Below are 144,179 nucleotides of genomic sequence, written 5' to 3'. Positions count from 1 at the left end.
TATGCGCCAGCGCCGGCGCCCCTCGCGGAAGACGGGGAAACGTTACGGGAGTCGGCCCCACCTTCAACAATGCCGCCCGAGCATCTACAAGCGGAAGCGGAGGAGGAGGGGAGACGACGAGACGGCACACGGCAGCAGCGGTGGGACTGGGTCTGGGAGAGGGAGGCATCGGCAGGCCGTCCCACGGGACAGCAAAAGGAATGTCGGGTTTTGTCTCGCTCGACCCGACCCGGCTGATGATCTCTGATTGATCAGGTATAATATAGTAATTCTGAGCCTGCGTCGGCCATTAATAATTTTTTTATTTATCTATCTATAATATGATTTTGTTCCACTAGTTGACTTGAGGACTCGTTGAGGAGCCAAACCCAACAAACAGTGCAATTGCCAAGTCTCTGAATCCTTCCTTCCCTTAATTTCTCTCTGCACTTGAGCAGCAACCTCAATTCAGTTCGCTCCATGAGCCCTGGTGCAGGTCAGTCGTCGTCATACTACTGCTAGTCTAGGGGGGGGTGGGGGGGGGGGGGGGGGGGGGGGGGGGGGTTAGTTACCCCAAATTCTAAATTTTGGCGCTACGTAAAAAGAAGATTCCCCGTCACATCAAAATTGCGGTACATGCATGGAGTACTAAATGTTGACGAAATCAAAAACTAATTACACAGTTTGGTTGTACTTTGCGAGATGAACGTTTTGAACCTAATTAGTCAACGTTTGGACAATTATTATCAAATACAAGCGAAATGCTACAGTAGCTACTGAACGTTTTGAACCTAATTAGTCAACGTTTAGACAATTATTATCAAATACAAGCGAAATGCTACAGTAGCTGGAATTCCGACCGAACTAAACGAGGGCTGGAACCATTTTGCTAGAAAGTAGAAAGAGATGCATAATTAATCGGTGCACACTGTTCTTTTATTATTTTTTCTTTCTTTCTTTTAGAATCCGATAGGATCCCATTTAAAGCTGAACTCTGTCTTTTCTTCTATAGGAAAAAAAACCCCTCCTCCTAGTTGGACACGTCATCGAGCAGTGGAGTGGAAGGAACTGTTGCCTCGCCCACTGAACAGCAAGCAAATGCTCCGGTAGCTGCTATGGACGCCAAGCTGATGGTGGCCACAGGCAGTGGCGATGTTCAGCAGTTGAAGGATCTGGTGAACAAGCAGGAACAAGATTCGAAGATGGTGGTGGTGGAGGCCATGGCGAAGCAGCAGGGGAATATGGATCCCCATCTGCTAGCACTGGCATCCAGCGGCTCTTCTGAGAAACTGCAAGCTCTTTTCAACAGGAAAGATGGTCCATCCTCTGGCCAGAGCACCGAGAGAAGCTTGACTACACGGCGAGTTAGCTCTTACGGTGACGCAGAAGCAAATGAGTCCATCCTGAAAGGGAAAGGGATCACTGCTGAAGGTGACACTGCGCTCCATGTGGTGGCCGCCTCTGGTCAGGGAGATAACTTCTTTACTAGGTCCAGAGAAGCGAAACATCTCCTCCTTGTGGACGTAAACAACAACAGGCGGCATCCAACCCATGCTGAACGCCATGCATTGACCACCTACGGCTACGGCGATGGTGATAATTTCTTGGAGAGCGCTCGCATCATCTATGGGAAAGCGAAGCACCTCCTCTTTGTGCAAAACAACAAGGGTGATACTCCTCTGCACTGTGCTGCACGGGCGGGGAAATCCAACATGGTTGCTTGCCTCATCGATCTTGCTTCCGCTGAAGGCGAGGATAGGATCAAGGAACTGCTGCGGAAAGAAGACAAGCACAAGGAGACAGCCTTGCATGAGGCTGTCCGCGTTGGCAACAATTACTGTCGGGTACTTTAGAACGGGGTACCTCAAGCAAACATCAAAATAAAGATAGAAGGTAAGCCGTGGGCCCCTCACCTGCCACGACCGAGCCCTCCTCCACCTCGCCTCGAGCCTCGAGCAGGAGGTCTCGGAACCAACTCCGCCTCGCGCGAGGCTCCCCAGGGTAGGCCTCGGCAGGGGGCGCCGAGCCTCGGCAGGGGGCGCCGTCTCCGTCTCGCCCGAGGCTCTCCAGGGAAGGCCTCGGCAGGGGTACATTCTCAGTATCACGCGAGGCGTCTCGCGTGAGGCCTCGGCAAGGAACCCGATCTCCGTCTCGCGCGAGGCCCCAGCCTCCGTGTCGCTCGAGGCCGGGTCGCCCGCAGCCCGTCACCCCCCGCCTCGACCGGCCCTCCAGACAACGTGTCATGTCCCATTAATGCTTCAACCACTCCCGCAATCTCAGCCGGACGACGGCTCAACGCCACAGAATGGCCGACGCGGCCCAGGGTCACGTCAGCGCCATACCGGCTGGGACAGGGTACGGCGGGGATTACCGTCCACTGTGTCCTAACGCTGTATCCACGATCAGCGCCATACCGGCTGGGACAGGGTACGGCGGGGATTACCGGCCACTGTGTCCTAACGCTGTATCCACGATCAGCCGCCCACTCGAGGCCTCGGCACCGTACACCAAGGTCTCGGCTATCTTGGGGATCGTGCCCTGCCGAGACCCCTCCACCATGGTGCAGCCTCGACACCGACCAAGTCTCGGCCTCGCGCGCAGTCCGTCCACAGTGGCTTGCACATCCACCGCTGCACCCACTCCGAGGCAGTCCCGGGGCTCCCACGACGCGCAGGATCTGATGGGACGGCCACGTCGCCCCAGTGCTCCAAGGACGGACTACTCCGACGGCCACACCGCCACAGGAACAGGCTACAGGGCCCGGACACGCCGCCTCTGTTCACACGACGCCGTATAGTTAGCTCATGTACCGTCCTAGTCCTCCCTTCATGCTATAAAAGGAGAGGACCTGGGCTGTTTTAGAGGGGAGAGGACACCGGGTAACACCCACACACACATGCACACTCCTGCCGCCTGAGACCAACGTCTCAAGTGGCCCGCACGACACCCTGCCGAGACCTGGGACCAGCTCCCTCTCTCCTTTAGCTTGTAACCCCCTACTACGAGCACCTCGGTGCAAGGAATACAAGATCGATCTCTCAGACTGGACGTAGGGCCTCGATTGCCTGAACCAGTATAAACCTTGTGTCTCTTTGCATCACCATCCGGAATCGGGAGCACGTAGAACAAATTCACTGGTTGGTTGAGAACCCCCCGGTCTGAAACACCGACAGTTGGCGCGCCAGGTAGGGGCTGCTGCGTGTCGATTTCGTCATCCCAGCAGGTTCCGGATGGCAGACCCCGTACGACCATTGCGTCTCGGCACCGTGGTTTGGTTCGGGAGCCTAGAGTTCATGTCTCTAGGGCATGAGTACGACATGGTGCTCCTCACTCCTCGAGCCCCACCAACCAACGATGAAGTTACGCCCCGGCAGCCTAGGCGCAGGCGGCGTCCGGGCGGCCGCTCTCGCCGCGCTCGCCAAGCACGGCACGAACAAGGCCACCCCGACGCTACGCGAATCCGGGGCGACACGCCACCCCCCGCCGATATCCTACGACCAGCTGTTGGCACAGGGTCCCTGGCTGGGGACCTGTCTAGCCTGAGCTTGGACAAAGGAAACTTGCCTGTGGCACGCGGCGATGCCCAGTCGTCAAGCTCCGCTCCACCACTCCCTGAAGAGCCGACCCCGGCGGGGCAGAATCTGGAGACGGCACCGTCCCCATACCCCTTTGGGTTGAGAGATGCCGCCGCCTCTTACGCCTATGCTTACTCTGCCGCTCACGAGCACCCCTCGGAACGCCGCCAGCGCTTCGCTCTCGACCTGAGCACTCGCTCCGACTCCTCGGACGAGGACGAGGCATGGCCCGAGGTGGATTTTTCCGGACTCCACAACCCTTGGGCTTTGCGTCAGTTCTTGGCTGCAAGCGACTACTGCTTCGGCTACTCCGACTCCGACGACGAAGGCACCTACGACCCCACTCGCGAATGTTTTCATGTCGGGGTCGGGATGCCGAGAGCGGGCGAAGAGGACGAGGGGGCAGGTAGCCGTTCCCCGCTCCGCCCCGGCGCGGGCGTCGCTACACCTCCACGCGCCGTCCTGCCGGCCGCACGAAATGAGAACGTCGCTCTTGCGCGACCTCAGCGCCCAGACCTAGAGCAGCTCCGTGAGCTCCAGGCCAAGGTCGAGCAAGACCAACTCCTTCTACAGCAGCTTCGAGACTCTCTTGAACAGGAACAGCGAGGTTGCGGCGAAGGCGGGGGATCCCGACGGAGGGCCCTCGACGTGCATCACCGCATCCATAACGATGAAGGGAGTGAGCAACCCCCGATCTTCAATCGCGCTAGCCAGAACGTCGCGGCTGCGGCGATGCTGGTTCGTGCAATGCCCGAGCCTTCTACCGCGGAGGGGCGGCGGGTCTGCGGCGAGCTTCACGATCTCCTAGAGACCGCCGCGGTTCAGCAAGCCGAGAGTTCTGCCTCCCGACGGCACGGGGGCGTCTCGAACCTGCCCGCGGCACCACCTCGGCAGGACAGGGAAGCCTCAGCTCATCCCGAACCTGCTCGAGCACCGATAGCTCACAGGGCCCCCGTGCTCCTGGACCGCCTCGACAATTGACACGAGGGGTAGGGAGACCACGAGGTGGTCGGCCGACAACGACGCCACGACGGTGAGGGGCCCGCCCGAGGCTACCATGTGCACCGAGGTGGCCGCTACGACAGCGAGGAAGACCGCAGCCCTTCTCCTGAGCCACCTGGCCCTCAACTCTTCAGCAGAGCTATCCGTGTCGCCCAGTTCCCGGCCCGTTTTCGGCAACCAGCCAACTTCACGAAATACAGCGGTGAGACCAACCTCGAACTCTGGCTTGCCGACTACCGCCTAGCCTGCCAGCTAGGTGGCGTGGATGATGACCTGCTCATCATCCGTAACCTCCCCTTGCTTTTGTCAGACTCGGCGCGAGCCTGGCTCGAGCACCTCCCTACCTCACAGATCCACGACTGGCGCGACTTGGTTAGGGTCTTCGTTGGGAATTTCCAGGGCACGTACGTACGTCCTGGAAACTCCTGGGACCTTAAGAATTGCCGTCAGAAACCAGGCGAGTCTCTCCGAGATTTCATCCGGCGCTTCTCCAAGCAGTGCACCGAGCTGCCCAGCGTCGGCGACTCGGAGATCATCCAGGCTTTCCTCTCCGACACCACCTGCCGGGACCTGGTGCGGGAGCTAGGTCGGAACGTGCCACGCACCGCTGCTGCGCTCCTCGACATCGCCACCAACTTCGCCTCGGGCGAGGAGGCCGTCGGTGCCATCTTCCCCGACAGCGACGCCAAGGGAAAACGGAGGGACGAGGCCCCCGATGCCTCAGCCTCCCACCTCCCTAAGAGAAAGAAAAAGGGGCACCTAGGGAAGCAGGAGGTCATGGGGCTGATCTGGTCGGGGCCGTAGAACGCAAGAACCCCCGAGACCCCAAAGGCCCTAGGCCTTTCGATGACATGCTCAAGAAACCATGCCCTTATCACCAAGGCCCGGTCAAGCACGCCCTCAAGGATTGCTCCATGCTGCGACGTTACTACGCCAGGCTCGGGCTCCCCGACGACGACGCCAAGCAGAAGGGCGCCGGCGACCGGGACGAGGACAAGGACGATGGGTTCCCCGAAGTACACAACGCCTTCATGATCTTCGGCGGGTCCTCGGCATGCCTTACGGCGCGGCAGCGCAAGAGGGAACGCCGAGAGGTCTTCTCGGTCAAGGTAGCCACCCCCTAGTACCTTGACTGGTCTCGAGAGGCGATCACCTTCGATCGAGATGACCACCCTGACCATGTTCCGAATCCCGGGCAGTACCCGCTGGTTGTCGACCCAATCATCGGCAACACCCGACTCTCCAAGGTGTTGATGGACGGAGGCAGCGGCCTCAACATCCTCTACGCCAACACCCTGGAGCTCTTAGAGATCGATCGGTCGAGGCTCTGAGGCGATGTCGCACCCTTCCACGGCATCGTGCCAGGGAGGCGCACGCGACCCCTCGGGCGCATCGACCTTCCTGTCTGCTTCGGCACCCCCTCCAACTACCGCAAGGAAGTCCTCACCTTCGAGGTAGTCGGATTCGGGGGAGCCTACCACGCCATTCTGGGGCGGCCGTGCTACTCCAAGTTCATGGCAGTGCCCAACTATACCTACCTCAAGCTCAAGATGCCAGGCCCTGGCGGTGTCATCACGATTGAGTCCACGTACGAACATGCATACGACTGCGACGTTGAATGCATCGAGTACGCCGAGGCTCTTGTAGAGGCCGAGACCCTCATCGCCCACCTCGACCAACTCAGTGGCGAGGTGCCGAACTCCAAGCGTCGCACGGGGGCGTTCAAGCCCGCAAAAATCATCAAACTCATCCCGGTCGACCCCGTCTGCCCCGACGACCGGGCGCTGAGGATCAGCGCCACCCTCGACATCAAATAGGAAGCCATGCTCGTCGACTTCCTCCGTGCGAATGCCGACATATTTGCATGGAGTCCCTCGGACATGCCGGGCATACCGAGGGAAATCGCCGAGCATGCCCTGGACGTCCGTGCTGGCTCTAGACCGGTAAGGCAGCGCCTGCGCCGCTTCAATGAGGAAAAGCGCAGGGCCATCGGTGAGGAGGTGCAGAAACTACTGGCGGCCAGATTCATCAAGGAAGTATCCCACCTGGAGTGGTTGGCTAACCCCGTGTTAGTTAGGAAGAAAAGTGGGAAATGGAGGATGTGTGTAGACTATACCGGTTTGAACAAAGCTTGTCCAAAAGTCCCTTTCCCGTTACCCCGAATCGATCAGATCGTTGACTCCACTGCGGGATGCGAAACCTTGTCTTTCCTTGATGCGTATTCTGGTTACCATCAAATCAAGATGAAAGAGTCCGACCAGCTCGCGACTTCTTTCATCACACCATTCGGCATGTACTGCTACGTGACGATGCCCTTCGGCCTCAGAAACGCCGGTGCCACGTATCAGCGGTGCATGACCCAGGTCTTTGGTGACAACATTGGGCGAACCGTCGAGGCCTACGTAGATGACATCGTAGTCAAGACCAGAAAGGCCGAGGGTCTCGTCGACGACTTGACAATAACCTTCAAATGCCTTAGAGAGAAGGGCATCAAGCTCAACCCCGAGAAGTGTGTGTTTGGGGTTCCCCGAGGCATGCTCTTAGGATTCATAGTCTTGGAACGCGGCATCGAAGCCAACCCAGAGAAGGTCTCGGCCATAACCGGCATGGGACCAATCAGGGACCTCAAGGGAGTACAGAGGGTCATGGGATGCCTTGCGGCCCTGAGCCGATTCATCTCGCGCCTCGGCGAAAAAGGTTTGCCTCTGTACCGGCTCTTAAGAAAATCCGAGCGTTTTTCCTGGACCCCCGCGGCCGAAGAAGCCCTCAACAGACTCAAAGCACAGCTCACAAATCCTCCCGTCCTGATACCCCCGGCCATGGACGAGACCCTCTTGCTCTACATCGCCGCAACGACCCAAGTGGTCAGCGCCGCCGTAGTGGTAGAGAGGCAGGAAGGGGGGCACACTCTGCCCACCCAACGACCTGTTTATTTCATCAGCGAGGTGCTCTCCGAGACCAAAACACGCTACCCCCACGTCCAGAAGCTGGTCTACGCCGTGGTCCTGGCCCGGCGCAAACTACGTCACTACTTCGAGTCGCACCCAGTGACTGTGGTATCATCTTTCCCCCTAGGCGAAATAGTTCATAACCGGGAGGCCTCGGGCAGGATAGCCAAATGGGCTGTCGAGCTTATGGGGGAAACCTTGACCTTTGCGCCTCGAAAGGCGATCAAGTCTCAGGTCTTGGCCGATTTCGTAGCTGAATGGACAGATACCCAACTGCCACCCACTCAAATTCAGATGGAATACTAGACCTTGTACTTCGATGGATCCCTAATAAAGACCGGGGCGGGCGTGGGTCTGCTCTTCATTTCGCCCCTCGGAGTACACATGCGCTACATGGTGCGGCTCCACTTCGCCGCCTCCAACAACGTGGCCGAATACGAGGCCCTCATCAACGGCTTACAAGTCGCCATCGAACTTGGGGCACGACGCCTCGACGTCCGAGGTGACTCGCGGCTCGTCATAGATCAAGTGATGAAAGAGTCAAACTGCCTCGACCCCAAAATGGAGGCTTACTGCAAGCTGGTACAACGCCTAGAAGACAAGTTCGACGGTCTCGAGCTAAATCACGTCGCGCGGAAGTACAACGAAGCCGCCGACGAGCTGGCAAAGATGGCCTCAGCACGGGTCCCGGTCCCCCCGAACGTCTTCGCCAGAGACCTCCACAAACCTTCCATTGGATACACCTCGGCAACAGAGGAGGGCCCACCTGTGGAACCCGCGGCGAAGCTCGACGCCTTCTCTACTGCCGAGACCCCCTCGACCAAGCCCGAGGTCATGGAAGTCAACGCCGAGCCTCCACGGACTGATCAAGACGTGGATTGGCGAGTCCCGTTCCTCGATTGGCTCGATCGGGGGGAGCTTCCTGACGACAAAACCGAAGCACGGCGGCTTGCGCGGCGAGCCAAGACCAACGCCCTCTACAACGGCGAATTGTACAGGTGAAGTCCTTCAGGTGTCCTCCAACGGTGTATCAGCTCCAAAGCGGGCCAAGCCCTGCTTTGGGACTTACACGCGGGCGCCTGCGGGCACCATGCGGCGCCTCGGACGCTTGTAGGGAACGCTTTTCGCCAAGGGTTCTACTGGCCGACGGCAGTCGCTGACGCTACCAAGCTGGTACGCTCCTGCGAAGGATGCCAGTACTATGCCCGGCAGACACATCTCCCGGCCCTTGCCCTGCAAACCATCCCCATCACCTGGCCATTCACCGTATGGGGTCTCGACATGGTCGGGCCTCTACAAAAGGCCCTCGGGGGCTTCACCCATCTATTGGTATCAATCGACAAGTTCTCCAAATGGATCGAGGCTCATCCGATCAATCGAATCAAATCCGAGTAGGCGGTGCTATTCTTCACTGACATCATCCACAGGTTTGGGGTCCCCAACACCATCATCACCGACAACGGGACGCAGTTCACCGGCAAAAGGTTCCTAACGTTTTGCGACGACCACCGCATCCGTGTGGCCTGGTCAGCCGTAGGACACCCAAGGACCAACGGCCAAGTAGAGCGTGCCAACGGCATGATCCTACAAGGCCTCAAGCCAAGGATTCACAACCGATTGAAAAAGTTTGGCAAAAAATGGCTCGCCGAGCTCCCGTCGGTCATCTGGAGCCTGAGGAACACTCCAAGCCGAGCCACGGGATTCACGCCTTTCTTCCTAGTCTATGGGGCCGAGGCCATCCTCCCCACCGACTTGGAATATGGTTCCCCGAGGCTACAAGCCTATAACGAACAAAGTAACTGCACCACCTGAGAGGACGCCCTTGATCAACTGGAGGAAGCCCGAGACGTCGCGCTACTACACTCGGCCAAATACCAGCAGAGCCTGCGGCGCTATCAGGCCCGACGCGTCCGAGGCCGAGACTTGAAGGTAGGCGACCTGGTGTTGAGGCTAGCACAGAGCAACAAGGGTCGCCACAAGCTGACCCTGCCATGGGAAGGACCGTACATCATCGCCCAAGTGCTGAAGCCCGGGACCTACAAGCTGGCCAACGAGAAGGGCGAAGTCTTCACCAATGCTTGGAACATAGAACAGCTACGTCGCTTTTATCCCTAAATTTCCAAGCATTGTATATGTCGTTCCTCGAAATACAATTAAAAAGCGTTCTTTAGTTGGTCTAATTTTTTGAGAAACCCCCCGAGCCCATCGTAGGCCTCGGCAATACAGTAACACGGCAAGGGAAACTCGGTTCTGCCTCGACAGAACCAAGCCTCCCTCGGGGGCTAGGTAGGGGACCCCTCCCTAGGCGTCCCCTAGGTCCCATGCGCCATTCTTCGGTTGTTTTTCGCAAAAAATCCTACGCCAAGTCCCTAGCAGGCTCTGACGAATTAGTTGTAAAAACCCCTCGGACCAAGGTCTGTTTCCTAAGCGAGAGGCCGGTAGAGTCGCGAGACGGCCTACGCCTCCGGGCTACGGCACTCCCTCACTACCTCTCGCTCAAGGGACGGCTTAGGCCCCAAGGGGGTGTTTTGCAAACGAAATCCGATCAGGAGCGACAGAGGGCAGAGGCTCGGAAACATAAGAAAAACAACTAGGAAACACAAGTACTTCAAAAGTAAAGGCCTCGATGGCCACAAACGTTACGATACAAAAAATAACCCCTATTCTATTTTTACATAGCCCCCGGGGCCCAGATCAAGGCTCAGGGCCTTCAGCGTCGGTAGATGGTAGGGGAGGAACCACCTCCTCTTTGAAGAGCGTCGCCAGCGCCGTGCCAGGGCCTTCTGCCGCCTCCATCAGCTTTGCCACCACCGCGTCGGCCTCCTCGTCATCATCAGGCAGAACATAGCCATCACTGATGGCCGGGAGGTCGACGCCAAGGTAGTGAGAGGAGATGACGGCCAGCGCCCGCTTGACACCCGTGTGCAGTGCCCCTCGGAGCCGCTCGCGCATCTGGCTACTCAGCGCAATTAGGTGGCTCCCAAGGGAGCTGCCTGATCGAACCCCCTCGACCTCCAAGGCCTCGTAGGCGGAAAGGGCAGCACGCTTCAGCGCCTCATGCTCCCCGATCTCGGTCTCGAGCACCGTCTGCACCGCGCTGGAAGCCTCGGCGGCCCGAAGGATCTCCGCCTCCGACTCTGCATCGCGGAAAATGGAATGAAGTCGAGCGAGAGAAAGGACAACCTAAGTTGGGGACGGAAGCCCACGGAGCTCACCCTTGGCCTTCTGCTCCCAGCGACGGGTCTCGGCCTGACAGGCCTCGGCCTTCTCCCTCAACCGTTGGGCCTCGAACCTAGAGGCCTCGGCCGCCCTAGAGGCTTCACTTCCCAGCTCTGCGTCAGACAAGGAAGTCAGGGAGCAAACATAAGGAAAAGGAAACAAAACAAGGGGACTGGAACTCACCCTCGACCGCCCCCTTTAAAACCATAGCCTCGATCTGCGAGGCCTCAACCGCGGCAAGGGCCTCGTTCAGAGCGCCTTTGGTCAGCCGGTGCGCACTCTCCTCTGCCCCTAGCTGCTTGGCGAGGGCCTTACCTGAGGCCGTCGCCTCTTCGGCCCGGGACCTGAAGGCATCCCGATCGCTGACCGCGCGGGTAAGCTCCTCCTCCAGCTCCTTGACCCGCACCGCCAAGGGGGCGAGCTGCGCCTGGACCGCGGCCGCCTCAACCTTCGTGTCAGCACAGCGAAGGCGGAGGTCCTCCACCTCCGCGCTTCGCGCCAACAGAAGCTCGTTAGCATTGGTAAGAAGGCCCTTCTGCCGGTGAAGCTGGTCCCAGACGCCCCTCTCCCACCGGAGAAACACCGACTTCCCAAGCGACCGGGTCTCGAGCTCCTGGGGAAGCAGAGCGAGGGTCATTGGTCGCAACAAAGTCAGGAAAGTAAACGTCACACGAGAAAGAAAAGCATGAACCTGGGCGACTCCGGGCAGTTCGTCGGCCACCACAGATAGCGCCGTCCGTAGCGACCACTCCGCCAGCTGGCGATACTGCTCGAAGGTGTTCCAGCGCCCACCCTCAGCCGCGTCCTCAAGGGCGAACAGAGGCTCCCCCTCAGGGTCGTCCTGGCTCCGCCACAATACCCGCGGGTGATCCCACCCGCGAGGCTTGGGCCGGACCCGCACGAGGGCCGAGCTTCCCTCGTCCAAGAACGGCGCTGGCTGCTCCACGGCATCGGTCTCCTCGGCGTCGACCACCTCCCGCGCCCGAGAAGTATCGTCGGAGGAGATCGGATAGACCAACGGCGGGCCCTGAACCAAGGGCACCACCGAGGCAGCCGCTGCCTGCATCTCCGCCTCCTACACAGACGGCCTCGCCGCCATCACGATGGTCTTGGTGACCTCGGGGGCTCCGGTCTCTGCAATTACGGCCTCGGCGGTCTCAGGGGCTCTGGCCTCCGCCATCGTGGCCTCGGCAGACGCAGAGACGCCGACCATAGCCACCGCGGTCTCGGCGGTCGCGGGCGCCATAGCCTCCGTCGTCTCAGCCTCGGAGACCCCGACGGCCTCGGCAACAAAGGGCATGCCGGCCCCATCCGACTCGTGAGCCTCGCCCCCACGAGGCGGAAGCGCTCCCTCCCTTGTCTGTGTAGGGGCCGCCTCGGCAGCCCCTCCTTGGGCGGCCGGCCCCTTTGGGTCGACCCTCGCTGACGCCGCGCCACGTTGGATAGCGGCTTGTGCCTCCGCCACCCAGTGTGCGGAGGAGCCGGGGCTCGCCTTAAGCGCCTTAAGGGGCGCCAAGGGGAGGTCGTCCGCAGGCCGCTTCCGACTAAGGAAAATTAACCTACAGGGTCAGCGCAAAACTAAAAAAGCGACTGGAAAGCACCATGACCCTGCTAAGAATGCACTTGCCTTGATCGGGGCGGCCCCCGCTTCGCCACGGCAAACCTCACCCGCAGCGGCGGAGGCGGCGGCAGAGGCGTCGCCTCCGTATCCATCGACGCCGGTCGGTCTTCAGCGGACCCCGGCGCCCCTTCGATCCTCTGCAGGGGCGGCGGCGTCGCCTCCGCCGCCACCCGCTCCACCACGGCCGCCGAGCCTAACGGGCTAACGGTGCGTTTGCCTAATGCCCGCGCCTCGGGCGTGTCGGCCTCGGCCCCGGAGCGGGCAACCGCCGGCCCTGGGTCCGCTTCTCCTCCCCCTCCCGGGGGTGCTGGGATGCTTACCGACACCCCGGGCGCCACCTCCACGACATCAGGAAGGTGGTCCAGGGGACCTCGCCCTCCCTCGACCTTGTCGTCCCCGTCTGAGGCCTCCGTCGACAACGACGTCGACGGGGATTCCTCCAGCGGAAGACCGTCCTTCCGTTGTTGACGGCGGCGCTTATCCAGCTCCTCGCGCGCGAGGATGTGCTTCGCGCGCTTCGCCGCCTTGGCATCCTTTCGCCTCTTCTGCGCATCGGCGTGAGCACGGTTGACCGCCCGCCGCCCCGCATCCTCGGGAACGGGCGGTGGAGAGGAGCGCACGTCCCTCATCCCCTAAAGGAACGACAAACGCACATAAGGGAACAAGGGGTAGGAGGAGACTGAGGAGGTTCAGAGGCTACAGCGGCGCACGACTTACCAGTGAAAGGAACCCCCGCGACGGCCGCATCGCGATAGGGGTCAAGTTGCCGCCCCTCAGCTTCGCCTCTACCGTCTCCCCCACCCGACGAAGAATCTCCTTCTCGGAAAGGGCAGAGGAGGACATCCGGGTGCCCTCAATGGGCTCACCCGGCTTCATCTCGAACAGCCGCCGCCGCCGAGCCATCAGCGGCAGCACCCTCCGGCGGTGGAACACGGCCACAACCACAGCCACGGTGAGGCCGTGGCCCCGCAGCCTCGCCAGCCCCTCCAGGAGTGGCTCCAGCTTGGGCTGGTCGACCTTCGGGACGCCCCACTTCCACTTCTCCGAGCAACTCCCCACAATCCGCCCGGTGTAGGGGGGAAGCCCTCCGTCGTCGTTACGAAGGTAAAACCAACTCGTGTACCACCGGCGGTTGGAGGACGCAAGTTGGGCCGGGATGTAGAGGTGCAGGCGGTCCTGACGCACTTGGAGAGTGCAGCCTCCGGCCCTCGCCGCCTTCCTCTTGCCCGACGTGCCCGTCGGCTTTGTAGTATGCCCCGCCCGGAACAGATGGAGCCACAACTCCCAATGGGGCGCGATCCCTAGATACCCCTCGCAGACGACAACAAAGATAGCCGCCTAAGCAACAGAGTTGGGATTAAAATTGTGGAGCTCCACGCCGTAGTAGTGCGTAAGCGCCCGCATGAACCGGTCTGCCGGGACGTCGAGGCCACGCTCGTGGAAGGAGACGAAGCTTACGATGTAGCCGTCGCGAGGCCTCGGCTCCGGCTCGCCGTACGGAGCAATCCATTCCGGCCTGGTGGAGTCAGTCACCGGGTGGAGGAGCCCACCATCGACAAGCGACTGGAGCATCTCCTCGGTGATGTCTGATGGATCCTAGGGGTCCGCCTCGACGACAACGATGTCACTGGCCATGGGTGCGCTGGAGGAATCAGGTGCGGCGGTGAGTCTTTTCTCTCCCTCCCACGCTCTCACTTTTTTCTCGCTTCCTCCCTAGGCTCGCTCTTCCTCCTCTCCTTCTCGGCACTCGCTGCTCTAGCGACGGCTCGGCGGGGGCGGCGCTAATGCAGGCAAGGTAAGACGAGGAGGGGCAAAACTCCCCGGGTATTTATGCAGGGAGGAGGCGAAACGAGCGGGCGATGAAATCGGGGAGATTTCCCCCCAATCTGGCGCGGTTAACCACGAGCCGATTTCACCGGCCCACGCGCCCACGTCTCCCGCATTAAATGCGAGGACGGTTACGTCCCATCCACCACGCCACGCTCGGCCACTACGGCAGCAGGTATCATTTCGACTCCCAATAAAACCGCCTCAAAAGGCGCACCGCCCGAGCCAATAGGGAAGATATTCCCTGCGGCCTATTCCTTTCGTATGAAGGAATCCGGCTCTGAACCTATTACGATCTAGGGGTTCGAAGGCTGGACCCCAAAGGGTTTCGACAGCCACCCCAGGATAACAGAGTCAGGGACGACCGCGGGCGAGCCCATACGGGGCCGAGGCCCAAGCAAGCGAAACGCTTGGGACGCCCAAAGTTGTGTCCGAGACCGGAGGAAAGTCTCCGAATGGGATCCCACCGTAGGGAGGCACTGAGCCACCGAGGCCTAGCGAACGGCCTCGGCACCCACTAGAGACATCCTCTGGTACTCTTGGAGTGTGTCTCTGGACCGCTAGCCATCCCCTAGCGAACGGGGTACGGGCCTCCACTCAGACTACCCGATAACAGCTCACCGGAAGTGCCACCGCTCGTGCCCATCGAGGGTAGCGAGGCACATTCCACCCCTCCTTCCGAGCGAAAAGGAAGCGTGAGGGTCGTGCAAAAAGACAGGGGAGTCCCTGATGGCCCTCTCACCCTGTGCAGAGGCTAGGGGGCTCCTCCTGCAAATACGCCGAGACCCCACAACTCGGGCCCATGCCCAAAAGGGGCCTCGGCAAACAAACCCTCACGCACGAGGGGCGTATAAAAAGTCAGGGGAACTCCCGACGGCCCTCTCGCTCTGCGCAGAGGCTAGGGGCTCTTCCTGCGGCCTTGCCGAGACCAGAATGGGCTCGGCAAACAAACCCTCCGTCCGAACGAAAAGGATATGTGAGGGGCGAATGAAAAAGTCAGGAGACCCCCGACCGTCCTCTTGCTCCAGGCGGAGGCTCGGGGGCTCCTCTTGCACCCAAAAACCAAGACAAAAACACGATAAAGGGCACCGAGCCCGTTACGGTCCAGGGGTTCGAAGGTTGGGCCTCCAAGAGGTTTCGACAGCCGCCCCAGGGCAACAGAGTCAGGGACAACTTCGGGGCGAGCCTACGAATGGCCCAGGCCCAAACGAACAGACGCTCGGGGCGTCCTAAGTCGTGTCCGAGACCGACAGAAAAGTATCCGAATGGGATCCCACCGTAGGGAGGCACCGAGCCACCGAGGCCCAGCGAACGGCCTCGGCACCCACTAGAGAAATCCTCCGGTACTTTTGGAGTGCGTCTCTGGACCGCTAGCCGTCCCCTAGCGAACGAGGCTCGGGCCTCCACTCGGACTACCCGATAACAGCTCACCGAAAGTGTCCACGCTCGCGCCCATCGAGGGTAGCATGGCACATTCCACCCCTCCTTCCGAGCGAAAGGAAGCGTGAGGGACATACCCAAAGTCAGGGGGACCCCTGACGAACCTCTCGCTCCGTGCGGAGGCTAGAGGGCCTTTTTTTTGCAACCTCGCCGAGACCCCCGCAACCCGAACTTGCGCTTATGGGCTCGGCAAATGCAATAAGAACTGATCACTCAAACGCGAAAATGAAGAAAGCCCCTGGAGGAGTAACTTCACTCCTCCAGGGGCTCGGGGGCTACACCCGGCGGGTGCGCTCGCGCGCACCCACCGGAACCTCAGAAAACAAACCAATTCCTACGGAGCAGGCATAAACCCAGCCTCGACGAACCCTCAGGGAGAGTGCACGCTCTCACCCCGAGGCTCGGGGGCTACTATCGGGTACCTTAGAACGGGGTACCCCAAGCAAACATCAAAATAAAGATAGAAGGTAAGCCGTGGGCCCCTCACCTGCCACGACCGAGCCCTCCTCCACCTCGCCTCGAGCCTCGAGCAGGAGGTCTCGAAACCAACTCCGCCTCGCGCGAGGCTCCCCAGGGTAGGCCTCGGCAGGGGGCGCCGAGCCTCGGCAGAGGGCGCCGTCTCCGTCTCGCCCGAGGCTCTCCAGGGAAGGCCTCGGCAGGGGTACATTCTCAGTATCACGCGAGGCGTCTCGCGTGAGGCCTCGGCAAGGAACCCGATCTCCGTCTCGCGCGAGGCCCCAGCCTCCGTGTCGCTCGAGGCCGGGTCGCCCGTCACCCCCCGCCTCGACCGGCCCTCCAGACAACGTGTCATGTCCCATTAATGCTTCAACCACTCCCGCAATCTCAGCCAGACGACGGCTCAACGCCACAGAATGGCCGACGCGACCCAAGGTCACGTCAGCGCCATACCGGCTGGGACAGGGTACGGCGGGGATTACCGGCCACTGTGTCCTAACGCTGTATCCACGATCAGCGCCATACCGGCTGGGACAGGGTACGGCGGGGATTATCGGCCACTGTGTCCTAACGCTGTATCCACGATCAGCCGCCCACTCGAGGCCTCGGCACCGTACACCAAGGTCTCGGCTATCTTGGGGATCGTGCCTGCCGAGACCCCTCCACCATGGTGCAGCCTCGACACCGACCAAGTCTCGGCCTCGCGCGCAGTCCGTCCACAGTGGCTTGCACGTCCACCGCTGCACCCACTCCGAGGCAGTCCCGGGGCTCCCACGACGCGCAGGATCTGATGGGACGGCCATGTCGCCCCAGTGCTCTAAGGACGGACCACTCCGACGGCCACACCGCCACAGGAACAGGCTACAGGGCCCGGACACGCCGCCTCTGTTCACACGACGCCGTATAGTTAGCTCATGTACCGTCCTAGTCCTCCCTTCATGCTATAAAAGGAGAGGACCTGGGCTGTTTTAGAGGGGAGAGGACACTGGGTAACACCCACACACACATGCACACTCCTGCTGCCTGAGAGCAACGTCTCAAGTGGCCCGCACGACACCCTGCCGAGACCTGGGACCAGCTCCCTCTCTCCTTTAGCTTGTAACCCCCTACTACGAGCACCTCGGTGCAAGGAATACAAGATCGATCTCTCAGACTGGACGTAGGGCCTCGATTGCCTGAACCAGTATAAACCTTGTGTCTCTTTGCATCACCATCCGGAATCGGGAGCACGCAGAACAAATTCACTGGTTGGTTGAGAACCCCCGGTCCGAAACACCGACAATTACATTGTCAACCTGCTGACGGAGGAGGACTCGGAATTGGCCAGCTTTCCTGAAGACGGCGGCACATCACCTATGTACCTAGCCATCATGCTTGAACAGGATGAAATTATGAAAACACTATATGACAAGACTAGCCATGGAAAGCTTTCCTTCTCTGGGCCAAATGGACAGAATGCATTGCATGCTGCTGTTCTCCGATACCGAGCCCGAGGTACACTACAGATGCATCTTTCCTTTCTCCAACTCACAAACTTGGTTCACAGACTTCTCCTTTATTTTGAAACATTGCCATATACAGTTTTGCCACTCGATATATCTGTGCACATTTGTACAAAACGTTGTGCTGCTAGATATGTTCATATAAGTTTTGAAATTGTGTAATTATTCCTAGAGAAATTCTAACACAAGGATGGATCATAAGGACCTGGATGCCTTTTCTTTGTGTTGGTAGTATAGTGGAATTTCACCGGTTCCACAGATATCAAGCTATGGAACCTCGTTAAGTTTTAATGCAAGGGCCTGATCTCGGTTAAGTCAGACCCACCTAAGTGCCTACTTCCAAGGCACATAGCTTTTTCTATGCACATAGATATATGTTATGCCTGGATACATAGCAAAACCCTATGTATCTAAAAAAGCCAAAAGGACTTACAATTTGGAATGGAATACTACTTTCTAAAAAGGGTCTGCATCTTTTGTTGGGGTGCAATGCACACATAACAGAACGCCACTAGACCTTTTTGAAAGTTTAAGATGTCTTGAGTTAAAGTGACTAATTCATTGATTTTTAAGTCCATGATCTCTTGGGAATGCAATTGAAATTTAGCTAGGTACACTCATTGGCAGTTTCTTCTAAATAATATTTTGAGGAAAACTGTAGTTTTCCTTGATCTGGTAGTGTATTCCAACTAATAATTCCTTTATTCGCATAGTTGTTTTTTTCTCACCTTGATTAGTCTGATAATAAAAGAATGGTGTTTGCAGACCTTACAAAATTGTTAAAATGGAATGAAACACACCTCTGCCCTCAAAATAAGGACCTTACCACACAACGGGATGAAAATGGGAGTACTCCACTTCATTTTGCCGCAGCTATAAAGCTTCTATTTAGGCCATCAAGCATTTGCCAGCAAGTATTGGAAGCTAATCCCGATGCCATGTATCAACCAGACTATTCCGGATTTTTTCCCATACATGTTGCTGCCTCTGTAGGTGCTTCCTGTAACATTGACATGTTTGTTAAAAGATGCCCTGGTAGTGCGGGTCTGTGTGATGATAAGGGAAGGACATTTCTGCATGTTGCTGTTGAGAAAAAGGAAGCGAGTGTAATCAGGAGTGCCTGCAGAAATCTATCACTATCATGGATTATGAATATGGTAGACAACGATGGGAACACTGCACTTCACCTTGCTGTCGAGGCAGGGAGCCTTCAAATGTTTTGTCCTCTATTGGCGAATCCACAAGTAAAATTAAATTTACCAAACAGTAGAGGGGAGACTCCATTAGATATAGCAGAATATAAGATTCCTGAAGATGGATTCTACTATCCTAAGGTAATCCATATGCTCATTTTATTTTCAAACAAAACTGAGATTTTGCTTCTGCTCAACTTCTATTTGTTTTGCTTTTGTAGAACAGTGAAGTACAAATATGTCGCACACTCAGAATTGCCGGTGCTGTGAAGGGTGCCCATCGCCATGATCACTTGAAAGATAAGACAGTAAAACATGATGAAAGTAAAGAAATGGAGGTGGTGAAAGACTCGACGGGAGCTCTGTGTATTGGTTCAGTTCTAATAGCAACTGTGACATTTGGCGCAACTTTTGCTGTCCCAGGAGGTTACATAGCTGATGATCACAATAATGGAGGCACACCAATACTTGCTCGAAGGTATGCTTTTGATGCATTCATCGCGTCCAACACGTTGGCCTTTGTTTTCTCCGCGATGTCTACCATGGGTCTCATGCATTCTGGGTCTCCTTTGTTGAACCCCCGGAGCCGCAAAATGCACTTTGTCATATCATCCTACCTAGTATCGATTTCGATTACAAGCTTGACAGCTGCCTTTGCACTTGGTGCATATGTGGTGCTAGCTCGGGTGGCACATAAGAGTGCAGTTGCCACATGTGTCCTTAGTTCTCTTGTGCTGCTATATATGAATGTGGAATTGATTTGGAGACGTCTTCTTCTACTACCACCATTACGCACGAGGAAGGGGCTGATTTGGGCATGGGTATATTCAGCATATGTTATCACAGCCAGTATGGTACTAGGATATTGGCCCTTAATATTCATCTTTGGTTGGGCCGCACATGCAAACCTGGCTATGACATGAATCATTAACATACTTGTGGATTTAGAGGGAAATTAAGGTGCTGTCAGCCTGCCTATGGATAATGTGTTGCATCTATATATCTGCATTATCGTTCTTTAGACACTTTATTGAATCATCAGATGATTTCCCTTGTGCTTAATTTCTCCTTTGTACTCTATCTGGGAGTTATTATGCTCGTAATTATTAATGTAAGCAGTGATTACTGTGCGTTTGCACTTTGCAGAAACAGATGATTTTCCATGTTGGCATGAAATTTGTGATTCGTGAAAAGCTTGAATGAGGCAGGCATTTGAATTTGTAATTTAGATAGCCACGCCGAGCCATTGTCCAGACGATGGAGCTTTGTGCTCCTTGCGCCATGGCTGGCTGACCTCTTGCCCTCTTGGCTCTTGCTGATGCCTGCAGGGCTGGATACCCGAAAAGAACCAAGCTTTGGCTGCCGATGTGCATTGACCAATCCCAGAGCTTTGAGCCTCTATACAGTCAACAGGTCGGCGGCAGCCATTAGAATTTAGAAACAGAGTATCCAAACACAGAGTACCAGTCTCTATTCCAGCAACACCGCAGGCAGCTGTCAGTCTGTTGATTATGCGTCTGGAAGACACAGCAAAACTTAGACCAAAAAAGACCTGTCAGGTTGAAATTTTCCATGTTTTGCTTCTCTTCCCAGGCCTTGTTTAGATTGCAAGTTTTTTCACTCTCTCTCTATCACATCAAATCTTTAGACACATGCATGGAGTATTAAATGTAGATAAAAAAAATAACTAATTACACAGTTTGATTGTAAATTACGAGACGAATCTTTTGAGCCTAGTTAGGCCATGATTGGACAATAATTGTTAAATACAAACGAAAGTGCTACAGTGCCAAATACTGATTCCTAACCTTAATCTAAAAGGCCCCAGCTCCATACATGGACAGGTGAAGCAGAGTACTGGTACCCTAAACCTGAAAAGCGAACAGATATACATGGCACAGAGCCACAGAAATGCACACCTAAGGCCTGGTTTAGTTCCCAAAAAATTTCACCCCAAACTATCACATCGAATCTTGCGGCACATGCATGAAGTATTAAATATAGACGAAAAAAAACTAATTACACAGTTTGGTTAGAAATCACGAGACGAATGTTTTAAGACTAATTAGTCCATAATTAGCATAAGTGCTACAGTAACTAACCTGCGCTAATGATGGATTAATTAGGCTTAATAAATTCGTCTCGCAGTTTCCAGGCGAGCTATGTAATTAGTTTTTTTATTAGTATCTGAAAACCCCTTCCAACATCTCCGAAACATCCGATGTGACATCCAAAAATTTTCATTTCGCGAACTAAACACAGCAAGTCTGAGATGGAACAGAGAAACAAATCAGTAATCATACTATGAATACTAAGTTTATTTGAGGCTATTGTGGTGCTATGGTGGCACAATATATTCCCAACACTGTCCTATCTTCAATGACTCGAACCACCTCTGATCATGTGCCACTTAAGATTGAAGTCTCCACGTCAGTTCCGAAATCAACCGTCTTCAGGTTCGAAAATCACTGGATTCATGCAGCCGGCTTTAGTGATCTAATCTCCAGTGCCTGGACTACCCAGAGTCAAGGCACCAACCCGGCTGCTAGCATCTCTGCCAAGCTGAAGAATACCAGAGCTGAACTCAGAGCGTGGCGAAAAAATAGGCCCAGCATTGCGCAACAAGAGACGGACTGCAAGCAGGTTATTAACATTTTGGATCACATCGAGGAAATACGCCCTCTTTCTACACCTGAACTCAACCTTCGTTCCATTATAGTCTGCATCCTGGGCCGTGTCACGAAGGCTAAACTGACTCACTGGAAACAACGGAGTAAAGTTCGGGCAGCCATTGAAGGAGATGAGAACACAAGGTATTTTCATGCTTGTGCCAACCGACGCTTGCGTGGCAACAAGATCCAAATTATAGAACACAATGGCTTTGATCTGACGGGTCACAACCAGAAAGCTCTAGTTCTCTATTCTTTCTATCTGAATCTGCTTGGCTGTCCCAATCTCACTACCTGGAATTTTCGGCTCAGTGACATCTACCCTGAAAATACCCCTACCCTTGATTGCCTTGATGTTTCCTTCACCAATTCTGAAATTTCTTTAGCCTTTCCGGCAAATGCATGCCAACGCTAGTCCTGGGCTAGATGGTTTTGGTCCTTCCTTTTTCAAATGCTCTTGGAGTATCACCTCCACAGATATCTATGCCTTATTTGACTTGTTTTACCATCACTCTACTGAACTCGATCGGATCAACCGGTCCTACCTTGTCCTTTTGCCTAAGAAAGACAATGCTCGCTCCCCCTCTGATTTTCGGCCAATTGCTTTGCAAAACTGCACCATCAAAGGGATTTCAAAAGTCCTCACAACCCGCTTGCAGCCGCTGATCCCATCTCTGGTTAGTGGGGACCAATCTAGTTTTGTACTTGGGCCGGTGCCTTGCTGAAAGCTTTGCTTATGCCACTGATCTCCTTTATTGCTGCTACAAATGGAATGCTCCCACTATCATCCTCAAGCTGGATTTTCGTAAGGCTTTTGACTCCGTTCAGTGGGATAGTCTCATGCAAATCCTCCGGTTCGGAGGCTTCTCTGACAAGTGGTGCTCATGGATCCTTAGTTTACTTGAGACCGGAAAAACTTCTGTGTTACTCAATGGCGTTCCAGGTCGATGGATTAACTGCCATAAGGGCCTCCGGCAGGGCGATCCCCTCTCCCCCTATTTATTCATTATTGTGGCTGATGTTATTCGTTGCCTCCTTCATCATCCTCGCATATCCTCCTCGCTTCGGCACACCCTGGTTCCAAGTGATCCCTGTTCTGTTCTTCAATATGTAGATGATACGCTTGTTTTCCTTCATTGTTCTCGTGATTCCATCCTTCGGGCGAAACAAGTCCTGGAAATGTTTGAGCATGCTACTGGTCTCTCCATCAACTACCACAAAACCACTTTCCTTCGTATTGGTAATTCTGACGCTGCTGCTCATGAGCTTGCTACCATTTTTGGAACCACCGTTTCTTTCTTTCCACAAACTTACCTCGGTCTCCCCCTCTCTCCCCACAAGCTCGCTGTCAATGACTGCCTCCCCCTCATCTCATCTTGCGATCTTAGCGTAAGCGAAAGAATCCGCAAGCGCACGACTATACCGTCGTAGCACTTCACCCGGAAGTATTCAGGGTATCGTATTTTCCCAAAGGAACGGATGTGTAAAGACTCTTAGCTAGTTCGACCAAGATAACAAGAAGAAAGATAGCTTGGGTAGTGAGGTTTTTCTAATGATAGAGAACCTAAGTTAAGATAGCTCTGCCACTATAGACTTATTTCGGGCACCGGCTTATACTTGGTCTGCCAAGTACCTCCGGCTTCCAACTTTATGCCGAACCCGAACGTGGGGGGTTACAAGGGACAGACAGGGCTGTCACCACCTGCCGCCTACCCTCAACCGTAGAGAACGAGGCAAACGAAGGTAGCCTCTAGCCTAGACACCACGTCTATGCTATCGACCACTACTCTAGCGCGCATGCAAGGGTTATCCGTCTTTATCAGGGCCGTTCTACTAGAGTATCCGTCATGAGAACGGACGACGAACCCGCAAGAATATAGTGATCAAAGATAATTCTTAAAACTCAACACCAAAGATAAACATGAACCTTATACTTCAAGTAGTATTCGGTACGTTGAGGTACAAGTGTAGAGGGAGCCAACAACCCCGGCACTCCATCCAGTTGATGTACAAGGGTCTTCAAGTACAAGAAGTAGAGGTAGCCGACACTCCGGTACTCCAATTCTTAGCTCACTCACTCCCTATTCTAATTCTAGCTAAAGCCTAGGTAGGAATATAGCTGCTCTTCTCTTCTTGCTCTCTTGTTGTGTGTTATTTCAAATGAAGAGGTGGTCTTCTTATATAGCTTGAGGAGGTCGGTTTGCGCGTGTATTTTAGGCAAGACCCCTATGCAACCGACCTCGTGGCACATTGAATGAACCTCCTGCGCAAGGTGTGGCCGAGTGGAGCTGGGGGCAGTGTGCCCGCACCAGGGGTGCTGCCGCACCAGGCCAGGCCCACCTCGCCACCGCCTTCGTGTGGTCGGTTCTTGAGTGGGCTTGGGCCATTTCTATGTCGGTATTCTGCCCAGAATTGGAGTTGGATGGGCTACCTTGAGCTTCCTTGGCCTAAATGGGCTTTGTGCTTTCCCTGATTGCATATTTTGATGTGTATTTCATAGTTGTGCCCTGCAAAACATGTATATACCAAAACTCGTGGAAAATATGAGTTATAAACCCTAATTCTTGGTTTTGGCATTCAAATTTCTTTATTTTGTTTAAATGTTGGTGGTTGAAATATGAGTTAAGCACCGCCAACAAAGCTCCCCACACTTAGTTCTTTGCTCGTCCTCGAGTAAAGTTCTAAGGACTAAGCGGGTTCATCTCCTTGATTTAAAATCTGCATACAAGTTATTCCAAGCTTCAACTGAACCTGTGAACTTCCAAGTATCTACCAAAATATCTTGAGTAATTGAAAAATGGAACAACTTGGATTCAAATCTTCTCACTCTATCCTTGTTCAGATACTTAGGTTTTTGTATGGTTTTGAAAACATAAAGATAGCTTTTGTTCCTTGAATGATTCTCTCAAGCCACTCAAATTTGTAAGTGGTTCCTCACCAAGGCATATTTTAAAAGTTTGCCTTCTCTTTGATCATCCTACTTGAGCTTGGGTAGGAATGAAAGTTTGAGGCACACTTACCTTGCATATATTGTAAAGTCAAATTTCGGACCTCACCGGAGAGAAGCATCATACTCTTAGATCAAAACTGTGCGAGTGTGTGGAATTTGGTGGAACTATACTCCTTTGATATGATCTCTAGCTTTTTCTTTTTGAGACATGGCTATTATTTTTCTCATGAGCCTTCATGTGCTCATATGTTTTTTTTTCAATACCTTGGGACCTTCATGTATCCCTATATTTTTTTCCAATACTTTGGGACCTTCATGTGTCCCATTTTTTTCAATTCTTTTTTCATAGCCTTTTTGTTTCTTTTACTAGAAATATGCTAGGGAGATCATACTTAAAGCATGGAGTATTTATTTATCTGGTGATGGAAGCATGTTTTGTATGGCCATGCAGCAGTCCTCTCAATAAGATAGGAACAATAAACTTTATTTGAATGGATTAAGTGAAATTAGAAGCTATCCAGTAAATGAAATTATAAAGGAAGAAACTTAGTTTGTACAACTCACTATACCATTAATAATTGTATCTAAAAGCACTGAGCAGACAGAGTCAGCTATCACATTCACCGCTCTCTCAACAGCAATAGAACCTTATTTAGCTATCCATCGATTGACATCTGAGTGAATGAACAATCACCGCAAAGGATTAAATTGAAACCTTAGATCAACTATAACTAATGTAAACAATCACCTCCCTCCCTCCAGTAACACATGAATCAAATCAATTTCATTTTCTAAGCCCAATTTCTTCAAGAAATTCCCAAAATCCGAACCTTAAATCAAAATTCCCCAAATCTTGTACCAAATTCCCAACCCTAAGATTAAGAAATGGGCCTAGTGCTCACCTAAAACGGAGGCGATGGGCTCGTCCGAAAGCTCGCCGCCGGCGCATCAAGAACCGCCGCCGCCGCCGTGAGGCTCCTCGCGTGCGTGTGCGTGACCAGCAAAGGGCTCCACGGCGGTGCCGCGTGCAGCTTCGGCTGCGCGCGTGCGCCGGCGAGGGGTGCCACGGTGGCGTCACCATCTCCTACCGTTGCTTGCTCGGGCCGTCGTCGTGCCGGTCTCCTAGCTGTGCGGCGGCTGGCGTGAGCGTGGAAGGCGGAGGAGGAAGAAAAGAAAAGTGAAGCTAGGGTTTTGGGGAACTGGCTTCCTGCTGGTTTTGATCCTCCGAAATTGAAGGGCAGCCATCCGATGCATCTGGATGGCTGAGAAAGCTCAGGGCCTTCACAAGCCAGCGAGGGAGAAGTCTGCTCAATAGCCTTCACCGGCCTAGGCCGAGGTTGAGCGTTTGCTGGCATGCACGGTTGCATGCTGTGCTAAGACGAGCTAAATGCTAAGTCAGACCAAAATAAGTTTCCTTTTTACAGTGCTTTTCAATATGCTTCTCTATTATTTAATTAATGCACTGGTTAGCACTAAGACTAAGCAAATAAATATTAGTTGATTCCACTGCAAACATTGAGAAATATTCTCTAGTTAGATTGGAACCAATGGGAAAATCTTAATCTGAGAATTATTTAATTATTCAAGTATGTCAGTGGTTAAGAATAATAATAGTTAAAGTTAAGACTAAGTTTAATTATTAAGTGGATTTATTTAAGCTTTTTCCATATATATATATATATATATATATATATATGTTTTATTTCCTAAGCATAATATATTATTCCCGCCATAAGTTTAATCTCTTTTCTCCGATTAAGTTAGAACCAACGGAAAAATTTAGTTGGAGAAATTAAAGTTCATATTAAGTGTAGGCATATTTAAACTAAGTTTGAATAATGGGCTATTTAAGTTATTAAAAAAATGCATAAGTATTTTTTCTTTCTCTAATTCTAAGTATTTATTTATTCTCTAAGTGATAAGTTTTAGCCTTCTTAAGCAAAATGTTTATAATTGAGTTTGGGCTTTATTTTAGTGGCTTTCATAGTTACATTTTTTACGAAAGTTATTTACAACTATTGATTATCACGATTCTATTGTCCACTAATAAGTTGTTTATTGTCCTAAGTCATACTTATAAGGCTCATTCTTGGGCATAATGCAAAGTTTTAGACATTCTTAAGGAAGGCTATAACAAATATTTAAGACCCTTTTTAGGATTAATTTAAGACTAAAGTTAATATGCTCATTATTAAATTAAGTCAACTTTACGCTTCCGCAATTAAGTATAATAAGTTGATCATAAGGTAAATTCATTTACTCAGATAAGTTATTACTTGCTAGAGACCTGATAAGTTATATGATTGGTTTTGTGGCTTGTGGCTGTATTATGACCAACGTTGTTTATAGTCACTTGTCATTCAATTAATCTTCGGTTGCAGTCTCAAGCATTTACCTTTGGGGTGCGTGAGCTAGGCGTGGGGCCTATTTTGTAGCGACAGATAGATCAACGGTATATCTGTTTTTAGTGATAGACGGATTAACGTTAAATATGATTACCTATAGTGACAGACAATGAGTCGTTAAATGAGGAATTAGCGACAGATTTTTAGCGTCAGATGTCTGACGGTGATGCGGTGTTGTGGTGTAGTGGCCAACTTATCAATTACTTTCTTATGATCACCCATCATAGTAGCGTAATTGGTATGCGTGGGATAAGGATCAATATATGCATCTTTATCATATCTAGGTTTATCAGTGGGCCTTACCTCGGTGTCTGTAGTTGTAGTAGCGATAGCATCACCGTAGGCGGGCTCACGGAACTAGGTAACCTTATCATGTCGATTCTTGGTGCAGCTCTCCAAGAAAGCCTTGACATCGGCATCGAGCTTGTCTTGTAACTTCTGGCGCAACTCGTCGGTAAGCTCTTCAACGGACTAAAGGAAGATCTTGTTAGCATCGTGAGGGACACTGGTCTTGTCGCCCTTCTCACCAGCGGCTTCACCCTTGCTTCCCATGTTGCTAGTAGATTGAATCTTGGATCGCTTCGCTTTCCCCAGCAAAATCACCAAAAAGTATGTTGACGTTGAATGTGATCCAAGCCAACACACCAGCCAAGGTCTTGGACACCCAAAGAGGTTGCACACAACCTGCAACGTAGCAAGAATGCAACATAATCGATCAAACCGATTTAGAAACAGGTAAGGCCGATATAGAGCTCATTCTTGGCCGAAAACACTCCCGAACTTCTACCAGGAAGACCCGTCGGGGAGGAGCACGTGGACGATCTCCTAGGACCAGCAAGGCCACCTAGGATGCTGAAAAATCTTGCTGGGAGACGTGACGAACAGCGGGAGGGGTTGAGAGAGGAGTAAAGGGGGAAAAGGAGTTGATAGATTGGTTTTTTGACAATCGGATAGATGGGAACTCAATCGGCCGTGAACATCTCATATTTATAGAGGGGGTGGTCTTATTCCAGTAGGAAACAAGTCCAAATCGTAATCCCCTTCTCACCAGCGGCTTCACCCTTGCTTCCCATGTTGCTAGTAGATTGAATCTTGGATCGCTTTGCTTTCCCCAGCAAAATCACCAAAAAGTATGTTGATGTTGAATGTGATCGAAGCCAACACACCAGCCAAGGTCTTGGACACCCAAAGAGGTTGCACACAACCTGCAACGTAGCAAGAATGCAACATAATCGATCAAACCGATTTAGAAACAAGTAAGGCCGATATAGAGCTCATTCTTGGCCGAAAACACTCCCGAACTTCTCCCAGGAAGACCCGTCGGGGAGGAGCACGTGGACGATCTCCTAGGACCAGGAAGGCTACCTAGGATGCCAAAAAATATTGTCGGGAGACGTGACGAACAGCGGGAGGGGTTGAGAGAGGAGTAAAGGGGCAAAAGGAGTTGATAGATTGGTTTTTTGATAATCGGATAGATGGGAACTCAATCGGCCGTGAACATCTCATATTTATAGAGGGGGTGGTCTTATTCCAGTAGAAAACAAGTCCAAATCGTAATCTCCAAGTTTCTCACGTCAAAATTTACCTAAAACCGACTTTTAGTCTTAACCTAGTCGGTTTCCAGACCTGAGTCGGCTTAGCCGATAGGGGGAGTCGGCTAAGCCGACTTTCACGGCCCCGAGCAGGTGCTGGCTGGCTAGCCAACTCTTGCAGTCGGCTAATTAAGCCGACTGGCACTGTGCAGCTCGCCGTGGCTTGCCGTCTTCTCCGCGCGATTCGTTGGTCTTTTTGCTGCGCCGTTTGACCCCAAACATGTGCAAGATGTTTATAACTTATTCATGGCGCCCAAAACCACCTTGGACATTTTTTAGTGTCAACAACTGGCATCCTATGGCTTTTCTCAGAAATTGCAAACCCTTCTCAACGGGCCCTTAGTTCATAGCTACTTTTATGAGAAAAAGTTACTTCACTAGTGAAGCAAAGCTGTACCAAATGGGCCCTTAGTTCATAGCTACTTTTACATCGCAGGAAAAGAACTATCAATTTCAGAAATGCAGAGAAGCGAAGAATCGTTGAGCTCCCTCCGTACACAGAAAAGAAACAACTATTATACTACTACAATCCAGCAGAGCGTGCTCAAATGCCAAGTTTGCACTCAATCCTTGGAGTGTGTACCGAGCATTGGATCATCTCCTTTTTCCCCCTTGCTTATATAACCTATAAGACCCATACCTGCTGTCTCCTTGCCTTAATTTCACCGCTAGTCACATACTGAAGAGAAGATAGCCTCCTTATGTATAAAAAAAGGAATACAGAGAGGAGATAGCCCAAGGACCCAAGCACTGCCCGCAAAATTGAGGTGACCCCATTATTCTGTTTCTCCTCTTGCTTGCTTGCATCGTTTCATCCTTCGTGTTTCAGTTATAACTTGCCATATATAGCGCCGCTGTTTCCATTCAGTTCGGAATTCGAACTGTGGCATTCTTTTTTTTCGAGAACATGCCTTCACACATGTTTCATTAAGAAGAATCTGTGGCATTCCAGAGCCATGCTGTGCCTTAATTCTAAAATCTTACTATTACTAATTAGTACATGAAGCCACTATGCACGGGCACCAAACCAAATCATGCGGGCCCTAGTTGGCTTGAGCCAAACAACCAGAGCAGCTGGCAAGGCTCTCAATCCAGGCATCCTTCCTTACCCTAATTTCTCTCTGCACTGCACTTGAGCTTGAGCAGCAACCTCATTTGCCGGCCGTGCGAGCTCAGATTGCTCGGCTCGCTCGATGAGCCCTTGTGTTTCAGTTTGCAGGTCAGTCGTCGTCATACTACTTCTACTATGCTGCTACATAGCTGCCCTCTAGCCCCTAGCACATCTCTAGAGCTGGCCGTTCATGGATGTTATTGTAAGCATTTTGCTAGAAAGTACTCCTATCGAAAATTATAAGCCGTTTTGCCTTTTTTCTAGGAACATACTCCATCCATTCTAAATTATAAGTCATTCCAATAATCTTGGAGAATCAAAGCATCTCAAGTTTGACCAAAATTATAGAGAGAATCGTAAAGATGTATGATATCAAATAGGTATACCATGAAAGTATAATTGATGAAGAATATAATGATACTCAGTTGGCATCATAAATGTTATTATCTTATTATATAAACTAGTTCATCAACCCGTTCTCTCGCACGGGTTAGAATCTTAGGAGACACTAATTAATAAAAATTACTTATATTAAATATATTTTCTCTTCACTAATGTTCTAAAATAATAGCTATAATATGTACTCCATAGTCTATATTCAGTTATGATAATCTGTCAATTATTGATTTATATGTATTTTTTATGAATACCCATTGTTTCATTACATAGCACCTCTATGTATCTCCATTATACATTTAGTTGATCATTTGCTTAAACTATGATGGCTTTAGCTGCTGTCTGTATTTTGACAACACGAACCTAAATTTTTTTCTTTTCCCCAAATTTTAGGCTTATTAATTTCTCAGATACAACGGCTATTATTTACGATGGTGATTATAGTCTAGCGATTTGATGGCAAAATGTTTTAGATTTTTGTAAGAATTTTAGGACCTGTCTTTTCTATTCCTAGTGGTTTCATTAGGAATAATTTATAGGATTAATCTTTTTTTTCTATCATGATGTGTACTTAGTTGAAACATAAACTTAAAAGTATATATAAAGTATATAAACTCGTATTTTTCATTCCTTTAGTGATATCATGAAAATCAATATTTTAACTTTCAAATTTTGATCTAGTTGTTGTCATATTTTATACACATGTTAATTTGAAATTGTAATGTTTATTGTATCATTTATCCAAAATTTTCATTTTTTATTTAAAGAATATTCTTGGTCCTAGGCTACCCTCTTAGTACAATGGCATAAATAGTTGTTTCAGCATGCACCATGGCACTCAAGATGTTGAATTTATTAATTATATCGTGTTAATATTGTTTTATTAAAAAAATAATGCTTAAAATTAAATTACAATATTCATATGATAGAATGTTTTAAATGAAATGTTTAAACATTTTTCAAGATAACGACTCAAAAAATTTACCATTAGTATTAATATAACTTAAAGTGAAATGTAAGTGAAATTTACCATTAGTATTAATATAACTTAAAGTGAATGAGAAAGGGAATGGTGGAAAAATATTTTTGTCACCCTTTTTTTGACAGAGGTAAACCCAACTTTTATAGAAAGCTTAAAGTATCCGGTGACAGGCTAAAGAAACGGAAAAAAAAACAACGTTAAGTACACCAGCTTACAATGATAATCAAAACAACCTAGAACTGAACCTGATCCAACCCACGAGCATTCAAACGCTTTAACTACCTCCAGCCTAGAACAGCCGCGCTACACCATGACAACAAAAGGAAAAACGAACACAAAAAAGCGCTCAACAGCACCAAACTACCTGGCATCTTGTTCTAACCATTTCTGTAGAAAGCAAGAAATCTCATTGAATGCTTCCTTTGAAGAATTTGGAAATCTTTTTTTTCGACCCCCATTTTATTTTTAACCGTTCAAAGACCCCCCACCCCCACCCCCCCCAAAAAAAATTATTGATACCATGGAAGTTTGACATGGTAATCTTTACCCCTCCAGTGGAATCCAATTGTCGAAAACATACTGTAATTAACTGGAGTTCTGTCCCAACTCCCAACCTATAGCTTCCTTGAAGCAAAATCAAATAACTCTTGAAATATGACTGAAAAAAAAATATGATCAGCAGTTTCCTCTATCCCACCGAGGCAGCTATTTTTTGTTTCCTCTCCATTTCCTCCTTCTGAGGTTAACCCCAGTTTGAAGTTGTCCTGGACCACTAACCAGATGACGACCTTAATTTTTAAGGAAGTTTGCTCTTCCATAATTTCATCATCTTTTTATTGGTAATATAATACCCCTAAAAGATAACCTACTATACATTGATCTTGTTGTATGATTCCCAGACTTGTCCAAAATTTTTGCCACTGGAAATAGCAAAAATAGTCTGATACCACAACAGAAATACTAACAGATTTTTACTTTAATTAAAGGCTTTTATCTAAGCCCTTGTTTAGTTCGCGAAATTTGGATTTTGGGGCTACTGTAGCACCTTCGTTTTTATTTGGCAAATAGTGTCCAAACATTGACTAATTAGGCTTAAAACGTTCGTCTCGCAATTTCCCACCAAACTGTGCAATTAGTTTTTCTTTTCGTCTACATTTAATGCTCCATGCACGGGACGCAAACATTCGATGTGACAGGTACTGTAGCAACTTTTTGGATTTTGGGGTCCAACTAAACAAGGGCTAAGCCTGACACATGAAAGGCCAAACCTGTAATGATTGTGTAAAAACTGCTTATTATCAGCTCCCTAAGGCCCACCAGATAGATACTCTCTCCATCTTTCCCGTTCTCTCCACCAGATACTCGTCGGCGGCACCTCCGTGCAGCCCAGTCCACGGCGCGGAATCCAGATCCAGAGGCCCAAGCCACCTGCGGGCTTTCCCACTCCAGCGGTCCAACGGCCCACCCAGATACTCTCTCAATCCTTTCCCATGCTCTCGACAACGCAGCAGCGCCGTCAGCGCTCGTCGGCGGTTCCTCCGCTTGCGCCGGATGCCCCAGGCGGCCATCGCGCTCCTCCAGACCTCCTCCACTACCTGACCGACCGACGCTCTCCTCTCCGGCGCCGCCTGCAAGTCCTTGAGCCGCCGAGGCAAGGCGGCCGTGGCCACCTGTCAGATCCCGATTCGAGGGAGGGCGTGCGATGCGTGCCAGTCTGCTGCCAGGTGCCGGCCTCGGCTCCCCATCTATGCGCCGGCGCCGGCGCCCCTCGCGGAAGACGGGGAAACGTTACGCGAGTCGGCCCCACCTTCAACAATGCCGCCCGAGCATCTACAAGCGGAAGCGGAGGAGGAGGGGAGACGACGAGACGGCAGCAGCCGTGGGACTGGGTCAGAGGGAGGCATCGGCAGGCCGTCCCACGGGACAGCAAAAGGAATGTCGGGTTTTGTCTCGCTCGACCCGACCCGGCTATAGATGGCCAACGGGCCTGTCCGGCCCGACACGGCACGGGCTCGTGCCAGCACGGCCCGATAGCCAACGGGCCGGCACGGCACGCCGTGCCTCCTGGGCCGTGCCTCACCGGCCCAGGCACGGCCCTATGGGCCGATTTCCGTGCTGGGCCGGCCCGCGAGGCACGGCAATTTTCACGGGCCGTGCCAAGCCCGAGGCCCACGAGAGAGGGAAGGGGAGAGCAGGAGGCAGGGCGCCACGACAGGCGGCCGCCGCCGCCGGCGCGCTCGCCCTAGAGGTGGGGCCGTGCGGGGACGCCCCGCGCGGGAGGAAGACGGCTGCGCGCGCTTGAACCCTAGATCCGCCACCGATGAGCGCGCCCGCCCTCGATCCGCCACTGGGGACGCCACCACCCTAGATCCGCCGCCGGGGAGCGCCACACGCCTCCTCGCGCGTGGATCTCGTCGTCCTCCGCCTCCTCGCGCCGGATCTCGCGAAGCCGTCGGATCCGGATCTCGTCGGGGCTACGCCGCCTGCTCCTGGCCGCACCGCTGCCGTGGTTGGAGGGAGAAGGGGCCGCGCTCGCCGTCGTGGTTGAGCCGCGCCGCCGTGGTTGGAGGGAGAGGGAGGAGAGGCGTCGCCATGGTGGGAGCGAGGAGGGTCGCGCGGCGTGGTTGGAGGGAGAGGGAGGGCCACCGAGGGAGGGAGAGAGGAGGTGGGGAGGCGAGGAGCCGAGGAGGAGGCGACCGTGTGGGGAGGCGACTGGGGCGAGGATAGGGTTCGGCCTTTGGGCGTGGCCGCGTCCGTGTGGGGACTGGGGAGGGGAGGGGGATGCGTTGCGCGGGCCGGCTGGTGGCCTGGTGCTCTTAGCAGGCTGGCTGGCCGGGCCGCGAGCGGGCCGGCTCGACTGTAGCAGGCCTTGCCGTGCCGGTCCACGTGCCTGGGGCAAGGCCCAGGCACGGTCTGCTCCTCCGGGCCGGGCCAGCTAGCCTTCGTGCCGGGCCGGGCCAAAAAAACGGGCCTCGGGCCGGGCCGATGGGCTCGGGCTGCATGGCCAACTATAGACCCGGCTGATGATCTCTGATTGATTAGGTATAATATAGTAATTCTGAGCCTGCGTCGGCCATTAATAATTTTTTTATTTATCTATCTATAATATGATTTTGTTCCACTAGTTGACTTGAGGACTCGTTGAGGAGCCAAACCCAACAAACAGTGCAATTGCCAAGTCTCTGAATCCTTCCTTCCCTTAATTTCTCTCTGCACTTGAGCAGCAACCTCAATTCAGTTCGCTCCATGAGCCCTGGTGCAGGTCAGTCGTCGTCATACTACTGCTAGTCTAGGGGGGGGGGGGGGTTAGTTACCCCAAATTCTAAATTTTGGCACTACGTAAAAAGAAGATTCCCCGTCACATCAAAATTGCGGTACATGCATGGAGTACTAAATGTTGACGAAATCAAAAACTAATTACACAGTTTGGTTGTACTTTGCGAGATGAACGTTTTGAACCTAATTAGTCAACGTTTGGACAATTATTATCAAATACAAGCGAAATGCTACAGTAGCTACTGAACGTTTTGAACCTAATTAGTCAACGTTTAGACAATTATTATCAAATACAAGCGAAATGCTACAGTAGCTGGAATTCCGGCCGAACTAAACGAGGGCTGGAACCATTTTGCTAGAAAGTAGAAAGAGATGCATAATTAATCGGTGCACACTGTTCTTTTATTATTTTTTCTTTCTTTCTTTTAGAATCCGATAGGATCCCATTTAAAGCTGAACTCTGTCTTTTCTTCTATAGGAAAAGAAAACCCTGCCTCCTAGTTGGACACGTCATCGAGCAGTGGAGTGGAAGGAACTGTTGCCTCGCCCACTGAACAGCAAGCAAATGCTCCGGTAGCTGCTATGGACGCCAAGCTGATGGTGGCCACAGGCAGTGGCGATGTTCAGCAGTTGAAGGATCTGGTGAACAAGCAGGAACAAGATTCGAAGATGGTGGTGGTGGAGGCCATGGCGAAGCAGCAGGGGAATATGGATCCCCATCTGCTAGCACTGGCATCCAGCGGCTCTTCTGAGAAACTGCAAGCTCTTTTCAACAGGAAAGATGGTCAATCCTCTGGCCAGAGCACCGAGAGAAGCTTGACTACACGGCGAGTTAGCTCTTACGGTGACGCAGAAGCAAATGAGTCCATCCTGGAAGGGAAAGGGATCACTGCTGAAGGTGACACTGCGCTCCATGTGGTGGCCGCCTCTGGTCAGGGAGATAACTTCTTTACTAGGTCCAGAGAAGCGAAACATCTCCTCCTTGTGGACCAAAACAACAACAGGCGGCATCCAACCCATGCTGAACGCCATGCATTGACCACCTACGGCTACGGCGATGGTGATAATTTCTTGGAGAGCGCTCGCATCATCTACGGGAAAGCGAAGCACCTCCTCTTTGTGCAAAACAACAAGGGTGATACTCCTCTGCACTGTGCTGCACGGGCGGGGAAATCCAACATGGTTGCTTGCCTCATTGATCTTGCTTCCGCTGAAGGTGAGGATATGATCAAGGAACTGCTGCGGAAAGAGAACAAGCACAAGGAGAGCATTGCATGAGGCGGTCCGTGTTGGGAACAAGGACATAGTAGACCTGCTCATGGGGAAGGACTCAGAATTGGCCAGCTTTCCTCAAGACGGCGGCGCATCACCTATGTACCTAGCCATCGTGCTAAAACAGGATGAAATTGTGAAAACACTATATGACAAGACTAGTCATGGAAAGCTTTCCTTCTCCGGACCAAACGGACAGAATGCATTGCATGCTGCCGTTCTCCGATACCAAGCCCGAGGTACACTACAGATGCATCTTTCTTTTTTCCAACTTACAAACTTGGTTCACTGACTTATCCTTTGTTTTGAAACATTGCCATATATAGTTTTGCCACTCTCTGTATATCTATGCACATTTGTACAAAACGTTGTGCTACTAGATATGTTCATATAAGTTTTGAAATTCTGTAATTATTCCTAGAGAAATCCTAACACAAGGATGGATCATAAGGAAGGGCCTGGATGCCTTTTCTTCGTGTTGGTAGTATAGTGGAATTTCACCGGTTCCGCAGATATCAAGCTATGGAACCTCGTTATGTTTTAATGCAAGGGCCTGATCTCGGTTAAGTCAGACCCACCTAAGTGCCTACTTCCTAGGCACCTAGCTTTTTTAATGCACACAGATATATGTTATGCCTGGATACATAGCAAAACCCTATGTATCTGAAAAAGGCAAAAGGACTTACAATTTGGAATGGAATACTACTTTCTAAAAAGGGTCTGCATCTTTTGTTGGGGTGCAATGCACACATAACTGAACGCCACTAGACCTTTTTGAAAGTTTAAGATGTCTTGAGTTAAAGTGACTAATTCATTGATTTTTAAGTCCATGATCTCTTGGGAATGCAATTGAAATTTAGCTAGGTACACTCATTGGCAGTTTCTTCTAAATAATATTTTGAGGAAAACCGTAGCTTTCCTTGATCTGGTGCTTTCCTTGATCTGGTAGTGTATTCCAACTAATAGTTCCTTTATTCGCATAGTTGTTTTTTTTCTCACCTTGATTAGTCTGATAATAAAAGAATGGTGTTTGCAGGCCTTACGAAATTGTTAAAATGGAATGAAGCACACCTCTGCCCGCAAAATAAGGACCTTACCACACAACGGGATGAAAATGGGAGTACTCCACTTCACTTTGCCGCAGCTATAGAGCTTCTATTTAGGCCATCAAGCATTTGCCAGCAAGTATTGGAAGCTAATCCAGATGCCCTGTATCAACCAGACGATGGCGGATTTTTCCCCATACATGTTGCTGCCTCTGTAGGTGCTTCCTGGAACGTTGACATGTTTGTTAAAAGATGCCCTGGTAGCGCAGGTCTGCGCGATGCTAATGGAAGGACATTTCTTCATGTTGCTGTTGATAAAAGGAAGGCTAGCGTAATCAGGACTGCCTGCAGAAATCTGTCACTATCATGGATTATGAATATGGTAGACAATGATGGGAATACTGCACTTCACCTTGCTGTCGAGGCTGGGAGCCTTCAAATGTTTTGTCCTCTATTGGCGAATCCACAAGTGAACTTAAATTTAGCAAACAACAGAGGGGAGACTCCACTAGAAATTGCAGAATATAAGATTCCCGAATACCCGTTCTATAATCAGGTAATCTGTAGGCTCACTTTATTTTCAAGCATCGGCAAACAACTGATATTTTGGGGCCGCTCATCATCAGCTTCTATTTGTTTTGCTTTCGTAGAATAGTGAAGCACAAATACGCAGTACACTCAGAATTGCAGGTGCTGTGAAGGGTGTCCGTCGCCAGGATCACTCCCAAGATAACAAAACTCTGAAGGCGAAGCGTGATGAAAGTAAACAATTGGAGGTGCTGAAAGACTCGACGGGAACTATGTGTATTGGGTCAGTTCTAATAACAACCGTGACATTTGGCGCAACTTTTGCTGCACCTGGAGGTTACATAGCTGATGATCACAATAATGGAGGCTCACCAATACTTGCTCGAAGGTATGCTTTTGATGCATTCATCGCGTCCAACACATTGGCCTTCGTTTTCTCCGCGATGGCTACCATTGCTCTCATGCAGTCTGAATCGCCTCTGTATAACCCTCGGAGCCGCAGAATGCACTTAGGCACAGCCTTCTACCTCGTTTCCATTTCGATTACATGCTTGGCAGCAGCCTTTGCACTTGGTGCGTATGTGGTGCTAGCTCCGGTGTCTCACAAGACTGCAGTTGCCACATGTGTCCTCCCTTGTCTCGTGCTGCTATATAAAGATCTGGAGCCTATTTGGAGACAACTTCTTCTTCTACCACCGTTAAGTACGAGGAAGGGGCTAATTTGGACAATAATCGCATACTCAGGTGGTTTCATCGCTAGTATGCTATTTGAATATTGGCCCTTAATATTCATCTTTGGTTGGGCCGCGCATGCAAACCCGGCTCCAGCATTACAAGTAGCACCGGCACCATTGGCTTGAGGCACCACAAGAATGTTACAAATATGTGGCCACGGCAGACATGACATGAAGCATTAACATTCATTCTTATGGGCTTGTAGCAAAAGGTGTTGTCAGCCTGCTCGTGGATGATGATGTACCATCTATCTCTTCATTGTGACGATTGCTTAGAGTAGACACTTTATTGAGTCCGATTTACATTTTCCCAACGTGCTTAATTTCCCCTAAGGTTGTTTGTTATTTGAGAGTTATTGTGCTCGTAATAATAATGTGAACGGTGACTATTATGTGTGCATATTTGTCGATAAATGCTTTTGCGTATTCGCATGATATTTGTGATCCATGTAAGAAAACTTGAATGAGGCAGGCATTTGAATTTCTAATTTACAAGCCACGCCGAGCCATTGTTGTAGTCCTAGACCAGACGATGGAGCTTTGTGCCAAGTAGGCTGACTTCTCGCTGCTCCCACAATCAAAGTGAGGCGGCTCCGTCAGCCGAGCATGCTGCCTGCTTTCGTGGAGGGGTAAGTGGATACCACCATCCTCAGGCTTTGAGGTTTTCTACACTCAACAAAGGGAAGCAGAGTTCCAACAAGGGATTACAGACAGGGCTGGCCTTCTAGAACCAATGCAACACGGGTCTGCAGTACTCAGCCCTTGTTCTTGGCCGCAACACGTTTCTTCAGGAACACACAGCAGGCAGACTCCACTATGCTATTGCTATGCATGTCCGTCCCTCTGTTGCGTATGCGTCTGAAAGAGACAGCAAAATTCAGAATAAACTGGCTGAACTTGTCATGTTGGGGAAAAAAAGAATCAAACTCTCAATGCTTTGCTTCAATTCTCTCCCAAGCTCCATGCATGGACCTGGTGAACCAGAGTAGTGGTACTCCCAAGTCCAAACCTGAAAAGTGAATAAATGTCCATCACATAGAAAATGCATACTATAATTAGTGCGTTCTCATACTTTCCTATACTTTTGGACTCCATCGGCTGCTGTTTTCCTTGGTCGTGTGATTTGATGACGAGCAGAGCAGCGGATGAGCGAGGTGGATCAAGCGACTGTGCCTCTCCACCTCACCAGTCACCTGCAAGGAATCATCACAGTCATTACCCTACCCAAGAATAATAAAGAGCAAGCACAAGCTCTTTAACTTTGCATTTATCAATCATCAAACAAGGCATGGATTTATACCTACTTTATTTTTATAGTAGCCATGCACGTGTGGCCCGCACGTGCGTAAAAAAATTCATTGAAATAAAAAAGTGTTATAAAAATAATTTCTTCTATCATACTTTTTCTTAGATTTGTATCCAAATTTAGAATGACTACTTATTTATTAAAATGTAAATAATATTCAAAAACAAATATGGTATCACTTATTTTCTTGGGTAATAATTGCATCCTTGTCAACAAGTTATTGCTCAGTAGCGGATATACAGCTTGGGATTTAAGGGGCTTGCTTCTTCCTATCCTTTCTTCTCCTCCCTTTTTCTTCCTCTTTCTTACTTCAACATGTGAAAGAGACATTTACTTGGATATTCTCTCAAGCCCTTTGATGCCTTTTTCCTGCAACCAAAAGGCAATACAAAACCAATGATAAAACTTATCAACCAATCACAAATACCAGGATAACATAATGGAAGTGCCACACATTACAATTCTGAGTATAGATAATAGGTTTAGAGATTTTTATAGAGAAGTGTACTGTTGCATCTGATGATGGAAACAGATAGTGGTCACATATCTATCATGCAAATGCTACTGGTGCGTCTGCTGATCTGAACATGCAGTGAAGACTAAAGAGAGTTTGGCATTACGCTTGAATGTCAGTTGCATGTAAATTTTAATTTTGTCAAAATTGCACAAGGTAATAGTAAAGCTGCTAGTATAGTGGTCGCATAGCTAGTTGATTCTGAACCAAAGTGCCATCATAAGGGATCTCACGTAATTGGAGCAGAAATCCATTTATTTCAAAGAATTTTGATGACCTCAGAGAGAAAAACCTTTGGATTTTAGAGAGGAATTGTGCGATGAACAAGTAGATTTCGCCTGTTCTGATCAGTCTGCAATCTGAATCCATTCTATTGCTACAAAATTGAGGTTTGCCTCCAACGAATCCTGCCAGACCTGGTATGTACAGTTAGTTGACTTTAAATATTATGGGGCTGCTACGAGGTACTCTTGGCCTCCTTGGAGCTGAAGTAAGACCCTTAGGAAACGCTAATTGTTCATGATCAGGAAAGGATATCATCACTGTCTTGTTCAAATCTTTATATCACGACACTCGTACAGAAACAAGCTGTACTCTCGGTTGGGAAACCCCTTCAGTCCCGGTTTTCCAATCGGGAGCACGAATCTGGGACAAAAGGGCCCCTCCTTTAGTCCCAGTTCTTTTAGTCCCGGTTTCTCACCCGAGACTTACCAACCGGGGCTAAAGAGGCCTCCCGACCTGGCCACGTGGGCTGGCCCTTTAGTCCCGTTTGGTATTACCAACCAAGACTAAAGGTTTTCTTTTTTTTATTTCTATTTTCAATTGATGATTCGTTTTGGTTTTCGAATAGGTTTTCGAATACGCATTCTACACTGTTAATAATATATGTATTCTACACGTTTATAATGTTCGAACATTTTGTACAAACTAAAGTATGAAACTAGCGTATATATTACATGCATATACATATATTGTATGTTATTTTATGTACATATAATATGTATATATATATATTACAAATAAAGCTTGTATTGTATATTCTATCATATCCTTGGGATAACAAATTCACTCCATCTGCTTTGGCTTTCATGTTTCGTTGACGTCATTGTAGAACTCGCCGGCGGGGTTGAGGACCTGGTCATTAAGAAATCCTGCTATGGTCTCTTGAATTGCTTTCAGTTGGTCACGTCGTATGACTTTTTCCTTCAACCATAGAGTCTTCAATAAAAGTTAAAGGAAAAATATTAATATATATATATATATATGTGTGTGTTGGTCACGTGATTACTTATATATATGAGCAATAAAGAAATTGTGAATATATGAATATATTTATATAACGTACTTTGAGGATCTCTTTAGGAGTTCTTTTTGAGTACGCCATGATGAACTCGCAAACATAGTATCCACAGTAGTTGGTCCCCTGTTCTTGCCTCAGAACCCACTTTTACGAGAAAAAAGATCTGGTGAATTGAAAGCATGCATGGTGTTAATTGAATTATATATATATAAATGTAGCTAGTACTTACTTTGTGTGCGATTACATCCAGTGGCACTTTGCAATGTTTCATGTGGTGTTCCTTAATGAAACTTTTCCAAACACTGCGCCCAATAAAATAAAAAATTAATTTGGCCTTTAATAATTGTTGCAGTTAAGAGATCGGGGTATATATAATTGCTAGAGAGACCAAATTACCCTTGGATAATATCTATCATGTCTTGGTACTCTGTTTGCTCTTTTCTTAACGAGTCTAAGATGCTCAACCGACTATTGACCATATCGATGACCATCAATATCCAATGATTGTTGCATATGTTTTTATACACAAATATGATCAACATTAACTAGAGTCAACATATATATATATATATGGGAGATAGCTTAGCTAGTAAGCAAATAATTGAACAAATGTCTATATGATCGACATTAATTATTTAACACTCACTTGAAGTTGTAGGAGAAGAGTATGTCCTTGTTTTGTTGGTTCACTAAGAACCTTATGAGATTTTTCTCAAGTTCAGCTTTCCATTGAGGCAGGGGATTGGGGTGTTTGAATAAGACATTTGGATCAACGAAACCAACATCGTTATCCTTTCTCTTTCTGAGTTCTGTCATCTCATATCTGCATATATAAAAATATAGTGTGAGGATATATAATTTAGATATATACATGTACTTTATATATATACACTTTAATAGTAGAAAATAATCACACTTACAGATAATAGCAGCTAATGAGACTTTTGTCGAGAGAGTCCAGGTGGCATAGTTGGTGTAATTCTAAAAACTCGACATATATAACATCATCGCCACGAAAGTAATGTTGGTTTCTAACTCTGACAGAAACAAAGGTCTCTCCCCGTTCACACGCCGCCATGTACCACTTGTTTAGCAGGTACATTTGCGTACCCAGTTCACCTAAGGCCTCAGGGTTGTATAGACTCTTTCCATGTTCAAATTTCTTCCAAGGATCCACTTTCGGAGCAGATGGTCCTTCAGCGAGCACTTGGGCAAGGTCCAAACCAGTATCCTCATAAAACCGAACCAGGTCCTCAAAATCGACGTCCAGTAAGTCTAAGTTTGAACCATATTCATTACGAATGACAAGAGGGGGGACTGATTATTGTGATTGTTGTCCGAGTTGTGCAACACCTTTCCCTACTCTAGTCTTTTTCTACGCCGCCTCAAATGACTTGGTGAGAGAGCGGTCGTAGTCCGATTTTGACAGGGTCTTTTGGGATTCCCGCTTTTTCTGGTCCACCTTCTTTCTTAGAAGATCTAGAGGTAGGTAGAAGTACGGTTTCTCCTGGTTCTCCCTCGCTTCTCATTGCTTTCTTACTTTTTCGAAGAAACTATTCACATCTTTTTGTACTGCAGCATTTAATTTCTTTTTACCTTTCTCGTAAGACAGTTTTTGGGGAATAACTGGATTAGAGGAGGCTTTCTTCTTTGCTGGCTGGTGGGCCAACGGCTTTGTTTGTGGGGCGGACCTCTTAGGAGTTGGCTGCTTCTTGGTTATCAAGGGACGCGGGGCAGCCGTTGGAGACCTCCTTGGAGGCGTTGGAGACCTCCTTGGAGGTGGCGGGGGTGGCGGTGTTGCATAATCATTGCCCGGAGCACTATGATGATCTAGAGATTGAATAATTGGACTTAGGTTGGCGGAGGCTCTGCTGTGTGAGTACAAAAAATAATAATTAGGTATAAGAAATTATTATTATTAATCATGCATGTTAATAGAAAATTAGTGAAAAAATATGTTTCGTTCACTTTTATCCGCACCTATTGTCTGGCAGTTGAGCAAGCGGCGGTGGACTAGAGACCCCGGGAATAATGATGTAGCGCTTGCGCCATAGTATAAATGTCTTCTCTGCTTCTCCTACAGTCTTCTCCCCATCATCTCCTAGAATGTCAAGAGTCAGATCACTAAAACCTTTATTAACTCTATCCACTGAGACACTAACATATCTAGGTGGTATTATTGCCCCATGGATTCTTGGTGTCTTGGTAGGACTGGAGGAGAAAAAACACTGAGAGCCACCATGATTGTGGCATTCCCTTTTGGAATATGTAGCTCAGATGATGTAAACGGTGCAGTGATGTCATCCACGGGGAAACGTAGCATTGCGTCATCTTGATTTGGCAACTCCGTGGAAGCGCATCTGCTTTTCAACTGATCAGGGGGGCTAATATTAATGTTGATTCCTGGATCTGATGCCTGCCTTTGGGCACTCATTGCTATTTGCACTTGTTTTATGATTTCCTCCTGCATTCTAGCTTGCATGTCTTTTTCGCGCTCCTATGCTTGAAGCAACGCCTCCCGTGACTCACGAACATATTCCTCCAACCTGCTGATCCGCGTTGCTTCCTCATCCTTCCTTCTTTGCTGGCTTCTGTAGGTATCTCTGTCGTTAGGGAAACCATGCTCCCAAGAAATGTTCCGTCCTAAACCTCTCGTTCGGCCACTATGTTCAGCAGTCCCGACGGTATACATCAGTTCATCCTTCTCTCTATTGGGCCTAAACGCACCAATAGCTTTAGCTTGTAGAGCATAAGAAAATCTTTGTGTTGCCCTTTCGAGTTTTGGGCCATGAAATAGCTTCTCGGTCTCTAGGTCCTGTCTTCCCCCATGAGCGAAAAACCAATTATTCGCGCGTTTGGGTCAATTGAGTGATTCTGGTGTGATACCCTTGGCAAGAATGTCCGCTTCCATTTTTTCCCACTTGGGAATGGCAGTCGCGTAGCCACCTGATCCTATGCCATGGTGGTATACCTTCTGTCGGGCATTCTCTTGGTTCCTTCTCACCCGTTCCTCACCCTCTTCCGATGTCTGTACAAAATCATTCTAGTAGGGCCTCAACTTCGCGAGCGGGCTCCTAGTATTGAAATTAGGCGTTAGGTTCTTCTTGACGTATTTCATGTATAGGGATTTCTTCCAAGTCTGGAATTGTGTGGCCATCTTCTTCATAGCCCACTTTCGAACTAGCTCCTTCAATTCATCATCGTTGATATCATCATAATCATCTGCTTGCAACATGAAATGTTGAAGGATATCATCCCAAATTAAATTCTTATCAAGATTAGAGACAAAACTAACATGAGGCTCATTGATCTTTTGCTTCCATTCACGGGCACTGATCGAAAGTCTATCCCTTACAAGGTACCCACAGTGTTGCATGGATTTCCTTGCATGTGGACCAAGTGGTTCGCCTATCTCAATGTTGAATTCCGATATTATGTAGCGCCCCCAATGGCTTTTTTAGGCCTCGAATTTTTTATATATATATATATATGGGAGATAGCTTAGCTAGTAAGCAAATAATTGAACAAATGTCTATATGATCGACATTAATTATTTAACACTCACTTGAAGTTGTAGGAGAAGAGTATGTCCTTGTTTTGTTGGTTCACTAAGAACCTTATGAGATTTTTCTCAAGTTCAGCTTTCCATTGAGGCAGGGGATTGGGGTGTTTGAATAAGACATTTGGATCAACGAAACCAACATCGTTATCCTTTCTCTTTCTGAGTTCTGTCATCTCATATCTGCATATATAAAAATATAGTGTGAGGATATATAATTTAGATATATACATGTACTTTATATATATACACTTTAATAGTAGAAAATAATCACACTTACAGATAATAGCAGCTAATGAGACTTTTGTCGAGAGAGTCCAGGTGGCATAGTTGGTGTAATTCTAAAAACTCGACATATATAACATCATCGCCACGAAAGTAATGTTGGTTTCTAACTCTGACAGAAACAAAGGTCTCTCCCCGTTCACACGCCGCCATGTACCACTTGTTTAGCAGGTACATTTGCGTACCCAGTTCACCTAAGGCCTCAGGGTTGTATAGACTCTTTCCATGTTCAAATTTCTTCCAAGGATCCACTTTCGGAGCAGATGGTCCTTCAGCGAGCACTTGGGCAAGGTCCAAACCAGTATCCTCATAAAACCGAACCAGGTCCTCAAAATCGACGTCCAGTAAGTCTAAGTTTGAACCATATTCATTACGAATGACAAGAGGGGGGACTGATTATTGTGATTGTTGTCCGAGTTGTGCAACACCTTTCCCTACTCTAGTCTTTTTCTACGCCGCCTCAAATGACTTGGTGAGAGAGCGGTCGTAGTCCGATTTTGACAGGGTCTTTTGGGATTCCCGCTTTTTCTGGTCCACCTTCTTTCTTAGAAGATCTAGAGGTAGGTAGAAGTACGGTTTCTCCTGGTTCTCCCTCGCTTCTCATTGCTTTCTTACTTTTTCGAAGAAACTATTCACATCTTTTTGTACTGCAGCATTTAATTTCTTTTTACCTTTCTCGTAAGACAGTTTTTGGGGAATAACTGGATTAGAGGAGGCTTTCTTCTTTGCTGGCTGGTGGGCCAACGGCTTTGTTTGTGGGGCGGACCTCTTAGGAGTTGGCTGCTTCTTGGTTATCAAGGGACGCGGGGCAGCCGTTGGAGACCTCCTTGGAGGCGTTGGAGACCTCCTTGGAGGTGGCGGGGGTGGCGGTGTTGCATAATCATTGCCCGGAGCACTATGATGATCTAGAGATTGAATAATTGGACTTAGGTTGGCGGAGGCTCTGCTGTGTGAGTACAAAAAATAATAATTAGGTATAAGAAATTATTATTATTAATCATGCATGTTAATAGAAAATTAGTGAAAAAATATGTTTCGTTCACTTTTATCCGCACCTATTGTCTGGCAGTTGAGCAAGCGGCGGTGGACTAGAGACCCCGGGAATAATGATGTAGCGCTTGCGCCATAGTATAAATGTCTTCTCTGCTTCTCCTACAGTCTTCTCCCCATCATCTCCTAGAATGTCAAGAGTCAGATCACTAAAACCTTTATTAACTCTATCCACTGAGACACTAACATATCTAGGTGGTATTATTGCCCCATGGATTCTTGGTGTCTTGGTAGGACTGGAGGAGAAAAAACACTGAGAGCCACCATGATTGTGGCATTCCCTTTTGGAATATGTAGCTCAGATGATGTAAACGGTGCAGTGATGTCATCCACGGGGAAACGTAGCATTGCGTCATCTTGATTTGGCAACTCCGTGGAAGCGCATCTGCTTTTCAACTGATCAGGGGGGCTAATATTAATGTTGATTCCTGGATCTGATGCCTGCCTTTGGGCACTCATTGCTATTTGCACTTGTTTTATGATTTCCTCCTGCATTCTAGCTTGCATGTCTTTTTCGCGCTCCTATGCTTGAAGCAACGCCTCCCGTGACTCACGAACATATTCCTCCAACCTGCTGATCCGCGTTGCTTCCTCATCCTTCCTTCTTTGCTGGCTTCTGTAGGTATCTCTGTCGTTAGGGAAACCATGCTCCCAAGAAATGTTCCGTCCTAAACCTCTCGTTCGGCCACTATGTTCAGCAGTCCCGACGGTATACATCAGTTCATCCTTCTCTCTATTGGGCCTAAACGCACCAATAGCTTTAGCTTGTAGAGCATAAGAAAATCTTTGTGTTGCCCTTTCGAGTTTTGGGCCATGAAATAGCTTCTCGGTCTCTAGGTCCTGTCTTCCCCCATGAGCGAAAAACCAATTATTCGCGCGTTTGGGTCAATTGAGTGATTCTGGTGTGATACCCTTGGCAAGAATGTCCGCTTCCATTTTTTCCCACTTGGGAATGGCAGTCGCGTAGCCACCTGATCCTATGCCATGGTGGTATACCTTCTGTCGGGCATTCTCTTGGTTCCTTCTCACCCGTTCCTCACCCTCTTCCGATGTCTGTACAAAATCATTCTAGTAGGGCCTCAACTTCGCGAGCGGGCTCCTAGTATTGAAATTAGGCGTTAGGTTCTTCTTGACGTATTTCATGTATAGGGATTTCTTCCAAGTCTGGAATTGTGTGGCCATCTTCTTCATAGCCCACTTTCGAACTAGCTCCTTCAATTCATCATCGTTGATATCATCATAATCATCTGCTTGCAACATGAAATGTTGAAGGATATCATCCCAAATTAAATTCTTATCAAGATTAGAGACAAAACTAACATGAGGCTCATTGATCTTTTGCTTCCATTCACGGGCACTGATCGAAAGTCTATCCCTTACAAGGTACCCACAGTGTTGCATGGATTTCCTTGCATGTGGACCAAGTGGTTCGCCTATCTCAATGTTGAATTCCGATATTATGTAGCGCCCCCAATGGCTTTTTTAGGCCTCGAATTTTTTTGCTTTTCACCATTGTGGTCGTCAATCCAGAGTGCTACGTATAAAAAAAAGAATAAATAAATATCATGTGTACATATAATAGATGATAGATATTCAAATATATATATATATAAATATATACCTTGCCATTATTTTCTTGCACAATATTTTCTTGGTTATTTTCAAGAGCCAGGTATTGACTCCCGTCATCTACATCCTGCTGGTTACCATCGGCAAATTGGTGCCGGTGTTGATAATATCCATCATTTCTTCATCCATGTTGTCTCTCGGGGCAGCCATCTAGCATTTACACCACTAGATATATCTATAAAAAATAAAAACTATATATCTATAAAATGGATCGAGTCATGTGCTTAAAATTAATTAAATAACTACACTCGAAATTCAAGTCTCCAAAGCATAACTCACTCTGAGTCATGTGCTCTATCTATTTTTCTATTTTTTCTATGCCAAAAAAATATGCACATCACACACACACACACACTCACTCACTCTGACTCACTCACTTACACACACAATTTACTGATCATCACTCACATACATGTACAACATGATCATCATTATATCACACACATATATACACTATATACTCATCAACTCCGGTGAGGACGAGGAAGGAGAGGATGCTGACATACGGCACGCGTGAACGACGGTGGCGAGGCCGGTGGGGTGACAAGTGAGGATGGCACGGAGATGAGGCAGTGCTAGATCGTCGATCAAAGATGATGAGATGCGGAAGACGCGCTCTAGCGAGGGAGACGATGAGCGCGCGGCGATGCACGCGTGCGCGTGGAGCCGGGGACGACGCGCGATTGATGAGGCGGTGATGATGAGGACGAGGCACTTTGGCGAGGACGAGGGACGAGCGGCGAGCCAGAGAGAGGAGGCACGCCTGTGCGGGCTGGGGACGAAGGCGCGCATGACGAGGCAGTGCTGGAGGTAGGCGTGTGGAGCTGGCGATGATGAGGACGAGGATAGACGATGGTGGTGAATATGACACGACGACGACGGAGGCGGTTCCAGATCAGATCTGGGTGAGGGCGAGGACGACGATGGTGGATTTGGATCTGCGCGTCGTGCTCGGACGGGAGAGGCGTGAGCCAGGCCACCGGCGGAGACGGCGAGAAAGGTGCGCGTGTGTGGAGTGTGGAGGTGGTGCTGGAGGCGATGAGGAGCAGTGGCGGCGCGGTGGCTCTCGGCGAAGAACAAGAGATGATGGAGGGGGAAAGAGAGGAGGCGGTATATAGGGGGACCTTTAGTCCCGAGTGAAGCCACACCCCGGGATTAAGGTCCTTTAGTTCCGGGTGATGGTTAGAACCAGGACTAAAAGTCTGACCTTTAGTCCTGGGTGCAGCCACGGCCCAGGAGTAAAGAGAATTTTTGTGGGCCGCAAAAACACAGCCCATCTTTAGTCCCGGGTGGTTGATCCACCCGGGAGTAAAGGTGGGCTGCAGTTTGGCTTCCCGCCAGTTTCTAGAAGTTTTTCCTTTTTTATATATTTCTTTTATATAAATATGCAGAGAGTTGTTAATTGCCTATTAAATAAAATATTAGCAAAAAATTACAAAAAGAATTCCTAGACCTGGTTTTGCATTATTGTACATAAGAAAAATCTATAACCTAAACTCTTTTGTTTTACCGTATAAATATTTAACATAGTGTAAATAATAATCATAATTTTTACCATGTAAAAATGTACTACTTAATTAAAATCATTAAAACTATTGCTTTTCGACAGGAAATTAGTTTTCACATCTTATTGACGTTGATCATTTATTTTTTCATCACACATTCTCCACAGGAAATCCACCGTCAAGCAGAAAATTCATTTAAATCATAGAAAATATGAATACACGACAGAAAAATCTGAAGTCACAATTATTACATAATAGGTCTAATACATCACTATATCAAGCGGGAACACCAATGATCTTCTTCTTAACGTATATCCCTTGGTTATGATCGCGTCGTAACCATGGAGTGTCCTCATCATTTAGCTGGATGCTTGGGTCTTTGTTCACTGTGAAGGGTGGAATTCGGTCATCCTTTTCATAATCTTCTGATATGTCTGACTTGTCTTCAATTCCGACGATGTTTCTTTTCCCTGAAAGAACTATGTGGCCCTTTGGCTCATTGATTGGGTCGTTGTTGTTTTTCCCTCTCTTTGGTTTTGTAGACATGTCCTTAACATAGAACACCTGATTCACATCCTTAGCAAGGACGAACGGTTCGTCTTTGTACCCAATATTATTGAGGTCCATGGTTGTCATTCCATACTGGTTGTCGACTGCTACCCCGCCTCTAGTTGGCTTTACCCATTGGCACTTGAACAAAGGTACCTTAAAAGTAGGTGCATAGTTTAGTTTCCATATCTCCTCTATGCGGCCATAATATGTTTGCTTATTTCCATTAGGGTCGGTGGCATCTATGCGGACACCACTATTTTGGTTGGTGCTCCTTTTATCTTGGGCTACTGTGTAAAATGTATTCCCTTTTATCTCGTACCCTTTGTATGTGAGGATATGCCACAATGGCTGCCTAGCCAACAAATACAGTTGCTCATCAATACTCTCATCACCCTAACATTCTTTTCGCAACCAGTCGCTGAAAGTTTCCATGTACTGACGCGTAATCCAAGCTTTAGACTTCCCTAGAAACTCGGATTGGAGCAACTCGTTATGTGTCTCGATATACAGATCCACCAAGGAGGAGTTTTGCAGAACTATGCAGTGTGCTTTATTAAAATAATTGTCCTGCGTACCAATATATGGTTTCTTCCCAAGTGTCCCCTTTTCACTTAGTCTCCCCTCGTGTCGTGATTCAGGAACACCAATCGGGTCAAGGTCGGGAATAAAGTCAACACAAAACTCAATGACCTCCTCTATTCCATAGCCCTTAGCGATGCTTCCTTCTGGCCGAGCACGGTTGTGAACATATTAAAGAAGGAAGGAGGGAATACCAACTCAAAGCTGACAAGACATTGAACCACATCATTCTGTAGTTTAGCTAGATCCATTGGATCGATTACCTTCTGAGAAATTGCATTGAGGAATGCACATAGCTTTACGGTGGCCAGACGTACATTTGGAGGTAGAATTCCTCTTAATGCAACTAGAAGCAATTGCGTCATGAGCACGTGGCAGTCATGGGACTTTAAGTTTAGGAATTTCTTCTCTGGCACATTTATTATACCCTTTATATTCAAGGAGAATCCAGATGGTACCTTAATGCTTGCTAGGCATTCAAACATGCTTTCCTTCTCTTCTTTGCTAAGAGTGTAGCTGACAGGACTTAAGTAATGGCGTCCATCATCTATCTTCTCTGGATGCAGGTTGTCTCGTTCTTTCAAACACCGCAAGTCCTGTCATGCTTCAAGTGTGTCCTTAGGCTTCCCATACACATCCATGAAGCCTAGCAGGTTCACACAAAGATTCTTCATTAGGTGCATCACGTCGATTGTGCTATGGACCTCTAGGACTTGCCAATAGGGTAGCTCCCAAAATATGGACTTCTTCTTCCACATGGGTGCGTGACCGTCGGCGTCATTCAGAACAGGTTCGCTGCCATGTGCCTTTCCAAATACTACTTTCACATCCTTGACCATATTGAGTACATCCTCACCAGTTCGGTTGCCCGGCTTGGTCTAGTGGTCTGTCTTACCTTTAAAATGCTTGCCTTCCTTTCTTAGGGGGTGATTCGTAGGAAGAAATCGACGATGGCCAAGGTACACGACCTTTTGATATTTTTTCAAGAATATACCTTTAATGTCATCAAAATAGTGCGTGCATGCATTATATCCCTTGTTTGATTGTCCTGAAAGATTACTTAGAGCAGGCCAATCATTGATTGTTACAAACAACAATGCTCGCAGGTCAAAGTGCTCCTGTTTGTGCTCATCCCACACATGTACACCTAGTCTGTTTCACAAAAGTAGAAGTTCTTCAACTAGTGGCCTCAGGTACACATCGATGTCGTTGCCAGGTTGCCTTGGGCCTTGGATGAGCACTGGCATCATAATAAACTTACGCTTCATGCATAATCAGGGAGGAAGGTTGTAGATACATAGAGTAACAGACCAAGTGCTATGACTACTACTCTGCTCTCCGAATGGATTCATACCATCTGTACTTAAAGCAAACCTTAAGTTTCTTGCGTCATTTGCAAACTCCGGGAATTCTCTCTCGATTGCTCTCCACTGGGACCCATCAGTAGGGTGTCTCAACATATTGTCTACCTTACGGTCTTCTTTGTGCCATCGCAACAACTTTGCATGGTTTTTGTTTCTGAATAGACGTTTCAAGCGTGGTATTATAGGAGCATACCACATAATCTTGGCAGGGATTTTCTTCGTGGGACGTTCGCCCTCAACATCACCAGGGTCATCTCGCCTGATCTTATACCGCGATGCATGATATACCGGGCATGCATCTAACTTCTCATACTCCTCACCACGGTAGAGGATGCAGTCATTAGGACATGCATGTATCTTCTGGATTTCTAATCCCAAAGGGTAGACTACCTATTTTGCTTTCGTACGTAGTGGCGGGCAATTCGTTATCCTTCGGAAGCATCTTCTTTTGGATTTTTAGTAACTCCCCAAATCCCTTGTCAGATACACCATTCTTTGCCTTCTATTGCAGCAATTCCAGTGTGGTACCCAACTTTTTCTGCCCTGCATCACAAGTTGGGTATAGCAATTTCTTGTGATCCTCTAGCATGCGCTCGAACTTAATCTTCCCTTTTTTACTTTCGCATTCTCTTTGTGCATCATGAATAGCCTGACCAAGATCATCAGCAGGCTCATCTTCTGCCCCTACCTCTTCTTCAGCTTCCCCATTGCAGTATCATTGAAGGCACCATATTCAGCAATAATGTCATCATCATCCCATTGTTCTTCTTCACCTTCTTCCATTACAAACCCGCTTTCTCCGTGCTTCATTCAACAAATATAGTTTGGCATAAAACCCGACTTCAACAAGTGTGAATGAAGACTCCTTGAGCTAGCATATTCCTTCAAATTCTTACATATGGCACATGGGCAGCACATGAAACCATCGCATTTGTTTGCCTCGGCCACACATAAGAAAGAATGCACGCCCTCAATGAACTCTTGGGAGCGACGATCAGCATTGTACATCCAATGCCGGCTCATCTGCATTACATGACATACATACCATATTAAAACCTAGAATATAATTAGTTAATTATACGACATGCATGCCACCACACAAGGTATTAATTTATGAAAGTCTCGCTACAATGTAGACAATCCCAACTACCACTAAAAAAACTAAAGCTAAAATATACTTCAGTAGTATAAGGATTTCGCGACCAATCCCAACTAAAACAGACAGATCATACGTTTGTTCGACATCTATGGGCTTCTTCCACAGGATCATTGCCTCTTCAGCCGTCGTAGCTGCCTGTGCAAGAGAGTTTTGCACGTGTTCAACATACTCTTCCTCCCAGTACCAGCCTGAACATCCAGTGCCATTCCACTAAAATTAAAACAAAAAATTAGAACTTTAATCAGAATCATCATGAAAATAAGTATAAATTAACCATAATCATCAAATTGGACAAAATAACTCACATTGTGATCCGGACACTTGTAGAAGATACGGCCTTGTTGGGACACTCCTTCCTCACCCGGTACTCCATCATAATCTTCTCCTCACACTTGCCACATGCAATGAGAGGGAGGTCCGGCCTCAGTCGCTTTGGAACCCGATGAGAGGCCGAGGACCCGGAAGCAGTTGCCATCTACTCTCTATACTCATTTTTAATATAATATAAATTTCTCATTTTATAAACAAATAAAATTTAAAAAACTCTAAAATTCTCTATATCTCTAAAGCATGAAATGTGCTATGCATGCTAGAAATGAAAGTTGAATACTAGTTTTGAATAACTACTTTAACCTTCATTCATCTAAATATGCAAACTTTAAAGTGATTTTGAGCCTAAATGGCTTACAAATAAAAAAAATCCACCATAAAAAACCACATATATCTAGTCCACAAAATGAGATATGCTACTGATAAAACATGAGAGTATAAAGTTGGTAACCATTAGAACCGAAGAATCGATGGAGGAATCAAAGAAATCTTGTGATTACCGGCGATGAGGAAGAAGAGAGGCCGGCGATGAAGCAAAAACACTGAGCTCAAGTGGCTCGGGCTCGGGGAGGAAGAAGGGGTATATAGGAGGGGACCTTCAGTCCTGGTTGGAGACAGGAACTGGAACTAAAGATCCCTTTCTACTCCCAGACGGAGCCTCCAGCCGGGAGTAGACTTTTACTCCCGGTTGGAGAGACCAACCGGGAGTAAAAGTTTACCTTTAGTCCCGGTTGGTAGCTCCACCCAAGACTAAAGGTCCCCTGCAGCAAAAGCCTGCTGCAGTAGCCGTTGGGCAGGGACCTTTAGTCCCGATTTGAGATACCAACCGGGACTAAAGGTTTCTCTAGTCCCGGACGCGAAAAATATCGGGACTAAAGCCAAATTTCGAAGTGGATCAAAAATCGTTTCTCTACTAGTGCGAAGCTCTTCTTTTTTAGACTGCTATATATAGTTAAGGTCAGTTTGTACTACTTACAGGACCAGGTATGTGCAACCGACGTATCCTCCAACCTTCATTGACAAAATCCCTTCATCAAGTCCCTTAATCGCCTGATGCTGGCAGATAGATGTGAGCTACTAAATAAACTAAGAAACACATCTCAAAGCTTCTTAATCACCCATTCACCCTTCTTTTCAAAATTTCCTTGTTTTGGCAATGTAGTATGGTCTACCAATGCATTAACAAAGATTAAGTCGAGCACTGCAAACATCAGAGGTTTTTTTAAATTATTAAAATCAATTTTCGTTGAATCACAAACTCCAATTTGAGGTATATTTCAGAACTTGAGCATCAACCCAACATGCATAATTTAATACCTATCCTGATCCAGCTTGGAATGTGATGGTCTTTCTCCAGTGAACTGCACAGAGTAGCAAAGCACAATAAGAACCAGAATGGCTTCCATGCCCAAAAATGAAATGCTAAAAGAGCAAATTCTTACTTCCTCCATCCCAAATTATAAGACGTTTGATTTTTTTTGGCACCAAGTTTGACCACTCGTCTTATTTAAAAATTTATGCAAAATATAACTTCTTTTGTCGTGGCTTGCTTTATTAATAAAATTTCTTCAATAATGACTTAAATTTGACTATGTTTGCACAAATGTTTTTGAATAAGACGAGTGGTCAAACTTGGGATAAAAAAATCAAATGACTTATAATTTGGGATGGAGGAAGTAGTATGCAACTCTTGAATTGTTAATAACAACTCATTTATGTTCTTTTGTAAACAAACACAGATAAAAAATAACTCTTTACCTGAACTCATACATCAATGTCCAAATCTCACCTGTCGAATATCTGCCCATTTGGCACCATAGAAACATCGTGGTCACTTGATCAACCTGGAGACTAATATTGGGTGGACTTGCTATTCGTCGACTTTGATATCTCATTCTGTAGATCAGCACACATTAATGTTGTTATCAACTTATCATTATGTCCTTTCACCAAGCAACTAAAAAAGACAAGTGCCTGATTCTACCATGTGTAGATGAAGCCGGATTTTTTTATCCTTTATCTAATAAAAACTAAAACATACATAAACCAATAATAATTCGCCAATCACAAACCAAGAATAATACACATAGAGACTCAACTTACATTTTTCGACTGTAGATCAGCACACATTAATGTCGTTATCAACTTATCATTATGTCCTTCCACCAAGCAACAAAAAAGACATGTGCCTGATTCTACCATGTGTAGATGAAGCTGGATTTTTATCCTTTATCAAATAAAAACTAAAAAAATACATAAACCAATAATAATACGACAATCACAAACCAATAATAATACACATAGAGACTCAACTTACATTTTTCGAGCTCGCTTTCGCTGATATATAACACAAATAAATACAGATTGACATGAACAGTAGTAGCCAAACAGGATAAAAGGGTGCGCGTACATTATCTAGCATGTAGGTTAAATTTATTAGGCATAAAAGTGCATACACGGGAGGATAAAACGGTTTGATTTACATATGAAAATCACATGCTCTTGCAATATATAACACATATAAATACAGATTGACATTAACAGTAGTAGAGATTGACAGAGAACGGAGGGAAAGTCAGTGCAAGTAGTGGTGGCCGAGGAAGCGGAAGGGGACGCCGTTGTTGGTGTTCAGCATCACAGCATGACCGTCACCGCTGAGCAGAGATTCCACGCCTATTACTATTCACAACATTGCTATAGAAATCTGCAAGTCTACAAATTTAGCTGGTTGTAGCAAAATTAGGAAAGGATAAGACAGGAGGGATTAACACTACTACAGAATATTTATCTGTGTCGGGCGTTTTGGGTTTCCCGCGATGGGCAAATCGGTCCGCCGCTGCCGAAAGGCCACGGTAAATCGTGGCTTCCCGCGGCGGACAGCTTTGCCCGCCGCGGTTAATCGATTTACCGTGGCGGCCACATAAGAACGCCCGCCGTGGCAAATCGTTCAGGAAAAACAAAAAAAAAAGAAAAAAAGCCCACACGGGCTTGGATCCGGGCCGCACTGAACCTAGATCCCGCCGCCGCCGTCGATCCACCGCCGTCGATTGGATCCGCCGCAGCTCCAACCAGCCGCACCGCCGGAGGGAGAGGAAGGGCCGGGGTGGGCGCCATGCCCACCGGATCTGCGCCGCCGTCGATTGGGTGGGAGGGAGACGACGCCCCGCCGTGGATCCGCGACGTCGCGGCGGGTTGGGGCCGCCCCTCCATGGATCCGTGCCGTCGCGGCGGGTTGGGGCCGCCCCTCCGTGGATCCATGCCGTCGCAGCGGGTTGGCGCCGCCCCGCCGTGGATCCGCGCCGGACGGGCCACGCCGCTGCTCGCCACCGTGCGCGGAGGAGCACCCGTCGCCGCTGCTCACCACCGTCATCGGGGATCTGCAAGGGTGTGAGTGTGAGAGGGACAAGATCCACCATTGATCTGAGAGAGAAGAAAGAGGGCTCCACACCTTGGGCCGGATCCGCCGCCGCCGCCGGGGCCTCCATGCCGGCGTTGGGGCCTCCACGCCGGCCGGAGGAGGGAGAGGAAGGAACGCCGTCGGGGCCTCCACCGCCGGCCGAAGGAGGGAGAGGAAGGGGCGCCGTCGGGGCCTCCACCGCCGCCGTCGGGGCGGCCTGACCTGGAGCGCGTGGGGAGGAAGAGAGTGGGGAGGAAGAGAGGGAGGAGGAACAGAGTGGGGAGGCTGACTGCGCCCCCCGAAACCCTAAGTATACCTATATATACGTGTAGACGAATATCGGGTCAGCTTGGGCCTGATGGGCCTAGGCCTTTTCCGTGGCGGGCTTTTAACGTTGTCCGCCACGGTAAATTGATTTACCGTGGCGGACACCTTACGATGTCCGCCACGGTAAATAGGGTATTTACCGTGGCGGGCATCTTAATATGTCTGCCACGATAAATCGATTTATCGTGGTGGGCAAAAGTGCCCGCTGCAGTAAATAAAAAATGCCTGCCACAGTAAATCGTGGGATTTACCGCAGCGGGCAAAAATAGGTGCCCGCCACGGAGTGCAAAAGTGCAACGCTGCGCATATTCGTTTGTGTAGTAGTGTAATCAGTGTGCCTGGAACGTGTTGCCTCAGAAATTGAGGTGGCAGGAATGCAGTTGGGAGAAAAATTGAGAGTCAGAGAGATGGGACTCGGAGTGCATCCAGTCCCGCAGCGCTGACCATCGTCGTTTCTTGCTCCTGGGTTAAACCAAATGGAGGAAGTGCGTCCAGCCGGCGGCGCACGTACGAGGGAGTTGAGCGTGACCTACCGCAGGAGGAGTGGGATCCGTCTCCATGTCCATGCGTGGTTCTCGTGACAGCGGGAAGGCGGCGGCGGGTGAAGAATTCCGGCCATGGCAGCGCGGTCAGGGCGACGACGACGCATGGGGATGGAGGGGTGGCGCAGATCGGGAGGGGATCACGGGACACGATATGGATTGGTTGATGCGGTTGACGGTGGTGGTGCGCCCGCGGCTATGGGGGTTGTTGCCGTGGTTCTGGGCGGTGGATCGGGGGGGTGAACTCGGTGGTTTCTCATTTTTGTGGATCAGGGTGAACTCGGCGGTTTCCGATTTTCTCACGCGAGCGCGGGTACCGGTGGGTGGGTAGACTTCTCCATGGTGAAAAAGAAAATCCAACGCAAGGTGCAGAAGACAAAGATACAGTGTAAATGTAAAGAGTTTTCGACCAGTTTCCGACCGGGTCCGCTTGTTAGATCAGGCTGGGAGATTTAGATGCGTTGGATCGTAGATCTAACGGTTAAGAAGCAAGGTGGATAGAAAATATTTGGGTGAGAGGATATTTCTAATTCGTTTGCTCCTTATAGTATAGATAGATAGATTTAGGAAGAGAGAGAGAGAGACTCTTTAGCATGGCGTCCAGCTGCGCCATTTCAGAAGCTATGTCATGCCTTAGCAGTTTCTACATTGCTGGAAAAAATAACTACTAATAACTAATTTCAGAAATCTTTTTTTCTAAAAAAACAATTCCAGAAATGCCAAGAAGCGATGAATTGTTGATTTCCATCTGTATACAAAAAAAGAAGAAGGAACAACCATATATATACTACTCCAGCTATGCCTGCTGCTTCCATGCCAATTTTTGCACTCAATCCTTGGAGTGTGAACCAAGCATCGGATCATCTCCCTTTTCCTTGCTTATATAAACTAAGGCCCTTACCTGCCTTCTTTCCTCACATACTCAATCGAATATAGCCCTTGTTATATAAAAAAAGACTAGAATATAGCCCAAGGAGCCCAGCACCGCCTGCAAAATTGAGGTGATCCCATGATTCTGCTTCTCCTGCAACCACCTCTTATACATACAGTAATAATTTTCAATTTCATTTGTGTAATATATATCTTCTTGCTTGCTTGCATTGCTTCGTCCTTTCTGTTTGAGTTATAATAACTTACTATAGCGGCTCCTTCTATTCAGTTGGGAATTCGAGCTGTGGCATTCCAAAGGCATGTCACCACTTCCATGCAATGTAGGTGCACAGCTACAACATATTTTACTATTATTATTTGAGGGCTTCTAGCATGGCCTCCACATCTTATCTTACTATAGGCTCCAACGTAGAGCCTCCACGTTAATTTTCACCAATCCCGACAGAAAAACTAAATCCTATAAATTCTCACAATAATTAAAAACATTTATCATTTGATCTGGTAGACTGTGACCTTATTTGGATTGCACTTGGAATACTATAAGCTAGATTATCAAGGCTGGATTGGTAGGCTGTTTGGATTCATAGCCTCCAAAAGCTGAGATAGGTTACAATACAGAGTAAAATTACTAAAATGCCCTTACCCTTTGTTGTAAACAGATAGGAACCAATTCGTGTGTGGGGAGAAATAGGGATGGGTAGAATTCAGTTCATGCTTGAGGAGAAATAGGGATGGGTAGGATTGTATTTTAACATCTAGAAGCTGCAAGAAGCTGGGTTGGTTCAGCTTCCCAGATTGTACAATCTGTAGGTCTCTAGATTGTGTAAGCTGGTTAAAAGCTGGGGCTGTTTGGATCTCCTAGTAGATTCTGGAAGCTAGCTTTCATAATCCAGTGGAATCCAATCAGCCCCTATAAATCATCATCGCTAATAATAGCCTCTACATCTATTCCGTTTTATACCACCACTACCAATAATAAAGAAATATAAAGTAACCCTCTAATTTTACATTAAAATTACTCACATATGCTCTTATCAAAGATAATTTTTAAAAACTCCCTAATTTTTATATAAATTACCAGCAATGAAAATAAATCCTAGATTTGTATCTAAATTACCTGACTATGCTATTCTGAAATTAGCCCTTCAACTTTGTAAATAAATTACCGACCCCTATCATTATGAAAGCTAACTAGAATACTTCCTCTCATATGTATCTATATACTCTTATAAAGCTAAACCACACTAGATGTTTTATCTCATCATGTAAGGTGTCCACATCATTCCACACTAAGTGTCCCATTAACTTACAATCCTTTCATGCAAGCTATCCCTGTCATCCTTTTTTAATTACAAAATAATGTCCACGTCATCTCTATTATGTGCAATATTTTTTATCTTTAATCTATTAACGTACAAGTCATGTACATATGCTATTTGTATCATCACCTATTCTTCTATAATATGATCAAATATTCTATTGGTTTTTCTTCTATCAGCTTACTGATTTTTTACCAGATTTGATATGATAAAATAACATGCAAGTCAAATTCATGTATATACATAGTATACATAATATCATATAGTAATGATATATATATATATATATATATATATATATATATATATATATATATATATATATATATATATATATATATATATATATATATATATGTATATATATATATAACAAGATTTATTTTTAAGGAAATCCCACGACAACACGCGGGGTATGCTTCTAGTTCTTTATAAATTATGGACCACTACCACTACAAAAAGATAATGCAATGTCACACCCAATTTTAAGGAAAAAATAGGATGCATAATCGTATGTGCGTCCAGAGATCAGTCACACACATAAGCCGACAAATTACTAAAAGTACCATCACAAGTGTTTATTACATCACGAATAATATCACATAGTCTTTACATAAGTATAGCGGAATGAATAAGATAACTCTCGTGGTAGCTCCATCACATAGGGACGTCAACTGGTTGACCACAAGTCTAGTAATACTCAGGGAAATCCTCATAACATTGACATCTGTTACCCATCCGGGATTTTTATCCAAGTGAAATATAAAGACAAGCGTAAGTACATGTCGTACTCAACAAGAATAACATGGGGTTAATAAGGCTCAAATAGTAGACACTGGTTTAACTTCATAAGCTTTTAGTGAGTCATATTTTAGCAATTGAGTAGCAACAAGTTTCTCATACGCCCAGATAATAAACACATGATTAGGTAGACATCATTAATTAAATAGCATAAATAAGTAGTCAATAGTGTTCATCTATTCTGTAAAAGTTTCAAGGCCACTCGTGACCATGAGCATGACTGATATACCAGTTTTACACTCTATAGAGGTTGTACACTTTCACTGTGAGTCATGAATTCCCAATTACACGGGGTTTGCAAGGCCCCAAAACACTTCCAAGGTGTGCAGGTAGGGTACACTATGAAGCACTACTAGAAATATCCACTTCTATGACGAATAGATTTCGTCACTGAAGGAGCCAAATTCGTCATAATTTTAATTTTATGACGAAAAACGGTTCGTTATAGAAGTCACGTCATTCTTGCACATCTATGACAAATCTGACAAAATCGTCATAGAAGTGTCTTGATCTGTGAAGAAAAATAAATCATTATAGAACTGTTTTGGCATGCGTGGCAGGGAGCTGCCACGCTGGTGGGCGCTTCCATTGGAGATGCTTTCCACGTGTACATGTATAGCCCACGTGTATATGATATAGCATGTTGCATTGGAGATGGTTCTGCTACGTGTCACATTCTTATTGCACAACATGGCCATCTTTGGTTCTTGCATGTATCAGGTTCTTACTGGACCACGTGTTAGGTCCCTATTGTTCCACATGTTAGTTTTCTATTGGCACATGTGTCATGTTGCGGTTGGATCACGTGTCAATTCTTCATTGGACCATGTTTTGTATTTTTATTGGTCCACGTGGCCGTTTCTTATTCGACCACGTGTCACGGCGCTGTCTGTCCATGTTTCATATTTTTATTTGGCCATGTGGCTTCACGACTTCCTTTCACATGTTAGATTTTAATAGCCCATGTGTCGAGTCCAAGCTATTGCACGTGTCATGCATTGGTTCATCCACGTGTCGTATTTTTATTTGTTCATTTGGTCTGTCCTGGTTCTACCGCGTGGAGTACAATCAATTCATCATAGAAGTAATTCGAGATCGTCACTACTGCATAGATTGACTACATAACTATTTAGCCTAGCAATCAAATAACAATATTTAATATTTCACACGTCAGCAGCGAACCACTGACAGAGTATCACTACATCAAACCAGCATACAAGTCCACACATCAAACCACAAATGTTCACTGCATCAAGCCACTAGAGTTCAAGATTAAGAATTACCAGAAGAGCTGATGCGCGTGCATAGCTCACGGAGATTGTTGTACTCCTCCTGTTGCTGTTTCTTGTATTCGTCAGGCTCCCTTTCAGTCTTTTCTATCTTCCTCTTCAGTTCATCCACTTGATCGACGAGGGCAGCGGAACTTTCCTATTCAGTAGCAAGTTGTTCCCAAAGCATTCTCTCCACCGATGTCTCTGTTCTGGTGGAGCTTGTCTGGATACCAGCATTCTTCAAAAAAAGGTTGTTACCGCTTTCCTGGGAGGGGGGCTTACCCTAGTAGATGCAGAGGACCATGCAAACAACATCAGCACTAGTAACTGGTTGCTGCCCATCAGCAACCGGTTCTGCTTTCATAGTTTCCATAGCTTCCTGTGAAATTCAATTAGTAAAACATTAGGTTACAGATAGTGTAAGAGGACTTCAATTGAAAACCCAAGAGATTGATTCATAACAAGTAATGCATAGGTCTTCGTCAGCCTACTACTGATAAGCTTCAGTAGATTTTAGTAGATTTCATAACACTAGGCTCCTACTACGTTTCCTTCTTTTATGGCAATGGCTTCAGTAGATTTTAAGGGAAGCAAAAGAAGGTACTTACAACTACTACTCTTGCAGCATCGCTCAGACCCTTTTTCCTATAGGTATGGAAGTCCTTGAAGGCTTCCACAATATTAACATCTATATCAATTGGAACATTTTCTTCTTCAAGTCCTTGATCTTGTTCTACTGCCTCCCTCGTGTTCTCCTTTTGTTCACATTGCACATGAGTTTTAGTTTATATTTATACAAAGGCAAGAGTAACAAGAAAATACAACCATCATTTACAAATTTTTGCATCTAGACAACATAGGAGCGAGATCCTGTTGCCTAGTGGTACTTCACTTTTGCACGGTTTCGCTTGTTCTTCTCAGATGTTTCCTATAGCTTCATTTGTGTTAGACTACAACACAAGTAGACCATAGCAAGACTACACAGGAAATCGATGGGTTCACACACCTTGCTCTTAGCACTAGACCAAATCTTGATAAGTTCACACCACTGTGCATCATTCATGGACAAGACAGGAGAGGTCATATAGATTTGATTAGCAGGGACACCATTGAAGTATTTTTTTCTTAAACCTATAGCGTTCCTACCGTACCGCAGACTACATTATATTCTGGCAAGCTTCTTTTGTTGGTGAGTGAGCATCGTTAACGCATAGCCTTCCCTGCACATAGTAGTGTGAATGAAAAGTAAATCTATTAAAGTTGCTCAAAGTAGAGTTGAATGTCAAGAGGGGATACCCATACATACATTTAGCCTCTCCACAAATCTTTTGCAAAAGACGACGTCGGGCCTCTTCCCTTTGTATTTTTTTCAATGCGACAAAATTGGTACTTCACTCTGACTACTACACCTGCCTCTGAGGCAAACTTGGTAGCTTGCACTGGATGATGTGGCCTTCTGTTCCCCTCGGCAACAGAGATGTGCATCCTCACTAGTCCTAGTGATTTGCTCATTTTGTCAAGCATAATTCCACGAGTTTGAGGCCTCGGCTTCCTTGCTCTTCCCGGCAATGGTACTACACAGTTTTCATACATTTAGATTGTTAGAAAAGCTACATGGATATCAAATAGCTAGTGCAAATTGATTGATAGACATCTATAAGGTAATACCAACCTAGGCAACTTTCATCGTTCTACGGGTTGGGGGAGGAGGGAGTTTGCTAAGAAGGCTCCTCTTCAGTGGGGCTATCATCATCTGGCCATGCGGAGTCTCTCTGGGCTAGGTAGGGTGCCGTCCCAACCAATGTCTCTAGTCAATTGATGAACTTGGAATTGATCCCTGGGTCCAGGTGTCGATCATGATGGAGAATTATGTTCACCTACTGCTGCTACCTCCACCCTTTTGCCAGCGGAAGACCTCCGAGTACAAAATCCATGAGTAGCCTCTTCTGGTGGTGTTGACCTCACTCGCTTAGAGAGCCATTGCCCAGGACTCATGGCAGCGCTGTCTTTTGTCCTGCTGGCAGAGCCCCCTCTGTGGCTTCTTCGACCCAGACACTGAAATTGGAGATACAAACTTAAGAAGCAAGCATGTATAAATTCCATTGCTATCCAAATAGTAAAGCATTGCATGTCTACCTACACCCCCTCCCCCTCCGAACTAAATACAAGATAGAACAAGCACCTCAATTGATAGGGGCACTGGCTCATCTTCTAAATCTGAATTTGTTTCATCCGTATCATCAAATTCCACAACTACCTCCCCTGGTCCAGGGATCTATTCCAAATCTTTAGCATGTCTACCCTTTGTGCTTGACTTTTTTTCCTTTGGAGACACAAGTTTTGGGCCCACACGTCGTATTCCAAGTGCTTCCATCTTTCTATGATTCCTTGTGATTTGTGCATCCTGTGCTCGTTCATAAGCAGTTAGTGGCTGTTCATCTAGATTACAAAGGCATTTATTAACTAAAGCTTCTACGAAATGTCAACACAACAGAGCAAGAGTATGCAAATAAGCGCCCAACTAGTAACTACAGCTTACATGGAAGTCATTAATCCAATAAAGCACATGTCAGCTACACTCAACTATAAGAAATATGTAACCCTATCGCTATCTACATATCCTTGGTTCAGCCACTACAGTAGAGCACACATCATAAAAGGAATTTGGGTACCTCTTCCTCCGTGTTCCCTGACTTTGCTTTGTTGTCAGCACCGCCATCCTATCATCGCGGTCGCGGAGCTGGTGCGACCGGTGTTGACGAAGGGGTAACAAATCTAGCTCCCGCTAGGGATCAGATCCGGTCGGTCATGACAGGTGCTGAGCTAAGTTGGGGATCCGGATTCGGCTTGTACCGTCGCCGAGGTGGTCCTTCCTTCGTCAGCTGATCAACCTGCTGTTGATGAATCAAAGGGGATCTGGCTCCGGCTAGAGTTCAGAAATGTATGAGAGAGGGTGCGGCCAGAGAGTGGAGAGAGAGTCGAGCTGCTATTCCGATGGCGCCTAGGGTCCGGAGCGGGGTGGCAGAGGGGGTGGCTAGATAGTGGAAAGGGAGGCCATGGGACTAGGATTTGGAGCTGGAGGAGAGAAGGTGTGGCTGGAGAATGGAGATGGAGGTAGAGACGGTGACTCTTTGCGCTTTTATGTGGCCATCACATTACCATAAATGCCCTTGTCTGAAATCGATGGCGTGGTAAACCTATTTTCCACGTGGAGGGCAAAAGAGAGACATCTAATTTTTGGTGCATGTTGGCGGGACTGCTCGGTGCGGTGCGAAATCAAATTTTTGGGTGGGCAGACCACCCCGTCTGCTCAGCAGAGACCAGAATTTTGGGTGGCCTTAGTTGTTGCCTTTTTGGTTTTTTCATAATATAAATAAACATAAAACTATAAGAGGATGATAATAAACAATTACAAGATCCATCAAATTGACACCTCAAAATTACCAAAAAAAAGAAAAAATAAACCTGCTCGCTGCAGCTTATTGCGCTGCAACTGGCAATTTTTTTTGTGTCTGTGACTGCATCTGCGACTATTTGAACTAAGGCCTATAATTAGGAAGCAAGGGGAAGGCACGCCTAGGGATGGAAAACCCTCTAAAAAACTAAATGGATTATTCAAATGATATCCTCATGGATTTCCCACCCTGGAAAAAGTGGTCATAGATTCTAAGGTGCTTTGAGTTTTTGGAGAAGAGAAAAAAATTAAAGCATCCTCCTCCTGGCTAGCGCTCTTGCGATTCGCCGACTCGCCAGTACTCCGGATCATCCTCCTCCTCACTGGAGTCGCAGTCGGTGATGTAGGACTCCTACTAGATCAAATATACAATGGCCGGACTTTCTCGTTCGCAGTAAAATTCAGCAGCAAAACGACCCTATTGGTTGGTTTTGCCTGTAGGTTTCTTTCTAGTTCTCTTTCTGATCTGTAGTATGGTAAACATTTATAATGAAATTCATCCAATCAAGTCTCACATCAGTGTAATGCCTAACGGAGGAGCGACATAGTGATTCAAATTCTACAGCACACACACGAAAGTCCGAGCATTGTAAATTTGACTGGGCCGAACACATTTCAAGTTCTACTAGAATATTCCCAACACGTCTAGTATTGGAAACTGTTCGACCAACCACTAGAATCTAGGACGGCATTTACTGGAAGCCATCTAAGGTCCTCTACATTCGAAGTGATTCACTTGAAATTCCATCTCGTAACTGTCCCCCCATTCATCCCACGGCTATTTAACACCGGGTTCCCTTTAAATCGTCCTTGCTCCAACTCCAAACCAATTCAAATCATAGCTACAAACTAAGCCACTAGACCCATGAGCATCGTCAGAGATCCTGCTGCCCAATTTTCCACTTTCAAACACCGCGTCAAGTGTAGAACAACATCGAAGAACATCTTCACCATCAAGGATCCATCTGGCGGGAGCGTCCTTGAAGCATCATTCTCTGTGACCCTGGAATGCATGGTGACTAAGACCCTCAAAGCCGATAGTCACTGGCAGCCGGTGTATCTCTTGTACGAAGGAGGCAGTGCCACCAGGATCTTGAAGGCTAATCAAGCCGTGAGCATCCCCAGTGACTAGGAAGGTGTCCGTGATGTCCTTCATGGCTTGATGAGGACATTCACGTGGCTGCAGCAACTCAACCTCACCAACGCGTAGTGGGAGGACATCCTTCCCGAGCCTGAGGTTCCTGAACTCGTAGCCCTTGCATGCGAGGCCTGCCGGGATGGCTGCATCGCCCACGCGATGCTTGAGCTTTGGGTCGATGAACAGTTGAACTTCATCACATTCGAGGCGCTCTTGACGCTCTGTGCGGGGGCGGAGGCGGCGCCAGTGGGGTGTCGGGACTGTAGCATCTGCCTAGAGGATGAAGCATCTAATCCTACGGCCGGCCATGCTGTGGAAATGCTCGGCTGCGGCCACACGTTCCACCATAAGTGCATCACCAAGTGGTTTAGTAGGAGATCCACCTGCCCAATGTGCCGACAAGATTTGTCTATGTATCTTGACCCGGTAGTGTAGAGATTCCTCTCGCACTTCACTGAAGAGGATTATTGATTAAGCTCATTGTTTTATGTTGTATAAAATACTTATTACACATCATACTCCTCTATATATATTTGGTCAAAATTTAGAATCTTTGAGCAAATCTCCACTCCATCACTCTAACCACCGCGATCTCGTCTGCAACTCTGCTTGTTTTATTTCCTACCTTCCCGAAGCTCTCCCATTCCCTCTGTAGATCTAAACCGAGAGGAACATGCGGTTGCCTTCTTGTACATGTGCTCAACACATAAAATACATGACTTCGTGCCATAAGGCCAGACACCCAAGGCAACAAAAAAACAAATAGAAACCAATTGAGGAAACTTCATCAACTACAACATATTTACTGTCTGAGGCGTTCAAAAAAATGGTAGGCGGACTTTCTTGCTTGTTCAGTAACATTTCAACACCAATGGATTTTCTTTTCTGCATTAGATTAAGGCCAGACTTGCTCCTCGATTCAAGGTTCTGGCAAGTTTAACAAAGTTTGACACAGACATGCAAAAATAACACAACATACTATATTAGCAAGGGTTCCTACTACATGAGCTCAACACATACACTACATGACTTCATGCTATCCCACAGATCAAAGCCAGTCATGGCTACTACTACTAGTAGTACTACTAATACCGAACAACAAACAATACCTAGAGCACACAAAATCTCAATGTCATCGAATCGGTTTGGTCTTGTTGAGATAGTTGAGGTCATAAGGACTTCCAATCAAGTTGAGACAGTGAACCGTCTTGAAAATGACACAGTCTCCACTGACATCGACACTGTAGTCAGAGAGCCGATGGGCATCTGCAATAGTGCTGCAAAGCACAAAGATTTCTCCAGAATCATGGTCTTCAACAACTCTAGTAATGCGTTGTTGCCCAACAACCGCACGAACAACAACTTCAACGATTAGGCATCGCACATGTCGGTCATGTACACGATGCCCCCAAGTCACAAGCAACCTATTCCGTTCTCCTGGCTCCACACCTAGCTACCAAAACACATCATTTGTTGTAGAGTACACATCCGTGGTATGGTAAGTAGTTGCCATCTGTAAACATGATTTCGGTTAGAACAAGTGACAATCGAGGAAAGGGGGAAGCAATGAGGTTAGCAGACACAATAATAAGTTCATACAAATAGTACGATTTGATATGAAGCACATTACCTTTATTCAAATCCTAAAACCACCAAGGAACGTGATTGGGAACATTCAAATGGGTGAGGGATGGGGGGAGCAAGTAGATTGATGCAATGCTATCGGACAAGGGAAGGGAGGATGCTCCTTTCATATAGACCTTGCACGGTTGACGAGAGTAAAGTGAATGCGGCAGGAAAGCTGGACACAAGAAAGAGTCGAGAAAAGGAGCTTTTGACCACCATGACATGCTTGAGACTTGAATGCCTGGTGCGGTTGTGATGGGTCTTTTCTGTACTTTTTTTACTCCAATCTAAGCAGTCACAACAGTCAAGGAGCAGACTAGTTGCTATGATATTCAAAATTGATGACCTTTTATACTGTGTCCTATGAGATCAAATATACAGTGGCCAGACTTTCTTGCGTTTGCAATAAAATTCAACAGCTATGTCTCATCTAGTATGCATTCGATCTAATGCGATACTTGTTGAGATGAACTCCTTACTGCATGGTTCTTGCAAGTTCAACAAATTTTATCGAAGACTACTGATACGTGTTTGGTTCTTGCAAGAACAAAGCCACTCATGACTACTAGTACTACTTATACGTGTTTGGTTCAACAAACCAAGGCACAAAGCAACCCTTGCGTGGTTGCGATGAGTGAATTGAATGCTTGAGGAAAGCCTCAGCAGTTATTTTACTGCAAGCATTCACAACAGTCGAGGGGCAGACTGAAGAGTGAAGACGAGTTGCTCTTGCTTCCGTAAGCAATTTCTCTTACTTGGTTTTGCAGTACAGCAGCTAGCTTGATATGGCTACATGGTTTTATAGGTCCTGATCGTCTGCACTCGCTTGGCTATGGCTGAAGATGCCGCTTCAAATCCAACTACCTTACTAGTACTTCATGCATGCAGCCACAACCGGCGTAGCTGTTCTTTGTAGCACAGCTGATCTGGCAAAAGTTGTAGTCACAGCTCAGTAGCAGAGTAAAATGTCCAGGCTGGTCAAATTTACATGACTTGGACTATGAGGCATGCATACGATTTACAAGAAATAGGTAAATGCCATTTCACCAATACTGTACTCCCTCCGTTTAGGAAAACAAGCAATTCTAGCATAGTGTCACGTTTTAGTATATCAAGTTTAACCAATTATAGATAAAAAAGTATCAATATTTATGATATCAAATATATATAATTAGATTAATTATGAAATGTATTTTCATAATAAATTGATTTGGAGCCATAAATAAGAATACTATTCACTAGAAACTTGGTCAAAACGTGAACTACTTTTTCTGGCACGCAACCCATAGTTGTCTGTTTTCATGGACAGAGGGAGTACTTGTCTATATATATTTGGTCAACAAAGTTTAACCCACCTAATACAAAGTTCAACAAAAGTCCATTTATATGGATATTATTACAACAAGATAAACTAAAGAACATTACAATTGTCTCCAGTAAACTTTGAAAACACAAATCAGAACATCAGTGTTATGAGATACTTGAACATCGCACCTATTTCAGAAACAGAGAACAAGGGCATATCTCTAATGCCATAGATACTAAATGTTAACATCATCTAACCATGTTGCTACTACTCAGTTGAAAGGAACTGCACAAACTCCACCAATCTCTAGATCATTCTGACGGATTGTAAGATAACTGATATGATGAGAAAATACTTCTGCACCACAGAATTCATAGCGTATGAAAGCAAAGTCTGGAGATCTGTATTTGAACGAACTGCAACAAAAACATAGGGTCCTAGATGATCCTCAGGAAGACGGTAGTTTCGATGGCCTAGAACTTGATGAACAACTATAGAAGCAATATACCACATACTGTAAAAGTTAGAATGCACTGCAAGCACTACAACCCTTGTTTGTTGGCCATGGTGAACACGAAGCTTGCGGAAGACATAGCGATACACAAACATGTCCCAAGAATGATCATAGTTATCCATGATCTGTGTAAAAAAGAAAACAATATGCTGAAAAAATGAAGAACAAAGATGCCCAGTAGTAGGGTGGAGGGCAAAAGCTTTGGGATGGAACTGAAGCAGGAGCTCTAGAGAGCCTTCCTCTCGCCCCTTGTCTCTGCTGTTATATCATTTGCTCCTTCGCGGGTCTGGGGTCAACCACCCCATGACCCACACGCGCGTGGCTACGCGCCCATGACCCCACATATACAGCGCAAGAGTTGACATGATCTGTATTTTGTTGTTTCATCAAATCTATGATCCGGCCTATCAAGATTTCTTTAGTATCGGACTGTCTTAGGCCCTATTGAACTTGTAAGAACCATGAAGCGAGGAGTTCATCTCAACAAGTATCGTCTTACATCTAATGCATAACGGATGAGACATAGCTGTTGAATTTTACTGCGAACGTAAGAAAGTCCGGGCGCTGTATATTTGATCTCATAGGACATAGTATAAAGGGTCGTCAGTTTTGAATATCGTAGCAACCAGTCTGCCCCTTGACTATTGTGACTGCTTGGATTAGAGTCAAATAAAAGTATAGAAAAGACCCATCACAACCGCACCAGGGATTCAAGTCTCAAGAATGTCATGGTGGTCAAAAGCTCCTTTTCTCAAGTATGAAGTCATGTTAATCATTTGTAGTTAGAAGTAGTATGTATTGGTAGTAGTTGGATGACATTGAGTAGTGGGATTGCACTGCTCTACTCTTATTTGCATGTATTAGATAAAATTTGTTGAACTTGCAAGACCCATGCAGCGATGAGTTCATACGAGCAAGTCTCATTTTTCCTTGTTTACCTGCGATGCTTGTTACTGTGTCATTTACAATTTTAAGTTTGGGCCCTATTTTAAATATGGGTCGCGCATAGGATTGTCTGGCCACTGAGAAACAAAACAGACTGGACTTTAGTGCACCATGCAATGTGACATACATCGAATGGAACTTTGTTTACTCCTCTGCTAATTTTCCAAAAACAAGGGAACATGGAGCCCATGAACGAGCGCCTCGCAAACTTGAAGCACCCCCAATCGAGTATGGAGCCCCTAAATAGGAGACAACCAGATGATTATAGATCTTCTGTTAACACAAGATTTGTTATGATTCACTTTCCCCAGACAAGTTTACACCGATGCCTGGAACTCGAGCGAGGCGCCGTTTGGTTCCTCGAGAAAGAACCGTCGCATTAGACGATTCATTTCCCCGGGACACGTTTACACGGTATACGCGAACCTTCAAGAACATGAAGTCTTCACCTACATAAACCGCCAGCCCTATTTCCCCAGCGCTCTCCGCCTCGTTGTAGTCGTGCCTTTGTACTCTACTCCGACACGGCATCCATCGTCGTTCGTCGCGCGCGCGTTCTGACTCTACTTCTTCCTCGGCTATGTCATGATGGATTGGCTCCTAATGGAGTTGGTCATGGACATCACTGGCCGCGTCGATGAATAGTCATAAGGCCCTATGGATGACCTTGCCAGCCTGTGGGCAACCTGCTCGTTCATGCGCAGGGTGTGCGGAACCGCCAAAGTCAGCCGATGCATACCACTATGCTGGGTGCTGTAGCGTCAAGGTTTCTAGGAGCGCCACTACTATGACAATGACTATCGCACCCTGCTCACCACCAGGCTAGCTAGCGTGGGCAACCTGGAGGCCTGCTTCCTCATCGGCTTGCGTCCCGTCTTCGTGGAAGCCTATAGGTCGTTGACGCCACCGATTGAAAGGCTTGAGCACTCCACCAAGGCAAGCCATAAACTTGGTATGTATGTCTTCACCCTCATGCTCTGCAAGTCTAATACCGACAGCGGCAATTACGACATTGCTGACGCCTATTGAGGGAGCTCAAAGGTGCTGACGAAGCGAGGTCGGCTGCACTGCCGTGTGAAAGCATCTAGGCCCCTAGTTGGGTTTTGGTGATTAATGACAATACAAGATTACTATGACTAACGTGTGTTTTGCAGAGGCAATTAAGTTAGGTCATGGTAATGGAGATCGATTGGGCAATCAAAGTGGTCATGCCCCTACGATGGAAATCGTTTTGGTTTTCAAAGGATGGACGACAAGGTTAAGGATGACTAGTTCTAAGTGTTGATTGCGGTTAGAGAGACACTTAGAGTAGTTTAGGACTTTGTTTTTCCTTTGGCCGTACTATTAAGGGGGGTATGGATGGGTAGCTTGACCTAGTTGAGTCTAGTGAGTTAGGTGTGGTGCACACTTGTTAAAACTAGCTCTAGGTAGCTCCTATGAATGCCTAAGATCCTTTGGAGCAAACTTCATTCACATATGATCGAAAGTTGGAAGTGAATGGAGGGTCAAATGCTGACCGGACGCTGGCCCCAGTGCGACCGGACGCTGGCCGCAGGGTCTGGTTAGTTCATTTGATCTGCAGTCTGCGTTCGGTGCGACTGGACGCTAGAGAGGTCAAGTGACCGGACACTGAAATGCAGCGTCCGGTCGACTCCAGTAAGGTTCCAGAGAAGGGAATCTGCGACCGAACGCTTCCGGTCAGTACTGACCGGACCCTGAGGGTTCAGCGTTCAGTCGAGTCCAGCAAGGTTCCAGTAAGGGTTTCATGCGATCGGACGCGTCCGGTCAGTGGTGACCGGACCCTGCCAGTGTCCGGTCAACACATTTTTACTGGGTCACGGGTTGAACTAACCGGAGCGTCCGGTCAACACGACCGGAGCGTTCGGTCACCCCGTAGAAGCTCATAATGGTTTGTTTTTCAAACTGCCTTATAAATAGAAGCTCCACTCGTGTGTGGAGTCACTTTTTGCTCATTTCAACAGCTGAGAAACATGTTTGTGAGTGCCAAGAAGAGCAAGGTCCTAGTGAGGTGATTGAGATTTGAGAATCCAAGAGAGTAGCCTCATTAGTGAATCAAGAGTAGCCAAGTGTGCATCCATCTTCTCATTAGGCTTCGCGTGGTCAAGTGAGAGTTCGTGCTTGTTACTCTTGGTGATCGCCATCACCTAGACGGCTTGGTGGTGTTTGGGAGCTTGGTGATCACCCGGCGTAGCTTGTGGGTGACCCAACTCAAGTTGTGAGCGGCTTTGGGTGATTCACCGTGACGGAGTGTCGAAGAATCAACCCGTAGAGAGCACTTGATCCTTGCGCGGATCAAGGGGGAGCTACACCCTTGCGTGGGTGCTCCAACGAGGACTAGTGGGGAGTGGTGACTCTTCGATACCTCAGCAAAACATCGCCGCGTTCCTCTCTCTCTTTACTTTAAGCATTTACTTTGAGTATTTACTTTGAGCAATTCAATACTTGTCTTTACATTCATAGAATTGCCATGCTAGAGTAAGTTTGGAACATAGGTTGCAAGTCCTTTGTGCGTTAGTTAGATAGAAACACTTTTCTAGGCACAAGGGGTTAATTGGGCTATCCGTAGGATTTGATTATTGCAAGAAAATTTAGAATTAGCCCAATTCACCCCCCCTCTTGGGCATCTTGATCCTTTCAATTGGTATCGGAGCCTCGTGCTCATGTTTTTAAGCTTAACCGCTTAGAGCAAGATGTCTCACGGGGATGGACCTCCTCCTATCTTTGAGGGAGATGACTTTCCATATTGGAAAATTCATATGGAGGCGTACTTAGAAGCTCTAGACGTTGGTATTCTTAGAGCCACCTCACAAGGCTTCCCAAAACCTCAAAATGCTACTAACCTACAAGGCGATGAGGTTAATTATGAAAAATGGAATGCAAAGGCTCGCAACACCATCTTTAGAGGCCTTTGCAAAGATGTGTTCAATCGTGTAAGGAACCACAAAGACGCCCATGCACTATGGTCGGACGTTTGTGCGCTCCATGAGGGAACCAAGAGTGAGCGTGAGGAACGCTATCATCTTGTGATTAAAAAGCTAAATTCATTTGAAATGCTTCCCAAAGAAAGTGCTAATGAGATATATTCTCGTTTAAATGTTCTTGTAGAGGAAGTCAATGGGCTTGGACTTACTCAAATGTCACCATCCGACATTGTGAGAAAGATCTTGAGTGTCCTCCCCATTGACAAATATGGGCACATTGTGACCGTGCTACATCAAGGTGATCTTTCCGCCGCTACACCGACACAAATCTTGAGAAAGATCAATGCTCATGAGATGTACATGCACATCACGCCACAAGATGGCTCATCCTCTACAAAGAAGAAAGAGAAGGACTTAGCATTCAAAGCTAGCCAAGATAAGGGCAAAGCAAGATTTGAGTATGAGAGCTCAAGTGATGAAGATGATGAAGAAACCCTTGCTCTCATGGTGAAGAAGACCGCCAAGATGCTAAAGAAGCTAAACAAGAGTGGAATCAAGTTTGATGGCAAGAAGAAGAAGTTCTTCACTAGCTCAAGAAGAAAGCCAATCTCCGAGATGGATTGCTACAATTGTAGTGAACTTGGCCATCTAGCTCATCAATACACAAAGCCCAAGAAAGACAACTTCAAGAACAAGAACAAGGGCAAGAAAGATGACTCAAGCAATGAAGATGAAGATGAGAAGAAAAAGAACAAGCCATACAAGAAGAGAGATAGCAAGAAGAGGGACTTCCACAAGAAGAAGAAGAGTGGAAAGGCCTACATTGTCGGTGATTGGCTCACGGACATTGATTCATCAAGTGGATCATCCGATGATGATAGTGACAATGAAAAGGTGGCCGCCATTGCTATTGATCTTGCATCTTCACCGCCACCATCGCCATCATCCTCTACACACCTATGCCTTATGGCCAAGGGTGAACGCAAGGTAACTAAGAGTGATGATAGTAGTGATGATGATAGCGATAGCGATGATGATGATTCACCTACATATGATGATCTTGTCAAAATATTAAGAAAATACACTAAGATCATTAGAAAGAGTAGAGCTACCAATGAAAAGCTTGATGCTAAAAATGATTCACTCTTAGCTAAGTGTGATACATTGGAAAAGGCTAATGATGAGCTTAGAGAAACTAATGATGCTATATCATCCAAACTCAAGGAGCTCAAATCTTCCAAGAAAGAGCTTAAAGATAAACATGATAAACTTGAGTGGGTGCACAATGAACTCATCACTAGCCACAACAAGCTAAAAGATGAATACACTACTCTTAAGATTAATCATGATACTCTTGTTATTGCTCAAGAATTTTTACCAAATGTGCCACATGATGCTACTAACCCTGTTGTCAAGATTGATATAGCTACTTCATGTGATGATTTAATTGATGAGAGCATTGAGCATGGATCTAGTAGCAAAGGCAAGCAAGTGGTTGAGTGCAATGACTATAATGAGTATGTCAAGCTCAAGAGTGATAATGAGAAGGTCATGAAAGATCTTGAAGAGATGAAAAGCCACAATACCATTGTGCTAGAAACTCTTGATCATGACAAAGAGTTGATCCTTGAGAATGAGAAGCTCAAAGAAGAAAACAAGAAGCTCAAGGAAGAGGAGAACAATGATGTTCTCAAGGAAGAGAACAAGAAGCTCAAGATGGAGAAAGAGCATCTTAAGGTGGGATTGAGCAAGTTTGCTAGAGGCAAGCATCTCCAAAGTGAGCTACTCATGAACACCATCATGAAGATGGATAGAAGTGGCATTGGATATGTGGCAAGTGTAGAGAAGAAGAAGGCTCAAGCTCAACAACAACAATCAAAGTCAAAGCCAAAGCCAAAGAGATGTTTTGAGTGTGGATAAGAAGGCCACTTTGCTCATGAGTGTCAAACTCCACCGCCACAACCCTTGCCCAAGCATGCTAGACCCTTTGCTTTCAATGCTCACTACATGCTTAGAAAAGATTCTAGTGGAAAGATGAAAGTCATGTTCTTAGGCCCCCCCAACAAGAGTAGACCTAAGAAGATTTGGGTGGCTAAGTCACTTGTTGAGAAGGTGAAGGGTCCTCAACAAGTTTGGATTCCTAAAGTTTGAATCTCATGTGTGTAGGTGAACTACAAGACCGGTGGAAGTCATTGGGTTATTGATAGTGGTTGCACTCAACATATGACCAGTGATCCTCGTATGTTCACCTCACTAGATGAAGAGGTAGATGGGCAAGAGAAAATAACATTTGGAGATAACTCAAAGGGCAAGGTTAAAGGATTGGGCAAAGTGGCAATATCAAATGATCATTCCATCTCCAATGTGCTATATGTTGCTTCATTGAGCTTCAACTTGCTATCCGTTGGACAATTGTGTGATCTTGGCTTCCAATGCTTGTTCACCGAGAAGGAGGTTGTTGTATCCAAGGTAGATGACAATCAAGTGATATTCAATGGATTTAGATACAACAACTTATATCTAGTTGACTTCACCTCCGCAGATGCAAATTTGAAGACTTGCCTATTCACCAAAACAACACTTGGGTGGCTATGGCATAGAAGACTTGCTCATGTTGGGATGAGCTCACTCAAGAAGCTTATGAAGAATGATTTGGTGAGAGGGTTGAAGGATGTGAAGTTTGAGAAGGACAAGCTTTGTAGTGCATGTCAAGCCGGCAAGCAAGTTGCAAGCACTCATCCAACCAAAGCTTTCATGTCAACCACAAGAGAGCTAGAACTCCTACACATGGATTTATTTGGACCAACAACATACAAGAGTTTGGGAGGGAATCTCTATTGTCTTGTGATTGTGGATGACTATTCAAGGTATACATGGGTGTTCTTCCTTCATGACAAATCCGAAGTTGCATCTTGCTTCAAGAAGTTTGCCAAGAGAGCTCAAAATGAATTTGAAGTGAAGCTCAAGAAGATTAGAAGTGACAATGGGAAAGAATTTGACAACACAAATATTGAAGCTTATTGTGATGAAGTTGGGATCAAGCATGAAGTCTCCGCAACTTATACTCCTCAACAAAATGGTATAGTTGAGAGGAAGAACCGGACTTTGATCACTCTTGCAAGAACAATGCTAGATGAGTACAATACCCCCGAAGCTCTATGGGTGGAAGCAATCAACACCGCATGCTATGCATCAAACCGCCTATTCCTTCAAAAGTTCCTTGGCAAGACACCTTATGAGTTGCTCAATGGGAAGAAGCCGGATGTCTCATTCTTTAGGGTGTTTGGTTGCAAATGCTACATCTACAAGAAGTGGCAACACCTAGGGAAGTTCCAAAGACGTTATGATATTGGTTTTCTTGTTGGTTACTCATCAAAATCCAAAGCATATAGAGTATTTAATCATGCCACCGGCTTGGTTGAAGAAACATATGATGTGGAATTTGATGAATCTAACAGCTCCCAAGGAGCACATGAGAATCTTGATGATGTAGGTGATGAACCATTGAGGGAGGTTATGAAGAATATTCTGGTAGGAGACATCAAGCCAAATAATGATGAAGATGATGTACAAGTCATTAACCAACCTTCTTCATCAAGTGTGCCACAAGATGGTGAAAAAGATGGGAGAGTAGAAAATGAAGATACTCATATCTCCCATGAGCAAATGGTGGTACAAGTACAAGATGTCGATGCTCCACAACCTCCTCCCCAAGTGGTCAATAGAAGAAATACACCTCTCCTACAAGATCATCCACAAGATCTCATCATAGGGAGTCCATCAAAGGGAGTAATGACTCGATCACAAAAACTTACTTCATTTATTGCTCATCACTCTTTTATCTCTTGCTATGAGCCTACCAAGGTAGAAGAAGCTCTTAAAGATCCGGATTGGATCAATGCCATGCATGAAGAGTTGAACAACTTCACTCGCAATGAAGTTTGGACTCTTGAAGAGCGACCAAAAGGTGCAAGAGTCATTGGAACAAAGTGGGTATTCCGCAACAAGCAAGATGATCAAGATGTTGTTGTGAGGAACAAGGCAAGACTAGTTGCAAAGTGGTTCTCTCAAGTTGAAGGTTTGGATTTTGGAGAGACCTTTGCACCGGTTGTAAGATTAGAAGCCATCCGTATCCTTCTTGCATATGCATCACATCATGAAATGAAACTATATCAAATGGATGTGAAAAGTGCATTTTTAAATGGCTTTATTAATGAACTAGTCTATGTTGATCAACCTCCCGGGTTTGAAGACCCTAGATATCCTAATCATGTTTATAGGTTGTCCAAGGCACTATATGGGCTTAAGCAAGCCCCAAGAGCTTGGTATGAGCGCCTTCGGGACTTCCTCATTTAGAAGGGCTTCACCATTGGGAAGGTCGACACCACACTATTCACCAAGAAGCTTGATGGGCATATCTTCATTTGTCAAGTATATGTTGATGATATCATCTTTGGATCATCAAATGAAGACTCATGCAAAGAATTTGGTGAATTGATGTCGAAGGAGTTCGAGATGCCCATGATTGGTGAGCTTACATTCTTTCTTGGTTTTCAAGTCAAGCAAATGAAAGAAGGCATCTTCATCTCTTAAGAGAAATACACAAAAGATCTTCTCAAGAGATTCAAGATGGATGAATGTAAGCCAATCAAGACACCAATGCCTACCAATGGACATCTCGACCTAGATGAGGGAGGTAACCCGGTTGATCAAACTCTCTACCGTTCTATGATTGGTAGCTTGTTATATTTAACCGCATCTAGGCCCAACATCATGTTTAGTGTGTGTATGTGTGCTAGATTTCAAGCTAGTCCTAAGGAAACACATTTAATTGCCATAAAAAGAATCCTTAGGTATCTTAAGCACACACCAAGCATTGGCCTTTGGTATCCCAAAGGAGCTATATTTGAGTTAGTTGGCTATTCCGATTCGGATTACGTCGGATGCAAAGTTGATAGAAAAAGCACATCCGGAGGGTGCCATTTGCTTGGTAGATCACTTGTGTCTTGGTCCTCCAAGAAACAAAATAGTGTGGCTTTGTCCACCGCCGAAGCGGAATACATTGCCGCGGGTGCTTGTTGTGCATAAATATTATACATGAAACAAACTTTGCTAGACTATGGTGTAGTTCTAGAAAAGGTACCTCTTTTGTGCGACAATGAATGTGCGGTAAAACTTGCAAATAATCCGGTTCAACACTCTCGCACCAAGCACATAGATATCTGCCATCACTTTCTAAGAGATCATGTTGCTAAAAATGATATATCACTAGAAGGTGTAAGAACCGAAGATCAATTAGCGGATATCTTCACTAAACCACTAGATGAGGCTACATTTTGTAGATTGCGGAATGAGCTCAATGTACTTGACTTTAGCAACTTCACTAAAAATTGAGCTTGCATTGTCCCTTGCATTCATTGTAATATACATCATGTTTAATTTTTGGCAATGCATATAGGGCTTGTCTAACATGGTTAAGATAACCGCCGAAAAGCGTGTGAAGAAGCTTAACCTTGGATCAAACTTGACAAGCAACTAGATTTACTTACAAGTATTGCATATGCATGAATGTTGGTTTGTCGTTTTGTTCCATTTGCCCTCTTATTGCCTATTTTCTTAAAAAGAATTATAGCCTAAGGCAACATATTTTGAAAAATATGAGGGTTTGAGAGAGGTCACTCACTCAGTCCCAATTGGTGTTTATTTGGATCTTATTCAAGTTGGGACTTGATTGGGAACAGGCAGCGCGAAGGAACTTTGAAGATTTGCTGGAAAAGCTGCACCGGACGCTGCACCGAACGCTGCTGTCCAGCGTCCGGTCAGTTCACAGGAGGTGAACTGCTGGTGAAGGAGTGACCGGACGCTATGTTTGTGCGTCCGGTCAGGAAGGGATCCAGCGTCAGGTCGATTGAAGGAAGAACAGGCTGTGCTGACCGGACCTTGCCTGCGTCCGGTCATGGACCACCGGACGCGTCCGGTCCTGATTCCAGAGGAATTGGACCTCTCCGGAATCGACCGGACGCTGGGTGGTAGCGTCCGGTCGCTACCACCGAAGCGTCCGATCAGTGGATCCCGCGTGGCTTCAGGACCCTTTTCCGTTTCCTTTCTTGTCACGTTGGGGAACCTATTTAACCGCAACCGCCGTACCTTTTTACCCCGCATCCAGCCGAGCCCTAGCTAGCGCGGCCGCTCCCGCGCCCAAGCCACCACGCCGCCGCAGCTCGCCGCGCCACCGCAGTCCCGTACCGAGCCCCCCACACCTCTTGCGCTAGCCACACACGCCACCACGCCTCCCCTACCTGCGCTCACCCCTGTCTCGCACGCCACCGCGCCGTCGCAGCCGAGCCTCTCTGTGCCAGCGCCGTCGTCGGCTCCCAGGCACCGAGCGTCACTCAAGGCCGATTCCAGTGCCACAGGCCTTCCTCCTCTTTGGTAAGGCTAGATCTTTGTTCCAATTTTGATTTGCTTAGATCAAATTCCAATTCAATGCACTGATTTCAAATAATCTAGGGCCACCAGTTCACCGCTATTCTTCGTAACCCTAGCCCCAGCCGGTTCCAAGATTTCCCCGCATGACACGTCTCTCCTTTCTCGGATCGCCGGTTCATCAGGTAGCTTGCCCGTCGTCTCAATTTCGCATCTACATTGCTTGCTTCCTAGGTTTTTGCATCTATTAGATATATTGTATTTATTTGTATATCCATCTATTCCATCGTGCAGCAAGTCAGTGTCGTTGAGGTTCTTGTGGCTGTTGGCAGTCAACTCGGAGCCAAGCTCGCGAGTAAGGATCGAGGCCAAGCCTCGGGAGTGTCAGTTTGACAGTTGATCTTCATTAGTGGCAGTTCATCCTCTTGTCAGATCAGATGGCTCGCACCAAGAACGTTGGTGGTGGTTTGGGTGATGATGATCGGAGGCCCCCGCCTCGCAAGCCTGCAGGACCGAAAGGCAAGGCAACAAAGCAAGTGACATCCAAGAAGCGCAAGTACCCTGACGCAGAGACAGCGAGAGCAGCAGCTGTTGTAGAGGCCGCAGAGCATGCTGAGAGAGGCAGTGCCCGCAGTGGAGTTGTCATAGCAGATCAGCTGGCACCAGACGCACAGGACAGACTGAGGGAGATTGAGCGACTTCATGGTAGTCCACCTAGGACTGTCATGATGGCAGGTCGTCGTCTTGCTATTGAGGAGCCTCAGCGTTATGAGGAATCTCAGCAGGAGCCACAGCAGCAGCTCCCACCAGTAGAGCCTCAGCCAGCTTAGGACACTCAGGAGGGCCAGCAGGCCGAGGAGATTGAGCCGGCACCCCAGCTACGCCGCTCTGGTCGTACCAGTGCTAAAGTTCCACCGAGGCCAGCTACACAGCGCAGGGGTTCACGCCCACCGCCCAGACCACAGGGTCCGCCTCCAGTGGTACACCTCAACTTGAGGGCTGCCATAGCCAGACAGGTTCGCTAGCTGAGGTTTGTTGAGTTCGATGTGTGGTTCCCTCCGAGGAGGGATGAGAGAGCAGCCGAGGGGTTCTACACGCCGCCCTAGGAGGACTTCTACAACGCTTATCTGAATAGTGGGGCAGTGTTCAGATCTCAGAGAGTCTGTAGTTTGGAGTCTATTGTGGCAGCAGCTGGAGAGCACATCTGCCCCTACTTGTCATATTTGCCGGGGCTCGCAGATCTGATTGGCCAGACAGGAGTATATGTACCATCTTGGGTCTAGTAGTTTTATGCCTCACTCTACGTTGATCCGCATCACAACTTCATTCACTTTGCATTCAACGACAGAGATTACAGGGTGATGAGCTTCAGGGCTCGGGAGATACTAAGGCTACAGGATCAGCCTGTCAAGTTGCATGAGGTATGCTATGGACAGCAGGAGCCTCCCAAGCGTCCTCATGGAGGGATGGTGCCCCCTACAGATCTGGTGCGACATTGCTTCAAGGAGCCCTTTGGTGACGGGTCGAGCAGGAACCCCAGTGACTTGACTCCTACAGCTCGTGTGCTAGAGGCGATCATCAGGAGGACACTACTTCCCAGGTTGGGATACAGGGAGGGTCTGACTCGCCTATAGCTCTGGCTCCTTAATGCCCTGATGCAGCAGACCGTGTTTGACATTTGAGACCTCCTTCTATCAGAGATGGAGGATACTATTGCTGAGGGCTTCAAGGGTCGCCAACAGCTTCCTTATGCACATTGGGTCACATTCTTGATGCTATAGTGTGTGCATGTCAGGACCCCTGAGTTGGTTGCAGAGTACAGGGCTACCACCATAGAGTTTCTCGCATATAACATGGCACAGTGGATCAGGCATAGCACTCCATAGGCACCAGCTCATCCCAGTCGTCGTCTAGATATTCCAGAGTCAGCAGCTCAGCAGGACGAGATCATTAGAGGCATTGCCACCACTGAGGAGGAGCAGCTTGAGGCACCGTAGGGGATGACCAAGTCCAGTGATAGTTCGGATGATGACTATCTACCGATTCCTCAGATGTCTCCACACAGACATGATGCAGAGGCCGGCAGTTCTAGCTCAGCTCCACCAGCACCGCAGACGGACCCCGCATTAATTGCCATTCTTGAGCGGATGTAGCAGGACTAGGCACGACAGGCACAGGAGACAGCTGCCAACTTCGCACAGTTCCAGGCTCGTTAGGATGAGTTCCAGAGGCAGCAGCAGCTTCTCCAGCAGTAGCAGCAGCAAATGCATTAGCAGCAGTTACTCATGCAGCAGCAGCTTATGGGATTTATGCAGCATGTAGTGACAGCACTTGGGGCCCCACTGCCATAGCCTTCGCCCCAGCTTGTTCAGCCTGCCACCACTTCGACGACTCTAGCTATACAGCCTAGTGGGCTTCAGAGTCAGGGACAGCCTCTAGCTCAGTTTGCCTCACCTACAGTTTAGGTGTCCCAGTGGTTGTCCTCACCGGTGGTTGCCCCGCAGTTTACTCCATATCACACGGGTTTCTCACCGGTGCAGTCACCCTCGCTATTTGTGACTGACACGTCAGTCTCCAGGAGTCTTAGAGCATCTTTTAGCGAGCTGATCGGCATGCCTACACCGCCTCATATGCATACCGCCGGTCCTTCTACAGCAGCCCCAGTCGCAGTGACTACTTAGAGGCTCCCCACGTCTGTCGCCTCTTCAGACCCTACGACAGACGTACTAGCAGCTTCACAGGCAGCACCAGCCCTAGCTCTGACCCAGACCGCTTTAGCGACACTTCCTGCCATAGAGGGTCAGTCTGTCTAGAGCTTAGGGTCAGATGATGATGGTGCCCAGTTCCAGCTTGCTCCACGTACTTCAGCGCCCGACTCATCCGCTACAGCCCCGCCGACCGACCCTTAGGTTTTGGTGTTTGACGCCAAAGGGGGAGAGGGTTCGAGTATGTAGACTCAGGGGGAGCTAGTTATATAGTATTAGCCTATTATATACATTTGGAGTTTTATTTGTGTGATACACTATTACTTATGCATTCGTGTGTTTACTTTCGTGCACATTATTATATCTATGTGATAATGCTATCTACGTGATTGTGATATATGACATGAGTGCTCTCTACTTTACATTATGTATATGTCATATCACTTGTGTTATGCTCATTTGCCTTTGCTTCCGCGTTTATACTCCGATGCAAATGAGCTTTGTTACTCGTACTCATGCTTAATTCATATCCTTTGAGTACATTGTGTTGGCTTGGGTCATATAAGCCTGACTAACTCTTTTGTTCTTATCGACAAAAGCTTATATGAACCAAGCCCATCAAAAACCTCACTCTTTCACATACTCGAGGTGGTATTGTCATCAATCACCAAAAAGGGGGAGATTGAAAGCATCTAGGCCCCTAGTTGGGTTTTGGTGATTAATGACAATACAAGATTACTATGACTAACATGTGTTTTGCAGAGGCAATTAAGTTAGGTCATGGTAATGGAGATTGATTGGGCAATCAAAGTGGTCATGCCCCTACGATGGAAATCGTTTTGGTTTTCAAAGGATGGATGATAAGGTTAAGGATGACTAGTTCTAAGTGTCGATTGCAGTTGGAGAGACACTTAGAGTAGTTTAGGACTTTGTTTTTCCTTTGGCTGTACTATTAAGGGGGGTATTGACGGGTACCTTGACCTAGTTGAGTCTAGTGAGTTAGGTGTGGTGCACACTTGTTAAAACTAGCTCTAGGTAGCTCCTATGAATGCCTAAAATCCTTTGGAGCAAACTTCATTCACATATGATCAAAAGTTGGAAGTGAATGGAGGGTCAAATGCTGACCGGACGCTGGCCGCAGGGTCCGGTCAGTTCATTTGATCTACAGTCTGCGTTCGGTGCGACCGGACGCTGGAGAGGTCAAGTGACCGGACGCTGAAATGCAGCATCCGGTCGACTCTAGTAAGGTTCTAGAGAAGGGAATCTGCGACCGGACGCGTCCGATCAGTACTGACCGGACCCTGAGGGTTCAGCGTCCGGTCGAGTCCAGTAAGGTTCCAGTAAGGGTTTCATGCGACCGGACGCGTCCGGTCAGTGGTGACCGGACCCTGCCAACGTCCGATCAACACATTTTTACTGGTTCGCGGGTTGAACTGACCGGAGCGTCCGGTCAACACGACCGGAGCATCCGGTCACCCCGCAGAAGCTCATAACGGTTTGTTTTTTAGGCTGCCTTATAAATAGAAGCTCCACTCGTGTGTGGAGTCACTTTTTGCTCATTCCAACAGCTGAGAAACACGTTTGTGAGTGCCAAGAAGAGCAAGGTCCTAGTGGGGTGATTGAGATTTGAGAATCCAAGAGAGTAGCCTCATTAGTGAATCAAGAGTAGCCAAGTGTGCATCCATCTTCTCATTAGGCTTCGCGTGGTCAAGTGAGAGTTCGTGCTTGTTACTCTTGGTGATCGCCATCACCTAGATGGCTTGGTGGTGTTTGGGAGCTTGGTGATCACCCGGCGGAGCTCGTGGGTGACCCAACTCAAGTTGTGAGCGGCTTTGGGTGATTCACCGCGACGAAGTGTCAAAGAATCAACCCGTAGAGAGCACTTGATCCTTGCACGGATCAAGGGGGAGCTACACCCTTGCGCGGGTGCTCCAACGAGGACTAGTGGGGAGTGGCGACTCTTCGATACCTCGGCAAAACATCGTCGCGTTCCTCTCTCTCTTTACTTTGAGCATTTACTTTGAGTATTTACTTTGAGCAATTCAATACTTGTCTTTACATTCATAGAATTGCCATGCTAGAGTAAGTTTGGAACATAGGTTGCAAGTCCTTTGTGTGTTAGTTAGATAGAAACACTTTCTAGGCACAAGGGGTTAATTGGGCTATCCGTAGGATTTGATTATTGCAAGAAAATTTAGAATTAGCCCAATTCACCCCCCCCCTCATGGGCATCTTGATCCTTTCACCGTGGAAGAACCAGACCTGTACGCGGTGCCGCAAAGATGTGTACTGGCGGTTGTTACCTGCACGCATAAGAAAGTTAGGCCTCTGTACATTTGAACGTGTCGGACAGTATCCTCCGTAGTTTTCCTCTTTTTCCTGTGATGCTTGTTACTGTGTCGTTTACAATTTTAAGTTTGACTAACTTTATAGGAAATAGTAACAATATCTATGACATAAAAGATCATATCAATTTGAACATAATCTTATCTAATTCGCGTGAATACAATCATACGAGTACAATCCAAAACATCACAAAAGATCTCACCGAATCATGCAAATAGAACAGCATTTTATACCGAATCTAACAATGAGCTTAATCAAGAATCTTGATCCGTTAAATGCCGCCCTATGTATACATAAAGCTTGTATACTTCACAGCATATAGAAGGTCCGCCCTATGTATACATAAAGCCTGTCCTCGCTCCCATTGTTTGATTCCACCTTGCATTGCACAAAAAAACCATCGCCTCGCCTCGCCTCGCAAAGTCCCAAACTCTACCTCCCCGTCGCTTGCCACTAAAGCCGTGCCCATGAAGCGCAACTCAATGAAGGGTCGCCCGGCTCTGGTCCCCGCTTCCTCCAGTGTACTTGCTCTCCCCACTTCTGAGGAGGAGGGGCCGATGTTACGCCTAGCTTCGGTGTCGACGAAGGCGGCATCGACATTCAGTCACGGGAGGCTGGTATTCCCGCCATGCTCCCACCCGCCATCTCCTAGACTGCCATTGCTCTCCCCATCGCCCTCGATGAAAATTCTAGCACCAGCGGCACCAGTCGTTCCCTTGCCACCACCACTCTTGGTGCGCTCCACTTCACCGTCGCTGCAGGGTGCGTGGACTCCTTTATTCTTACTGGCCCACGTCGCAAGCGAGTCTCATGTGTCCTCGCGCTCCCGCTCGGCGTCCACCGAGGACATGTCCGAGCACTCTCCAGGCTACATTACGACGGACTTGGAGGATGATCGTTGGCACGAGTATGCAACTCCCGTCCCCGAGAGCCAGAAGCTAATGATATGCACCAGCCGCTATCCCCCTTATCATCTAGGCTTGAACTTGTCTTGCATTGTTCAGCAATTCCTCCATGGCGGTGCCACCACCCATCATGGGGCTTCCCACCGGTGGTGCCGGAGAGTCGTCCCATCGCCGTTCGCTGCCGCCAAGCCCATCTGTCCCCACACAGCCCTCTGGTTCTAAAGTGGGCCAATCTTCAGGCGATGAAAAATAACGTAAGTTATTGAAGCATTACCACGAGGTCCAAGCATTGTTGTGTGCGTCTAGGCTGCACGCCAACATGCTGCTCGGTGACTTGGTGGCCGTGCACGCCAAACTTGTTGTGGCCCAGCAAGAAGCCGCCCAGGCACGAGAACACAAGGCAGCCGTGGTTTTCGAAGCCATTCGGCAAGCGGCTGCAACGGCGATGGCCGCTGCCCAGCTTTAGTTTGGCGAGGCGGTGAACGTCTAGGTGATGGAGTAGGGTTTTCCGTCGGGATTGAACGATAATGAGATCGATGATCTCATCGGGAGCCTCTGGCCAGCCACCAACGGCATCTTAGCGAAGCTGAACATGGTACAGATCCTGTACCTTCGCCTCGACCCTTGATCTGTGGGACATATCAGTAGTTAGAGCTAGTATGAACTCATGTTAATCATATGTAGTTAGAACTAGTATGTCTTGGTAGTAGTCGGATGACATTGAGTAGTGGGATGGCACTACTCTCCTCTTATTTGCATGTATTAGATAAAATTTGTTGAACTTGCAAGAACCATAGCAGCAACAAGTTCATATGAGCAAGTCTTGTTTTTCCTCGTTTTCCTACGATGCTTGTTATTGTGTCATTTACAATTTTAAGTTTGGGCCCTGTTTTTAAATCTGGGTCGACGCGTAGGATTGTTCGGCCACTGAGAAACAACACGGGCCAGACTTTAGTGCACCATGCAACGTGACATACATCAAATGGAACTTTGTTTACTCCTCTGCTAATTTTCCAAGAAATCATCTAGGTCAAGCTCATGTTCAATGGCAGCACCTCGTAAAGGATGGAGAAGGTGCACCTCGCAAAACTCGCATCAGCACCTCTAGACGATGAAGAAAGATGATTGGCTCATGAGTGTGTGGATTCAAGAGTGTGTGGATTAAGCCCAAGAGGTGCATCTAGACCCAGGTTAAATAGGCTAGCCGAAGATGGAGAAGTGCAAGTAATGGTGATGCAAGTAGTTGGGAATTAACTCAGTCTGACTTTACCGCTGATAGACCAAATCTTACCGAGCCGATAGACCAAATCTGACTGAGTTGGACACATCTCACTCTTCTGCCCCTCGACTGCACTGACTGCTTGGATTGGAATCAAATATGTACAGAAAAGACCTATCACAACTGCACTAGGCATTCAAGTCTCAAGCGTGTTAGAAGCTCTTTTCCTCGATTTACTTCTTGTATCCAGCTTTCCTACCACATTCGCTTCACTCTAATATTTTACTGCGCTCGTAAGAAAGTCCGATGCGGCACATTTCATCTCGTCGGACACAATACAGTACAGAGCTGTGAGTAAAACTATTGCCTATGGAGTGGCTTTGATCTGTGTTGACCCCAACTCATCTTATTTTCATGTATTTGATAAGATTTGTTGAACTGCAAGAACCATGCATCAAAGATTATTTTTATTCAGAATTTTTATACATCATAGGATCACACAAGGTCTGACCGTCTGAAATCTTGACTACCCGAACGACGTGCTCCTACATTCTTAGGCAGGCTTGCGTGCGTGGGTGACGTCAGCACCTTGTTCCCCTTTGGAGGTGGATCATCACCGTACTGCTGTTCATGTTGTTTATCTTCATTTAACTAGAGTATGCGAGCAATGCTCACACTAGTACTTGTGTTCATGCTGTTTAATTGAACTCATATTTGGAATTTGGCTACTATCTCAATAGGGTGATGTGGGTGTGATGGCGTCTCGAGCCTCGTTGGCCCTGGAGCTCGGTTCTTTGTTCGCGGTCACGCTCGGAATGCGGCCCCACGAGGCATCCCCCGATGGAGGCAGCCCCTGCGATTCTGTGTCATGTTGCGCCGGTCAGTTCAGTAAAAGTTGTTTGTCTTCTCAATCAGATCGCTCTCCCCCTTATCCTATATGGGCTTGAACTTGGCTTGCATTGTGCAGCGCTTCCTCCATGGTAGCGCCATCCCGGTCGTGGGGCTTTACCCTAGTGGTGCCGGAGAGTCATCCCGTCGTCGCTTGCCGCCACCGAGCCCGTCTGTCCCTGCACAGCCCTCTGGTTCTGAAGTGAGCAAATCGCTAGAAGAGCATGAATCCTCAGATGATGTAGAGTACCATCAATTATTGAAGGATTACCGCAAGGCCCAAGCGGATTTGTCATCAACCAGGCTTAACGTCGAGACGCTACGCGCTGAGCTGGAAGCCGCGCGCGATGCACTTCATTTTTCCACGACTAAGGTCTCCAAGGCACAAGTCGACTGGGAGATCCACCTGGAGCAGGGCCAAAACATGATGAACATTCTTGTCGATCTGAGGACGCGGGTCGATACCCTCGTCCTGTCCATACAAGCTGCCATTAACTTGGGATTCCCCATGCGAGCAATGGATAATCTGTTTGCCGCAGACAAGCCGTTCCGAGCCCTGTCGGTCTGCCTTCGAACCGTGGTGACCGAGGCAATTTGTCAGGGGGCTATCACGGCGCTGGCTACTACCCAGCTTCATATCGGCGTAGCGGTTAACGTCCGAGTGGCGGAGCAGGGTTTTCCACCAAAATCGAAGCACAATGACATCGTCGATCTGGTCGAGAGTTTCGAGCCAGCCGCCAACGTCATCTTAGCAAAGGTGGATGTGGATGAGATCATGCATGCCCACCTCGACTAAGCCGTTCAAAGGTTCGTCTAACAAGTTAGGGCCACTAGGATTTCAATTGGCAAACAGATGTAGACTTCCCTTCCAAATGGCACATTCCGCGCAGGCTATACACATAAGGACAGGAGCCGCACTATACCTGATTCATCAAGCACATCTTGTGCCATAAAGGTAACCACTAACAAGCTAGAAAAATGGCCTCATACTTGACTAAAGCTAGAGCCATGTGGCCCTCACAGTTGTACTATCAGTCCTGGATGATCACTTACAGATAAGTCCTTAGGGAGAAGAATCTAGAGCATCTGGAAAGTAGCCAAACACCCCAGCCCCCTTTAACCATGTTGCTAAAAAGTTATCTTTTAGTGTTTATTGCTTATACCATTAGTTAAGTTACAAGATCATGGCTTTAGTTGAGCACTAGCGTCAGCTACCCAATGCAATATCCCATAGGTGACAAGGTATAAGTTCAATGCTAGAAAATCCCTAGTTATAACAAGGAGACACATGCAACATGATTAAGTTGTTATTAAAGTGAATAGGACAACAAGGAAGATCCCATGCTATACTTGCCTTATCAAAGTGCTCTGGCAAATCCTGCTCGTCAAAGTAGTACTCCTAGTCACCCATGAATTGCTCACCGTCTATACTCGATCAACACAGCAACATTCAAGCATCCAAAGACAACCATGCATAGCAAACAAAGGCTATAGATTAGAATAGTACACCAACAGTATAGAATCAAGATGAAAAGTTTGTAAAATGAATCTACATCACGCTACGAACACACAGACTCGAAGATCAAAAAAATCAGAGCTATAACGAAGAAGTTATGAATTAAACAAGATTTCCTTTAGCAAAATAATAGATTAAAACTAATCTCGAATTTCAAAAGTTGAAAACATGTTTAACAATAGTATGAACATGTAGATTACACAATTACAAATCTAACGCAACTTGAACAGGTCAAAAAGGAGTTAAAACGAAGTTTTTATAAGCAAAACAAAATCAGTGGCAAATTTGTAAATAGAGAAAACATATTTTGAATCTAACAGAGAGAATCTACGCTTTTAGAAAGAGAAAACCTATTCTGAGAATATGCCATGGACTGTGGGTTCTATTTTGAAAAGACAGAGTGTCTCTTTTGTAAAAACGACAGGTGAAGGGGTATGGTTGAATGTGAGCCATTGGATCTAATCTGATCGGTCCAGATTAGTAGAGAGGAAGGGAGAGGACTCGGCTAGCCGGAGAAGAAGGACAGCACGGCGGCTACCATGGCCGGCAGCAATGGACCTCACCGGCGATCTTGGAACCGGCCCAAGAGGCCATGGTGGAGCGCACCAAGAGCACGGGAAGATAGAGCGGGCAACGGCGAACTCACCAATCTCGGTGACTGGAAGCGGACAGAAACGGCAGGGGGCTCGAGATGGCGGGCGGCGAGCTCCTGCGAAGATCGGTGGCGGTTAGCGAGCAACCGAGACCAAGAAAAAGGAAGGGAAAAGATCCGGCGGCTTCACAAACTCCACGCGAAGCTCAGAGCAGTGCTTACGGTGGCGACGAAACGATGAAACGACGAAACGAGCTCGGCGACGACGGCGCTTAGGGTTGTGGCGGCTGCGAGCTCTAGGCGAGATACCGGCTTGCTCTAGGGTTAGGAAGAGGCGATGCAGGCACGGGGCTACTATTTATGGAGCGGAGAGGCGTGGTGCGCACGTCAAGAACCCAAAAATCGGGGCGGCGAAGGTATCACCATCGGAACAAAGTCCGAGTTGGTGACAAGCGAGAGGTGAGGGACGACGCTGACAAGGCGGGCCCACCTATCGGCGGAAAAAGGCACGGGTCCTAGCGGTCAGCCAAAGGGAGAGAGGAGGGGAGTGCGCCTGCGCTAGCTAGACCGGCCTGCTAAGCGGGCCGCGCGGTGAAGGAACAGGCCCGCGGGAGTGAGACGCTGGGCCTACGGGGTGGGTGAGGCCAAGCGGGCTGCGGGTGAGGGGAGCAGGCCAACTGGGCCAAAAGAGAGGGAGAGAGAGAGGGAAGGAAAGAATTCTTTTTCTTTTTCTTTTCTAAAATTCCAAAGAGATTTTGAAATGCATTTGAATTTATTTTGGAGTTTGGTTTCAAACCACACAATACAAAAATAATATGCAGCAGTATGTATGCACAAACATGTAGCTAAGCCTTATAGTTGATTTTAATTTAACAAAATTTATCATTTACTCTATGTTTGTATGCACACATAAATACATAAATAAATCAAATTAACCTATTTTAAAATGATGCAAATTTTAGGGTGTTACATGCAGATAATTAAAGATAATACAAAGTGACACATTTTTATTTTGTAACTAAATTATTGACCTCTAACGTTATAAAAAAATACAAATATATCTATTAGATCTACATGCAAATACTAATATAAGCTACTATGAAAAATAATTTAAATACGAAATTTGCCTAAGTAGCTCACCCTTTAGTCCGTTCTTTTAAGATGAGAAGGTACTACTAGCTTGCTAGATCATTTAACATTTTGTCTTGCTATTTGCTGTCTAGCAGGATTAGTAAACCTGGAACCGGTTTGCCGGTTCATATATATCCATCCCCCGTATGTCGCCGCCCACTGAAGCAGATACTCCGGTAGCGGACATGGACGCCAAGCTGATGGTGGCCACAGGCAGCGGCGGTGTCCAGCAGTTGAAGGATCCGGTGAACAAGCAGAAACAAGATTCGGAGGTGATGGTGGTGGTGATGGCGGCCAAGAAGCAGGCTGCTGCTTCCGTGCAGAAGCCTCATATGGATCCCCATCTGCTAGCATTGGCGTCCTCCGGGTCTTTTGAGGAAGGAACTGAAATCTCTTCTGGGTACTGGCATTAGCCCTTCTGATCAGAAACGGCAAACAAACTTTGTCATCGTCAGCGAAGAGGGTCAAGCCTCTGGCAAAAACGGCGGCAAGGACGACGACATAGAAGCAAACAAGTCGATCCTGTCAGGTGTCACTGCTGAAGGTAACACTGCGCTCCATGTGGTGGCCGCTGCCTGTGGTCAGGGCGACAACTTCTTGAAGAGCGCCCGCATCATCCATGAGAAAGATAAGGACCTCCTCTTTGCGCAGAACAGCAATGGCGACACCCCTCTGCACTGCGCTGCACAGGCAGGGAAATACGACATGGTCATTTGCCTCATTCATCTTGCTTTCGATGAAGGAGGCGAGGGTAAGATGAAGGCTCTGCTGCGGAAAGAAAAAAAGGACAAGGAGACAGCCTTGCTTGAGGCTGTACGCATTGGGAACAATCACATAGTCGACCTCTTGATGGACAAGGATTCGGAATTGGCCAGCATTCCTGAAGACGGTGGCACATCACCTATGTACCTCGGTATCGCGCTAAAACGGGATGAAATTGTGAAGATACTCTATGATAAGAGTAGCCCTGGAAAGCTTTCATTCGCCGGACCAAATAGACAGAATGCATTACATGCTGCCGTTCTCCGATACCCAAACAAATACCAACACCGAGGTACACATACTTGCATCTTTCCTTTTTCCAACTTACAAACTGTGTTCGCAGACTTGTCCTTTGTTTCGAAACATTGCCGTATATAGTTTTTTGCCACTCTCTATCTATGCATTTAATTTGTACAAAAAAAAATCTGTGTACTATATATAATTAATATGTTTGTGGAGTACGTAATCATTCCTAGGAAATATTTCTTAGAGTACACAATTAGGATGGATCAGCCACCGGTGCAGCAAGGCTTTTTGCTCCCGGTTGGAAAACCCCTTTAGTCTCGGTTTTCCAACCGGGAGCATCAATCTGGGACTAAAGGTACCCTCCTTTAGTCCCGGCTTGACGCCCCCTTTAGTCCCGGTTGGAAACATCAATCGGGAGTAAAGGGGGCCTCCAGGCCTGATCAGGGACCGCCACGGGACAGGACATTGAGTCCTGGTTGGTGTTACCAACCGGGACTAAATGTCCCTCTTATTTTTTTTCCTTTTTCTGGTTTCTATTTTTTGTTTCTTTTTTTATTTAATGATTAGTTTTGATATTAAAATACATTTTCGAATACGCTGCTAATAGTAATATATATGTGTACTTCGCACGCGTAAATTTTCGTTCGAACTTTGTACATAAATAACAAACGAATATACACGTACATGCATATATATATATATATATATATATATATATATATATATATATATATATATAATCATATATACACACACGTTATTTTATGTGTATATATATATATATATATATATATTACAAAGGTTTGATATATAAATTGTTTATGTCCTTAGCAATTCACTCCTCCAGATTTGGCATCCATGCACGTTTCGTTCGGGTCGTCATTGTAGAACTCGCCGTTGGGGTTGATGACCTAGTCATTTAAAAATCCTGCTATAGTCTCTCGAATTGCTTTAAGTTGGTCAAGTCGTATGACTCTTTCCCTCAACCATTCAGTCTTCAATAAAAGTTAAAGGAAAAAGTATTAATATATATATATATATGTGTATTGCTCATGTAATTACTTATACAAATGAGAGCAATAAAGAAATTGTAAATATACGATCGAAATAATATAATGGAAAAAGTATTTATATACGTACTTTGAGTTGCTCTTCAGGAGTTCTCTTTGAGTACGCCATGATGAACTCGCAAACATAGTATCCGCAGTAGTTGTTACCCTACTCCTGCCTTAGAACCCACTTTTACGACAAAAAATCAATTAGGGTGAATTGAAATCATCATATGGTGTTAATTGAATATAAATGTGTAGTTATAGTACTTACTTTGTGTGCGATTACACACAGTGGCGCTTTGCAACGTTTCATTTTTTGTTCCTCAATGAACCTTTTTTAAACCCTGCTCCCAATAAAATAAAAAAATAATTTAACCTTTAATAATTGTTGAGAGATCGGCGCCATTATATATATATGTTGTTATAGAGAAACTAAATTAATTACCCTTGTATAATATCTATCATGTCTTGATACTCTATTTGCGGTTTTCTCAACCAGTCTAAGATTTTCAATCTACTATTGGCCATATCGATGACCATCAATATCCAGTGATTGCTGCATAAACATATATATATATATATATATATATATGTGTGTGTGTGTGTGTGTGTGAGAGAGAGAGAGAGAGAGGTAACTAGCTAGTAAGGAAATATTGATGTCCCATATATATGATTGACATTAATTACTTATAATAACACTCACTTGAAGTTGTAGGGGAAGAGTATCTCCTTCTTGTCGTGTTGGTTCACTAAGAAATTCATGAGATTTCTCTCAGGTTGAGGCTTATAATCCTTCGGGGGGTTAGGGTGTTTGTATACGACATACGGATCAACGAACCCAACATCATTATCCTTTCTCTTTTTAAGTTCTGTCATCTCATATCTGCATACATGAAAATTGTGAATATATATATTGTAAATATATAATAAAGAAATTGTGAATATAGTAGAAAATAATCACACTTACAGACAATAGCAGCTAATGAGACTTTTGTCGAGAGAGTCCAGGTGGCATAGTTGGTGTAATTCTGGAAGCTCGACATAGATAATGTCATTGCCACGGAAGTAATGGTGGTTTCTAATTCTGACAGAAAGATAGATTTGTCCCGCATGAGACGCCGACATGTACCACCCGTTTAGCAGGTACATTTGCGTACCCAGTTCACCTAATTTCTCTGGGTTGTATAGACTCTGGCCTGGTACAAATTTCTTGTAAGGATCCACTTCCGGAGCAGATGGTCCTTCAGCGAGCACTTCAGCAAGGTTCAAACCAGTGTCCTCATAAAACCCAAGAAACGACTCATAGCCGCCTACCTCCTCCACTAAGTTTAAGTTTGAATCATATTTGTTAGGAACGACAAGGGGGGGGGGATTGATTGTTGCGATTGTTGTCCGAGTTGTGCAACACCTTTCCCTACTCTCTTCTTTTTTTGCGCCGCCTCATATGACTTGGTGAGAGAGCGGTCATAGTCCGATATCGGTTGTTTCGCGGCGCTCTTAAGAGAATCCTGTTTTTTTTGTTCCAACTTCTTTCTTAGCTGATCTGGAGGTAGGAAGAAGTATGATGGCTCCGGGTTCTCCCTCGCTCGTCGTGCCTGTTTTGCACCTTCAAAGAAATCTATCACTTCTTTTTGTACTGTATCCTTTAATTCCTGTTCACTTTTCTCATAAGATAGTTTTTGGGGAATAACTGGATGAGTATTTGCTTTCTGCTTCTTTGCCGGCGAGCAGGGCAACGGCTTCGTTTGCGGGGCGGACCTCTTAAGGACTTGTTGACATATATGTAAACAATCATATATGTCAACAAGTCATATATGTAAACAAGTCATATATGTAAACAAGTCATATAAACAAGTCATATATATAAACAAGTTATATATGTAAACAAGTCATATAAACGACAAATTTGCCCTAGGGAGAACGACGAATTCACCCTAGCGAGAACGACAATTCGCTCTAGCGAGAACGACAGGGCGAATTCGTCGTTCTCACTAGGGCGAATTCGTCGTTCTCGCTAGGGCGAATCGTCGTTCTCGCTTGGGCAAATCATCGTTCTCACTAGGGTATACAACAACGGGGCGGCGTTGCTCCGCATATACAACAACGGGGCGGCGTTGCTCCGCATACAACACAACGAGGCGGCATTGCTCCGCATACAACACAACGAGGCGGCGTTGCTCCGCATACAACACAACAAGGCGGCGTTGCTCCGCATAAAACACAACGAAGCAGCGTTGCTCCGCATACAACACAACGATGGCGTTGCTCCGCATACAACACAACCAGGCGTTCCTCTGCATATATCACATACAAACACATATCGATGTACGTAGGGGTCGGCGGTGATGATCGATGTACGTAGGGGTCGGTGGTGATGGGCGTCCGGAGGCGGTGATGACGAGGACGGTGTCGGTGGCTGGGCCGGGTGGCGTCGGTGGCAGCACGAGCATCGTGGCCGGCCGGGCCGAGGTGGAGTTATCAGGGCCGCGCGCACGGCGTCAGTGGTGGCGTGGCATCGGGCGCCAGGGGCGGCGTGGCGTCAGGGGCAGCGTGGCATTGGGCGTCAGGGGCGGCGTGCGTCAAGGGCGGCGTCAGGGGCGGCGTGGCATCGGGTCGGGCCGTAGTGTGGCGTCGGGGCCGAGCGTTAGGGCGGTGGGGCGTCGGGGCGCCGGGCCGGGGTGGTTGGGGGTGGCGCGTCGGCGAGCGCGCTTAGTCGGGGCGTGCGACGTCGGGGCGGTGGGGCGCCGGTGTGCGTGCGGGCGCTCGCGAGGTGCGGCGTCAGCGACGGATCGAACGAGCGGCGGTGGGTCTGTTAGGGCTTGGCTCGACAGTGGGGAGGAGGAAGAAGAGGGGTCGGGGCGGGCGCAGAGGCTATATAAGGGAGAGGACGTTTAGTCCCGGGCGCCACCATCAGCCGGGACTAAAGGCCCTTTAGTCCCCGTCCCTGTTAACGCCCGGGACTAAAGGTCACACCTTTAGTCCCGGTTGGTGGTGGCGCCCGGGACTAAAGGTTTTTGGCGGGCAACCAAACTGCAGTTTCGCTATCCACCAATTCATTAGGATATTAATATATTTTTTTACACAAATGATAAAAGGATAGTTAATTGTATAGAAAATTAAATAAAAGACATAAAAATATTTTTAAAAAAATATAGATTCTATTTTGCTTTATTGCACACAGGAAAATTATGTGACCTAAAGTTTTAATTTTTTAACAAGTTTTAAAACACAATATAGTATTTAAATTACTATTTCGATAATGCAAAAATATAGTGTTTAATTAAATTCAGAAAAACTCTTGTGTTTCGACTGGAAATTTGTTTCCACATCATTTGAACATGACATAATCCCACCATCAAACATAAATTTATTTTCACATCATTTCAACGTGACATAATCCCAACATCAAACATAAATTTGTTTTCACATCATTTCAACATGACAAAATTCAACATCAAACATAAATTCACAATTATTACATAATATCTCTAATACACACTATTGAACATCAATATATATATATATATATCAAGCGGGCACAGTAATGAACTTCTTCTTGACGTATGTCCCTTGGTTATGATCGCGCCATAACCATGGAGTGTCCTCATCGTTTAGCAAGATGCTAGGGTCTTTGTTCACTGTGAAGGGTGAAATTCGGTCATCCTTTTCATAATCTTCTGACATGTCTGACTTGTCTTCGATTCCGACGATGTTTCTTTTTCCTGAAAGAACGATGTGGTGCTTTGGCTCATCATTGATTGGGTGGTTGTCGTTTTTCCCTCTCTTCGGTTTTGTAGACATGTCCTTGACATAGAACACTAGAGTCACATCCTTCGCAAGGACAAACGGTTCGCCTTTGTACCCAATATTGTTGAGGTCCACTGTTGTCATTCCATACTAGTTGTCGACTGCTACGCTGCCTCCAGTCGTCTTTACCCACTGGCACTTGAACAAAGGTACCTTAAAATGAGATGCATAGTCTAGTTCCCATATCTCCTCTATGCGGCCATAGTATGTTTGCTTGTTCCCACTAGGGTCGGTGGCATCTATGCAGACACCACTGTTCTGGTTGGTGCTCCTTTTATCTTGTGCTACTATATAAAATGTATTCCCATTTATCTCATACCCTTTGTATGTGAGGATATGCCACGATGGCTGCCTAGCCAACAAATACAGCTCCTCATCAATACTCTCATCACCCTGACATTCTTTTCGCAACCAGTCGCTGAAAGTTTCCATGTGCTGACGCGTAATCCATGCTTCAGACTTCCCTGAGAACTCAGATCAGAGGAGGTTCTTGTGTGTCTCGATATACGGATCTATCGAGGAGGAGTTCTGTAGAACTGTGTAGTGTGCTTTATTGAAATAATCATCACCCTTACCAATATATGTTTTCTTCCCTAGTGTCCCCTTACCACTTAGTCTCCCCTCATGTCGCGATTCAGGAACACCAATCGGGTTAATATCGGGAATGAAGTCAATACAGAACTCAATGACCTCCTCTGTTCCATAGCCCTTGGCGATGCTTCCTTCTGGCCGAGCACGGTTGTGAACATATTTCTTCAGGATTCCCATAAACCTCTCAAAGGGGAACTTGTTGTGTAGGAACTCAGGACCAAGAATAGTAATCTCCTTGACCAGATGAACTAGGAGGTGTGTCATGATATCAAAGAAGGAAGGAGGGTACACCAACTCAAAGCTGACAAGACATTGAACCACATCATTCTGTAGTTTCGCTAGATCCGTTGGATCGATTGCCTTCTGAGAAATTGCATTGAGGAATGCACATAGCTTCACGGTGGCTAGACGTACATTTGGTGGTAGAATTCCTCTTAATGCAACTAGAAGCAATTGAGTCATGAGCACGTGGCAGTCATGGGACTTTAAGTGTCCAAATTTCTTCTCTGGCACATTTATTATACCCTTTATATTTGAGGAGAATCCAGACGGTACCTTAATGCTATCTAGGCATTCAAACAAGTTGTCCTTCTCTTCTTTGCTAAGAGTGTAGCTGGTAGGACTTAAGTACTGGTGTCCATCATCTGTCTTCTCTTGATGCAGGTTGTCTCGTTCTTTCAAACACCGCAGGTCCTGTCGTACTTCAATTGTGTCCTTAGGCTTCCCATACACGCCCATGAAGCCTAGCAGGTTCACACAAAGATTCTTCATCAAGTGCATCACGTCGATCGCGCTGCGGACCTCTAGGACTTGCCAATAGGGTAGCTCACAAAATATGGACTTCTTCTTCCACATGGGTGCGTGACCGTTGGCGTCCTTCGAAACAGGTTGGCTGCCAGGTCCCTTCCCAAATATTACTTTCACATCATTGACCATATCGAGGACGTCCTCACCAGTTCGGTTGCGAGGCTTGGTCTGGTGGTCTGCCTTACCTTTAAAATGATTGCCTTTCTTTCTTACGGGGTGATTTGCAGGAAGAAATCATCGATGCCCAAGGTACACGACCTTGTCACACTTTTTCAAGAATATACCTTTCATGTCACCGAAACAGTGCGTGCATGCATTATATCCCTTGTTTGATTGTCCTAAAAGATTACTTAGAGCTGGCCAATCATTGATTGTTACGAACAACAATGCTCGCAGATCAAAGTGCTCCTGCTTGTGCTCATCCCACACGCGTACACCTGGCTTGTTCCATAAAAGTAGAAGTTCTTCAACTAATGGCCTCAGGTACACATCGATGTCGTTGCCAGGTTGCTTTGGGCCTTGGATGAGCACCGGCATCATAATAAACTTACGCTTCATGCATAACCAGGGAGGAAGGTTGTAGATACATAGAGTAACAAGCCAAGTGTTGTGACTACTGCTCTGCTCCCCGAAAGGATTCATACCATCCGTACTTAAAGCAAACCTTATGTTTCTTGCGTCACTTGCAAACTCGGGGAATTCTCTATCGATTGCTCTCCACTGGGACCCATCAGCAGGGTGTCTCAACATATTGTCTACCTTACGGTCTTCTTTGTGCCATTGCAACAACTTTGCATGGTCTCTGTTTCTAAAAAGACGTTTCAAGCATGGTATTATAGGAGCATACCACATAACCTTGGCAGGGATTTTCTTCTTGGGACGTTCGCCCTCAACATCACCAGGGTCATCTCGCCTGATCTTATACCGCGACGTGTGACATACAGGGCATGCATCCAACTTCTCATACTCCGTGCCACGGTAGAGGATGCAGTCATTAGGACATGCATGTATCTTCTGGATTTCTAATCCTAAAGGGCAGACTACCTGTTTTGCTTCGTACGTAGTGCTGGGCAATTCGTTATCCTTTGGAAGCATCTTCTTTTGGATTTTTAGTAACTCCGCGAATACCTTGTCAGATACACCATTCTTTGCCTTCCATTGCAGCAATTCCAATGTGGTACCTAACTTTTTCTGCTCCGCATCACAAGTTGGGTATAGCAATTTCTTGTGATCCTCTAGCATGCGGTCGAACTTGATCTTTTCCTTTTCACTTTCGCATTCTCTTTGTGCGTCACGAATGGCCTGACCAAGATCGTCAGCGGGCTCCTCCTCTGCCCCTACCTCTTCTTCAGCGGGCTTCTCCTTTGCCCCCACCTCTTCTTCAGCTTCCCCCATTGCAGTATCAGTGAAGGCACCATATTCAGCAAAAATGTCATCATCGCCCCATTGTTCTTCTTCACCTTCTTCCATTACAACTCCGGTTTCTCCATGCTTCATCCAACAAATATAGTTTGGCATGAAACCCGACTTGAACAAGTGTGAATGAAGAGTCTTTGAGTTAGCATATTCCATCATATTCTTACATACGGCACATGGGCAGCACACGAAACCATCGCGTTTGTTTGCCTCGGCCGCACGTAACAAAGAATGCATGCCGTCCATGAACTCTTGGGAGCGACGATCAGCATTGTACATCCAATGCCGACTCATCTGCATTACATGACATAAATACCGTATTAAAACCTAGAACATAATTAGTTAATTATACAGCATGCATACCACCACAAAAGCTATAAATTTAAGAAAGCCTCGCTTCAATGTAGACAATCCCAACTACCACTAAAAACACTAAAGCTAAAATGCACTTCAGCAGCACAAGAATTTCGCGACCAATCCCAACTAAAACAGACAGATCCCCCGTTTGTTCAACATCTTTGGGCTTCTTCGGCTGGATCACTGCCTCATTAGTCGCCATATCTACCTGTTGTGCAAGATATTTTTGCACGAATTCAACATACTCTTCCTCCAAGTAGAAGCCTGAACATCCAGTGCCATCCCACTTAAATTAAAACAGAAAATTAGAACTTTAATCACAACCATCATGAAAATAGGTATAAATTAACCATAGTCATTAAATACGATAAAATAACTCACATTGCGATCCGGACACTTGTAGAAAATGTGACCCTTGTTGGGACCCTCCTTCACTCGGTACTCCATCACAATCTTCGTCTCATCACAACACTTGCCGCATGCAATGAGTGGGAGGCCCTGCCTAAGTCGCTTTGGAAACCCATGAGAGGCCGAGGACCCGAAAGCAGTTGCCATCTACTCTCTATACTTATTTTTTAATACACTATAAATTTCTCATTTTATAAACAAATAAAATTAAAAAAAACTCTAAAATTCTCTATATCTCTAAACAATAAAGTGTGCTATGCATGCTACAAATGAACGGTGAATACTAGTTTTTAATAGCTACTTTAACCTTCCTTCATGTAAATATGCAAGCTTGAAGTGATTTTGAGCTCAAATTGCTTACAAATGAAAAAAACCACAATAAAGAACCATATATATATAGTGAACAAAATGAGATAAGACAATAGTGAAACATGAGAGTATGAAGTTGATAACCTTTAGAACCGAAGAATCGACGGAGGAATCAAAGAAATCGATGGAGGAATCGAATAATGGATGGAGAAAGAGCAAGAACACTGCTTAAATTTGAACGGAAGCTCTCGGGCGGGCTCGAGGAGGAAGAAGATGGCCAGCAGGATTTATAGGGGGGACCTTTAGTCCCGGTTGGTGGATCCAACCGGGACTAAAGGTCACTTTCCAGTCCCAGGCCACGCCACTAGCCGGGACGAGCTTTACTCCCGGTTGGAGCCACCAACCGGGACTAAAGGTCTCTCTAGTCCTGGACGCAATATTTCCCGGGACTAGAGCCTGATTTGGCCCTTGGATCAAAGGTCTGTTCTCTACTAGTGAGCATGAATGGCCCAAATGCCTTTTCTTTGTGTTGGTAGTTCATTGATTGCCATAACTAAGTGGAATTGTGTACACTAGTCCATCAACCCGTGCTCTCACACGGGCTAGAACTTTAGGAGATATAAATATTAGTTATTGTTTAAAACATATGACTAATAAAGAATTATTTATGTTAACTTATATATTTTTCTCTTATTTATTTTTTAACATAATAGACACAATAGATACTTGTAGTCTATATTCAGTTATCATAAACTTATTAGTATTTTTTAAGACACATCTATACATTTTTTTCAATGATATTCCTATTTTTCTTTGTATGACACCTTTGTCTACTTTAAACATGCAATTAGTTAGAAACCTTACCATTAACTATGATAGCTCGTGTTGCATCATATATCCTACGGAGTCATGAGTCAATTTTGGTTCAAATTTTATTCTTACGGACTGCAATAAATTTTTTTATCCTCAAGTTAAGTTAAAACCCTTGAGCTTAATGTATATTTTATTAACTCTCTCTTTTGTACTTTGCATAATAAAGATTTTAGGTCGTAGAGTATGTCCTTAAATACTACAATATCATAAGCAATCATTTGAAAAATGCACCATGTCGATAGGGTCATAGTAACGCTAACATCAGTAGAATTTTAATACTTAAGGGCTAGAAAGATATAGCCACCGGTGATCTTCCACACTTCTCAATATGATTGAAATTTTCTATCAAGGAATTAAATATGAAATTATAGTCATACTATCAATATATACGTGTCAAACATTTTAGTTAATATATATAAATATATCTAAATAACAACCTATATAAATTATATGCCATAGTTACTAATATGGTTTTAAACATTTTGTTTGTATCATTAATATATGAGTTGTTAAGCAAATATTTTTTATTTGAACATAACATATATATTTATCGCTCATGTATGCTGGCACGACACATATCCTTACTTTAATCAAATCTTAATATGTTAATATTGATAGAACTGGGTAATATAGAAATATATGTATATATGCTTATTTAAATAAATTTTTAATAGAAGATGTTGAAAATTTAGATGTAGATTTAAGGGGATTTTAATATTTCTAGTAATAAGATGAAAATTGGGTTACGTAAACTATCTATTTTAATAGGAGGAGAGTGATTAATGCAAATTTTAATCACTCTTGTTACGTCTATTAATCACTCTTTTTACCTAAACAAGAGTGATTAATAGGGTTCCGTCTACCACGTGCGTATCGGTCTCCCAATCTAAAGGTGGAAGAACGTGAAAAAGAATAAAGAGTAGGAAAAGATTCCTGATGCAAATGCACGAGAGAGAAAAAATATATAAAAGTGGTTGGGATAATTTAGAAATTATATAAGATTCCTGATGTAAAATTGTTTTCTATATTTTAGGAGTGAATTATTGGAAACTGTTGGAGATGGCCTTATTTATTCCTCCCAATATTTCTTTGGGAGTTGGAAAACACCATGTTTTGAGGAATAAATTATTAGGTACTCTTGGAGATGCTCTAATAGTAAGATGGTTTAAGTTCATGATCAACACTCATGGTGATGGACAGTACAGTTACTTGTCCATAATCTTTTATCTTTGTCCTTAATCTGGTTGTGTATTCCAGCTAACTGAAAAGTCTTTGATTCACATATAATTTTTTTTTTTGTCTCACCTTCATTAGTCTAGTCTGACAAAAGAAGAATGGTGTTTGCAGATCTTACAAAGTTGTTAGAATGGAATGAAACACACCTCTTCCCACAAAATAAGGACCTTACCGCACAAAGGGATCAAAATGGGAGTACGCCACTTCACTTTGCCGCAGCTATAAATTTTATGATTCCATTTGGGCCATCAGAAATTTGTCGGCAAGTATTGGAAGCTAATCCAATACTTCACCTTGCTGTCAAGGCCGGGAACCTTCAGATGTTTTGTCCTCTATTGGCGAATCCACAAGTAAACCTAAATTTACCGAACAATAGAGGGGAGACTCCATTGGATATATCCGGATATAAAGCTTCCAGAAAGAGGTTTCTACATTTTTCAAGTAGTCCATCCGCTCGTTTCATTTTAAATTTTATTCCGAAGCAAACAAGTAAGATTGATTTGTGATGCTTGGCTTCTTTTTGTTTTGCTTTTGCAGAGTATTGAAGCACAAATACACCTCACACTCACACAAGTCGGTGCTGTCATCGGTGTGCGTCGCCAGGATCACTTGCTGGGAGCAGACAACATAACTCCAAGAGTAAACGCAGCAGCATTTGATGGAAGCAAAGAAACGGAGGTGCTGAAAGAGTCGACTGGATCTCTGTGTATTGTGTCAGTTCGTTCTAATAGCAACCGTGACATTTGGAGTAACTTTTGCTGTGCCTGGAGGTTACATAGCTGATGATCGCTATAATGGAGGCTCACTGATACTTGCTCGAAGGCATGCTTTTCATGCATTCATCTGGTCCAACACATTCGCCTTCGTTTGTTCCACAGTTGCTACCATTTCTCTCATGCGGTCTGGAAACCCTTTGTTGAACCTTTGGAGCCACAGAACGAACTTAGGCATTGCCTCCTACTTCGTATCCATTTCGATTACATGCTTGGCTGCAGCCTTTGCACTTGCTGCGTATGTGGTGCTAGCTCCGGTGGCTCAGAACACTGCACAAAGCATACCTGCCCCTCACTTGTCTCGTACAGCTATATAATCAACTGGAGTTCATTTCTACACGTCTTCTTCTACTACCACCCTTATGTACGAGGAAGGGACTAATCCAGGCATGCCTATTTTCAGCACTTACTAACATGGGTGCTATGCTGTTACAGTATTGTCCCTTAATATTCATCTTTGATTTGGCCGCGTCAGAAAGCCAGTCTCCAAAAATAGAGGCACCAGCACCAGCACCATTGGCTTCAACTTGAAGCGGGCGTCAACAAATATATATGTGGCCACAGCAGATTTAGTACCTGCATCCTGTACCTGAATAATCAATGTGTCCCATCTATCTGCATTGTGATTCTGTAGACACTTTATTGAATCAGAAGAATCGGATGCTTTCCATTGTGCTTACTATTACTAATTTCCCCTTTGTTTGTTAGTTGGAAGCTATTATGCTCGTAATAATTAATAATGTAAACAGTGATTACTGCACTTGCAGAAACAGATGTTTTGGAATATTCGGATGATATTTGTGATTTGTGGAAAGTTTGAATGAGGCAGGCATTTGAATTTGTAATATTGATAGCCATGCCGAGCCATTGTGCAATAATTGGCGGATCCCAGGCTTCGAGGCTTTCTATACACTCAACAAAGGTAAGGAAAGTTCCAAGAAGGGAATGTAATGCTGACAGGATGGCGGCAGCGATCGAGCCTGCGACTCTTCTCAAACATGGGCCTGTACCAGGCTCTGTTCTTGGACACCCAACAGGCCAACACGTTCTTCATGAACACAGTAAACAAGACTCCACTATATGCTATAGCATTGCTATGCATGTTTCTGTTGCCTATGCGTCTGAATGACACACAGACACAGCAAAAATCAGACTAGCAATGGTACCTGTCAGGTTGCAATAATCAAATTTTCCATGCTTTGCTTCTCTCCTCAGCTCCGTACATAGACAGGTGAAAAACACCACTGGTACTCCAAACCTGAAAAAGTGAACAAATATACATACATGAAATAGAAATGCATACTATATTGCTAGATGCTACAACGATCATACCACAAAAACTAAGCGTATTCGAGGACAATGTGGTGCTATGGAGGCTCAATATATTCTAATCCAACCAGATTCTGTAATCAGGGTACAATAACTCACATCAAACTCCAACAAGATTCTGTAATCAGGCTCAATATATTCGGTCAGGCCACAAAAACAGACAGCTGGTATGCAAATTTCCAGCAGTTGACCTTACTACTCTTCACCAATAACTCGGTATCAGTAAGATGGAAGGTATATATGATAGAGTTCTTGGACTATTTAGGCGTAGATCTAGTGGGTAAAACATAACTTATGTACCTCGCCTGACCGATGCCGTGACCATGGTGCCGCAGCGACGCTCGGAGTCTCGAGTCTCCTGTCGCAGCCATGGCGCCGGCGACGATGTAGCAGCAGTGCAGACCTGGTCTGGTGGCGGCGGCGAAGGCGATGGTGCTCCCTGTCGCTCACAGCACGCCCTTCTAGATCGGACTAGGGCTAGGAATCACGGTGGGGCTGGCGGCTGCGGTGAACCTCATGTCTCGAACCCCAGCCCCCACCTCCTATTTATAGTGCTGCGCGACGGGGGGCCCATCAGCCACTTAGAACAACTGAGCGCCCCCAATCAGGACGCGGATCAAGGGCCCAGTCCGGCCGTTGGGCCAAATTGGTGGAGATCAACCTAACATTCTCCCCCTTGATCTCATCTTATAACTTAAACTTAACTTACTTTATTTTTTTTCTATTCCATCACAGATCAGTGCATAGAGCTTGCCTCATCATCACGGTCAGTTGCCACTAGATTAAACAACTACAATGCACCTCTCGGTTTTGAAACAGATTCTCAACTAGGCCCTTAGTATCCAGAAATCATAGGCTTTTCCGTAAACCCATGTCGACTGTGTGTTCTCTGAACGCACTAAGTGGTTAGCCTTTGGTAAGCGAATCCGCAAGTACTTGATCGGTACTTGTTGTAATTTATTCATTCTCTTTGCGTAAAGCATATTGCTACAAGTCATGATTTATATCTTTCTACATTCCCTTTGGAGTCATATTTTGTCTTGCAGACCCATTAGCAGTCTACTGTTTTGGCTCCATTAGGAATTAATTCTAGGTCCCAAACATTATTGGTATTCGTCGAATTCATTTTAACTCACATAGCTTCTTGCCATTTAAACGAGTAAACGTTTCTCATGGGTTCTTCAAATGAGGTGGGATCACCCTTCATTTGAATTTCTTTACTAACATAAACTTTATAGTCATCAGAAAAATAGATTTACTAATTCTTTGAGACCTTTTGGGGCCTCAACTGCTGACACTTTCATATGGAGCTATTGTTGCTCTTCATTGCCAAGAGGCAATTGATTCTACAGGCCCCTGTATTACAAGATCCTTGTTAACATTATTCATCTTCTTCGAAGAGCTAACAGCAGGTGTTGTATTAGTCATACAGCATCAACAGGTATTGAGAAACTTGTTGCTCCTGAGTCACTGGAGTGGGCACGCAGTCCCACTTCTCTTCAAGTCTTAGGTCTCTACATACCTCTACATACCATGCTCCCCCAGATCTTCCCTTCTTTTTCAAAGATAGTGTATCTTTAAATATCTTATTTTGGGTTTAATCTGTTAAACCTCATATGGAGCTTTAAGCACCACCTTAACATCTTTTAGGCTGACTACACTATCTTCTTATCGGAACTTTAAAATGTCTAGGAATTTAGCTATTTTTCTGCTTAGGGGTATCATTATTGTGACTGTTGTACTCCTCCAATGGTCGCATTCATCTTAATTAATCTTTATCTCACTCTAAATGAAGACTATCTTTCTTAATTATTCTCCCCCTCAAAATATGGCATGAACTTTACTATCATAATTTCGAGAACTATTCAGAAAACCGATGAACGAGGAGACATTTATAACTTACTTCATTCATATGATTATGTCATGTAAACAAAGTTATTTCTTAATCCATTTAGTAGTACACTTTTCTTATTTCACTTCAAGAACTCAACGAGGTCTTTCATTAGCAGTACTTTTGCAAGTCACGCTTGCATCTTTTCTTATCTTTTGGTTAGTATTGACCATGACGATGAATTTCTGTTGTGCCACGGTCAATACTAGGATAGCATAAGAGCTACCCAAACTTCTCTCGCTATGCGGGATACAAAAACATATGAGTCATCACAAAACTTCTCCCGCGATGCAGGATTGACTAGCATAAGTACTATGCCAAAACTTCTCCCCATACGGGATAAAATCTATACACAATTTACTGTAACGAAAACTTAATCATGACGACTAAAACATTCACTTATACTTCATTTTCTAATTAAATCTTCCCGTTGATTCCAATTTAATCAGAAAATTAGTTAACAGTCCTCAACTAGCTTAACTTAAGCCTTTTCATTCACATACCCCAGTATTGCAGCCCGTTGGCATGCAGCCGAGTGATCTCATCGAATTAAAACATATAAGGTGCTTCTGCATCAATTCTACATCACAGTTGGGCAGAAAATAGAATTCATGCATAAAACTCATAAATTAACTTGAAAGACAAACAACTACTCTTCAAAATTAAATTCTCCCGTTGGTTAAAATTTAATTAGAAGATAATCAACTTCATTGCAGCGGAAACATGTTAATAAAATACAATCTATTAGTTCAGGAGTATTTCTTGGTCCTTATCTACTCTCTGAAAAATTGACCATGTTGGTGTGAAATTTATCAGAGATTTAAACCTCAAACTTGAACTCATTATAATATTGTCATCATCAACGTTGGTCAGAAAATGACAATACCATAATCTGACTTAAACAAAATAGACTACTCCTCTAATTTAAATTTTCCCATTGGTTCTAATTTAATTAAAGGATAAACATAATCATAATTTACTAAATATAACTGCTCTTCAAATTAAATTCTTTTGTTGGTTCGAATTTAATTAGAAGATAATATACATTAAACTTTACAGCGGAAACATGGAAAAATGTTTATCTACTTCTCAGAAGTATTTTACTGTACTCATCTACTCTCTGAAAAATTATCCCGTTGGTTCAAATTTTGACAGAGATTTAAACTAGACAAAAAACATCAAAAATTTGCTTCTGAAAATAATAAAACAAAACCTCAGTATTTACTGTTCATTTGGGCCAAAAACGTGAAAATCCGATCTGCGGCCTAGCTCGCTAGCGCGTCCGCGCGCGCAGCCCAGCGATGAAATTGTGGCCTAGCGGCCTGCTTACACATCACGCGCATGCCCCCACCCCACCCCCAGGCCACAACCTGGCCTGGGCTAGGGATCTACCGCCCTGCCTGGGCTGAAAGTTGGCCCGAGCGCTCGGAGCCGTCCATCTGGATCAGACGGCTCTCCGGTGCTTGCGGCTGATAAAAAACGGCGTCCGCGTCGCTCCCCGAAAACCCTAGCTCCATTTCGTTCTCCCTCCGTCTCCTTTCCTCAGTGTCGAGACGGAGAGCGGCGACTGCGGCGGCCGCCTGTGGTGGCCAGAGGAAGAGGTGGCGGCGCCGCTACGGGGCCCCTCGCCGGCGCGCGCGCTCGCCCGAGGGTGAGCGCGCCACCGTCGAGCGGCCTTGTGGCGACGCCCTTGACCCCCCAAGCCTGAGGCAGAGGCTCCATGGTGGCGTGGCCTCCCAGGACGACAGCCCGGGAGCTGCTTCCCGCACGATGTCGGCGGTGGTGACGGCGACAGGTGAGCCCCAAGTAGGCCCTATGCCCAAACCCTAGATCATTTCTCATTCTCCCCTTTCTCCTTTGTCAGCTCTCAGTGCAGCAGACGCTGGAGAAGAAGTGCGGCGCCGCCGCAGGTCCCCTCATCGGAGCGCGCGCTCCCCAGTGGGTGAGCGTGCCGTCGTCGAGCAGTCTTGTGACAGTGCCCTCGGCCGGGGCTCGCGCGCATGGCGACGAGCGTGGCTCGGCCATCTACCCACGTGCCGGTGAGGCGGCGACGGGTGCTTCTTCCCACGCATAGCGGTGTCGACGGTGGTGGAGAAAACCAGGTAGGTTCCTTTCCCTCTCCGTCCGTTTCCTTATAGGGTAAGGGTTAGGGTTTCGGGTTGAGGTTCGATCCAGTTTGAATCAAATCACCTTCTTCTCAAGTTCTTCTCGGTTTTATACCCCAATCTAGATCTACAAACTAGCAACATGGGCTCTGGTACCAATGATAGAGTTCTTGGACTATCTAGTCGTAGATCTAGTGGGTAAAACATAACTTATGTACCTTACCTGACCGATGTCGTGGCCATGGTGCTGCAGCGACGCTCGGAGTCTCGAGTCTCTAGTCGTAGCCATGGCGCCGGCGACGATGTAGCAGCAGTGCAGACCCGGTCTGGTGGCGACGGCAAAGCAGCACGCCCTTCTAGATCGGACTAGGGTTAGGAATCACGGTGGGGCTGGCGGCTGCGGTGAACCTCGTGTCTCAAGCCCCAACCCCCACCTCCTATTTATAGTGTTGCACGACGGGGGCCATCAGCCACTTAGAACAGCTGAGCGCCCCCGATCAGGGTGCGGATCAAGGGCCCAATCCGGTCGTTGGGCCAAATTGGTGGAGATCAACCTAACAATACGACGAGGGTCATTGCAAACTTAAAAGACTCGACAAGGTGTCCATCTATGTGCAGAAAACGTCACATCATAATTTTCACAACTGTATGATTCATATTATGCATTTATGCATCATCGAACAGAGGCCAGCCATCTACTATTCCCGAGTTGTAGAAATAACACAGTCAACACTTTCAGTTGTACCTTCTTGAATGAGAAAATGGTGGAAAGTAGGAGTATTCAGTATAAACTTCCTGGGAAACTGAGACTTCGATGAAGATGCAGAAATGTCCACACACAAAACCGGTGTGTCACTATAAATTCCATCTCTAGTCTAAGCCATCTTGCAAGAATGAACCACAGCTGCCGAGCAGTTCTAAGAGTTCATTCATTTTTTTTCTATAGTTCCAGAGAGCCAAATACCAGGACAAGTCTTTACATCAGTTTTTAGATTCAGGTTTAGCACCCAACCAGGGAACGAAATATCAAGTATCAATCACATAGCACAGATTTCCATTAGACAAACAACTAACCGGACACACCTAGTAGGTTCAGGAGTTCATTCACAGGAAGTCAGAAACATTTGAACAGTTGCCATTACCAACATCTCCTCTACCCTCTAGACCAGACGCTTCAAAAACCATCTCACATGATGATTTTTTACATTGTGCAGTGACTTGTTTTGTGGTAGTGTAATGTTGAATCTTTTTTTTTTTCGGGATCGTGTCACGGCACGTTTTTCATTAAGCAGAATAGGAAGTTTTGTTACAAAATCAGGATTACGGTAAACCGAAGATTACCAAAACCCACCGAACTCAGCCCTCAAACACTCGCACGCGCTTGTAATTACATGAAAACCAAATTTGCGTCCCGAGTCAAGCGTCCCTAGATGCTTGTATCCGGCAGCGCACCACATGGCAACATCTTGCTCGATGACCTCAAGGACCTGCGCCGGTGACGAGGCCATTCTGTTGAAGGTCCTCGCATTCCTCTCCTTTCAAAGTTGCCAGCCGACAAGGAGAAAGAGGGAGTCAAAACCACGACGGAGTTCCTTGGGCAGCCGTCTCCTCGAGTTAACCCACCAGCACATTGTGTCTTCCTCCTGGACGGGCACTAGATCATGGAGAGAAGGAACCTTCTCAGACATGAAGCCCATACCTCTCTACTGAAAACGCAGCCAAGGATGATGTGATCCATCGTTTCGACGGCCTGGTCGCAGATGACGCAAGCGTCGCTGTCCTGCAGCCTATGGCGACGTCTTCTGTTCGCCGTCCAGCAGCGTCCATGCATGACGAGCCAGAAGAAGAAGTTGACCTGTGGTGGCGCCGAGGTCTTCCAAATCAGCTTGGCCCCGAGCGGCATCGACGAGCCGACGAACATTGCGCCATATGCCGACGACGCGGAGTACTGCCGGTCCACAGTAAGCCTCCAGTTAAAAGTGTCCGGCACGCCCGGTGTCAGGTGCACCTGCTCCACCATGGTCCAAAGGCCGATGAATTCTATGAGGAGCCTCATGGTTCGCGGCCCGGCAATGTGGTGAACCCAGGCCCTCCCATGAAGGGCCTCCGCGACAGTGGCGGATCGTCGCCGCTTGGGGACAGCAGCAAAGACCGCCCCGCCGGCGCCAGGCTACTGATGCAGGAGCCTTGTAGCCAATTATCCACCCAGAAGAGAGTTGTCTCGCCATTTCCTAGCGCCGAGACGGTGGCCGCCCTGAAGATTCCGACCACCGTGCGTCACCCCCGTACATCGAAGATCAGCTACGCCAAGCCCCCCCAGCTCCCGAGGCCTGCAAACAGTTTCCCAGGCGACCTTGCATCGGCCACCAGCAACGGAGTCTGAGCCAGACCATATGAAAGCTCTGGGCACCTTGTCGATGCACTCGATTGCCCAAGAAGAAAGGCAAAGCGCAATGGAGGTGTGCACAGGTATGGCCGAGAGGATGGCTTTGACAAGAGCTGTCCTGCCGGCGACGTTGAGCATGCTCCCTTTCCAATGTGGGATGCGGGCAGCCACCACGTCGATGATAGCCTGCTCGTCACCCCGTTTTAGCCTGAAGATGGAGAGTGGAATTCCCAGATATCGGCTCGGGAAGCCCTCGATCCGGCAGGAGAGGACCTCCTGCACTCGTTGGATAACCACCTCCTTCAGCTGTATCTGCCTGAATGAAAGGATTAAGGGAAAATATTCAGTAGAAATGGCCTGGGAAGTTAATACTCAGAATAACATGTGTAACTTTAATGCTGAATCAGCCTTCTGCTTACCCATTTCCAAGGGAGAACCAAAATACTCATGTCACAACCCAAATGAACTTCACAAAACATATATCTCAACACATGAGAGTCAAATTTTCCTTTCAGTCACAGAATAACATACAGCAATAAAACAAAAGGAGGGATGTTCTTCGGCTTGTTGTACATTTACATAAGTTCACCATCTGTACATGTCTCCAAAAGAACAAAAGAAAATAAAGAAGCTCAGCATCATCAACACTCAGGAATCATAAATAGCTGCCATTATTTATATCTCTGAATCCATCCAGTAAATTAAAGCAGCTAAGAATCTAAGATAGCATCAGCAGCAGCCCATGTCGACATTGCATAGAGTATGCGTCCCTTCCACCCTCCCAGGAGCCACTGAAGATCCACGTCAGTGACAAAGTCCTCGTGAAACTTGTCCCTGATGCTCTCCCGCACGGCCTTGACAATATCCGGATCCAATGGCAGCTCTCTCAGCCCTGCCCGGTGGTTCCGCAACTGCCACTTCTTATATGTCTCAGGGCGCTCGACCCTGTCCAAGCCTTCACAAGCGATGACATTCTGGGCACACTGGCCAAAGAGATCACGCTCAACCAGAATGCGCAGATCACTATCCCGTGGGGTCGTGGCATCCATCATGTCAAACATTGCAGAGTAGTGGAACAGCTCCTCCCGGAACCGCGGTACAAAATACGGTGAGCTATATGTGCCATTCATGATGAAAAGGATGAACACATCCGGTCGCATCTTCCGGATGTTGCTGAGAACAACATCCCTCGGGCTTGGGCTACTCGTGTCGACACCTTCGTCCATCAAGTTTCCAAAATGGAGGATGCTATTGACAATGAGTACCTCATCAGGGTCGATGTCCAAATCATCAACGCCAACCGTCTCCCACTTAGCCGCAATGCCATGGTACTTGAACGGCACGCCAAACTGAGAGGCATAATTGCTAAGCCGCCGCCCTGTCTCCTTGACCCGAGACGCTGGACGGAACCCAGGCTGGGGAAGATCAATGCCAGTAATCCTCACTTCCGGTGGCCCACCCGGCCATATAGATAAAAACTTGAGCAAACCAGGCCACTGGGACCCGTAATGTATGCCGTAATCCACAATGTGCATCTTCTTCCTCCCTGCAATAGCCTTGCAGATGGTCAAGTTGGCAAACTTGAACGCCATCACTCGGAAGCAGCAGGCTGCCGCGTACAGCCGGTAGGCTTTGAGGAAGTCCACGACCGAGGTGCGCTTTGCCATGAGCGAATTGTAGACCTGGCTCCCTGAACCAGCCAGCCGCGCCTCCAATCCCTCTGCGAAATAATGTGCCAGCCTTTGTGTGGCATCTCCCCGTGGAGAAGGTATGCTGCTTGATCTTGTTAGAATTTCGTTTTAGGCATATTCATCAGATCAGGATGTATTGGTAGTAGGAATAGGTGTTCGGGTTTCACAGAGAGACAGAGAGAAAGGGGTGATAGGTTGCAAACCATCGAATGCCGTAGTTGTCGAAGCTCCGGCCGGGGTTTCGTTGACAGACGCCATCTGCGCGCCGGCAGCGACGTTCGGTGGAGAGGGAGTCGGTGCTGTGGCGTCCTCGGCGGCGGCGTGTGCGTCGGGGTGGCGTTGCCGGCATCGGTGGTGCTTCCCGTCGCTGGCAGCGCCCCTTCTCAAGATCGGGTCTAGGGTTAGGATGTCGGTGGGGTGACTAGCGGTGCGGTGAACCTCGTACTGCGAGCCTCGGCCCCCACCTTTCCTTTATAGCGCTGTGCGACGGGGGCCCACCAACCATGTAGGGTTGGGCGCCCCCGATCAGGGCGTGAGAACAAGGCCCAGAAGGCCTTTGGGCCTAACTGGTGGGAGATCAAATCTAACATTCTCCCCCTTGATCTCTCATCTATTCTTCGTTCTTTACTTTCATACTCAAAACTTTCAATTCATATTTTTCTTGCTTCCATCCTATTTCATCACAGATTAGTGCATAGAACTGTCCCATCATCACAGCAATCAGTGCCGTTAGACTAACAACCACAGTACAATTCTCCGTTTTGAAATATAAACTTTCTTTGGGCCCTTCGTATGTTCGGAAATCATAGGCTTTCCCTTAAACCCATGTCGGCTACGTGTTTTTTGAACACGTTGGGTGGTAAGCCCTTTGTGAGCGGATCCGCGAGCATTTTCTCTGTACTTATATGCTCAAGATTTATTATATGATCCCGAACTTTATCTTTCACAACATAGTACTTTATGTCAATGTGTTTGGCAGCACCACTTGACCTATTGTTGTGAGCGTACTATACCGCTGGATTGTTATCACAATACAATCTCAGTGGTTCATTTATATCATCAATCACTTTCAATCTGGATATAAATTTCTTCAGCCAATTCACCTGCCCCGTTGCCTCATAGCATGCTACAAACTCGGCATACATTGTCGAGGATGTAGTCACGGTTTGTTTGGAGCTACAAAGTCAGGGCGTGTACACACTTGAGCATATTGTAAACTTCCAACAGCTGAAGCATACGGTACCGCTTTCATTCGGTCAATTTCATATTGGTTCTTGGGACACTGATGTTCCCCAAATCTATCGCCCTTGACTATAGGAGCAGGTGAAGGACTGCACGCATGCATACTAAATTTCTTCAGGACCTTTTCTATGTATGCCTTTTGCGATAATCCTAGAACCCTTTTTCTCCTGTCTCGGTGAATCTCTATTCCCAAAACGAACGAGGCCTCACCGAGATCTTTCATATCAAAGTTTGAGGACAAGAATTTCTTCGTTTCCATTAGTAGATTGATATCACTACTAGCAAGCAAGATAGCATCCACATACAAAATTAGGAATATGTACTTTCCATTCTTGAACTTTGCATAAACGCAATTGTCCTCAACATTTTCTTCAAACCCAAAACCTTATATCGTTCTATCAAACTTCAAATACCACTGTCTTGAAGCTTGCTTCAATCCGTAGATTGATTTCTTCAGGCGGCATCCCATATTTTCCTTTCCTTTTATGACAAAACCTTTCGGTTGTGCCATATAAATATTTTCTTCCAAATCCCCGTTTAGGAAAGCCGTCTTTACATCCATTTGATGTAACTCCAAATCATAGTGGGCTACAAGTGCCATTATAATTCTGAAGGAATCTTTACATGAGACTGGAGAAAACGTCTCATTGTAATCAATCCCTTCTCTTTGCGTGAAGCCTTTCGCCACAAGTCGCGCTTTAAATCTTTCTATATTCCCTTGAGAGTCATATTTCGTTTTGTAGACTCATTTACAGCCTACTGTTTTGGCTCCTTTAGGAATATTTTCTAAGTCCCAAACTTTATTGGTACTCATTGATTTCAATTTATCTTCCATGGCCTTAAGCCACTTTGATGAGTGGTCGCTTCTCATGGCTTCTTTAAATGAGGTGGGATCATCCCCCATCTGATATTCTTCTGTTTCATAAACTTCATAGTCATCAGTAATAGTTGATCGTCTTATTCTTTGAGACCTTCTAGGTGCCTCCGGCACTTGTTCCACATTTGGCTGTTGTTGTTCTTCCTCATGTGCAACATTTGGTTCTATAGGTTCCTCAAGGATAGGTTCCTCAAGGACAGGTTCCTCATGTTCATTCATTGTCGCCACGGGAGAACTTGCAACAGGTGTTGGCATTATAGTGTCCTACACTATCGGTGCAACAGCAGCAAGTAGCGTGAAGAATGGTTCTTCAACCATCAGAGTGGGTACATGTATCCGCTTCTCCTGTAGGCTGATTTCTCGTGCTACCATGCTCCCCCTGATCATGTTATCCTCCAAGAACACAGCGTGTCTTGTTTCTACAATCTTCGTATGTCTGTCAGGACAATAGAAGCGATATCCTTTCGATCTTTCTGGATAGCCAATAAAATGGCAGCTGACTGTCTTGGAGTCTAACTTTCCTATGTTTGGGTTAAACACTTTTGCCTCAGCTGGACAGCCCCACACACGCAAATGGTTAAGTGAGGGTTCCCTTCCTGTCCATAATTCATACGGTGTTTTAGGCACCGATTTACTTGGTACTCGATTAAGTATGTGAATGGCGGTTTTCAGTGCCTCCATCCATAAACTAATCGGTAATGTGGAGTAACTCATCATGCTTCTTACCATATCCATTAAGGTACGGTTACGTCTTTCAACCACTCCATTCTGCTGAGGCTCCCCCGGTGTGGAGTACTGAGCAACTATGCCATTTTCCTGTAGGAACCTTGCAAATGGTCCAGGAATTTGGCCATATGGGGTATGTCGCCCATAGTACTCTCCACCTCGGTCTGATCGTACTATCTTGATTTTCTTATTGTGCTGATTTTCAACTTCGGCTTTAAATATTTTAAATTTATCCAATGCTTCCGATCTTTCTTTAATTGGATAAATATTGCCATAACGAGAGTAGTCGTCTGTGAATGTTATAAACGAGTCATAACCATCCACACTTTTCACAGGAAAAGGACCACATATGTCTGTGTGGATTATTTCTAAAATTCCTGTGCTTCGTTTGGCATCTTTCTTAATTTTCTTGACATACTTTCCTTTGATGCAATCAATACATTGTTCTAAATCTGAAAATTATAAGTGCGGGAGAATTGATTCCTCAACCAATCGTTCCATTCTCCTCCTCGAAATATGGCCCAAGCGACAATGCCATAATTTCGAAGAGACAGTATCAATTCTCTTCCGCTTCTTAGTTACATCCGCAGATGGGGAATCATTCACATTCTCATCACATACATTATTCGCATTCTCAGCAAGAGATAATAAATAAAGCTTGTCTTGTCGGAAGGCAAGACCAACACATTTATTATTAACCAGTATCTTACACTTGCCATCACCAAAATGGCAATCAATTCCATCATCATCAAGTTTCGAAACACTTATCAAATTTCTACGCAAAGAGGGAACATAAAATACTTCTTTAAGTCTAAGTACAAAACCATTATTCAATTCTAAAGAAAAATCTCCAATTGCTTCAACATTGGCTTGCACTCCATTTGCAACTTTAATCGTTCTTTCTCCTCTTTGCAAGGTTCTCGTCCCACTTAACCCCTGTAAAGAATTTGCAACATGAGTAGTTGCTCCTGAATCAACCCACCAAGTGGATTTGTCATAACATAAATACAGGGATTCATCTACAAATGTAATAAATTCATCACCTTTCTTTAGCAGAGATTTCAGGAAGTCTGGACAATCCCTCTTGTAGTGTCCCTTCTTGAAGCAGTGCTTGCACTGATCTTTTTCAGCTCCACCATACTGCTGATTCTCAGAATCCTGGGGTTTCTTTCCCTGTGAACTGGAGGAAGAGGTCTTATCCCACTTAGGTTTCCCTTATGGTTTAGAATTCTTGCCATTAAAATTCTTTCTTTTGTTATCCTTCACAAAATGAGCAGATTCACCTTGTGAGGACTTTATCCTCTCCTCTTCTTGAGCACACATTGAGATGAGTCTTTCTATGCCCCATCTTTCAGGCTGCATATTATAGTTCACAATGAAGGTGTCATATTCTTTTGGCAAAGAAGCAAAAATCAAATGAATCAGGAAAATCCTCCTCCTTCAAATTTATTTCTTTTAGCTTAGATGCTGTGGTGTTCATCTTCAAAATGTGCTCTCTTATGCTACCACCAGTGAATTTCTCATTCACAAGCTTCTTAATCAGTGAACTTATTGTGGCCTTAGTAGACCTAGTAAACTGACTCTTGATTTTCTCAAGATATTCTTTGGCAGTAGCACATTCAGGGATTGAGCCCCTTATCTGTTCTTCTATGGTGGCTTTGGCTACCAACAGGCACTTGCGGTTGGAGATAGTCCATTGCCTATGTTCAAGGTCATATTTCATTCTTATTTCAGCATGATCACGCTTTCGAGAAGCGAAATTAGCGTCAGATTCATTGTCACCTCTCACCGGGTCCTCTGGCTCAGTAGGACACGATGAGGTGATGGCAAAATCGACCTCTCCCAACGCAAGTTCCAATTCATACTTCTCCCGCCACACACGGTGATTGGTTCCGTTGAGTGTCGGGATATTAGCAATATTCACAATGCATTTGCCTCCTGAAATCACACCAGAGTAAGTAAGAAACATTTATACATAAAATTCCATGCTTTAACTCAACGTTGGTCAAATTAAAACTTATAATTCATCCATGCAAACATTTTACATCACCGTTGGGCAGAAGTAAAATTAATGCACAACTTCTCATGGATCAAAAATTATAATATTGTTATTAACAACGTTGGTCAGAAAATAACAATATCATAATCGCATCAAAATTATTAGAAATTCATTTCTCTTAAAATTAAATTATCCCGTTGGTTCAAATTTAATCAAAGAGAACAATAATTATCATGCACAGCGGAAACATTAATAATCTTTTCATATTATTATTTTCCAGAAGCACTAAAATATTCATTGTTTTCTGAGCAAAATATCGTTGGATAAAATTTGCACAGAAAATTATGTCAAAATCATTCAAATTCATAAAAATATGCATTTTAAAATTGCTGCTGGAAAATAATAAGAAAAATTTTCTTCTTCTTCTTCTCAGCCCAGCGCGGCCCAAGACGCGCTGAAACCGGCTCGGCCCAGCTGTCCTCGCGCGCACAGGCCGCACCCAGGCCGCAACCTGGGCCTGGGCCGGCAAAGCGCCGCGCACGCTCGCGCCCGCCTAGGCCGGCGAGTTGGCCCAGCGAATCTCGACCGTTCGTTCTGATCCGACGGCCGAGCATCCGTTTCGCGCGGATCAAAAGCGTCGCTGTGGCCGGCGCCCTGTAAACCCTAGCCATTCGTCCCTTCCCTTTCTCTCTCTTCTTCGCCGCTCTCTCTCATCTCTCTTCAGCCGCAGCGAAGACAGCCGCCACCGAGCAGCCGCGAGCGAGGAAAGCAGAGCGGGCGGCCATGGCGAGCCTTGGCGCCGTTGCCGGCCCCCTCGCCGGCGCGCGTGCTCCCCAACGGGTGAGCACGCCGCCATCGAGCGGCCTGGCCACGGCGCTTCCTTGGCCGAGCCCGGCGAGCCCGCGCCCCCGGCTCGGCTTCTTCTCCCGTGCCGGCGAAAAGGTTCATCCGACGCACCCTAACCCTAACGCATTTTTCCCCTTTCTGATTTTGAGTTTGTTCTTTTCGGGTTTATCCGAATGGGAAAAACTAGGGTTAGGGTTAGGGTTCGTTCTTGCCGATTCGATTTCTTTGCTTTCGTTTCTTTCTTTTCGTTCATCCGAATGGAAAACTAGGATTAGGGTTAGGGTTTCGACCCTTCTTTCTTTCTTCTTCCCCTTTTCTCTCTTTCGGATTTGCGTCTAGGGTTCTCAGAATCCGACCCTCCCCTTTTCCCTTCTTCAATCCCTTCTTCAGATTTGATTTGGGGAATTAGGGTTCGGTTTTCTATTTTCTTTTCCGATCCGCATCAGATCGGTCGGTTTCACTTCCCCGATCTGATTTCCTGTCGAACCGTGGCTCCGGTACCATTGTTAGAATTTCATTTTAGGCATATTCATCAGATCGGGATGTATTGGTAGTAGGAATAGGTGTTCGGGTTTCACAGAGAGACAGAGAGAAAGGGGTGATAGGTTGCAAACCATCGAATGTCGTAGTTGTCGAAGCTCCGGCCGGGGTTTCGATGATGGACGCCATCTGCGCGCCGGCAGCGACGTTCGGTGGAGAGGGAGTCGGTGTTGTGGCGTCCTCGGCGGCGGCGTGTGCGTCGGGGTGGCGTTGCCGGCGTCGGTGGTGCTTCCCGTCGCTGGCAGCGCCCCTTCTCAAGATCGGGTCTAGGGTTAGGATGTTGGTGGGGTGACTGGCGGCGCGGTGAACCTCGTACTGCGAGCCCCGGCCCCCACCTTTCCTTTATAGCACTGTGCGACGGGGACCCATCAACCATGTAGGGTTGGGCGCCTCCGATCAGGGCGCGAGAAAAGGCCCAGAAGGCCTTTGGGCCTAACTGGTGGGAGATCAAATCTAACAGATCTTCCTAAGAAATTCGGCCGCGCTCCGGCGGTCGTCTGTTGCCACAGCCTGTGCACAATGTATGAGCAAGGTGCACAAGTCCACCGTTCCATTAGTGCTCCGCGCAATCCCTTTCCTGCTCTTCTTCTTCTCGGCCTCGCTGCCCATACTGATGCGGAGGCTCTCCACCTCTCTGAGGAATAATTGGAACCCATTGGCAATCATGCTGTCAACCACCTCACCGGTTTCCTCCGTCTCTGGCATCATCATCTTGCTCTCCCTGCCCAAATTGGCCTCCAGGACATCATCCCAGTTGTGCCGGTTCTTGCGGCCCCTGCCCAAATTGGCATTTCCCTCCTCCTCTGCCTCTTCCTTCACTTGAAGGACGGTGGCAGAGCCACGCAGCAGATCGATGTCTCTAGGCAGGAACTTGTTGGCCTCTTCCATGCCCTTGAGGAATGCCAAGTTGAGCATGGCGTTGCTTCCCCCATCCTGCTGGGCGCTGAAGAACGCCGAGGCCGTCACCATCGACGGCTGCAAGCATGGTACGGTTGGCCTTTTTCTCCATCTCCTCCGCGGCGGCAGCGTCACTCCGGACGCCAGCATCCCCCAGTTGCGCTTGCGCCGGGCTCTGCTCGGACGCGGTGCTGGCATCCGTGGTGAGGTCGTCGGCCCCCACTCCCGCGTCGGAGCCGGAGGACACCGACACGGTGGGGCTGCCGTCCAAAGAGGAATCAGCGGTGGCGTCGGAGAGGACCCGCGCGTACGATTCTTGGGCTTGGAGGAGCGCGGGGTGGTCCGGGTACTGGTAGAAGAACTCTTCGTCGATCCCCTCCTCCGTGAGCATGCGCTCGATGAAGGGGAGGCCGAGGTAGTCGGAGGCCGGATCCTTGCCCTCGCCATTGCCGTCCGGGCAGGGCTTCGGGGGCAGGTCGAGGAAGATGGAGGGGGAGAAGGGCTCGGCAGTGTCAGCCACGAAATCCTCCGGCGAGGCGGCCATGGCTGCCAGGCTGGGTAGTCTGGGTTGGGTGGGATAAAAAAAAAATGGAAGTTTTGAATGTTGTGGTAGACTGGTGGATGGATAAAAACGGAATCTTTTTTCTTTTCTTTTCAGAGGGAGAAAGGAGGGGAGAGAAGCTGGGAGTGGGAAGGGAAAGCGCGGAGAAGTTCGTTCTGAAAATTCTGATGCGACGACCTTGGCGGCTCCGAGATGAGATGAGGGAGAGAGGCCCAAACGCAACTGTGATGGACCCTGCTGCGACTCTTCTTTTGTCTTCTCCCGTCCGTGGACCCTCCGGAGACGTCAATTTGCAAACAGTCTTCTGCCTGAAATTGCCAAGTTTCTTCCTCCATCGGCACGCTGGTTGACAAGAGTCTGCAGTATCACACACCTGCTACATTATTGAAACAGATGGACTCTTCTCTTCCTACAAAATGTTCTTTTATTTTCTTACTAGAACGCAGCAAACACACAATGCACTCACCTGATATATGAGTATGATTAGGTAACTGTGGTCTGTCCCTGTCACCTGGCATAACAAAATTCGGAATTTGCTCATGTTGAATAATATATCAATGGATGGACAAAGCTAAAGACAGACCAAGTTGCACCTGCTTCAAATCTGCATATGTCAGCCTCTAAAAATCAGACTGCCCACATTTCCTCAGATGTTCATACCCTGCTCCAAACATGGACTCTTGAACAAAATTATTACTGTACCAAACCTGAAAAGTAAATTAATAAACATGACAGAGCTGCATAGACTGAACCTATTACACCCTCCAAAAAACAGTACGATTCTCTATGCTAGAACACTCCATAGAAAGAAACTGTCTTCGGAAAAACAAAGTGATAAATGACCAAGGCAAGCAACAAACATCTCTAATCCGAAGTTAGAGTTTGATCAAAAGCTCAGAAGTCTTACTGGAATCCTAGCTAGGTGCTTGACATTTGACAATAGTCTCTGCAGTATCAAACACCTGGTACTTGGAAACAGAGTAACTGACTATTCTCTTCCTACTAAAGTTTTTCCTTTTTTCAGGTTGATGCCTTCTGGAGCTTAATGCTTGGAGAAGTTTGGTCGTCCTTTTTTCCTTTTTGTGTGGCGAGTCTGTAACCTAGTTCTGGGGAGTGGGGTGTGTGTGTTGGGTCACTTGGACCTTTATAATTTTTTCTCTACCTTAATGAAATGACGCGCAGTTCTCCTGCGCTGTTCGAGAAAAAAAAAGTTTTTCCTTTTCTTACTAGAATGCAGCATAGACACAATACACTGCACCAAATTCATGATACTAAATTATGGCCTGTCAGTTGGGTACAAAATAATCCTGAATTTTCCCATGCTGCATATGCATAGGTCATATAACATATATATAAATGGACGGACAGAACAAAAAACTGACCAAATTGTACCTTCTTCAAATCTGCATATGTCAGCTTCTAACAATCAGATTGTCCACATTTGGTCAGGTGTTCATACCCTGCTATAAACATGGAATCTTGAACAAAATTATTACTGTACCAACCCTGAAGAGTAAACAAATAAAAATGATAGAGAAATGCATACCGTGAGCCTACACCCTTCCAAGAAAGAAGTTTTTGAGTATATAAGGTAGAACACTCCATAGAGAAACAAACTGTCTTAAGAAAAACATAGAGTGAGAAATGACTGAGGCAAGCAACAAACATCTCTGATCTGAAGTTTGTTCAATGTTACTCTAGTTTGATCAAAAGCTCAAAATTCTTCCTGGAATCCTAGCAGGTTCAGCATTCAACACACCAGTAAGCCAGTGATTCGATATCAACCGATGAACATGTGGAAGCATCATTGCAAAAACTGTTACTCCGAATCTCTTATGCGTATATAAAGCTCAAGGTTCATACTACTGTGAAATTGTGAATCCCAATAGGTAGAGAACTGTCCTAAAATTAACTGACGCCCAATTTGCAGATGTCCAACTGTGGGCCTTTCTCTGTAATCACCAGTAACTTAGTACTACTGTGAACAAATTATCATGATAAAAGGATCATTGTAAGCTTACAGTGACCATAATGTGTCCATCTTTGTTCAGAAACTCACAATTGTGATACTATTTACTATGTATCATCACATATAAGAAGATGCCATCCAGCACCTCTCCCAAAATTGCAGAAACAGTTTCTTTGAATGGCCCTTGTACCTGGGCATGCTACTATATCATTTGCACTTCCTACGCTTTGAGTAAAAGATTTAGTTAGGTAGGTGGCATAAGCCTACCATAGTTTGAGTCCAAAAAGGAAAAAGACAGAAACACCTCTTTCAACTGTACTCTGAATGAAAGAATTCAGAAAATATTCAGCAGAAACCGTCCCCAGGAATTTGAAACTAGGTAGGAAATGGGGAAAGTATGGTACCAATAAGTTTGCATTTGAAACAATCACCAAAAAACAAAGAAGCAAAAAATTAAGAGTGAAATACACTGGCGGCCCTTTAACTTGTCGGCCGGTGCCAGTTCGGTCCACGAACTTGCAAACGCGGAAAATGGGCCCCTGAACTTGTCAAGGTGTTCACTGCAGGTCCATTTTTTATATGGCGCGGCCTCCAGGCGACGTGGCAGCGCCAGCGTGGCGGACGAAGCACGTGAGCCGCACGTTTCAATGTAGGCCCCTCACGTCAGGGTCGCCCCTACCTCCCGCTCCGCACGGGACGAACGACGTCGCCGGCAGCGCTTGGACCACGCCTGGCCACGCCCTTCTCCCGCGTCCCTTGCACGACCGAGCACCCCGCGCGGACCCTTTCTACGCGCCGCAGCCCCGAGCCCCGAGCCGCTCGTCCCACAGCGCTGAGTCAGAGATCCGCCATTGTCGGCATGGAGCCGAGCTCCTTGACCGGCCTTTCCTCACCTCCCGCGGTCTCTCTCTCTCCCTCTAAAATGGTGCCCAGAGTGTCGCGTGAGCACTCCGCACTCACTCCGCTTCTCCCCGTGCTCCCTCTCTCGCTCTACAGGCGCCACCGCCTCATCCCGAGCTAGCAGCGCCGCCGCCGTCGTCGATCTCCTCCTCTGCCGCTTTCCAGCAGACGCGAGCTTGTCGACGAGCTTCGGGGCGTGCTAAGGCACCCTCCAGTGCTCCTGCGCTCTTCCTCTCCCTCTCTGCGCGTCACTCTGGCTCGCCGGAGCTACGCCGCCATGGCCGAGCCCCCTCGCCGCACGTACCGCCGCCTCCGGACGTCCTCCGCCGCGGGAATGTCCTAGGCGAGTTGCCTCGTTGCGCTCTCCACCCCCGTGTAACCCGCACAGGAGCTAGCGCTCCACAGCGCCACCCCGTCGAGCTCGCCGTTGCCAGCCATGGGCGCCGCTGGCGTCTCGCGCCTCCCGGTCCACCAAACAGTGTGGACGCAGCGCCACCCCGCCGCGTTTGGTATTGAAACGTGCGGCTCACGTGCTTCGTCCGCCACGCTGGCGCTGCCACGTCGCCTGGAGGCCGCGCGCGGATAGGAAATGGACCTGCGGTAAACAACTTGACAAGTTCAGGGGCCTATTTTCCGCGTTTGCAAGTTCGTGGACCGGACTGGCACAGGCCAACAAGTTAAAGGGCCACCTGTATTTCACTCAAAAATCAATACTCTGAATAACAGAATAATATGTGCAATTTTAATGCTTATTCTCGTGCCCATTTACGCTTTCCAGGTGCAAGGGAATACAATGTTACAACAGAAAGTGCACTTCACAATACAGGAACCACAAGTGATTTTTCAGTTTGTTGTACATTTACACAGGTTCAGTATCAACTCACTGAGAACTAATCTAAGATCCTATGCAGCTATAAGAAACAACAAGAACACCCAAGCAAACATCTACTATTACATTATTAGAAGACATTTATAATGCATCTACTGCTTATGTCCAAGCATCTTCAAATAAAGTGTGTTGAATCACATAAAACAGAGGCATATATCTCCGTATCTTGTGATGAAAAGCCATTAATATGCTGAGATAGCATCACCTGAATTCTGAAACTCATGTCGACATGGCACAGAGTATGTGTACCTTCCACCCTTCTAGACAGGCAAGGTGGTGGGTAAGAAAGCGTGTTGAACCACAGCTGCTGAGCAGCTCATGAAGTTCATTGGTAAGACAAAAATTCAGAAACATATGTATAGTTGCAATTATCGATATTGCTGTATGTGGTGAGACAAGCAGCTAAAGTTCTGAGACAGCATCATCTGCAACCCATGTCGACATGGCATAGAGTATGCGTCCCTTCCATCCTTGCAGGAGCCAGTTATGATCCGTATCAATGACAAAGTCTTTGTGATACTGATCCCTAACTTTGTCCCTCAATGTCTTTACAATATCTGGATCCAATGGAAGTTGCCTTAGCCCTGCCCGGTGGTTCCACACCTGCCATTGCTTATATGTCTCCGGGCGTTCCACCCTGTCCGTGCCCTCACAGGCAACAACATTGAGGCTACACTGTCTAAAGAGGACCCGCTCAACCAAAAAGCGCTGGTGACTATCCCGTGGAGCCGTGGCATCCAGCATGTCAAACATTGCAGAGTAAAAGAACAGCACACCCCGGAAACGTGTTACAAAGAATGGAGCACTATACGAGGCATTCATGACATAAAGGATGAACGCATCGGGTTGCATCTTGCGAATGGTTCTGAGGACAACATCCCTAGGGCTTGGGCTATCAATGTCGACCCCCTCATCCATCAAATTTCCAAACAGCATGATACTGTTGACAATGAGTACCTCGTCAGGGTCAATGTTCAGGTCATCAACACAAACTGTGTCCCACCTCACCGTGATGCCGTGGAACTTGAATGGCACACCGAGCTGACGAGCATAATTGCTAAGCCGCCGCCCTGTCTCCCCGATCCGCACAGCTGGGCGGAAGCCGGGCTGGGGGAGATCAATGCCGGTGATCCTCACTTCAGGAGGTCCACCCTCCAAGGTCGCCAAACGGTATAGCAAAGTTGGCCACTGAACCCCATAATTCACGCCGTAATCCACGATGTGAACCTTTTTCCTCCCAGCGATGGCCTTGAGGATTGTCATGTTGGAGAACCTGAATGCCGTTATTTTGAAACAGCAAGCTGCCAGGTACAACCAGTAGGCCTTGAGGTACTCCACGACCGAGATGCGCTCAGCCATGAGAGACCTGTAGAGCTGGCTCCCTGACCCTGCCAGCCGCGCCTCCAATCCCTCTGCAAAACAATGTGCCAACCTCTGTGTGGCATCACCCTTCGGTGAGGAATGCTGCTTGATCTGTCTCAGCAATTCGGTCGCACTCCGGCGATTGTCCGTGGCCACCGCCTGTGCACAGTGGATGAGCAAGGTGCTCAGCTCCACCGCTTCGTAGGAGCTAGACCTTCCCTGTGCCGACTTCCCTTTGCCCTTCCTTGCCTTCTTCTTGGCCTCACTGCCCATGGTGATTCGCAGGGCCTCCATTTCTTTGAGGCACAATTCCAGTCCATTGACAATCATTTCATCTACCATCTGGCCAGTTTCCTCAGGCTCGGGCACCATCAGCTTGCTCTTCCTGCACGTCTCAGCCTCCGAGTCATCCCAATTGAGCCTGTCTCTGTCCTTGCGGCCCCTGCCATTAATCCCCTCCTCCTCTGCCTCACGGTCGATTAGGAGGCTGTTGGTGGTGGGCAAGAACTTCTTGGCCTCCTCCATACCCTTGAGGAATGCCTTGTTGAGCACCTCCGCGTCCGCGACTCCCCTGTTGAAGAAGACCGAGGCCAGCGCCGCGTGGTCGCCGTCGCCGGCGGGCAAGGTTGTGGTCCTTAACTGCGCCGGACTCTGCTCCAACTCCGGGCTGCCACCATCTTGTGCGGGCAAGAAGAAGGTGCCGACACCGTCTTCGGTGAAGCCGTGCAGTCCCGTATCGGGGTACGGCGGGGACAGGAGGAGCTGGACTGGGCCGGAGGAGGAGGACGGCGAGACGGTGACGGGGGACCCCGAGGAGGCGGCGCTGTTGGTGCGAGCCGTGGCTGCGTCAGAGAGGATCTGCGCGTACGGTTCCTGGGCTTGGAGGAGCACGGGGTGGTCGGGGAACTGGTAGAAGAATTGGTCGTTGATGTCCTCCTCCATGAGGATCCGCGAGATGAAGGGGAGGACGAGGTCGTCCGACGAGGCCGGGACCTCGCCGTTGCCATCGGGGCGGGGCGTCGGGGGCAGATCGAGGAAGATGGACGGGGAGAAGGGCTCGGGGTCAGCGAAGAGGCCCTCGCCCTCCGGCGCGGCGGCGGCCATCTGCTGGTGACTTGGTGAGATAAAAGTCCAACAACGGCGATGCCTTGTTTAGAGTGTGGGTGGATGAAAGTTCAAGCTTTTTTTGGTTTCTCTACGCCATCCACACGGAAAGGAGCGGTACTAGTAGTCAATCAACAAAGAAAAGTTCGGAGAAACGAATGCTACAGTGGTGGCGGCTTTAACAGAGAGCATCTGACCTGTCCTAGGAGTGCTTGATAAAAAAAAAGGGTCCAGGGTATACCTGCTGCTTTTTTAAAAAAAAAAAAGATCAAACACCTGCTGCTAACATACAGTACGTAGGAGTAGTCTCTATCTTGCCCTGTACAACAGAAGAACTTTTTTTTTCTTTTGCTTGACCAAACTCTGCAGTAGTATCAAATACCTGGCACAGTGGCACTTGCAAACAGGGTACCAGTCTGACAGTCTCTGTATTGGCCAAATTAAGCTATTTCTTTTTTTTAAGTGGAGAATACACAGCACAAATTTTAACACACTAAGACATGAATCATGATGACTAAATATGGTCTGGCAATATAATACTCTTAATTACAACACCTGTGACCTGTCTGGGTGAGAAAATTATGCTGAATGTTATTTTTTGGATTAAGTCCACTTTTACCCCAACTATTTGGTTCATCTAATTTTAACCCTCAACTATAAAATCGTCTAATGCCGGTATTTCAACTGTCAAAACCGTTCACTTTTAGCACTAAGGCGCGGGCGGAGCTGTTTTGTCCAACGTGGAGCGGGTTGACCACGCCACGTTGGCGTTGACCACCACGTAGGACGCCAACGTCCATCTCAGTGACATGTGGGGCCCACGCATCACCCTATCATCCCCTCCCTCTCCATCCTCACGGCAGCGCCCCCACGCTACCTCTGGCCCGAGCGACGCCGACGTCATCCCCCGCGCAGGCATCCGGCATGAAGCCGCGTAGGGGGCGCAGGCCGTGGGCGCCTCCGCGGGGAAGACCTAGATGCGGGCTCCAGCCACCCGGGGTAGCCAGCCGCGGGCTAGGAGTGGAGCAACCGCCGCGGGCGTGGAGGTCGTCGGCTGCGGGCGCGGAGGCCACGTAGGGCCACAGTGCAAGAGGCCACGCGGACTACCTGCCGCGAGCGCGGGTGAAGGCAGATGATGCCCCCCTGGTTTGACCACACCACTATGAGCACACTAAGATGAAGGCCCAAAGGCGGCACTATTATTACTGCTCTGCTTCCCGCCATCAGGCTAATGGAACAGAGGAGCGGAGGAGGAGGCACCGGCAAGCGAGGCGTCGGAGCCCCCTAAGGACTGCGGCGATGTGCCAATGCTCCACGAGCCGAGGAAGCATCCATTCCTGTGGCCACCGAAGAGCCCGTCCATGATGCCGCTGGGCTCGGTGGCTTCGAGAATCCTCGAGTAGTTGAGGTGATCGGCCACGTCGTCGTCGCCTGCGGCGGCCTGCGACTGCGACTCGAGCAGCGCGGTGGGCGGGCTGGCCCTGGCCGCGACGGAGGCCGCCTCGGTGTCCCTGGTGCGGCGCGCAGCATCGGCCTCGGGAAAGTTGAGCTTGGCGCGGCTGCCGCGGAAGCGGAGCGCGGCGGCGTCGTAGGCGCGCGCGGCGTCCTCGGCGGTGGAGAAGGTGCCGAGCCACACCCGTGCCGCCTTATGTGGGTCCCGGATCTCCGTCGTCCACTTCCCCCATGGCCACCGCCTGACCCCGTGGTACTTCCGCGCCGCGGGCGCGGGCGAGAGCGCCGGCACCGCCACCCCCGCGAGCTGGCCACGGTGGACGGCGCTGTCGTCCGCGCGGTGCCACGGTGGCATGACGAGCGCCGGTGCCTGGCGCGGCGGCCCTCGGCTGCTGGATACGACGTTCGTGAGCGCCGACACGATCGCCGCCGTCTCTGCCGCCAGCGACTGCTCCGAGCACCCCATCGTCGGCGGTGTCTGCGGCTACATTGATCTTTTCCTCGCCTGTTCGGATGTTGCTGGAGCTAGAGGAAGGAGAGGGAGAGGATGAGTGATTCACATGTCGGCCCCACATGTCACTAAGATGAAGGCCGATGTCCTACGTGCCGGTCAATGCCAGCGTGGTGTGGTCAAACCCGCTCCACGTCGGTCAAAACAGCCCCGCCCGCGTCTAGGTACGAAAAATGAACGGTTTTGACAGTTTGGGTACCAGCATTAGACGGGTTTATAGTTGAGGGTTAAAATTAGACGAATCCGATAGTTGAGGGACCAAAAGTGGACTTAATCCTTTTAAAAAAACATTATGCTGTATACTGCTTATGACACACTCTGAATTTGCGACTCTGTTGTACTTTATTGATAATTGATAATACTTAGCAATACGGATGAACAGAACAAAAGACAGACTAATCTTTACCTGCTTCTACCTGCTTCAATTGTCCCAATGTCAACTAGTCATAATCAACTTGTCCACGTTTGGTCAGGTGCTCTCCCCTGTGCCACACATGGACAGATGAACCAAAATTGTTAGTACTCCAAACCTGGAAAAGAAATAAACAAGACATAGAACCACAAATGCCCAGCCTGTTAGATTGAACAAACAGGCAAAAAATATTGCATAAGCAAAAACATAGTGCAAGAAATGACTAGTGCAAACAAGAAGCATCAGACTTTGAACAGTAAGTTTATCCAAGGCCACGGTAGCTTTATGGAAGATCGGTATAACAGAATCCTAGCAGATTTGCGGCAGACGATCTTTATTTATTGCTAATATATGATAAATGATCATTTCGAACACCACAAAAAACCATCGTAACTTTCAGATGCCTACATTTGAATGCATCCTCCAGCAGATCCAAGCCTGACTCTTCCCATATTGCAGAAACATCACATAATCCTGAATCCAGTGAACACATGTACCTGTACTTGTCTGGATGAGAAAATGATGGAAGATATCCAGCCAAATAGAATAATTTGATTAAACAGAGCAACTTTGATAATCACGCCTAGACACAAGGGAAATGACAAAAGTCTAATGATACAGAAGAAACAGAACTGGAAGAGACACATAAAAAGTCAAATAAGTAATCAATAAAGTTGCTTATCAGTTATAGGTGGTGTACACATCACAATTCTGCAACATATCCAGAACTATATCTACATCCTATGTAGCTCTAAGCATCTATTGTTCTACTTATTTCTAGCTTACAAAGTTTCAGCACTAAAACCCTCTAGAAACAGAAGTCCAGTGGGCCACAGATGCTGGGTCATATTTTGGTGGTAAAATAAAGACAGACCATCTATCAAACATCAATATCATTAATAGTCTAAAACAAGGTGAAGTGAAGCAGCTAAAAGATGGAGTTATCATTCATAATCCTCAGCAACCCATGTTGACATGGCAAAGAGGACCCGCCCTTTCCATCCCTGCAACAACCATCGATGATCCTCATCGATGAGAAAGTCTTTGTGGTAATACTTCTTGACCTTATCCCTCACAAGCTTTACAACCTCTGGATTCAACGGCAGCTACTTGAGCCCAGCCCAGTGGTTCCACACCTGCCATTGCTTATAAGTCTCAGGGCGATCCAACCTGTCTGCACCCTCACAAGCAATAACATTCAGGGCAGATCGCCCAACAATATCCCGCTCGATCAGCAAAGCGTTCATCACTATCTCGGGGAATGGTTGCATCCAGCATGTCAAATAGTGCCGAGTAGTAGAACAGTGCCTCCCGGAACCGTGTGAGGAAGAATGGAGCACCATATGTGCCATTATTGACGATCTGGATGAACATATTGGGTCGCATTTTTCGAATGTTGTTGAGCACCAAATCTCTGGGGCTTGGGGTGTCAACGTCAACACTCTCATCCATCAAGTTGCTGAAGTGGCACTCGATGTTCACAACAAGCACCTCATTTGGATCAATGTTGAGGTCCTCAGCACAGACCATCTCCCACTTTGCTGCTATAGCATGGAACTTGAACGGCGCGCCGAATTCACGGGCAAAGCTGCTAAGCCGGCGGCCTGTTTCTTCAATCTGGTAGGCTGGGCGGAACCCAGGCTGCGGAAGGTCAATGCCAGTGAACCTCACCTCTGGAGGTCCACCTTCTCTACCTGCCACTGTGGCCAACGGGCCGGCCCTTTTCCTCCCCGGGCCACGGGCCACCCTTTTCCTCCCCGGGCCACGGGCCTGGCCTCCGGCCTAGGCACGGCCCTATGGGCCGATTTCCGTGCCGGGCCGGCCCGCGAGGCACGGCCATTTTCATAGGTCGTGCCAGCCCGAGGCCCACGAGAGAGGGAAGGGGAGAGCAGGAGGCAGGGCGCCACGGGAGGCGGCCGCCGCCGCCGGCGCGCTCGCCCTGGAGGTGGGGCCGCGTGGGCGGAAGACGGCTGCGCGCGCTTGAACCCTAGATCCGCCACCGGTGAGCGCGCCCACAGCAGATGCCACCACCTGGGCCGCCTTGGGCTCGCCGGATCTGAGGGAGAGGGTGGGGGAGGGCGCCACCGTCGCTGGCTCGCCAGATCTGAGGGAGAGGGGAGGAGAGGGTGGGGGAGGGCGCCACCGTCGCTGGCTCGCCGGATCTGAGGGAGAGGGAAGGAAGAGGGTGGGGGAGGGCGCCACCGTCGCTGGCTCGCCGAATCTGAGGGAGAGGGGAGGAAGAGGGTGCCACCGTCGCTTGCTCGCCGGATCTGAGGGAGAGGGGAGGAAAAGGGTGGGGGAGGGCGGCGCCACTGCCACCACTGTCTGGAGAGATGGAGGGAGGTCGCGAGGAGGGAGGAGGGGCGTGGTGCGTGGACGAGCGGAGCAGAGAGGGAGGTCGCGAGGGCGAGGAGCGGAGCGGAGAAGGGCGAGGCGCAGTCGCGCGGTGCCGAGCGCGCCGTAGAGAGGGCGAGGGTATAGACGCCTGGGAGAGGAGAGGGGGAGGCGACGCCGATGGACGATGCTGCTCGCGGCTAGGGAAAAGGGGAAAGGGGGACGGCGTCGGCGACCGGGGAATTGGGGAAATGAGATTGGGTTAGGGGAGCCGAGGAGGTGAGCTGGGGGCGCGGGGAGGCCTGGGAGGCCGCAGGCGGGCCGCTAGCGGGCCGGCTCGACTGTAGCAAGCCGTGCCGTGCCGGCCCACGTGCCTGGGGTAAGGCCCAGGCACGGCCTGCTACTCCGGGCCGGGCCAGCCCGGGCCCACTAGCCTCCGTGCCGGGCCGTGCTCGTGTCGGGCTAAAAAAATGGGCTTCGTGCCGTGCCGTCGTGCCTCGGGCTGCATGGCCAAGTATACCTGCCAGGAGATGTAGCAACCCTGGCCACTGTAAACCATACTGTACACCATATGCCACAATGTGCAACTTGCTCCTCCCTGCCACGGCATCCAAGATGTTGCTGTTGGAGAAGATAATATGCACCTTATTGAGGCTGATGGCCGCCAAGAATAGCTTGTATGCCTTGAGGAACTCCACAACCGATGTGCGTTTTGCCATGAACGACTGGTACACCTGGCTCCCTGTGCCAGCAAGTCGCGCCTCCAGTCCTTCTGCAAAACAATAGGCCAACCTCTGTGTGGCATCCCCTCTGAGAGAGGAGTGCTGCTTGATCTGTTTCAGCATCTCGGTTGCACTTCGGCGATCGCCTGTGGCCATTGCCTGTGCGCAATGGATGAGCATGGTGTGCAGGTCAACAAGCTCGTTCCCATGTTGCTTCCCCCGCGCCCCCTTCCCGCTCACCCTCCTGGCATTCTTCTCAGACTCGCTATCCATGGCGATGCACAGATCCTGCATGTGTTTCAAGAATCCATCATGTTTGCCGGACATTAATTCGTCGAACAGCTCACTAGCACCGGTTTCTTCCTGTTTAGGCATCATCAGTTTGTTGTTTCTGCCTGTCTCCACTTCCAAGTCCTCTTGGGAGTGACGGTTCTTGAGGCCCCTGCAATTGCAACTTCCTCTAAACATTGATATTCCATCCACCTCCTCCTCCTTCACTTGGGTAGCAACAAAGGCAGTGGACGGCTTGATGTCTCTGTATGTAGGCAAGGATTGGTCAGAGGTGGCATCAAGGCTGATCAGAAGGCTATTGTTGGTGGGCAAGAACTTCTTGGCCTCTTCCATGCCTTTTCAGAAACGCCATTGTTGACGGTAGTTAACAACCATTATAAACTGTCAATAAAACATGTATAAGGGCACAATTGAGATCATCAACAAAGGTATAGGGGTTTAAACTAATAAATTTCATAAGTTTTGGTGAATCTGTGATTTCTGCAGGGTTTATTCAAAAAATCGTCAAGATGGACCTAATGTCAGAGTTAATCGCGCTTATCCACAGCGAAACGGACACCAGAAGACTCGAGAGGACTCCACGCCGAGGCAGAGAGCGAGGGGCTCCGGCCCCACCTGTAGGCCGTCAGGCCTTTGGGCCCATCTATCAGCCTCCACTTGCAATGTCGGTTCTCCACCGCCTCCTAGGTTGCATCTACGCCGTTCCTTAAGTCGATTTAATCCAAGGGCTCATGTTGGACGCTCAGGGCTATATATATCAGCCTCTGCTCCCCCTGAAGACATCAAGTCATTTGAGAAGACAGAAACCCTAATCATCCTCAGAGCTCCATCATATTTTAGGGCATAGCTAGTTAGGCTAGGTCTTGAGGTAGGCAAGCAGGCTTCGCTTGAATTCCCGTTCGTGTCAAGAGCATGGTTCGGTATAATCTTTATACCCCTCTTTCTTTTGTATCTCCATTATTTTTATATGCTTGCTATAATTGTTATGACAATATTAGTATTCGTCTTATTCATGTTCTTCGTTATAATGTTCATCGTATACTTTCATTATATACCTAGTATAGTTGGATTATCATCATATCCATGCATATGTTCATGTCACAACCGATTTTAAGGGTAAAATAGGATGCATAATCTTATGTGCGCCCAGAGATCAGTCATATACATAAGCCGACAAATTATAAATAGTATCATCACAGGTGTTTATTACATCACGAATAATAAGACAGTCTTCATATAAATGTAGCAAAAGTATAAAAAAAATATCTCGTGGAAGCTCCATATCATAGGGACGTCAACTGGTTGACCACAAGTCTAATAATCCTCAGAAAAGTCGTCATTACCAAAGCCATCTATTACTCATCCGGAATTTTTATCCAAATAATGAAAATAAACAAACGTAAGTACGTGTCGTACTCAACAAGTGTAACATAGGGTTCATGAGGCTCAAAAGGCTTGACATAGGTTTAACAACATTCAGCTTTCAGTTGTCACAATTTTAGCATAAGGGTAGCAACAAGTTGTTTCAGTCCCAAAGTAAAACACATGATCAATATAAACAAGAATAATGAATGGCATAAACAGGTAATTCTTAGTGATCATATATTCCGTAAATGTTCCAAGGCCGCTCGTGACCGTGAGCACGGCTGATATACCAGTTTTACACTCTGCAGAGGTTGTACACTTTCACTGTGAGTCGTGTTACCCATATACCCGGGTTAATTACTCACAAAACACTTCCAAAGTGAGCGTGCAGGGGTCACTATGAAGCCTTTCAAAGGTTCGTCTAACAAGTTAGGGCTATTAGATTCACTCGGTAAACAGATGTAGAGCCCCCCCCCTTCCGATAACACATTGACGTGCAGCCTATACACATGAGAACAGAGGCCACATTATACCCGATTCGACAGGTCATTCTTACGTCAATAAAGGTAACCTCTAACAAGCTAGAAAAGGTCCTTGTACTGAGCTAAAGTTAGAGCCATGTAGCCCTCATAGCTGTACTGTAAGTCCCGAATGATCACTTACAGATAAGCCCTTAGAGAGAAGAATCTAAAGTATTTAGAAAGTAGCTAAACACTACATCCCCTGTTTCCAAGTTGCTAAAAATCATATTTTAATGTTTATTGCATATACCATTAGTCAAGTTATAAGATCATGGTTTAAGTGGGCACTAGCAAAGCTACCCAATGCATATCCCATAGGAGACAAGGTATAAGTTCAATTCTAGGGAATCCCTATCAAGGTGACACATGCAACATGAATTAAATGTATTAAAGTTGATAGGGAACAAGAATAATCACATGCTATACTTGCCTTGAACAAAGTGCTCCAGCTAATCCTGCTCAACAAAGTAGTACTCTTGATCTCCCATGAATTGCTCGTCGTCTATACTCGATAATCACAGCAACATATAAGCATCCAGAAACAATCATGGATAGCAAACAAAACCTATAGATTAGAACAGTACACTAATAGCATAAAATCAAGATGAAAAGTTTGTAAAATAAATCTACGTCTCGCTACGAACACACAGACACGAAGATCACAAAAATCAGAGCTAAAACGAAGAAGTTACGAATTAAACAAGATTTTCTTTAATAAAATAATAGATTAAATCTAACCTTGAATTTTAAAAGTTGAAAACATACCTAACAGTAGTATGAACATGTAGATTACTCAACTACGAACCTAACGTAACTTGAACGGATCAAATCGGAGTTAAAACAAAGATTTTATGGCTTAAAGAAAACTAGTGGCAAAACTATAAATAGATAAAACTTGATTTTAGAATTTAAAATAATTAAAATCTGATTTTAAACCGAAACCAGGACTGCGGGCATGAAAATGAAGAAATATAGGGTCTCTTTAACAACATTGCAGGGACGACGGGTTGAGATCTAAATAGTTGTAATGGCCTTTTTTACAAAATGACAAGCAAAGGGGTATCTTAAGATCTGGACCGTTGGATTAGAATCGGACGGCACAGATCTTATCAGTGGAACGGAGGTCGCCGAAGTGGCGCTGTGCGCGGTGGCACCATGGCTGGAGAGGCTCAGACCTCGCCGGAGTTGGGTGAATCGGTGACTCCGGCCACCATTGGACACGGGAAAGGCACAGGAAGCAAGAGGAAGGCACTACGAATCCATCTAGGGGATCATAAGGGGCTATGACGGCACGGGGACGAGCTATTGCTCGGTATGGCGGATCGAGTTTGCCGTAGATCCACGATGACGCAGATACAAAGCACAGAAGGCCAGGGAGAGGGCATGAGAGATACCTGCAGGTTTCTCACCTTCTCGCAGGGCTCGGGGATGCGGTCACGGTGGCGGAGGAGCGGCGAATCGGTGAATTCGATGGCGGCGGCTCGCTTCAAGGGCTACGGCGGCGCTGCTACTAGCTCTATGGGAGGCGCTGCGTTGGGGCGAGATAGCAAGGTGGCAGTGCGGGGTCAGGCGCTATTTATGGGGGGGCTTCGGCGTGCGGCCACGCCAGATCGAGACGGCGTAGCAGCAGACTCGGCGACGACGGTAGTGTCCGTGCCGGACACGCACGAGGAAGACGGCGCTGACCAGCGGACCCGGCGTGTCAGCGGAAGGAGAGAGGGGATAGCGTGGGGCGCGGGGCGGCGTGCTGGGCCGATGCGGGGAAACGGAGCTGGGCCACGGGAATGACAGTGGCCTGCGAGCGAAGAAACGGACGACGCAGGGAGAACCAGGCCGAGCTGGGCCAAAATCGGAGAGAGGGAGAAAGAAAAATAAAATTCCCTTTTCTATTTTCTTAAACACAATTTCAAATCCAATTTCAAATCAAATTCAAATTCTTTTGTAAATTTCAATCAAACCAAAGCATCACAAAATAAATATGCAGCAGCATGTATGCACATACATGTATGTAGAACTATATTTGATTTTAATTTTAACAAAGTTATTATTTTTCTAAATTTCAATGCTCACAAAATGCATAATTAAATCATTTTTCCTATTTTTAAAATTATGCAAATTTTAAGGTGTTACCGTTCGTATAGTGCTTACCCTAAGGATCTATGGGTGGGTGGTCGACATTGTATAAGCGTGATGCTTATATGTTGTTTACCTGCGGATACACCCTATATTTCGGATCATATGGTAGATTACGACGTAACACTCCCGTTGAGTCTTTTATAGTCCACTCCTCGATGTAGATAGCACGTAGGATCTGGTTACGAAGAGGGACAAGCTCTGTTCTTAATCTTCCTTAGTAATATCCCTTATGTGTAGATATGAAGATTATCTTAGCAATGACTATTATGTGTAATTGCACTAATCAATATGTGCTTTGACTTATAATTAAGAATGACTTAGGAATTATTCCTCTAATATTCTACCTGACCATGTTAATGCCATAGAAAGAAGTACTCTGAGTGATTTATCATTATCATTGATCAATATTTATATATATATATATATATATATATATATATATATATATATATATATATATATATATATATATATATACTTACTCCTGTTTTAAGTAGAATATTGGTTATGGTTTACTTCTCCATCAATAATATAAGTTATTAATACTTGTACATGCTAGACCTTCTCTGTAGTAAAAATATAAATAACAATACTTGAAATACTCTCGGAGTGGAGTGCTACAATGATATAATTATCTGTGCGATTACAGATTCCTTTTTATTCATATCTATATATTTTTTTTAGTCACATAAATTAATAAAGAACTATTTAGTCTTATTGTAGTAGTAATGCTAGATAGTACCAATAAGTATCTTTAACATCATCACTGGACATGATAACTTAATAAAGTAATATTAAGATATATAGGTTTATAACATGACTATTAAAACAAGTGACACGATAATAAATACCGACAGCCGTGTTCACGTTGAGCATGTCCATATTTTCCCCATTCTGGGCATCGAAGAAGGCCGAGAACAGCGTGGCATGGTCACCGTCACCAGCAGGCAGGGTAATGGCCTCTGCCTTCGTCTCCTCCGCGCACGCCGACCTCTGGATGCCCACGCCACCGCTGGCGTCCTTGGCAACGAGGGAAGCGCGCTGCTGTTGGCCTCCACCACCGCCAGCATTCTGGGCGGTGAGGGAAGCGGTCAGCCGGCGGCGGTATCCAAGAACGCTGGATTCAGCTGGAACACGGTGTCTTGTCCCGGCAAGAAGACGGCGTTGACCTCATCGGCGGTGAAGTCATCGAGCCCCACCCCCATGTCCGGGTACGGAGGGGAGCGCAGCAGCTGGGAGAGCTCTATTGGGTCGTAGGGCCAGGTGGGGTCGGCAGATGCGGGGGCGGAGGAGGACGAGGAGACGGTGGAGCGGCCGCCGGCCCCTGAGCTGGTGACGGCGGCGGAGTCGGATGAGGAGGCGGCGGTGGTGTCGGAGAGGATCTGTGCGTACGGCTGCTGGGTGCTGAACTGGTAGAAGAACTTGTCGTCGATGTCCTCCTCCATGAGCATCCGCGAGATGAAGGGGAGGACGAGGTCGTCGGAGGAGGCCGGGTCGTCGGAGGTCGGGTCATCGCCATCGGGGCGGGGCATCGGGGGCAGGTCGAGGAAGATGGAGGGGGAGAAGGGCTCGGGGGCGGCGAGGTAGGCCCCCTGGGCCAGGAACTCCTCCGGCGCGGCGGACATGGCTCGCCGGCGGTCAAAATCGGAGCTTTGCGTGTCGAATCAGCCTGCTGCTTAGCTTACTAGAGTGCGATGTTTCGTGGGGAAAGGCAGGTGAGGATGGCGGCCGCAGCTTTGACGGTGGGAAATTTGAAGGAGATGCTGCCTGCCGAGGAGGGGCAACACGGGGAAGGTTCCAGGATGGCGAGTTGGCGACCATGGCAGCGACCAGATCTTGTCCACGGTGTGAGGTGTCTGTGTTTGTGCAAGAACAGCAGAAACAATCTCGACCTAATCCTGAATACTTTGACTACTTTTAGCTGTCGTTATCTAAATTGAGAAAAATGGTGCAAAACCGAGGCCTGTGACACAAAACTGTGGGAAAAATGAACTTGCATATCAGAATATCACCAAAAGGAATGAGATTGTAAAATGGAATACTCTAATTAATCAGTGCAACTTCAATGCTTACTCACACCCAGCAGTGAAGGAGATGCCAACAGTCTGATGCTACAGCAGAAACAGAACTTCACAAGGCAGAATACTTTTCAGGATTTACTAAGCCTTCAAAAAAGAACATGAGGTCAAACATGTAGCCCATAAAATTGCTTGTCAGCGACAGGGTTCAATTCTTTGTGTAGATAGTATACTGTTACAAATTCTGGTGTACATAGTATATAATATTACAACTCTGCAATATATCAAGAACTATATCCACAACCTATGTAGCCGTAAGCATCTACTTATTTCTACCTGGCAAGTTTCTGCACTAAACCCTCTAGCAACATAAATCCACTGAAACACAGGTTGCTCGATATCATGCATCATTAGATACTTTTCAGGGTTTAAGCCTTCAGAGGTCAAACATGTAACCACTTGTCAGCTACAGGGTTTTAAGTCTAGTGTACATTGTACATAGTAGATTATTACAACTCTGCAATATATCAAGAACTATATCTACAACCTATGTAGCTCTAATTGTTTCTATCTCAGGTTTCAGCACTAAACTCTCTAGAAACATAAGTCCACTAAACCACAAGGTGCTGGATCATGGTTTAACATAGTGCTGGATCATGGTTCAACATAGACCATCTATCAAATATCAATATAATCTATAGTTGGATTCAGGCACTAAAAGATGGGTTTATTATCCTCAGCAACCCATGTCGACATGGCATAGAGCACACGTCCCTTCCATCCGACCAGCAACCAACGGTTATCCTCATCCACGAGGAAGTCTCTATGATAATAATTCTTGACCTTGTCCGTGGCAGCCTTGACAACCTCTGGATTCAGTGGTAGCTGCCTCAGCCCAGCCCTGTGGTTTCGCACCTGCCATTGCTTATAAGTTTCAGGCCGTTCCACCCTGTCTGCACCCTCACAAGCAATCACATTCAGGGCAAACGACCCAAAGATATTCCGCTCGATCAGCAGCCGTTCAGCATTGTCCCTTGGGATGGTCGCATCGATCATGTCAAATTGTGCCGAGAAAAAGAAGAGTGCCTCCCGGAACCGTGTCAAAAAGAATGTTGCACCATATGTTCCATTTACTATGGTATGGATGAACACATTGGGCCGCATCTCCCGGATGTTGTTGAGGACCGTATCCCTAGGGCTCGGGCTGTCCACCAAAACGCTCTCGTCCATCAAGTTGCCGATATAGCACTCACTGTTGACAACAAGCACCTCACCCGGATCAATATTGAGGTCCTTAGCACGGACGTCCTCCCACTTTGCTGCAATACCACGGAACTTGAATGGCACGCCCATCTCACGGGCAATGTTGCTGAGACGGCGGCCTGTTTCTTCAATCTGGTGGGCTGGGCGAAACCCGGGCTGTGGGACGTCAATTGCGGTGACCCTCACCTCTGGTGGTCCACCTTCCCTCCTTGCTAGTAGATGGAACAAACCTGGATACTGGAATCCATGCTGCACACCATACTCCACAATGTGCAACTTGCTCCTCCCTGCCACGGCGTCACCAACTGTCATGTGGGAGAAGATGAAATTCACCTTCATGAAGCAGCAGGCTGCCACGTACAGCCTGTATGCCTTGAGAAAATCCACGACAGAGGTGTGCTGTGCCATGAGCGACTGGTACGCCTGGCTCCCCGTGCCTGCAAGCCGTGCCTCCAGTCCCATGGCGAAACAATGAGCCAGCCTCTGTGTGGCATCCCCTCTGGGCGAGGAGTGCTGCTTGATCTGCTTCAGCACCTCAGTTGCGCTCCGGCGATCACCGCTGGCCACCGACTGCGCACAGTGGATGAGCATGGTGCGCAGGTCGACGACCTCATTCACGAGACTCTGCTTCCCCCGCGCCCCCTTCCTGCTGACCTTCCTGGCGCTCTTTTCAGACTCGCTGTCCATGGCGATGCGCAGGTCCTCCATGCGCTTCATGAACCCCTCATAGGTACAATTCATGATTTCATTGTACAGCTCGTTGGCACCGGTTTCCTCCTGCTCTGGCATCATCATCTTGCTGTTCCTGCCTGTCTCTGCCTCCAAATCATCCTCCTCGGCGTGCCGGTTCTTGCGGCCCCTGCCATTGGTGCTTCTGCTTCCCCCAAACATTGATATTGCATTCACCACCTGCTCCTCCTCCTCCTTCACTTGGGTAGCAGCAAAGGCGGTGGAGGGCTTGCTGTCTCTGTCTTTAGGCAAGGATTTGCCGGAGGTGTCATCAAGGTCGATGAGAAGGCTGTTGGTGGTAGGCAAGAACTTCTTGGCCTCCTCCATGCCTTTGAGGAACGCCATGCTGAGCAAGTCCATGTTTCCCCCATTCTGGGCGCCGAAGAAGGCCGAGGCGAGCGCGGCGTGGTCGCCGTCGCCAGCAGGAAAGGTGCTGGACTCTGCCTTCGGCTCCTCCTCTTCCTCCTTGTCACTGGAGAACGCGTTGGAGCTCTGGATGCCGCCCTGATGTTGGGCTCCGCCGGCGTTCTTGGCGGCGAGGGAAGGTTGCTGCCGTTGGGCTTCTCCTCTGTCGCCGCCGCCGCCGCCGCCATCCGAAAACGGCGGACTCTGGTGGAAGTGGAATCCTCCCGCGGTGGCGTCGTCTTGAGCTTGTGCCGGCGACAGGAGTCCAGCGAAGTCGTCGAGGCCGACCCCCGTGTCAGGAGAAGGGTACGGCGGGGAGCGGAGCAGGTAGGAGAGGTCGACTGTGTCCTCGTAGTGCGGCCAGGATGCGGGGGCGTCGGAGGAGGGCGAGAGGGTGGAGTTGCCGCCGCAGGTCCCCAAGCCGCTGCTGCTGGTTGTGGTTGCGGTGGTGTTGGTGGCGGCGTAGGAGGAGTCGTCGGACGGAGAGGAGGCGGAGGCGGAGAGGATCTGCGCGTAGGGCTGCTGGGCAGTGAGGAGCGCGGGGTGGTCGGGGAACTGGTAGAAGAACTTGTCGTCGATGTCCTCCTCCATGAGCATCCGGGAGATGAAGGGGAGGACGAGGTCCGGGTCGTCGTCGTCGATGGAGTCGGCCGGGCGCCCCGGCGTCGGCGGCAGGTCGAGGAAGACGGAGGGCGAGAAGGGCTCCAGGGCCGCCAGGTACGGCGCCCCCTCCTGCGCCGCCAGGAAGTCCTCCGGCATGGCGGACATGGCGGCTTGGCTCGTCGCTCGGCGGCGGCGGTGCGGTGGGTGGAACAGAGGGATAAAAATCGGAGATTTTACTTGGCGTGGGGGAATTGGGAACCTCCCGGACTTGTTTGACTTGGGGAGCGACGGAGGCTGCCTGGAATAGCTAGCTGCTAGCCGCAGGGGATGGGGGAATGGGGGGATGGCGTTGGGTGTGGGGGCTGGCTGGATTTGATTTTGAAGGCCGCCGGGGCCGGGGATGTGGAGGAGAGACGGAAGAAGGTTCCGGGAAGGCCACCACGGCGACCGGAGAACACCGAGTAGTACAGGAGGATGGTGGGTTGGGGTTGGGGAGAAGGCGAAGCGCAAGTGGCGCGACTGGGAGCGCCGCCGCCTCTGCCTGCTTGCCTGCTGGGGAGGTGGAAAGGAAAGGGCATCCAAGGTTTGGGTTGGGTGGGACCCATGTTGGCATCATCTGTCAGTTTCATTATTTTTTGCATGGCGTGCTAGTGCTAGTGCTACAGGTACTACATGCAACCTGCAACGACGCAAGGCAACGACGCCATGGCCAGGCTAATTAAGTATATAATAATAATATGAGATGCAGCACGTGTGCTCGACTTCAAGCACTTGTAATGTGTAAGGCCCTGTTTAGATCCCACCTAAAATCTAAAATTTTTTAAGATTTTTCGTCACATCAAATCTTGCGGCACATGTATGGAGCATTAAATGTAGGTAAAAAAAATAAATAATTGCACAGTTTGTCCGCAATTGGCAAGACGAATCTTTTAAGCCTAAATAATCCATAATTGAATAATTTTTACCAAATACAAACGAAAGTGTTACAGTAGCCAAAAGCCAAAAAATTTCGCATCTAAACGGAGCCTAAGTACAATTCAAGGACTTGGAATATTGTTCCACTTATTTCATTCGTGTTGGTTTTCACGCATTGGTCGGTACCAGGTGCACTACACACACCTACGGTACCATCTTGTGAGCTTTCTTTTTAAGAAAACAAAATAAAAAAAAATACTTGCAGAACCGATCGATCGATCGAGAGAATATAATGCTGCAAGGAGACGGGGTCGGAGTATCAAGTCATGCGTGAGCTACGCAGCAATACGTACATACCCATTATTCTGACTTATATTATCATGACGACTGTGATTCGTCTAATCTTCTACTCCTAATTAATTAATTAATTAACTGCATGACCTCGTAGTATGTATATGCACTGTATACTCGGACAGACCTAGAGAGAGAGAGAGTGACACGTGTACATCTCTCGATCCATCCGCTGCCAAGACTTTTGGGACGCACGAGCGTTTGACTCAGTCATCATCTTCTTCTGTCACATGATTACGTTCCACCAGCCAATGAGCACGGGGCTATTTCACGTACCCCCGCCTCGTCCCGAAATAAATGCAAATGTTGTTTCTGAATAAGTCAACTTTTTCTAAATTTGTCCAAACATATTAAGGAAAAAAAAAGTAGAAAACATTTGTGATGTCTAATATAATAAACTATTGCTAGATTGATCGTGAAATATAGTTCCACAATAAACTCAAAGTAAATTTCATCGACAGTCTTTAAATTTGCACATTGGACTTCCTAAACTTGTCTTCAGTTCTTATCTAGGCCCTAGTATATGCAAATTGCATGTACGGCTTTCTAAACTTGTGCTTAGTTTTTATCTCGGTCCTGATACTACAAATTGCACACTCAAACCCCGTAAAGTTGCATTAGGATGGTCCATTCCAGGGTACTTGCTTCCTAAGATTGAGTGTGCAACCCAATAAAATAGTATGGGCATGTGCCTAGCTAATGATCCACACTAGACTATACTATGACTATGAATACTTGCGCATGCATTTCAGGGTGCGTTTGCTCTACTACGAGTTACAATAATAACGGGCTAAAATGAAAATCGATCTACTAAAAAATGAGAATCACTATGTAGAAAAAGGTTTTTAGGGACGGCTGGTAACCCTATGTAGGGGCGGTTTTGCCAACCGCCTCTATGAAAGGGTGGCTAAAAATCACTGATTTGTAGGGGCGGTTCCCAGACCGCCCTATAAGCCGCCCCTACAAATCTATTTCCAGAAACCACGAAAAAAGGGGCAAAAAAAAATAGTAAATTTTTTTAACCAAAGAGGTCCCCACCGGCAGCCACACACACCCTCACTTTATGGTTGCCGCATTTTTTCATAATTTTTGCACACTTTGCGTCGGCTGGGATTCGAACTGGTGACCTCTCTCTCGCGCGAC

General features: G+C 47.3%; 6 protein-coding genes, 1 long non-coding RNA gene and 3 pseudogenes across 8 annotated transcripts; 3 read left to right on the top strand and 7 right to left on the bottom strand.

Annotated features, from left to right (window-relative positions):
• Positions 1–241: 241 nt before the first annotated feature.
• Positions 242–20,110, top strand: LOC136487285 (protein ACCELERATED CELL DEATH 6-like). The gene is made up of 6 exons (XM_066484425.1): positions 242–255; positions 992–1,817; positions 17,354–17,561; positions 18,335–18,903; positions 18,984–19,240; positions 19,909–20,110. The coding sequence occupies exons 2-6, from the start codon at positions 1,095–1,097 to the stop codon at positions 19,916–19,918; spliced, it is 1,767 nt and encodes a 588-aa protein (XP_066340522.1). The 5' UTR covers positions 242–255; positions 992–1,094; the 3' UTR covers positions 19,919–20,110.
• Positions 20,111–33,990: 13,880 nt separating this feature from the next.
• On the top strand, positions 33,991–37,988 carry LOC136489672 (ankyrin repeat-containing protein At5g02620-like; annotated as a pseudogene).
• Positions 37,989–38,223: 235 nt separating this feature from the next.
• Positions 38,224–40,112, bottom strand: LOC136487284 (uncharacterized). The gene is made up of 3 exons (XR_010767208.1): positions 39,836–40,112; positions 39,270–39,398; positions 38,224–38,916 (listed from the first exon to the last, which is right to left on the bottom strand). It is a non-coding gene; the product is annotated as an uncharacterized lncRNA (long non-coding RNA).
• A 51,090-nt stretch (positions 40,113–91,202) lies between these two features.
• On the top strand, positions 91,203–104,224 carry LOC136489671 (ankyrin repeat-containing protein At5g02620-like; annotated as a pseudogene).
• A 7,890-nt stretch (positions 104,225–112,114) lies between these two features.
• Positions 112,115–113,071, bottom strand: LOC136489670 (scarecrow-like protein 9). Its single transcript, XM_066486243.1, has one exon. It carries the CDS (start codon positions 113,069–113,071, stop codon positions 112,115–112,117), a length of 957 nt encoding a protein of 318 aa, XP_066342340.1.
• Positions 113,072–119,204: 6,133 nt separating this feature from the next.
• LOC136485746 (uncharacterized) lies at positions 119,205–122,330 on the bottom strand. Its single transcript, XM_066482592.1, has 4 exons — positions 122,177–122,330; positions 121,378–121,491; positions 121,251–121,295; positions 119,205–121,141 (listed from the first exon to the last, which is right to left on the bottom strand). Exon 4 carries the CDS (start codon positions 120,764–120,766, stop codon positions 120,185–120,187), a length of 582 nt encoding a protein of 193 aa, XP_066338689.1. The 5' UTR covers positions 120,767–121,141; positions 121,251–121,295; positions 121,378–121,491; positions 122,177–122,330; the 3' UTR covers positions 119,205–120,184.
• Positions 122,331–124,425: 2,095 nt separating this feature from the next.
• Positions 124,426–127,114, bottom strand: LOC136485745 (scarecrow-like protein 9). The gene has a single exon (XM_066482591.1). It carries the CDS (start codon positions 127,006–127,008, stop codon positions 124,945–124,947), a length of 2,064 nt encoding a protein of 687 aa, XP_066338688.1. The 5' UTR covers positions 127,009–127,114; the 3' UTR covers positions 124,426–124,944.
• A 1,122-nt stretch (positions 127,115–128,236) lies between these two features.
• LOC136489669 (ethylene-responsive transcription factor RAP2-6-like) lies at positions 128,237–128,926 on the bottom strand. Its single transcript, XM_066486241.1, has one exon. The coding sequence runs from the start codon at positions 128,924–128,926 to the stop codon at positions 128,237–128,239; it is 690 nt and encodes a 229-aa protein (XP_066342338.1).
• A 1,155-nt stretch (positions 128,927–130,081) lies between these two features.
• Positions 130,082–138,394, bottom strand: LOC136487283 (scarecrow-like protein 34; annotated as a pseudogene).
• A 31-nt stretch (positions 138,395–138,425) lies between these two features.
• Positions 138,426–142,297, bottom strand: LOC136487282 (scarecrow-like protein 34). Of its 2 annotated transcripts, none has more exons than XM_066484423.1 (2): positions 138,826–142,297; positions 138,426–138,728 (listed from the first exon to the last, which is right to left on the bottom strand). In XM_066484423.1, exon 1 carries the CDS (start codon positions 141,933–141,935, stop codon positions 139,485–139,487), a length of 2,451 nt encoding a protein of 816 aa, XP_066340520.1. In that variant the 5' UTR covers positions 141,936–142,297; the 3' UTR covers positions 138,426–138,728; positions 138,826–139,484. The 2 variants fall into 2 exon arrangements, with proteins under 2 accessions (XP_066340520.1, XP_066340521.1); XM_066484424.1 differs by having other exon boundaries at positions 138,830–142,297.
• Positions 142,298–144,179: the final 1,882 nt, after the last annotated feature.

Source organism: Miscanthus floridulus, chromosome 10 (assembly GCF_019320115.1).
Source record: "Miscanthus floridulus cultivar M001 chromosome 10, ASM1932011v1, whole genome shotgun sequence".
NCBI classification, from domain to species: domain Eukaryota; kingdom Viridiplantae; phylum Streptophyta; class Magnoliopsida; order Poales; family Poaceae; genus Miscanthus; species Miscanthus floridulus.
Note: the sequence above shows the minus strand (reverse complement) of the source record. Positions and strands in the feature narration are given on the sequence as shown.

What these genes read in the sequence shown, in the direction of transcription:
- LOC136489670 (XM_066486243.1), bottom strand. Translation starts at nt 113,071, where the DNA reads ATGGCAAAGCGCACCTCGGTCGTGGACTTCCTCAAAGCCTACCGGCTG.
- LOC136485745 (XM_066482591.1), bottom strand. Translation starts at nt 127,008, where the DNA reads ATGGCCGCCGCCGCGCCGGAGGGCGAGGGCCTCTTCGCTGACCCCGAG.
- LOC136489669 (XM_066486241.1), bottom strand. Translation starts at nt 128,926, where the DNA reads ATGGGGTGCTCGGAGCAGTCGCTGGCGGCAGAGACGGCGGCGATCGTG.
- LOC136487285 (XM_066484425.1), top strand. Translation starts at nt 1,095, where the DNA reads ATGGACGCCAAGCTGATGGTGGCCACAGGCAGTGGCGATGTTCAGCAG. An exon ending in TCCGCGTTGGCAACAATTAC is followed by an intron (nt 1,818 to 17,353) that starts TGTCGGGTACTT and finishes ACCGACAATTAC; the next exon opens with ATTGTCAACCTGCTGACGGA. An exon ending in TCTCCGATACCGAGCCCGAG is followed by an intron (nt 17,562 to 18,334) that starts GTACACTACAGA and finishes TGGTGTTTGCAG; the next exon opens with ACCTTACAAAATTGTTAAAA.
- LOC136487282 (XM_066484423.1), bottom strand. Translation starts at nt 141,935, where the DNA reads ATGTCCGCCATGCCGGAGGACTTCCTGGCGGCGCAGGAGGGGGCGCCG.
- LOC136485746 (XM_066482592.1), bottom strand. Translation starts at nt 120,766, where the DNA reads ATGGCCGCCTCGCCGGAGGATTTCGTGGCTGACACTGCCGAGCCCTTC.